This window comes from Anarhichas minor, unplaced genomic scaffold, assembly GCF_050575085.1.
Source record: "Anarhichas minor isolate MPS153535 unplaced genomic scaffold, ASM5057508v1 ptg000026l, whole genome shotgun sequence".
Taxonomy (NCBI): domain Eukaryota; kingdom Metazoa; phylum Chordata; class Actinopteri; order Perciformes; family Anarhichadidae; genus Anarhichas; species Anarhichas minor.
Window position 1 is genome coordinate 9707080 of NW_027466472.1, and position 144179 is coordinate 9851258.

Sequence of the window (144179 nt, forward strand, 5' to 3'; positions counted from 1 at the left end):
CAGTACAATACAACCCCTACATAACAGTTCCTACTGACCTTATCACCAGTCAACAATCCGCCTACAGCCTTGGCTTGCACTTGTACATCTGTCAAGCTCTGTGGGGATTCAATGGGTCAGCAATAAGATCATACTGCTGCGCAGTATTGCCCTTTGACTAGTTGTTGGTTAAGCCCTTTTTTTTTTCAGAAGAATTTCCTGCACTCTTCAGAACTCCAGAGTGGCCACCAGTTAATTTTGCAGTTTGAGCAAAAGGTGAGCTGCAACTACAACAGAGAGGGATGTCCACTTTGTGACAAGCGGATGAATCACATGTAATAAAAGGTGAAGGCTGATGTAACTGGACATTTGATAATAATCTCTTGACATTTTCACCCTTACCCACCAAGCAATGCCACACATGTCTTTACAGTGCTGAGGCTCCAGAGAGATACTGAAGAGCAGCCCATCCACATGCAACCATATTGCTCGAAATCGAATTGCTCTGAAAATTGAAGCATTGCGTCACGTACAAGCAGGATGGGAGGAAAATAAGTTGAGGGATTCTTTTCCCATGGTGGAAAACTGGGGGTGTGTTTTTGTTGTTGTTGCATTGCTCTTGGATTACAAATACACACACACACACACACACACACACACACAAGGGCTTTATTGCTTAGAAATCACCTGCAGCAACAAGGTATCCACAGGAATGTTTATAGCCTCAGGAATAACAGTGAATGAATTACACCGTTGTATGCACAAACAGTGTTATATTTTCCATATCCTAGTGCATTATCGCTGATGCAATTTGCATACAATACAGTCAGCTATGCGTTGAGTAATTTATGACCCATTATTGATAAAAAATGAAATCAGCACGCTTCAAGTGGGACTCAATGAAGTGGTACCCATAAGCAACATTCCATTAAATGTGGCCAGAATGGAAATTTGTTGGGATATTAGTGTCTGGTAATGCAGGCTGAGAGTGATATACATTTTTCATAAGCCCTCTGGGACAAGCATAAGGCTATGTAGAATATGGATTTGGCTATTCGCTATTCTCCAAAGGTGTTGGCTGAATGACGGGTCTGATCTTGCATTTCAGGAGTTTGTCTCTGCTGACAAATGGATAGAAGGTTGATCTGAAAAATACATGCTATCACTTAAAAACAAGGAACACTCTGTGCTTTAATTACCGCCCAAATTACCCACAATGCAACTCCACCACAAGCTGTAATGGCTAGGCTGGTAGTGTTTATTGTGGCGTTGACTTATAGCCTCCAGTAAAGATGGGGAGCAAGTTACAGATGTCTGGTAAACTCACTTCTTTCTAACTCTCAACCCTCAGAAATCTTTGGATTACAATCTTGTAGTTTTTATCCCCAACGGATGATGACTCATGTTACGTCATTTGAGCAACGTCAAGCTGCTCCCTCTGGAGCCACAAAAGGCGTCATACAACTTCTCATATGAACAAGTAGCCTATTCCTGAGGTAAACAGGTGGATTTCACCTTGACGTTTCTAACAACTATTGCTTAAGGGACTGGGTGAAAGTTACTGGGTTGGGAAGGGGGCTACACCCTATGTTTCACTAAAAGCAGCACTCCCAGCATTAAAAAAGTAAATATATTAAGCGCTACGGAGTAATAACTTTCCCACAGCCACCAGCTGCTCTCCTCTGTATATTGTCAATCACACAAAGGAAAAGATCTTGATGTCACTGACAAATATGAGAAAAAGCTAAAAGAACATCCACAGCTCTGAAAACAAAGGCAAACTTTTTAATCTTTTATTATTGCCTTTTACTGTTGTATTTTTTTGTATCAGTCTTGTCTTTTGCTACATCCCTTTTTTACATTACTAAAAACTATGTTTGACAAAAGTCTTTGTAAATCTAATGTATTAGTGTTACACTAATAAGAGTTGTATGGTTTCAAATCCGGTGCTGATGAAGTGCCTGTGACATTGTAACAAAGTACAACATTGAAGTCAGAATATGTTTACACAAGAGTCTAATTGTTGATTCAGTAAACAATCCAACACTTCAAATTTAATAAGCAAGTCAAAAGTAAATATACCAAAACTGATGTTCAGACACTGGAGCAGAGCTTCCTTTGTGTGTGTGGCAGCAGGTCTGGTTTCTCAATAGAATCTATACACCATAAATATTCACACCATCACACACTCTCCCCATTAGCAGATATGAGAAGAAACAAACAATTCCTCCATTATTGACAAACTTAAACAGTGAAGTCATTAAAATCTCAATTTTCCCAAAGCCCAGTGCAGTGCAGTGATAGAAGGGCCACTGCTCTGCTGTCCAAATAGACACCGAACAGGACTGATTTGCTGAACAGTGTTGCCGCTCAAGAGTTCCTAGAATACGAATGTGCATTACTGATGTCCCATTTTAGGCACAGTCACAGAAGTGTGCATCTCCTGGTGTGAAATAGGTTGTTAATGGGCCATGGGAAAGAAAAAAAACCTCTTATCTGTGGCTGAAAATCTGACTTGTGGAACTGGCACATTTGACAGCTGCATAGCATTTGCTGAGACGGTACAGAAAAGTATATGCTTTACTGAGTGCCATCTAGTATTGGGTTGTAGTTGAACAAGTCAATGAAGCAAGATGTAAAATCAGCCATATAAAAAAAATAGACATGTTCATAAATATGCTGCTTTCATGCCATGTCATCCAAGTGTCTCTCAGCCATGTACCACTGGTGACGGTGAACTCACAAGTGCTCCATGCAAACATACAGCACGGCAAACAGACTGGAAACAAACCATTTTTGAGCGAGAGTCATTTGGTAATTAGGACACTGACACAGCAATAGGCATTATTGACAAAGTCCTAAATCCCCAATGAGCTGCAGCAATGTGTGGGTGGGATGGATGTGAATAAGGCTGCTGATGCTGTAATGGCAGGACAACGGTACAGTCACCTCACTATGATGCGAACAAGGGTGCGTGGTGCAACTCACAATGGATGACACATTTATCCTCGAGTCAGAGAGGGGGGTGCATGCCTACTGGCTTATTGATTGAAGGAAGCTGGCAAGGTGCACCAACAGGGAATACAATTCACTGACAGATCAGAACATGGATAGTCAGCAATTTCCCTCATTAGCATTCAAAACATTATTCTATTGACAGCTGTTTTGGTATTGACTCCCTTACTCTCTTGTCAACCTGAGACGTTATTTTTCTATGAGTGGACTGATGTGAACTCTGCATTGAACTTTCCAAACCAGAATCAAAGATCATCACTCATCACTGAGTAAATCTGATCTCCAATTATTCTGTCAGTCTGGTGGAGAGAGTTTAAGGCCCTGAATACTTTTTCTACAATTAGCTTTTAACTATGAGTGATGGGTTCATACAATAACGCAAGAGTTTCAGATACGTCACATAAAAGACTCTCTCAAACTCTAACTAACCCCCCTGTCTAGACACTAATGGGCTGTAAGGTGTCCTTAAAGACATTTCATTAAAACTCAAAAACAAGCGCAGATGAATACAGGCAATCTGCTTGAATTCATCTTGCCAAAAGCAAAATTGAACTCACCAAGCTGTGTGCCCGGATAGCAGTGGCAGCGATGTACTCAGCAGTGTGTGTGTACTAGTAGTTCTGTTAGCTGATTTCCAAACACACCGTCCAAAACACTTTGGGCGCAGATTAGCGGCTGGGGCTCGATGATGAACCAACGGCCTGTTAAGAGTAGTGAGGAGTCAGCAGGCAGTATAACCAGCCAATAAAGGGGTTTAGATTTGGCATAACTGACAATCCTAAATAGTATGCAATGTAATGCACCAGAATGCGAGATTAGCCGTGGACAGACACAGAGGTGCACACTCACTCACAGAGTCTAAATCTGCAATAAAGTTGCCCTTCTGGGTGCAAAGAAATGTCAATTCTGAATCGCAATATTCACAATTAAGTTCATAGAACGAACATCCACTTCTAGGAGATTACATTGCAGCTGCGGGTGAGTTGAGGGGGTCCTTATGTGAAGTGGCACATTAGCGAGGCATTTTTCATATTAATTATATAATACAGTACTTTCAGATGTACTTTATAATACTGTACTTTCAGACGATAATGTACTATGAAGCCAAGCAACAGTGCACAGCACAGATGGCAGAACAGCTTTCAATCACAATGCACCTTGTCAGGGGGATAACAGACAGAGCATGTATCATGCATTGACACATGTAATTATATGTACATATATGTAAAGCCCCCAATACGCACTGATGCATGTCCACACATGCATGGAGAGCGAACCCCTTCACCTTGACAGCAGCTTGCATTAGGGATTGATGTACAACTTTCAGCCACGAGTGGTTCAACACCTCGGTTTCCCCTGTGAGCTGCTGCAGTTTCAAACACCGCAAGGCCGGCTGGTAAATATTCATTAGCTATGAATCAGACCACTGCTGCAGTACTGCTGTGTCGATGTGTCAGGTTTTGTGGCACGTTGTCTGTGCGAACACAAAAAACCCACTTCCACCACATCACCTTCCATCCCCCAAAGGTCCCCCCCAGTATTGTGCATTGTGACCAACCGGCGCTGTTCATTTTGCATCAGCTAACAGGACAGATCCCCGTCCTCCCCTCACACCGACAGCAGGCTAATGGCTCTGGCTTTCTTCCAGTGGCTAGAAAGAGATGGGAAGACATAACATGACGGATGAGAGAAAGAGAGAGAGAGAGTGGGTAAGAAAGGAATAAAGCAGTGAAGAAGAGTGACATGGATCTGGAGAAGCAAGAACTCTTTTTCCATGTTTGTGTCCCGGCTAAGACAATCCAAACAATAATTGGAAGAGACAGTTTCGAAAGCAATCATACCATTAGATGCCGCCTGGAGATGAATTGCATGTGAGTGGATATGCCTCTTTGTAGAAAAGCTGCCATTGAGCATGATGAGTGCCTGATGGGGAAACCCGGGGTAACGTGCAAACCATTACACAGGCAACGGAAGAGCAATATTGCACTCAGCCAAGGAGAATGGGCAGTTAAGTGTTTCCCTTACCCATTCCAAGTCAGGAGAAATGAGCAATGAGGACAGGTGGGGGCGTTTAAGTGACCGTAATAGTTTGAGGAAGAACTCAAATCACTGCTTGCGAGGCATCTGCCTGGCAAGTAGGAGGCTATACTTGAATTGGTACATAAACACAGAAACTCTCTGAGAACTGTTCTCGTGAATGAGCGAGATCACCAAGGCGTAGCATGCATTGCCTTAGCCCCCCCCCCCCACCAGGAATGAATCATCTGTCATGCGATGACTCACGAAGGTGCATCTTTGGCCCAAAATGAAGACAGTCGGTTTGAATTTGGGAAAATTCACCTGCAGGCTCTCACTCACACACACACACACACACACACACACACACACACACACACACACACACACACACACACACACACACACACACACACACACACACACACACACACTTATCTCCGTTCAGGAGCAATCTGGTCCAGGTGTCACTCACCAGCCCTGACTTTATTAGGGGTTAAATAGCACAGATCAGTATTTGCCCTCCCTCTAGAGTCGACTACACATTGGCAGGGTGTGTTTTTGTAATCAGGAGACTACATCATCGCCACCGGCACTGTCAGTGAATGACCTCTATAAAGAGGGGAAAATGAAAGACCATTCCAGATCAGCTTTTACCTAAATAAACTGTCTCTCGGAAACGAGTGCTCCTGCTCGGCAAGAGAAAAATTAAGTGAAGGGTATTCTATCGATAGGTCAAAATACCGTAACACTTGACAAAAGCCCGTATGCTGTAAAAGCTGTTTTGAGCGGCAGGAGCCCCTTTTAGCCAGTTTTCAAGGTGAAGACATTAATGGAGGACTGTAGAAGCCTCTCTCTGGGCCACTACTTAATAGGTGCCCTTCCCTTAGTTCCCCCCCCCCCCCCCCCCTGCCAAATAGTGCCCTGCTGAACCAGTTTAGCAGGGCCCTTGACTTGATTCCTTCTCTGAAGAACCCTTGGGTGAACTTCTGCTCCAGTAGGTCTTGAGAGACATCTGACCTTCAGGCCTTACCAGGGATTAATAATGTCCACTGAATTCATGCCCTTTTCAAAAGCCAGCAGGATGCCGTCAGATGAGTTAAAGCGGACAGCAGGAAATACTCTTGGACGTTCCAAGCGACTATAGTTTAGGGCCTCCAGCCTGTGGAGAGAATAGCAACAGACGACCAAAAAGAGGGGTCATCTTCAATTCCAGTCAGGTTTTGTGGTTATTCGCCGTCTTTGCTCACTCTTAGCTTTTTTTTCTTCTTTTTCAAGTGGATTCATTCCTTCCCGATGTTGACATTAGCATTGCAGCATTATTGATCAGCACTCTGCAGGAGCAAGTCAGGTAGATTAAATCACCTGACCCCAGCTTGGTCTCTCAGCATCTATTCGGGACTTTCTGACAGCCGTGCATTACTGATCCTTATCTAATATTGAGATGCAGCTGGAGCTACGAAAAAGCTGAGAGAGAAGCGACGCTAGCCCCCCCCCTCGCAACACCTCACTGCTGCAACAGCTCAAATGTACTCTCGTTTAACTTCTAAAAGGTTTTTCCAATTGTTGTAACACTAGTGTTATTTTGATAAACAGTTATATTTGTAATTATTTTGAGAGCTGAAATGAAATCAGAGCAAGAGCTCCAATTCTCTGTGGCCTCTTAGAAATAAGATTCTGGTACTTGGGGGGGGGGGGGGGAAGTACATTTAGTTCCCTTGCCTCTCAAGATTGACGCTTCTTCCCTTCTTTTAAATTCACTGTTTACAAATACTGTCAATGTAAAACAAACCTGTTCAGCTTCAAGGCTCATGTTAAATTCATGCTCATGCTTAAAACATAAACCGAGCCAGCGGTGGGGCATCAGCGTAACTCATAAGAGGACAGCATGTGGTAATTATAGATGTGGGCTTTACAAGAATACTGCAAAAGCCTGTTTATACTGCACATATGCTCCCCAAGAATGATCACATAATTAAGGAAGCTATGTACCGCTCCATGCAAGAAGGGAAGACTTGTGATTCCAAGATGATTCAGTGACTCAGGACTTTGGTTGTACAAGAAGGAATCACCCATACCGCCCAGTAGCCTAATTAGGGCGCAGGTGATTCATTAAATCCAGCCACCCATACTATCCTACGACTTGGAATGCCAGAAACATATTTACTGTGTCCCATTGCTATGTCAAATGCAGCGTGCCAAAAATAGGATGGCATCCGGTCGCATTTCAGGGGTAAAGGCTGGGACACGTTCCCGAGCTATGTGGGGACAAACGCACAGTGTAACTAGAGCTGTAATGTTGGAGGGTTACAGCAGACGGCGCTAGAAATAAAGGGATGGTGTCTGCTCGGTTGCCCTTTGGGTGCGCTCGGCCTGACCTGAGCTTTTGGGTATAAAGCTCAAATATAAAGCATTTGTTCTTTTATTAAGCATCTTTTCAATAATTGCAGAATTGCAAGTCTCACCCATAAAGTATGCTTTTATCCTTCCTGTGGATCAAATCAATCACCCTTCGTGCTTATGATCCTGTGCCAAGTGCCAGCTAGAGCCTTTGGGCAAGTGCAGACCAGATTGTACTGCGCATGTAGCCCAACGATATGAGTCGTGCCATCTCCTCTTCTATCTTTCCTTGTCACACTTTGCAGTATTCAAGCCAGCATGCATTTCTGGCAATTTTGACCCACAATCCTCTGCACAGCGGACATGTGAGCAAGAGGTGCAACGTGCAATGTTAAGATGAAGAAGTATTTGAATGCAATACTGCATGCAACAGTATAATGCTTTGTAAGAGTATCTGCAGTGTGTACTAAATGAGAAAAAAATAAAGTGCGATTTCAAATGCAGTGCTAATCTGCTACATAGGCCTCCATTCTTGGTGGTTGTACAAGGTGCCATTGGCGACTAACAAAATGTAGCTCTTCATGGTAGCTATGTGTTGCTCTATATTTATCTCTCCAGTAGCGAAAACAGATCCCTTGTAAATATTATCAGTTTCACATTTGAACATCTTTCAGATGAGAGGATTGATACCAAGAGTGGCATTCATCTCCTCATCCGAGTCTCGGCAGGAAAGCAAATGCATGAACTATTCCTCTGCTGGTTAAAAGACAGATGCATTCTACTGTGTTGTGTTTTTAATTACTTTTATTGTGTGTGTAGATTGCGGCAGTCAACATATTAAGGATGATAAATAACCAATCAATTTCTCCTCTCCACCAAATCCAACATCAGGAGGAGCGAGGCAGTCTCATCGCTGTTGCATATAAATGAGGACCCATCACATGCCCAGAGGACAACACGAAGCAGCTGACTCCACCCATATGTCTATCAACCCACACTTTAAACATTTGGCTTTGCTTCTATTTCTCTGTTTTCATGGCACTGTAGGCTGTACAAAGCTAGACACCCAGTCTCCGCCCAACCAACCTGGCAAGCCAGAAGCAGCTGCTGTGTACCTTTGCCGGCGCTGGTCACCAAAATCAGCAAAAGCACGCCTGCCAAAAACAGTGCCATCGATTTCTGCTGCGGCTCTGAGCTACGTTAAGCTCGGTCCCAGGTCACAGATCAACAGCTCAACATCTCTCTTTGGTTTCTCTTTCACAGCAGACTGAACCTGCGCGCCCAATGCCAGCTGGCCTGCCCGGACCTTTTCACCCAGATACTTCATCAAAGTGCGGTGTGGTAATTAGACAGGGTTAACACCAGGCCACACCACAGGTGCCTATTTATTAGGTTGGTTATCAAGGGTCCCACAGCAACAGCCACAAAGTGGGCTCAGGTATCCTTTTTTTGTTGTTGTGCGGCATACATGACTCTGAGCCCTTTCAGTAGCATATTCCTCCCATTTGAAGAAGCACCGGCTAACACATCCTCTCCACGTCTCTTTGTTGTGCTTGGGACAGTGATTACTCCAGAGAGGCCATGGATTAATCAGACTGTGAAGAGCACATTGATCTTCAGTCCAATCCATCCGATATTGGCTGCTTCTCGATGGAGGGGGAGAAGTGCAGCATGGAAATCAATCCCATAAGGTCAGGGGTTTCAATTTGAGAAACGGGTTAGAATTGAGGCGACTGTGTTATATACGATCATCAAATGTCCTTGATTTAGTATGACTTGCATTTGACAGTTCAACCTGATTATAAACAGGCTTTTAAAAAAGAGATTTAGAGAAAAAAATGGAAATACTTGATGTGTTTAGTAACATTTCTTAAAATGTAAATACAATAAAATATATTAAAGTAGGGAGAGAATAACAAACAAATTTATCGAGTTGACATGTAGTTACAAAACCTTTTCCTTGCCCCCCCCCCCCCCCAAAAAAAAATATAGCCATAAATCACCATCTGAAGAGTTTATTTATTAACTTTTAAGGAGCAATCCATTTTATTTTCTTCTTGTTCATTTTCTCCGGTTTTAAACATATTCTTGGATGAGCTGAACTAGACAGTGATTAATTGCATTGTAGAACTACCCTACTGGGCCTCTGCTAGAAAAGCTATGCAAAAGTAATGGAAGATACAACTAATTATTTTGTGGACTGATCTTAAGTTTGACCTCACACAATCTTGCCTCTCCCACTGGTGATTGGCCGTGTGTTGGTAAGAGCAGCAGCTCAGGATGCTGCCCGTGTGCAGGCGGCTGCAAAACACACTGATGAATATTGATGAACGGCGCATTCCACCGAACCCGTAAAATGATGCGGGCAGAATAGAGAATGAGGTCATGATTTACGGAGTGACAACATGAAGTTTTAACATGGGTAGAGACACTGAATACCATGCAGTAGCAAAGCAGTCATGCAGCAACATAGGTTTCTTTCAACTCTATGCAGTATCTGCAGACAGACAAGGCTGCTGTGTATATAAGACCTGAAACATCAGAATGGGAATAGAATGCACTTGTAAATTCATTAGCATATTGATGAGAAACTCTTTTGGGACAGAAACATGCACACAAGTGACTGTTGTTCAGAGTTTGATGTTTGCTGGCTGTTTTGGGAGACGTGGATGGAAAAAAGCCCACATTCTCCAGAAAAGTTCTCCTTGTTTGTTTCCTGTCACAGGTGAGTTATTTAGTCAAGCATCCTTATCTTGGAATTACGCCCCATGGCAACAACCATAATGATGAGCTCCACCATAATCGCCCGCAACAGTTCTTTGTCGCACACAGCATCAGGTAAACACATCAAATCCTCAACTTGATTTTCAGCCGTATCCAAAATGTATGCAAATCAGTATCTGAAAATATGTGGGCGAATGTTTTCTGTTCAGTTTGCATACTATATTTAAACCTGATGATACAACCTTTTTGGATGAAAGTAAGAAATCAACAATGCAAATCTTTGCTTTCGGTTAAAGGATAAAGCTTCATTTTCCTGCTTGACTCACAGCACGGTTGCTTAGCACAAGGCGAAGAGGAGGAGGAGGAGAAAAGCTCGTCTCATCGAGCTTGACACGAACTGCCCTCCTGAAAGGCTCTGATGTGACTGACACCTCTCTCCTCTTTGCCACTCCAATTAGCTTCGGTGACAGGTGCATGTGGAGAAATGAGACATCAATTACCATCTCACTCTGTCTCTTTCCTCTTCCTTTCTATTACTCTACATTTTTCATCCTTTCTTCCACGCACACCCAATTTTCCCATTCATACCGCGTCTGGCTTCTCATTGTCTGCTCAAAGCATATTCTCTCTCTCTCTCTCTCCTCATCCCTCTTCTCTCTCCTCTCCGTTTCACTGCAGCATGCCTACAGTCGGGGTGACGGGAGAGACGAGACACAAAAGAGGGAGCATGTCACTCAGACTGTGAGGCGTCCTCCTGCTTTCCACTCAGACACAAGAAGCAAAATCACTGCCAGGCGTTGACGTGACTCCACTCATGTAGGTCCTGTTAAAGTCACAATGAATGCTGCACAGTGCTCTGTGGTATCCTCTTGACCACAGCTTTGTCGCATTACGGTGGCAAACTGGTTACAGTCCTCCATTCATTTGTCAGACACTAGAGTCAAATGTATCTGGAAACTCAATAGGTACCCTGGGTTATTTAAAACACTGATGTCACTGCAGGTTTCAGGGTGGGTCTTCTTGACTGGATGTTTAATGGTGGAAGTTTGCCACCTGCTGGTTATGATCCTTTTCCGGTGTCCTTGATCAAACCTCTCTTATGATTCCTTTAAAAATACTCACCCTCCTGACATTTAGGCCTGCCAAATGTCCACGAAAAGCGTTTCCCTTTTGTTAAGGTCAAAAGGAAATTCTAGACATCAGACCAAGAGGATCAAATTAAAATGTTCCAAAATGTCCATGTTGTCAAAATTTACAACCCTGTTTTCAATTTCTAACTGGCCTCAGACATCATTTAGTTTTGGTTACTAACACACAAGAGATCATCTTTCAGAGCCCTGTGTCCATTAACAGTGCACTGAACCTCTGCCAGCTGCACATTATGGAATACCTACTCATTCACTCGCATAGTATAGTCATTAAAAAGGTACCGTATACCACACCTCCATGCTATATGCTTAAATTGGAATTCCAGCCAATTCCATTTTCATGATTTTACTTTTTAGTAAAGTCAAATAACTAGAAAAAGGACTAAGGACACCCTAGGCGTAGCATTGTGCACACCAGAAGATTTGACAAGGGAAGTTTTAAAACCATATTAAGACAAAAGGGCAACATCCATCCATCCATTATCCAAACCGCTTATCCTGTTGAGGGTCGCGGGGCGCTGGAGCCGATCCCAGCTAACATTGGGCGAAGGCAGGGTACACCCTGGACAGGTCGCCAGTTCATCGCAGGGCACATATAGAGACACGCTCACATTCACACCTATGGGCAATTTCGAGTCTCCAAATAACCTAAGCTGCATGTCTTTGGACTGTGGGAGGAAGCCGGAGAACCCGGAGGGAACCCACGCTGCAACGGGGAGAACGTGCAAACTCCACACAGAAGGACCACCCGGGATCGGGGGTCGAACCCGGGTACCTCTTGCTGTGAGGTGACAGTGCTAGCCACTACACCACCGTGCAGAAAAGGGCAACTTGTAACAGTTAAAAAAAATCAATAGTTTTAACCATAGCATTGTTTTTGGCCACAGTACGCAGCTGTTTTCATTGAAAAAGCCTACAATAATGTTGCTCAGTGTAACTGCAGGATGTGTATAAAGGCAACTTTTTGCTAGACATGGTCGCCACAAGGTGATAGTTTTGTTCTCAGTTTCTCTCAAGTGGCTAAGATAAAATCCCTTATTTTTGGTTTAAATATAAAGCATTTACTGAAGTTAGGCTATTTGGTAGCTAGGACCTATGACACCGTGTAAAAAGGGATTATATTAGGGCAGCTTGTTAACGTTAAATCTTACATGAGGACGTATGGAGGTGACATCTCATCAGCAGGGAATAGAACGATACTGACATCTGAGAAATTTATACCATCTGATACAGGTAAGGACAAGAGGTCAGTACATGCAGTACGACCAGTGGACGTCGTTAGGTTTAAATATACAGACGTATTTCACTGAACAAATTCAAGGACAGGCTTTTGTTTGACACTCGCTTATCCATCATGACTAATGCTCAGGTGTCCTTGACCGTTCTCATGTTTTAAGTCTTTAATCATTTCTCCATTCCTTAAAGTGTCATTCAATAAGTGCTGTACAAGTAAAATATACTTGTGGTTGTACCGACCACCTTTTCATGAAATTCATACAAAATCAGGTGCACATAAAAGCCTAAATGGGGAAAAGAAAAATCAAGGTTTTCCTTTTTTGAATGTGTCATGGCACCATTTATTTATTAAAGTTATGCATTACCTTCCAACTTGATCATTTTACATATGTTGAACTTCATGACATTATTAGAATATCAGGCAGTCGGATCAGCATCGCCGTGAAAGCAGAAAGAAGCAGCATCTCTGTCAGGAGCTGATACAGAAAGAGCATGAGCGCTCCTTGTAGAGGAGGAGGAGGGGGAGGAGGGGAAGGGGGGGGCAAGATACCCAAATGCAAATGAAGAAGCACGACATATAGAGTGTGGGAGGGGATAAATAAGCATGAAAGACACTGGGCTGTGGGGAAAAGGAGAAGGATGACACCCGAAAGTGTTCACAGGAAAAAGAAAGGGGGAGGGTCACACGCATAGGAGAAGAGGAGCAGCCGAGAGGCAAAATACCCCTCACAGGAGGAGGAGGAGGAGGAAGAAAGAGGCAGCACGAAAATGTAACAGGACCAGATCAGAGCCTCCAGACTCTTCATTCTAGTGAACACCACAACTAGAATTTATCTGAAATTCTAGACTTTAACACGTTTCAAGAGTTTTTAACACAATGGGATCTAGCCATCGCCAGTGCAAGTCTGGCCTCTATCAGTCTGAATATATCCTGCCCCTTCATCAGGGTACGCTAGACTAGCGTGCTTGTATGCTAGCGTGCACCCAACACTCACACTAACCCTGATTGACTGAAACAGGAAAAGCAGCCAAAACGGTAACACCATGGCCAAAGGCATGCAAGCAATGTTGGAAACACTTTTTTTTTTTTTTTTTTTTAAATGAAAAGAAAGAAAATAAATACATCTTGGGATAAAAAAAATCTTAATACATTATCTTAAAATTTTCCTTTTCTTGTTTTGTGTTTCATATATATATATTCTAAACACACATCTTTGTACATTTTGGTATAAGTTCTCTTTCTTGCAGGGAGGTCCGGGGAAAATGGGTGTTGTCTGGTAGAGGGGTGAGGTTTTTTCGGGGCAATCCCACTTTCCTGATTGCCTTGTGCTGATGGGGGGGGAGGGGGGGGGGGGGGGGGGTCACAAAGATGACACCACCCTTCAAACATTTCTGCTCACACTCAAGTCTCTCATTCTCTGTGGCAACCGTGGGCGAGGGTGATGAAAGACAGGGGGCTCAGCAGTGAGAGGACAAGCTTATAGGATGTCCAGAATGTCCAGGACACAAGAAGTAGGAACAGACCACAAGGCGGTCCTTCCTCTTTGGGACCAGAGCTAAAAGCTGCGGTACTGTCTTCCACTATCTCTTATCTGGGGGAAAACAAATTGGAGGTGCAGGATCAGAAAAAAGACGGATAAGGGTTGTGATTCATATATTAACATCTCGTAATTCATATGTTGACACTGAGCATGAATTGAGCTACCTTTGTTTCCATCCGTGTCTGCTGCTGACCTCTCTGGCCTTTGGCGTATTAGATTATTGTACTTGGCCTCAACCTCCTGAGAGAAACAAACAACCCGGTCAGATCAGACAATACAAATGACCACAATGTTTAAACGGCACACTGTTTTCATAAGAATGTGTGTCGGTGTTGCTCGGTGGCTGTTTGATACCTTCAGATAGTTGAGGTTGACCTGAAGGTTTCTGAGGTGAGACAAGACCTGTCTGCTAAAAGAGGAGAGGCTGCCGGCCTGTGACGTAGAAGAAAAGCGCAAGTTGATGCCGGAGTCGGCAGCACAGCCTTGCGAGGATCTCAGCTGCTTTCCTGTGGTTGATGCCAAGATGTCATCGTCTGTGCTGCTCTCCCCTGGACCGCCGTAACCCCCCAGGACTAAATACCCTGCTGATAGAATCAAATGATGCGATTTAGTACTATTACTGCAGGATCAAGGAGAGACAAAGAGCACTGAGAAAGTAATTAAAGTAACTAATAACAGCTAAATTGTTCAAACTGTCCAGGTTTACCATAATCTTCAGGAGAATCAAAGAAGCCCGTGTCCCCAGAGCCCAGGTCCTGAGTCGGGTCCTCGGTCTGGGAGCTAATCTTCTCCGAGCCATTGTGGACCATCCCCCGAGCGCGGCTGTCTACGGGTGTCCGCAGAGAGGTGGTCCTGAGGAGACGTACCCCCGTGGAGCGTTTGGTTTGCTCTAAAGCCTCCTGGGACATCAGCTGGGTCACCAACACCTGCTTCAACGCTGCCACTGAGGGAACGATGAGGAAAAAGGGGGGGGGGGGGGGGGGGGGGGGTTATGAAACCTACATACAATGTCTGTGTGCAGCTGATTGATTGAGCCGATTTCATGTTGAGTCATCTGTTCTGTGTGCTTACATGTTTTCAGTGCTTCGTCTGCTCTGGAGGGAAACATGTTAAACGAGTCTCCTTCTATGCCGTCTTCCGCCGCTCGATAAGGAAACTCTGGGTCCACAAAGCCTTCCTCCTCCTCCTCCTCCTCCTCCTCCTCTTCCTCTGCCTTTATTTCCTCAAATGGATTATTACCTGGCAGAGAGCTCTGCGTCACACTTCTAGGCGCCGGACTGCTCTCTTTATCTGAGGGATTGTAATTAGATAAGGATTATCTGCACAGTCGACTCGGATAGAATATATAAAGCAATATGGATGAAAAGCATGCGTCTCCAGCTACCTGTGGACTGGGTGCTGCCGGTGGATGTGCGGTCTGGGTCTCGACTCAGCCTGGAAACACCTGCTGTAATGATCTCCACACCGTCTCGCTCCCCACTGGCACACAAGCAACATCTTATGTAAATAGCAAGCTCGAAGCCTGAGAACAATCTGATTGGATCATATAAGAAAGGTGATAACAACAACATACTCAGTCTGAGGTAATGGTATGACGCTGTGAGGTTTGACTTTCATGGCATCAGCTCTCTGGGTGATTAGACGCTGCCACCTTGTGCAAGGGAGAAAAAAAACGAGTCATTAGCCTATTTAACAACTGGAGCAATGCAAATTCAATTAATCAATCAAAATGTGGACTAACGTTCTCTGATCGGAGACTGTGGGCGCCATCAGCTCATAGATCTGGGCTCCGTTGTCTGACATGGATAGGACGAAGAAGGACTTGTTGTCTGGCAGGAGAGAGTGTGGGCAGAAGGTTCAGGGTGAGATTAAGCACAATTTTGCCCAACATGCATGAAGCCTTAGACTTCCTGATCCCGTATTCAGGGTTGCCTGGATGTTGTATAGTGAGGCGTGCTTTCGTTCTTTGTTTTGATCAAGTTACTGTACCGCCGTGTTTAAAAATGCAAAACAGACCAAAAGATTGTGTGTTAACTGACCTGTGGCCACAGAGCGCACCAGCACAGTATTGAGTTTGATGATGGGGCTGAAGATATGTTTGGTATCTGCGGTGCCTGCCAGGTTTTTACTCTGACACTTCAGGATCAGACGCTCATCTTGTTTCTGTAGCAGAACCAAGATGTCCTGCAGCAGGAGGGTGTACAACTCTGAAAGGAGACAGAGAAATGACTTGTATTTAGTTTTTCGGCAGCAATATAAAACAATCAAACTCTTATAATGTGCCGATTACAAACCAATAGTCTTGTCCTTGTTCACTTTCCATGACAGCGGTCCCTCGTGCACCATCGTTCTCTTGGTTAAATCCAAATTCTGAAGGAGGTAGAATGGGAAAATAAATGTAAAGCTTATAAGTACTTGCTAGTGGTCCATGGAGCCTTCTCCACCAGCACTAGCTTTCTACCGAGCAGATATTTCATACAGCGTATGTGGGTGTATGACAAGCGAGTGTGCTTTAAATGGCGCTAAAAGGGTCATGTAGATAACCCACTTTTAGCTCCAGGATCATGGGGTTGTCTGTCTGCTTGAGAGTAGAGAGGTCCAATCTTCTCTGATAGTCCTCCAGCCTCTAGAGAAAGGACGAAAAGAAAATGGAGACACGGGAAAGGGGATAAGTAAGCGCTCTTTAAAAAGGAAGCCGCTGCCTGGGGAGCAAAGAAGGTAGTGGGGAAAAATAAATTGTGGTAGAGATGAAAAAAAAAAAAGAGACGACTGAGGATGAGACTTAAGGAGAAGAAGAGAAAAGTCAAGGGGATGGCATAAATTAAAAAGCAAGACTTTAAAAAAACATCCTACCTGCTTGTCCTCAGATTCCTTAACAGCCTGGTTGACGTGATTGAGAATCTTCCTACAGCAGTCTGCTGCCTGCTTCACTTTGTCCTTCTCCACGGCGTTGTCTGAAAGATATTATGACATCAAATAAGAAGCAAGGCCTCCACAGTTCTGCAGGGGGCTGACCGGCAAACGGATATTTCCTCTGTCCATTAGCACACCATCGTTCAAAAGCATTAAGATAAAGCAGAGGGGCATTATGACCCTGTAATAGCTGGTTATACTTTATCGTTAGTGCGTTCTCTCTGTGTGACACCCAAACCCCAGCCAAGATTAACATGATGGACCAAATAATGGGTGAGACGTTTCCCAAAATGTGCACAGCCGCTCCCCATGAGCATTAAAACGCTAATATCCCCATTTGTCTCTGTAATTCACTTGTTGGCAACATGCTGCCACACAGAACCTTGCTTAAGACTTGATTTTGTTCATTTTCATCCACTTTCTTCTATCTGTGGAGTTCCATCTTTATCTATTTTATTCTATTACATTCTAAATATAAAATACAAACTTTGTATTATTCCTGTATTACCTGTTTCCTTGGTTACTCACAGCATGCGTACAGTTAGTTTCCATGTTGAATTAATTGCCTCATACAATCTAATTGATTTTAGGTTCACAGGAGAGAGGTAACAGTAACTGAACTCTTCTTCATGCAGTGCAGAGAAACTAGGAGCATGAAATTATTTCTGGTTAAGTTAGGAGGGTTTATAATTGTATGAAATAGTGGAGGGATTAAGTATAATTGTGGTTTGAAACTGTCATTTTTAAAAGTAAATCACAATCAGTGATTGACGAAGTATTTGTGACAAACTTTGACGTGTGTGAATAAGACTGGAGGAGAGGGATCCGTTTTTGTGCTTCTGTGTAAGTGGTTTGTATAAATGTACAAATCTGTTCTGTGTCTCCTCCAGCGGGCAGGTTGACTTCATTAAGGCTTCATGCATGTCCAAGCGTCCACTGTTTATACTACCGTCACTAGTTTATTAAGCTGCAGCAATTAGTTCAACACCAGAAAGTTAACGTAATCATTTTAAATGATCAATAAAATCATTTTTTAAAGTAGAAACGCCCCAATTTTTCTTTACTAGTTTCAACTTCTCAAATGTGACATTTTTATGAAACAAACAATTAATCGAAAAAATAATCTGTGAACTAATCAAAAATGAAAATAATCTTTAGCTTCAGCGATTCTATCATCATTCAATCCACATTCTGGTTTATTCAAACATCTTGTTTTGAATCATCATTACATCCAACACCATGCACACAGTTAGTATATGTGGAGTCATTTGTGCAGTAAAATAACCAGGTGCACTGTGATGTGTAAGGCAGCACTACAGCACCTGTGTACTTGGCGATGTTCTCTAGTAGCAGGGGGTACTTGGTGAGCCGCTGCATCTCTACAGGAATGATGTCTTTAAGCTGCAGTCGGCGACACAGTCTGTTACTCTCTGCCTCCTGCAAAGCAATAAAACAAATTAAATCAGCATGGGTGAACTTAAGCTGTCGGCAAAAAGCCAAAATACATCTCTGAACAAGTAAAAATCGTGACTGAGCAATACTAAATGTAGCGTCAGAGAATTGGCATTTCAGCTGCACGTGTCTTTAACTCTTCTGCGTGATGCATTCTGAGCCTTCATTCAGTGCGGCAGCTAACGACACGTTTCACAGATGGAACCAGTTGGGAAAGCATAATGTCAGTACCTGCACGAACGACGTGAACCGCGAGTCTTTCTTCTGCTTGGTCTTGATGATCTCGAGAGCAAACGGCTGGTTGCTGCAGAACGTCCCCACCGCCTTCTTGATCGTCTCCTCCTCTCCATCGCTGAACTGTAACCACCCAACCCAAGACAGGACAGAGACGCTGATCAGTCACTCGATCTGGGTCAGGGGGTGGGTAGTTGCTATGGAAGTGTCTAGAACATAGCCACTACAATGAGCAAGCAACTCCCAGAAGGGGGCCAGGCTTAAGACCTCGTGGCAGAGACGGCTCAAGTTTAAATGTAGACGAGATCAATGCTCGGACCCTCGGGGCATCATTTACCCTACTTCTACCCCACGGAGACATTTTAGACGAGGCTGCCAGCTGAAGCGCAGCTACCTCACATTTAATGTATGACACATGATATCGAGATGTCAGCCAAATCTAGGGCACTGACTGACATAACCGTTTACTGAGAAACAGGCTTCCACTTCACTCGCTCGCTTCCACCGTGATTACATTTCTTGGCCGAGTTATTCTTTTGTGTCTCGTCGAAGGTTTTTGACTTTCAGGATTTTGGTGTCGGATTCAAGAATGCCGTGTTAACCCCTTCTCTGTCATATTTGAACTGTACACAGCCATTTTTACATACGCATGACATTTCTAAATGATCAGAATAGAGGCTGAAGAAAGCAATCCCACGCCAACGTCAACATCTTTTTCTCGCTATAAAGCAATTTCGGACAGCAGTTCAATATGTTTGTGAACAATACGGTTTTGTTTTTTTCCTACCACATCAGTCATATTGAAATTTATTCAATATCAGAAAATGTTTGAAAGAGGAACCACAATTTCAGCCTGAGAATTGGACTTACCCAGGAGAGCAAGTCGTCGCCTATCTGATCAATTACTGAAGACTCATTTCTCTTCCGAACGGCCGCCATTTGCTCCAGTATTGAAACTGAAAGTCAAAGGAGAGGCACCAATTGTCAGTGTGTGCTTGTGTACATAGGATGACAAAGATGAAGGATACAACATGAGAATGTGAGGGTGCCGTGTGTGCTGCTGTTGTAGTTAGTTTTACTTTAAACTTCATATTAATTCTCACTACCTTACTTTTGAGTTTGTGTTTTTTTTTACTGAATCTTAATGGTTCAAGAGCAGTCATGCACAGATAGGTTTTAAGGATGTGTACCGTGCAGCTGTAGAATGTCGTCCAGGTTGGTGAAGATGTTCTTGATATCAGCAGGAGGCAGGATGGCCTCTTTTGAGAGCTTCTGGTAGAAAACGTGGTCCAAAACTCTCAGCATCCTTACATGTGCGCGCTCTGTATAAAACAGCTCTGCAGACACAATGCAAGACGTTGATTGAAGATGGCAGATCATTTGCACAACTCAACATGATGCAACATTTGACAGCAACTTGGGTTGGACCCCAGCAGATGCTCTGCTGCTGCATATCTCTCTCTTCTCCCTTCTACTCATCATATTCCATAAAACAACAGTATTTTAAGTACATTGAGGTGGAACCACTTCTATCAGATCTGGTTAAAATGAATTGTAACTTCATGTGAAGTGGTAAGCCATGTCCTCACCATTGATGACTTCCTGTCTCTTGATTTCCTGAGGCCTGAGGCCCGCTAGGATCTCTCGCCCCACCAGCTGCTGCCAGTTTGGAGGGTCGTGCTCAGAGTCTGTTCCCTGGTCGTCCTCACTCTGGACGTCAGCTGCACCCTGTCCCTCGAGCCTAGGGCCAGACAGAGAGTTAGCTCCTCATCTGGCAACTAACAACTTGGATGAATTTTATGCGAGTGTGAAAATGATCAGGTATCCTCACCTTCTTATGGCCTTTGGTGTTCCCTCGTGGGCTCTGCAAAACAGTAAAATCAATGTTAAAAATAGATATTCTCTTCTTAAGGGAGCTAAACTGCTAAACTGACTGTAAATGCACCTGTCGCTTTCTCTGTCATCCTCTTGCAGTTGGTCCAGGCTGTAAAGGTCAAATTGCGGAGCAGAGTAGGGCAACCCATCAAGGGGGTCGGACTGAAGGCCGTCACTCAGCCTGGACGGGCCTGAGGTCGGAGTCCCACCTGAGAGACAAGTAACAAGTTAAAATCCATCGCCTCCTCTGTGTTCTTCTTCCACCGACGAGTTTAATCTAGTCGCTCACCCATATCAGTGTCTCGGCTAGTGTCTGAGCTATAGGTGGCGCTGTTTGGGGACGAGGAGTTGATAGACATGGAGTGTACGAGTTCAGAGCCCTCGCTCGATTGGCTGCCTCTGAGACGACCGGCTTCCATGTGATCACTTGCCCCTAGTGTGGGCTGAGACAACTGTTTCTGCGGCCGGGGGCGACCATCCAAGGCTTTACCTACTGAACGAGGAGAAAAATGGCGTCAAAATTTGAAAAAGCTTTTGAAGCAGTGTCATAATTTTGGCTCAATCGTAAGTCCTAACTCACCAGATGCTGCTTCAATGCGGCTGGGCCGACGCTGAGGTCCAAGGATACTGGGAAACCTGGGTTTCTTCACCTTCTCTTCTCCTTCCTTTTCTGTCTTGATGCTTTTCTGTAATGTATTAACAACAAGGGAAGTGTCAGGTAGATGATAAAGGGAGAGAGAGAGAAGGGCAAAAGCGCAAAAAGTAATGTTAACTACCTTGATCTTGGGAAGAAAGTTGATCCTGACACGTTTGGACTCCAGACTCCGAGGTTCCTTGACCCTCACACCAAGGTGCTTCATGTACGTATAGATGACATACTGCATTGTAGTGCTAAATGAAAACAAAAGTGGCAACTCTTTAGTTTAGTTGCTCCATTTTAATTATATCTGACAAAACAAACAGGATGCTAAGATTGGAAGTGTCCACATTGTGACTTGCACCATATGTCATACCAGTCCTTCTCTACAGTTGCTACACAAACCATCTGGGGTATGCTGCGAACATATGGCATTTCAAACAAGTTTCAATCAGTCACACTTTTGAATTATTTAAAATAAACACACTGCATAAATTACATGTTCTCTTTAAGGGACGGCCCGCGTGTTTAATTTGTAAACTGCGGGGGATGTAGAATAGGGCTTGGATGACACCAATATGTTCGGTGTTCTTGGCCGAAAAAAAATGCAAAACTAAACTTTAAAGGTTGAAAAACATGACTAGCACTGAGAGATATTATTCATTTAGCATTTAGATTTTCTTCTTTTTTGTTTAAAGAATTAATTTAAAAGGAGACAAGCAGTCTAATAAAGTAATAAATACTGAGAGTTATTTAGGATTATTGTGGGACACATTACAGATTGAAAATGCAATGAACCCACAGATGGTTTGAGGGGCCGTGAGAGCCCCTGAAGTCCTAAATGATCCCAATCATATGCTTTGAGAAATACTCTTCATATCAATCAACCAAAGGCTCCACAATATAAGTTTGCTCACCATTTCTCTTCCTCTGTGGTCTGAGTAGTTAACCTATAAACAATACAAAGGAAAACAGACTGAGTAGCTGGTAATGGTTAGAAACGTGAGATATTTGTGCATCCGAGCAGCATATCTCTGCATGCATGGCCTGTGTGTCAGGTAACCGTGTCTGCATGTGCTACTTACAGGATGTCCTCTATCTTGGTGATGATGTTTTCAGCGTATGAGCGCTCTCTCTCCAGAGCGACACGGTCTCTGACTCTCTCTTGGTCCAGTCTGGACAGCTCTACTTCAGCCACCGTTAGGCCCATACTGCGCTTCTGCCTACATGTGCCAACATATCAAGTCACACACAGTTGTTTGGTTGATAATGCTCTTTTCAATTTTCCTTGATGCGAGAACCAAATCCTCAAGTTCTGCAATTCATCAGAACTTACTAAACCATGGAAAATAGAAATTCTGAGTTGACAGGTTTACCTGAAGTCCTCAAGGTTCTTCTGGATGTCAGGGAGCAGAGAGTCCTGCAGTGTTTGAACATGCTGTCTGTTTATTTCCTCAGGGATCAGTTCTGTCCGCCGGCGGTCTGCAAACACACGCACACACTCTCATATATACAGTACGCCAAGTCTCTAACAGGATTATGTCAAGTGCACACTAAATACGCCCTATTAAGGTTCAGCAATACTTTCCAACCCATCAGAGCATTTGATTTTTTTAACACCTTGGTCGGGAGTGTGCATGGCTTACAGGGACTGTATAATGAGGATGGCCAAATGGAGGAAGTGAGCCAACAGAAGCACAAAAGGTGACCGTAACAGAAGAAATTGCCTCCTCAAAATGGCTCCAGGCAGATGAGCAAATGAAGCGGCAGCACGGCGTACTTACCGAGATCAGTAGAGATGGATTCAGGGACAGCAACTTTCAAATTCTGTAAAACGGAAAAACAATAAAGATAAATAATTAAATACACTGAAGTCCAGCAAAACTCTTTCAAATAATATAAAATGTCAATGCGAGTACAGATAATAAATGAAGGCACTCATAATCATGTTATGACCTATGAATAATGAAACAGTCAATTAGTGACAGATGTATCACTTTATTCTAACTTGTAAATGGGCAATGTGGTGTTAACTGTGAGCTATTAGTGTATCACTCCATGTTTTATCAGAAAAATCTCATCGTGGTGTTTTTAGATTGGAGTTTGAGCTTCGGACTTAAAGAAAACAACCACAGATGTTGGGGCCGTGCTCGGTGTAATTAGTGCCATTTTGACGCGATGTGGTGACATGTAACATTTCACCTGTTTCTGTCAAAATCTCATCAGTTGTGTGACAGATAGACGGAGGATTGCTTGAATCTGACGTGTAGCGTTGCCCATATTTCACAGTAGGGAACAAGAACTGTACTTACCGCTCCACGGTCAATGAAAAAGGTGTGGAGGTCCATGAACACCCGTCTGGTCTCTTTGGAGTTGGTCTGCTTGTAGAAGTCAGCATAGAGGTAGCACAGCTAAGGACATAAGATAAAGATTTATTAAAGCAAATGGTGAGCGGTAGTGTCTGCCAGGTTGCATGAAAACAGGAAATAAATACATAAAAGATTATTATAAGGTGTGAAGGAGGAGGGTCTTACCACAGGAGCGGGGTCGAACTGAGACATGACATGGTGAAGGAAGGCTGCGAGGTGGGCGGGACGAGACTTGAGCTGCTCCATGTTGTTAAAGCTGTGACACTGGCCATTTGTCTGGAACAAAATCGGTACAACAGTTTGCATTCGCTGACTTCACATGTGACGTGAATTTAAATAGTATTATTTAGACATTTATTGCAAAGAAAAGTTTATTATTACAGCATCGAGCCATGAGTTTCGTATTAGGATTGTCCCCGTCCCATGTAACGTGCATTTTGGGTGATTCAATCACAGGTGGACAGCTCTAAGTAGTACTCAGTTTACACCAAGCATTAGAATGCGTCTCCACGCGCCTCGGGCGACCACTTGTGATCGGATCTCACTTCCCTGATCTATATGCAAATGAACACGTACATCATTTCCATTTGTAAAGACCAAATGTGTTGTTGATTTTAACCGGTGGGAGGCAGCAACACAAATTAACAGTGTCCAATTGTGTTTTGGGAGGTTTGTCGCCATATACACACACACTTCAGTGCCAAATTATGAGTTTGCCTCAAGGGAACAGACTGTGGAAGATGGTGGATAGCTTTGAGAAGCAATAGATGGCTCTTATATCCCCATCACCACCACCTCCAACAACGCAACGGATTACCTCAGTCGAAAGTTAAGTCATTCCACCATCATCACTCGATTAGTCTCTCACGCACGCACGCACGCGCACGCGCACACGCACACACACACACACACAGCTAGGAATGTGGGACAGACCACCTCCAAAAGTGGTCTGAGCGATCGTATCTCAATGCGTCCTCCATTCGTCTTATGTGCATTCACACCTGTATTTAGAGCTGTCCACTTGTGATCGGTTCACCCAAGTTGCATGTTACTGTCTGGTCTGAACCGGACCACATATATAAATATAGACAGCGCCTGCAGTGTGTTTGCACTGGGGCCCGTAAGGTAGAAGGCCCATAGGGAGTGCAGGCAAAAAAGCAAACCCATCTCCATCATGGTTTTAATTTTTCAGTAGCAATCTATCCAAAAATATCCCAAATGATATGAATATTCTACATAAACTATAAAAAATATTAAAATTTACATATATAATTTCAGATATTTTTCTCATACACAGAAATGCAATGATGATTGCTGTAATATGAATGTCGATGTTGTCTAATGTCAAGTCACTATTTGACGAGACGATATAGGCCCAGTGATTAGTTTTGGTGCAAAATCTCTTGCAAAAGACCCGAGTAAACAGCCACGCCTTTCAAATATGCATTTGTTATAAACAGACGCCCGCCCACAGTGTGTGTGCTTCATAACTAGCGTGCATAAGTGCACGTCACAATAGCATTCACTGGGGCCCGCTGTTACTACCTTTCGGAACTGCCATAGATGTTAATTCTGCACTGTGGACAAATACCTGCTCCTGATCTGAATCAAAATAGTCATCCTCAGCTCCAATGATTTGCGAGACGAGGCGGGAGGAAGAGGGACTGCTGACTGTGGTCGGGGACAGAGAGTCCTGGGGGAAAGACAGTTGTGGAATTAGTGTTTTCTATTTAGAAATTCTCCAACTGGACATTTATAGCTCAACTGATCTGAGATTCAACATGTAATGTTTTTCTATAGAACACACTTCAAAAGTTCTCTTTCCCGAGTTTACACCAGGAAAGGGAGTGAATAAGTACATTTCTTTTGGCAGAATGTTCAATAGGCCAAAGAGCACAGTTACCAGGTCAGTGGCGTCCTCTGCCTCTGGAGAGTGGCAGGAGTTGAAGCTGTTCCTGGGGATGCTCTTTGGGCTGGGATAGGATGGCTCTCTTGGGTAAAGGCTCTCTGGAGATCCAGGTCCAAATCCACGAGATGTCTGCAGGTGGGATGGAAAAGAAGCATTACATTATCCGAGTCTTTTGCCTTTAGATTAGTACAGCTGAAAGTAGACAGGAAAGAGGGAGAGAGAAGGGACGACATGCAGCAAAAGGGCCGCGGATCAGATTCAAAGCGGGGTTGCTGCTAAGGACTCAGCCTACATCCACTCTACCAGGTGAGCTACCGGGGTGCCACGAACATCAAATTCTCAATTAATCTCAATTTAATAAAACAAATCTCCAAAAAACCACAACAACTGTTGCCAATTAATTTATTCCATTCGTTTTCATACATGACCAACAGAAGTTTGAATGCAGAATCAATACTTAGCGCAGCCAAACCTAAGCAGTGCTAATTAAGATTGATTTAACTCATCCAGTTTAGCACGAGGCCGTGCATCTATTGTCCTCAAGCTTGCCTAGTCTTGGACTCAAAGTTTGATATAAAGCTCAGAGGGGCATTTAAACTACGTTATAACTTACAGGAGTGCTGCTCCAGGACAGGTGTGTACTGTTGTCTCCCTTAGAGTGCTCCGTCTCAAACATGCTACCACCATCTGCATCTCCACCTGGAACAGCCTCCTACAGATTCATGTAAAAACAAGATCTGGTATTAACTACGAACAACCTCATCACACAACAACAACCGTCACAAAGACCACAGTGACACATGTTTCGGACAAACGAGGCTCACGGGCCACATTGGTGACAATTAACAAAAGTAGGAATTTATGAGTATTTTAACATATTCTCATAAAATAGGACTGTTAAAATTGAGAGAGCAGATTAATGCGTTGACATACATAACACAAGGTTTAGTAAGTGATGTAAATAAAATAAGCTGTCACACAGACACAAAAGAGAGGCTTCCCACAGAGAAAGTCTAATCCTCTGATAAGATTAGGATTAATGTTTGTCTGGAGCGATCCCTGAACGCGCTACACACAATTGTACTGCTTGGATTTTTGCTGGTAGATCAGTTTCCCTGGATACCCTATTCTGTACGCAAGCACATGGCGATGAAGGGGGTCGTTGGCTTTACCTGTGTTGCCCCAGTGGCCTTGAAGAGCTGACCCTGCAGCTGAGGAATGTGTTTCTTAGCTTCCTGGATGTCTTTCAGTAGTTTGGGGGAGGGGTTCCTGCTGTACTCCTCCTTCATGGCCTTTACAGCAAGAGAGGTGAAATCAAAATAAGCAATCAGGACCAGTAGCAAGCCTCTGGTCTGGCCTGGCTCTATTCAGCCCTGGCATTGACATGCGTCCTGGGCGATCCGATCACCAGTGGACAGCTCTAAGCACAGGTGCGAGTCCTTCAGTGTCCTGTGCGACACGGAAGGACTGCCTACTCAACACATGTCCTCTACGCGAGTGCAAGTACGAACTCGTTCGCTGGCTTTGTCCACAAATTTCGGGAAGCCACTAGAGCCAATAGAGACACACAATGAATGCGTCAAACATCTTGGACAATTTCCAAGGAATAGACTCAGTCTGTTTTGTTTGGATTTCTTCAGTGGTGTGGTGCGGTGTGATTTTTCCACTAGGTGGAGCAACGGCACTACAGGTAGCTCGGTGTATTTTGCGTTGTATTTTGAAACATTACTATTTTAAAAGTATTTCTGATGTCACACAAACCACTGAGTGAATGCCAGGTGTGAACTGATGTACTTAGAGCTTGACACACAAGACATATGTTAATACCAGGTCTGAACAGGGCCTATGTCATGTGTTGAATCTGTTCTGAAGTGTGGGATGTTGAGGAAGATACTATTTTAATCTACTGCATAAAAACCAATCGTGTTAAGGGTACACATAGTACCTGCCTCCTACCCAACGCAACGCTCTATTTAAAGATGGATGAGAGCTGATCCTTTCATTTTCAACACAGATAATGACCCGATATCACTTAAGAGGGTTTAGATTCTATTGCAAAGACCTACGAAGAAACACACGTGTTACAATAGAGAGAAGACGGAAGTGGCAGCGATTGTTCTGCTAACCTGCAGCCCCTGCTGCCCTTTTGAGAGCATCTTTTGCAACATGTCAACCCTCTGGTTACAGACACTGCTGTTTTCATCCTGTGGGGGAAAAAAACAAAAAGGCATATGGAGGAACTGTGCATTAGACAACAGATGAGAGGCATTCCAGCAAAGATTAGAAATACGTAACCATGATGCATTTAACAAATATTGAGGCGTACAGAAAATATGTGAGAAGGGATGAACAATACAACGCTATTTTAGATAGCATGCCGGCATGACGTGTAAAACAACAGCGTCTGTGTTTAGTGTGCGTGTGAGTCTATTTAACTCCGTTACCATCTCCGCTGACGGCTTAACTGTGTAATAACTCTGGTGCCCAGAATAGCGAGGCGCATCTTGAGGCCCAAATGAAACCCCTCAAGATGGTGAGGAGGGAGAATAGGGAAGGAAAGCAAGTTTGCGGAGGAAAGAAACAGAGGACAACAGAAATGAACGGATGTCTTTAGTACCCATGGTGGTTGAGGGAAGGAGAGGCGGTCCAGAGGACTGTAGGGGCGTTCTGCTGCTGGGGAGTTTGGAGAGGAAATGCTAACTCCGAGCATTTGAGACTCTGCTTCAGACAGAGGGATCTGGGCGAGCCCAGGAGGACGCCCCAACACTGTGAGGGCCACATAGGAGCCCGCTGGATAGGAAAGATCATAGTCAAAGAGTCAGTTATACTTAAAAGGTTTACTTGTTAAATGTGTGGCTTTTGCTAGAAGACTTACATTTGATAAGTTTCACCACCTCAATGTGGTTTGAATGTGTAACAAGGGTCCCGTTAACCTGGAAGACAGCAATGAGGAAAATTAAAAAACAGATGCCGAGACCAAAAACCTCCCATTCTCAGTTCAGCGTTACAATTCGACGTCTCCCTCCATTCCCAGAAGCAGCATAAAGAGAGTAGACATACAAACGGACCAGAAGGTGGCAGCCTACAGCCTCCGTATTGGCCTTGGACAAGAAAACAGTGACGTTTGCAGGAAGGAACATGGAGGAAGATGTACACAATACCTTGATGATCCTGTCTCCTGTCTGAACACCTGCCCGCATAGCAGCCCCATCTGGCAAACGCAACACAAGAAAACAAATGATAACGCAACAGAAGAGGCGAGGAGAGATATAGAATGAAATGGGTGGAGGGGAGACGCATAAGACATGCAGCTTTATGGCGTAATTGCTGATATTTCTGCACAATGAATAGATAATATAGCCTTGACAGACCAGATGTTGCAAAGTGACTATTTGAGTGCCATTTTGAAAGATCATAACAGTGGTTATATTATACGAAAGGACCTGTTTCACAGCTCCACCCAAAACAAAGGGATTTAGGCACGAGACAGGTTATTATGAGATCCACGCCTGACTCTGTAGTCAGCAGCATACAGCTCAAGTATTTTGCAAACCAAATGCAGTTTTACTGATACACTATTATGATTTGCATTTTGTAATGGTATGGACATTTTAACTGGTGTCACTGAACCAAGGACATAATCTTGTCTGATCAGTTGGACTGAAAGTAGAAGGATGAACAAGAAAAGCAGCAGCAAGATACTACAGATACATTTTGTTCATTTAAAAACAAAAAAAGAAGTTGTATGAATTATTCAGATGAAACTAAGAAGACTGCTTTGAGTCGAGTCGGGGACAAATGGGAAGCCACACGGAGATAGTCGAACACTCCCCGCGCACTGACGACAGTAAGTCCTCGATCAGTTCCTTCCTTTTCTGTCTCTCTGCTCTACTGTGTAGACTGAACATGTTTCTGTAACCCGATAGCAGCCCACATCATTCTCTACCGACAGAGAAAGTCTGCCGGGGACCATATAAGTATCCTGTCAAAGACAACATGATGAAGCAGAAGCTGCAGCTATACTGTGAAACTACCGAGCAGGAAATATACAGTCAATGGCTTCACTTCTCTAAGTGCCAGAGTGGTGGTGGTTGCTGAGTCCCAATTATCCTTCACATCTGTGAGCAAACCACCATGACAGTTTGATGTCAGTGCATGAAAAAAGGAGCTCATATCTCTATTGCAATTGCTCCGACCAGAAGTGGGTATTGTAACACCAGATTTTTCTTTTGTCCTTTTAAGTTTGAGACTCCACCTTACCTTCTTTGACAAGCTGCACAAACACTGGGTTGTCACCACTGACAGTGAGCCCAAAGCCATTTTCATCTTTCTGGATGATTACACATCGTTGAACCAGACCTGCAAGTGAGACATAAATACATAAACAGTGTCTTCAAAAAGTACCAGGAAGTCATTAAAGAAAAAATGTACTCGCTGGAGTAAGTGCATCGAATGCAACTAAACCTCGGCCTTGTTCTAAAACCTGAGCAGATATTTGAAAGAAATTGAAGAATGTATTGTGGATGGACACAACCGACCGATAATAATCACACTTTGCAGGCTATGAAGAGCAGTTTTTACACCCATTTAAAGGATGGGTTCACATTCTCTAAAGTATAACTTAAAACAATAACCTTTGAACTATCATTGATTTCAGCCTATGTTCCTCCTATCCGTACTGACCATTAACATATTGTGACACCCATCACTTACACTGAAATTGCTTTAAAATGGGATCTATATGCAGCCAGTATTGACATACTGCTTTCAATAAACAGTGCATATGGGAATGTTAGTATTGTTTGTTGAAAAGAGTCTTTAACATACCAGCACATAACCCATCTCCTGTAGTCTAGGATAACAACATTACAACATCCCATAATCTGAGCATGTACAGTTAATAAAGCTTGTTCTAAGGTTGGCCAGTAAACATTTACATAGCAACATTTTTACACACGTTGTCTACTTTCTCAAGATACCAAAAAAATAAAATAAATCCTTTTAAAAACGTAAACACTAATAATGAGGGCCCTTCTGTGTGAGGCGACGTTTGAAACAGGAAACCGGGACATATTTGGTTGTATTTGGTTGTAGTCTCACGAGCCAGAAGGAACGTTACTTTTCAGGTTTTTCTTATGAGGTGTAGCGTAGCAAAAACAGATTAGAGCTTATCTAATGTCTGGCCCGACACTGACTAGACTTACAGGATAGTACAGACAAAAGAGCACACAGCAAAATGCTGTAAAAGCAAAACATTAGATATTGATATAAAAAGGAGATTTTATAAGTAACCCTAGAGCTGGTTTCTTGTGCAGAATCGACCAGAGAGGTGATTCGATCGATGAGGACAATGGTGGGGTTAGGTTGGAGAGTGGGAGGAACAGGAGCTAATACACGGAGAGACGTTAGGGGAAGCAAAAGCCCCAGGCTGTGTGGGGGGGGGGGGGGGCATGGTGAGAGGGTTAGGCAGAGTGCGGGAGTGGGGGGAAGGGAAAGGGGGAGAGGGCAGGGGTGTCAAGGTAAAAGATGATGGGTTAAAGAACTGGTGTGAATATGCCTCTAGATGTTGGTCTTTTGCCTCTGTAGAGGTTTTTGGTTGGTATATACCGAGAGGATCGCCGATCAGGTTAATCCATCTAAACTCATGTATTATTCAGAGGTTTGATTGATCTGACATCTGCATCCTTTACTGAAACACAAGCTACTCTAGAGAATAAACTGACCTTTAATACTGACAGAGTACCTTAAGCCCCACAATCACAAAAAGGAGGAACCATTACAAGAAATCATTACAATGACGCATACAAAAGGTCAGACTACTTTCCTTAAATCTAAAAGTCTGTTTAAAATAATCCAGAGCTTCAAGTGCTGTTCTGTGATAAAGGCTTTTCATCTGTGAGTTTATCCTATTCTAAAAGACTGAACACAATGGAGATAAGTGACTCAAACACACCTATGCTTTGTTGAATATGATAATTGATGATATCTTGATGAACTGTGCCCTAGACAGAGGTTACATCCGCACTACTACGTTTCCCTTTTAAAACCGAACGCATACGTTTAGAAACAATGACGTAGACACCCGTGTTCGCTACGTGATTGGGTGATTTGTTTCTACATGGATAATGGATTACAAGCGTTACTGGCCTTGTTGTCTATGCTAGCAGCTGTTGTGCAGTTAAATAAATTCTACGACTGCCGACATGCGGAAGAAGCAGCTGTTTTCGGAGCGATTAGCGAGCGGCGTGTCCAGCGGCATTATCAGCCCTACGGAGCGGACGTCTGACGTCACGGTTTGCGGCTTTGAGGAGGGCGGTGGACACAAAACAGAGGACTTTACTTTTCTTATTAATGCTTATTTTGTTCTGCACAACTATTGTAAAGTTCACACAGAAACTGTAAACGAACAAAAGCATAAATGCTCTCCAGTGCGACAGAGACTTGAGCCACCCGGCAGAGCTACGAGTATGAAAACAGACAACAGAGGAAACGAATGAGAGACGTGTGTTGACCACATTTATGGACCCATCATCCAGTAAACTTTGATTTTTAAGTGTTCATTTTAAAGTAAATTTGATGCGTGTGTGAGAGAGACAGAGCAAGACCTGCAACCTTGTAACGAAGTTTGAAAAATAAAACTTTTGTCCGTTAAGAGTTTATAGATGAAGATCTTAAGTATCAAGCACAACCTTTCATTATTTAAGACTACTCTAATACTATTAATAATTACTATAATATTTTCTGTTTCCTGTTTACACCGGCAGCCCATGCCCAGTGTACATGAATCGTCATATTAGTTTTCAGGCTTACAGTATGGAATTACGGTTTAAAGTAAACTAATCAAATGTATCCTGGTATTACAAAATCTAACTTTGAAGTTCTACAATCAATGGATTCCAATAGTGACCATTTTTTTGTGGTGAAAAAAAGTTAATAAAACATCACGACAACTTATCAAGCATACAGATGGATCGTGAAAAGAGGGGTTTTAATTGGTTTCTATGGTTTTGTATAGATTTTTCTTTTAAAAGTTTAAAAACCAAATATCTCACAATTTGTACCAGTTGTTCTGCTCAACAAGTACACAGACCAAAAGACCAAAACTGTGGTTATTGAAAGCATACCTGTTACCTGTATACCAGATGAATCGGTTTACCACACAGCACTACATGCAACTCAGCGCTTTGACCAGCCAGTCATAAATTTAATAATGATTAAAAAAATATGTGAAACAAATAAAATGAGTTTGCTGTCACTCTACTTAAAACCAACATCTAGTGGCAATTTCACACCGTGGGCTACAGCATATATAGATGCAGCTGTCACACCAGCCAATCCAGCAGGAGCATCTTACCACAGGACTCAGGCTTCCCCTCTGCTAGCAAACTGCTGCTGCCACTCTTCTGCAGCACCAGAGCTTCTGCTCACAGCCCCCACCACGCAGACAGCACAGCAGTGTACAGAGACACGCACAAACAAGACAAGAACCAACACAAGGAAAGGAAACACAAAACAGGAAAGAGAAAATCATGAGGGAGAAAATTAAATGAACAAATAGGTAGTTTAATAAAACATAATGATTTGGACAGGCAGGAGTGCAGTCACTAAAAAATGAACTCGCTAGTCTTTTGTTGAAAGTGCCTCCAGTCCTATAGGTGGCACTCTACCAACGCATTGCGACTGCGATGACAGTGGTCGCATTTTTACAAACTTTGTGTCCTGCATTAAATTCACCAGCTTTAGTGGTTTAAGCGCAGATTTGATTGTAAAATGCACCAGAACCTTAATAAAATAAACCAAATTTGCGGGCTTTGTGATTCAAAAGTATTCTGGTAATACTTCAAAGGCCTTACCTAACTGGAACTGAGCCTGCAGCTGGTAAAATACCATTTATATTCAAAGCACTTCAGGTCCGTCTCTCAAGACCCGATGATAAGAATAAACAAAAGATAGTTTATGCTAATAACAGAGGAGGAACCGGTCTTGGTCCAAGCCTTTTTTTAATGTCCAGTATATTTTACGCCGTTAAAGATAATAACTTAACTAGTGGTGTAACAGATCATTGTCGATCCGGGATTTGTACGGATCCCCCCTCACGGATCGGCCCGCATGTGAACCGCGGATTAAAAAAACCATGATCAGGGATGTCTAAAAGTTAGATTTGCTCCCTTTTGTTTCTGGGATCCGATCCGAACCGTGACTTTTATGATCTGTTGCACAACGAAGCTTCATTTTTGCACACGATTCATTTGGAAACATGTGACTTTCGTGAGCCAGCATTAACATCCATTTCTAGAGTATCTGACTACTCCTGCCCATCCTTAATAAACCCAGTTTGAAATTATGACAGAAAAGATGACATCTAGGAAAATATTATCAAAGAGTTCATGCTTCAAGATAACTAAAAGGGGATAAATAGAAATAGAGACGACCACCATGCAGACATGCAAAAGATCATTACACAAATCCAAACATGACTAATGTCAAGAATGACCCGAAGATATAGCTTTCAATTAAATAAGGAATAATCTGCCTCTCTGTTGTTACTTTGCACTTGGTTTAATCGCTTTATCATTCCAAAAGTGGAAGGAACCACCAGAGAAACACAAGAGGTTCTAGTGCGGCTCTACACAACAACGTGCAGGTCTTGTGTAACCAGTGAGAAAGCACATCTTGTCTATGTTTTGTTGCATCATACAGAGATAAGCCGCCATGTGGTGTGGAGAATTTTCTATTTTGTTTTGAATACAGAAGCTTTAGTCATATCTCAAATCATGATTGCTGACAAACACTACAGGGAGTGTCAAACCAGTGGGATTCTGAACCCTAACAATCTCACCCTGCAGTAACCTCGAAGCTGGAGCGCATAACAGGCTTAATGGCTTTTTGTTCCTGTCAAGTATGCATCGAGACCACCCAACCACTTAACATACGAAACGCACAGTACACTGATTTATGTTAAACTACAAGAACCACGTGGACATTTAACATGCAGCTGCAGATTTTCGGGTCCTATAATCAAACCTTTCTTTGCTTATCGGCTTAAAACCTGCAACACCTAAAGCAACATCAGCTTGTGCCAAACAGTCGGTATAATGCAGTGCAATGGAGACTTAGCCAATAAACACTTATTATACTGTCCATTAGTTAGAATTAACACACACAGCTCAAGTGGTAAGACTCTAACAATTATCTCAGATCACACAAGTGAAATGAATGTACAATGTTTAAAGAGAGCACAATACATATAGCAAGAAACACACACACACCACCTTTCACCATCCCAGCATGCCTTGAGCATTGAGCAAACTATCACCACCACAACTGTTTCATGACACAGTGTTTGTGTGTTAGAGAGAGAGAGAGAGAGAGAGAGAGAGAGAGAGAGAGAGAGAGAGAGAGAGAGAGAGAGAGAGAGAGAGAGAGAGAGAGAGAGAGAGAGAGAGAGAGAGAGAGAGAGAGAGAGAGAGATATGAGGCAGTCAGATAAAGTGATACATACAGAGATAGAGGGACGGGATAGAAAGACAGCAGAGTCTGTGACAGACAGTAAGAAAAGAATGAATAAGAAAAACAGAACAGAGGTGGAAAGTTACCTGTCGGGTCAAACTCATTGGAGGGAAGTGAGGTTTTGTCACTTTTGGGTTTCTTGTCCGGGGGGTGGTCTTTACTGAGAATGCTGCTGGTTCTAGAGAAACAGAAAAAAAGCATTGGCATTTATCCCGCATGTGCTGTCATATGCAACACTGTCGACTTTTAGAAGAAGCATTTTTTTTTGTTTTTTGCACGAGATGCAAGCAAGTGAAGGTTCAGGAGGAATTACAACAGCACACAGAACCAGCAATTGTTCGCTGTAGCATTGAGAATAATGTGGCAAGATGACCCCCGAGTGTATGAATCACGCTGAGTGCGTCTACTGTATAATGTGACAGCCAGAGAGGATGTGGAGTCGCTCTGCCGAGTGCCCGGGGAGCGAGGCCAGAGAAAGGACGCTCCTCACAGGAGGTGCTACGAGGCCAGACTCCGGCCTGAACCTCGGGAGGCTATGTATGGCTGCTTCTGCCTATGCCGGCCCCAACTGTGAAAGGCCACTGTTCTGTTCACAGTGAAAGGCAGTGATGGACCGCCCTCAGAAGAGGGACCCCTTTGTCCCTCACTCTGGGTGTGTGTGTGTGTGTGTGCGTGTGTGTTTGTGTGTGTATACATGAGTGAGACGGGGGGGGGGGGGGGGGGGGCGAAGAGGGTGTATGTTTGGTCTAAGCTCTGAAGACTTCTGTTGCAGCACAGCAGTTCCTAGTAATACCTGCCTCATTTCCCTCATCTGGAACTCTGTGTATGTAAACCACTGGTTGGTGTGTGTGTGTGTGTGTGTGTGTGTGTGTATGTGGCCACAGGATGTCATACCCCTAAACATGCATAGATATTTGCAATAGAATTTGAGAAAATAAAAATCCTTACCTGTTTGCTTTCTTGGGAAACCTGCAAGATAAAACAGAAGGCTCATCAGTATCTCACAGCAATGAACTGATAGACGATGAATGCAATGAAGTGAATCAAAGCTGAGCATGTATGCGTAGATGGAGGGTGGAAAACAAGACGCCAAAGCTGACAGCTTCCCCTGAGACCCATATTGTGGTAAACATGATAATCCTGATGAAACATCAGAGTTCTTCAGCTGCAGATTAAAGCCCTTTCCAGGTCAAATGTCTCCTGCCTCTTAGATCTCAGCTGTAAGTACATGCATGTGTGTGTGTGTGTGTGTGTGCCATGATTTAGTTCCTGACAGACATCATGACTTGACTGTAATAATCATCTCCTAATCACATCCATGGCCTGTTTCCTTCGAGGCAGCCTGCCCTGAGACTGATTACTGCCACAGCGTGAGGTAGAGATGACATTATTTAGGGATGCCGTCAGGACCGTAATGGAAAAGGTCGTGTTTTCCAGGAAGTTAGAGATCTATGTATTGACGTGCTGTTGTGGCTGATGCAAATTGAAATGTCAATTTAGATTTAGGGAGGTACTGCAGTGTTCATTCTCACAGTAGGCGTTTGATCTCATCTTGATAATAAAACCCGATGGAGTGAAAGTAATTCAGAGTGAAATAATGAATTCTGCATTGAAGATTAAAGGTTTTCCACCTCACTTTGACAATGCCTTGGACTGTAAAGAGTGAATATTAGCATCTGTGGGAGTATCAAAAAGTGGACCTGGTAATTCATACATAACAACCTATTTTAACTCCGGTACTCTGTAAGTGATACGAGTGATACAAAGTGTGATATGAGCCACACTTTGAAATGGGCAAAATTACTTATTAAAGTTCTAGGTTCCCTGGAAGTCATTGAGAGAATCTATACCAAAAGCTATTTAAAGGCCAATGTTAATCATATATTTTATATTTAATGCAATTTGCACTGAAAGGAAAATCTCCTGAACACATGCATAGACTTTGTGCCAATTAACTAAATATAAATTATTCCTGGTGGGTTCTGCTCTGAACAGAAGGAGACATGTTTTGCTATTCTTCTTCATCTATTTTGACAAATAACTAATGTTGAACCACAACATTTTTTATTGTTACGGTTACCATAAAACCTATGTAAAGATTCAGTTTAATTTGTGTTTTATTATTGTGATGAAGTGGAGAGCATGATAAAGATTGATGTCTCAGCCAGGATATAATCCCACAAAAATAAAATACTTTTTTATACTTTATTGTAGTGCTGGGCGGTATGACCAAAAATGCATATCACGGTATTTTGTAAGATTCTGGCGGTTTCACGGTAATTTTTTTTTCCGTGTTAAAGCATTAATTAATTAACGCCAACCGGCCAGCGAGCGGTGAACAGCTGTTTGTGTGGCGTGGCTTCCGTTCCGTCACTTCCTGTTTCCTTCACCTACATTCCCCTGGGCCCTAAGCCCCTCCAAGTACAGCTTCTTATCACCGTCTAACAATGTACATTTACAACAAATACCACACATATTACACGGTAATCAGCGTTGCATATGTGTCTAACCAAAATACATTTTGTTGTTCAGTCTTTGTTCATCCTGCATCGCTCTTTTCTGTTCTTTAATGTAACGTTACTGGAGCGAGAGAGCCTCTCCCAGCGGTTAGCAGACTGTTGTTAGCGAGCTCTACCCAGCATGCAGTTCGACGGTGAAATTTTATAAATGTACAATTATTAGTGTTACAAATTGTTTATGTGTCATAAACTGTTGTGTCGTGGTGTTTTGCCCTATTAAAGAGCGTTAGTTGTGGGTTGTTAATTGTTGTTATAAAGTTGTAACCATGACTAGGGTTCCCTCTCAATACAGTTAAGAAACTATCTCCGACCTTAGCGCTCATAGTCTAATTGTCCGCTCCACGCTCCGGAGCAGTAGGTGGCAGTAATGCACCAATAAGATGGATGCCAATCGCCGTAAAACTAGAAGAAGAAGAAGTAGCGCTCTCAGCGGCAAACAATATATTTTGCTGCCTGTTGAAGAGCGACAGAAGTTGTTTCGGCTGTATATGAAAAATTCATATCATATGCGAAATTGAAACCGGTATACTGGTTCAACCGGTATACCGCCCAGCCAGTATACCGCCCAGCCATACTTTATTGCCAAGCCTGCATATCTGTATTCAGGGAATATATTTGCTAGGAGGGATAACGGATCATTTCAAGTAAGGTTTGACACTTGTAAAATGTAAATGTGAAATAGTCAAAGACAAGAATGAACCGGTTGCACTAGTATCATTTAAAATCTAAATGCACACAGTATTAGAATACAAAACAGTAGTACGATCACTACACCAGTCTTCCGTAACAGGGAGGACTCATGACTAACTAGCCCACATTAACTCTTTCTCCTGGCGACAGTGCGTCCCATTCAGAGCCATGCAGGAGCAGCTGAATGGCCCGTTTATGAAAATGCCTCCGACTGTAATAAGTTCCAGAGCCTCCAGCAGAAAAAAAGAAAAAAATAACTGTAAGTAGCCCACTCCCTAAGAAACCTCTGAATTGGAGAGATGGAAACACATAAACACACACACTGAACTGGGACATGCGTACGCTCATGGATGGTAAAACTGAGTAGGCAGATGTTGTTCTTGGTCCATCAGGAACAAATAAAAACGTGACAGGCAAACCCAGTTCTAACGGGCTGGATGATGCACCAGGCTGCCTAATAACGCTTTATTCATGTTAAAACATGAGAAGGAATTTGGTTTAGTATATCACGTAGTATCTATATTTCAAATAACTATGGAGTGACCTGCCTAAGACCCATTTAAGGGCTGAAGAGAGGGACAAAGGAGGTCATGAAGGAAGATGACAGCAATGGACAGAAACAAGAGGAAGGAGGGAAGGAGATGTTGAAGAGGCAGCAAGAGACTGAAACACAAAGCACGAGATAGAAAGCAAAAACAGAGAAACAGAGAAAAAGCATATTTAGAAAGGACATTACTGATACTGAACGCAATGGAAGAATTGATACATTTATGCAAGTTAAGCCAAAAAGCAGTAGTGATGAAACAGAAGGCTGCACGTCGGGATGAAGAAAATATTTTACAATCAGATCCAAGTACTCAAAGGGGCGAATTATGAAATCCAAAGCATATCTGGAGTGAGTTGGCAGCTAGAAGCTAACGGCGCTAACAGTGCAAACAACAATGACAATAGTGGTGCGTAAAGCTTCAACTGCGTCGCCGTGGGTTGGATGGCGTTTACCATCAGAGTGTGAAATAAAGTTTTACCGATATTGTTATCCGCCAATATTCAGTAAAAAATGAGATCAGGACATCGGCATGTACGTATGCTTTTCTAGTCGCCGATCTCTGATAATGTTCCACTGTAAACAACCAATCCGTGTAGAAAATGACCGGAGGAGAGCCGGTAAAGGGGCTAATGCCTTCAGGCTCTGTCCGGTGGAAATGAGTATTGTTGGGCGATGGTAAATTATTAGGTTATCATGATGTGTTCACATGTGATACTTGAATAAATCCAGTTGTTTGAAGGAGATATAGCGATAGATATTAGAGATGAATTATGACCTGTTTACACTAGCTCTAAGCAGATTATAATACATCATTAAAAATACTAATAACAACAATGTCTTATCTTTTATTTCCTTATCATTTGAATTGTTTTACGAAAAATTAATGTAACAAAGTAAAACGATGACATTTAGTGACTTCAGAGTGGTTGAAATGATGTTTGGGCCTGGAGCCTTGTGGACCAGCTGCTATAATCAAACAACAAAGGGATCTGTATCTGCCAATATGGATCAGGAATGATCTGCAATATATATATCAGCTGCAACAAAAAACATGATCAGGGATCTCTAGAAGTTATATTTGCTCCCTTTTTTGTTTTGTGCTGATCAGATATTTGATCCGATCCGATCCGAACCGTGACTTTTATGATCTGTTGCACCACTAGTGGTAACCGCCGTATGAGCGTAATGCAGAGTGGCGGCAACAAGGTATCCAGTGGGGCACACGCACTGGGAGCCACATGCACTATCATGCACACGCAGCCAGACCGGCTATGTAAACAAAGCACAGAGAAGCTCGGATTACGACACTATTTCTAATTTAGCATCTTTAAAGTGATGGGGGGGGGGGGGGGGTAGTTGTTGTTGTGTGAGGTTATGGATATTCAACTTCGTGGGATTTTCACAACAACACAAACAGTATATTGTGACATATAAAAATGTCCTCAAAATGCAATATTCTAACGCAAACATCAGAAGCAGAGAGTGCTTCTCCAAACCTACAATAGAAACGGTACTTTAAAATATACAATTGTTGAAAGTAACAGTTGCCTGTCAATCAGCTGCGTTGTGTGCACGTAAAAGCAACATTATGACATTACACAGAACTCCAAAGAGGCAGAAATAGTTGTACACAAATTGCAATAACTAAAAGTATTTGGTTTGGGCTGCACTTTTTAATGGGTGCTTTCAATATAAAAGGAATAACAGCAGCACCTCGGCTGAGTCATGTGTGCCTCCATAGCGTATATATGTATAAATATACAGAAGATGCAACTGGAAAAATGACACAGAGCTGTTATGACTTTGAAAATTCTGAGAGGAAAAGTTTGTCAAAAAGAGACTCCAGTCACTGCAGAGCTGACTGCTCATATTAAAGCTTCTCTCTTGAGTTTTCAGTGAAGAGAATCGCTGACACACAGTCACCGCTCATATAACATCACAGCACATCTCTAAGAAACCCTCATAATGGCTCCACATTAGTCTCTGTCCAGTAGACAACAACAGCTTATTGTTCCATGTCCTGATTATACTCTACTACTCTGTTAAGAACAATAAACAGCGTACACCAGAGCTTAAACAATAGTCGATTGATTAATCAGCAACTGGTAAAATGTGCACATTTTAATAACAAAAATGTAGATCTATGGACAAAAACAAGCAGTTTGGATCTTTCCGCTTGGGCTTTGTGACGGCTCTTTTGCAAACCTAACACTTATTAGACTAAATGATATATTGAGATTAACTTATTATGCAATGTGAACAGTAGTGACATGTGTATTTAAGTTTGGACTTTTTGTCTTGAGATTATATGTAGATATAGCAGAAACTCTGACAACAACATGCTAAAAACAAGAACATCATTTCCCCTGAAAAGCGACAGACAATGTTTAAGAATCAATTTCCCTCAGCTCGTTTAATTCTTCAGATCCAGCTATAAAAGTGTCCCCAGTCTTTCTTGACGGGTCCATTAAATGTGCAGCGAGTGAGAAAAGGAGAAAGAAGGCAAAGTCAGGACAGGGTGGGATGAGAGGGAGGGGCAGCACTGGAGCGGGCCTGGGCTTGAATGCTCCATTGAGGTTTGGTGTTTTGATGGAAAACTGTGGCAGAGCTGGGCCAACTGCAGCAACAGAGGCCGAGACCAGACCAGACCATGAGAGAGAAAAAGTAGCGAGGGAGGGAGGGAGGGACGAACGGCCCTGAGGGAGCAGGACTCTCACACACAGACATTTCTGTGAACGGGTCTCTCAAAACTGAAGAGGAAGGAAAAAAAGTGAACCAAAAGAAACTAGACCGACTCGTGCAAGATTCAGGGGAAGCACTTCAGGTTATTCTCAGTTCCTCTTAGAGTCAGGCTAAGCAGATATATATAGAGAGAAGTTTCACTCAACATTGAATTACAAGCTGCTAATATTTAAAAAGAGCCAACGCAAAAAAAATAAACCACAAACACGAGGATAAGAGTTGGCAGGGTACATCCGATGGGCCCAAGTTATAAAACAAAGTAGGTGGACGATTGATAAAGTATCTTTACGCTGACTTTTTCCTGTCAGACAATGTTGATGTTGTAACTTGTGCAATAAGGAGTTGCTGCAGTAATCTGGAGCAGAGCGACACGGCTCACAGCACAGGTGTTGTTGGGGCCGGGAGAGGTGGGGCCTGTTTGAAACTCGGAGAGGATTGGATGGTTTTGGGAGTTGCCTGGAGGCTACAGAGATCAGACCGAGGGTGTGTTTCATTCCAGGCGGTGAAATACAACATAACCTTGCACCCTGCAAAACACATCCTCAGATGTTAAGATTACAGTGGAAAAACGTGGCAGAACTTGGGGTGTAACTTCTGTGGCGACGGCACAATGTCCTCAGCTGGGTTTTGAGCTGAGTCATGCCACATAATCTGGCAATATCTCCTTTTCAGCTACCCTTCGAAAACTGCTCTGTGATTCTATCTCAATGGTGTAATGATACAGTCTCTTGAATGGCCTGATTCATGCCTGCAGCCTGCCAATAGGAGAGAACACACACACATCGTGTTATCTAATCTATATACCCGAGTCACACAATGCCACAACTCTCAACGCATGGCCATAGCAGTTTAATCATACAGTATACAATGGTGTATATTGGATTTAAAGAAAGAGAGCATTAAGTGAGTGTATGAGACAGACAGAAACAGAGAGACAGAGCGAGAGACAGAGAGCGAGAGACAGACAGAGAGAGAGAGAGGTATGGTGTGTGTTGGAGACACAAGAGCACTAGCTCTGGAGCTCAAGCTACAGCCTCGGGGGGAAAACAGTGCCCTTTCTGCCCCAATAAACCTCATCAGGATTCCTGACGTGAGGGCCGGGGGATAGACATTTCTTCACGCTATGCTGTCTGCTGTCCTACAGCACCAGGAGAGGAAAGGAGGTGGTTCAACACGCTACACCGTCTACACTGCTGCTGGTCACGAGACCTGTCACAAACACCTAAGAACTTCTCTAATCCACGAGTAACTTCTTTGAACTGAGTATCTTCAGTTTAGCCCTTTAACTTGTGCACTAGGGTATGTGTAATAGTCTGCAAGGGACACATGGACACCTGGACCAGACTTGTATGATCTGGTATCCTGCGGTGATCTCAAAACTGTATTTATGTGCAGTCATAAGCAGACCTATGACGGCATTCAAGAGGGTGCGACCTGTGGTAAGAGCACATTAGTGACACATCTCTCCAAAGCAATCAAATGTTCCATCCATTACATAGAGAAATCAAGCTTAGTGAATGCAAGATGATACTTATTACACGAAGTGGTTTGTCACAAAGACAAAACATCAGGACATTTATGGGACAACAAGAACATCTAAACCGAAGAGTCTTTCAAGCAAAGCTGTAATGATTCAAAGTACATCCCTACACTTTTGCTTCCTCACCCTCCTGTTTTCATATCCTAGCTTTCGGCTATCAAACTGATTTGAAGCCATTGAAAAAGCCTCTTCCACTCAACCAGTGCCAGAACCTGTGTTCTGGCACTGGTCCTTGTAGAGAAAGAGTTAGGGACGTGTTGGTCTGTCTAGTCACCCCTGAATCAGCAGAAACGAGGACTGTAAGATGAATGGCCGTGCTGCAGCAGGCTGATGGTCTCTCCTTATACACAGAGAGCACCCCCACTCTGAGAGCCAGAGTAGAGGAAAGAAATCAGGCCACAGATTTGACACCCAATCAGCTCCTTTGTAACGTCAAACAGCCCGTTTCCTCCTACAAAGATTGGCCAGACATATTCGTGCACTGACACAAAAGAATGAATCCGTATTGTATGTTTATCAATTTACATAATCGATTTAGTGTGAAATATTGGAATTTAACAGCATAAGAATGTACTCTAAATCCTAAGCGTCACATCTCTTGGACCACTGTGCAGTCTGCAGAGTATCGTGGCTTCACAAGTGTCACAGTTAGCTCGAAGGCACTAGCCTAGTTCAGAACCCTTAAATGGACATGTGAAGAGATAACACTCGGGGAAGACGGCTCTCTACCCTCATCCCCTTTTTCTCTCTATTGTAGTGATCCTGTCTTTTGTGAAGTGAAAGTAATGTTTGGGCCCTGAAGCTCTATTGGCTAACAGGGCAGGATTGTAGAGGGTGTCCACAAGCATCAGCGTCACAGGGCTGGTTGATAGACCCCAACTCCCCCCAGCACTCAGAGCCCCAGCTAATGCCTAGACTTTACCGACAATCCAACATCACGACCCCAGAGGCATCGTCTGTTTCTTTCTTTCTCTGCTATCGCTCTCTTTCTCTTTTGCTATCTCAGTGTCCCTTTATTTCCTTTTAGCCAGGCTTGTCTGGACTAAGATAACTAAAGAGGAATATTAATACCCTCAAAAAAGCACACAAAAGGGCCCATGCTACACCACAGAATGGGCTAACCACCTGTCCACTTTTCATCTATACACGGCTAATTTGGGAAGGCTAATTTGATGTTCTACTCCCTACCTCCAGGCATGATGAAAACATGGTGACGATGGGAGAAACAGGTCGACTGAAGCAGAGAATGGAATAAGTGATGGGTGCGATTGAGAGAGTGTGTGAAAAAGGGTGAGATGGGAGCTGGCCAGAATGAACAGAGTACAGTGAGAGTTGGTGTGTGCCTGCCAAATTGACATCCGGGTGTGAGCAGTCTTCCTCAGGTCCTCATTTACATTCTATAAATAAACAAAACTAAGAATTTGGTCTGCAATACAAACAATTCAAGTAATAATGAAAAGATAGAGCTTTGATTCCAGCTTTTGTCAGAGGATAATGCAGATAATTGCTGCAAAGAGAATCCACAGCCAGCCATCTGAACCTAAATGTGAACATGTTGTCAATAACTAAACCAATTTCCGGAGCACTGTGTTAAAGACATCACTGACAACTGTAATTGCAACGGTAGAATGACTCCAGGGTGGCACATGGTGACATGACATGATACTCTTTGTAAAGGTTTATTGCAGAGCTGCTGTGTTTGACTGCATCAGGCCGAGGACACATGCTGCGACTTTTACCAACTGGAAAACGCGAGGCACGTTGGTCGGGAACTGGGTTCCTGCTCTTGTGCCAACTTTCCAGAGCACGGAGACGGGTTGCGCCTGACATTGCTAAGCGGCTGTAATAAAATAATATGATACTATTATATCATTAAAACACTGTCCGTGGGACAGATCGTAAAGCTCCGCCTAGCCCTGCACTAAAATAATCAACTTTTACTTCTTATCTTTACCATAGACCGATATTTACGGAATAAAGGAAAGATATCTGTCGGCTGCAATTGGTTGTTCCTCGTCACATGACATGCGGTGCTCGTTGCTGTGTTCCAAAAGATTAACTATGTAAATCTCAGGGCGCAGCCATCGCGCCCTGAAAAATAGGCGCCAAAACGGCGTCGCTCTCGCTTTGAGCTCACTTTTTTTAGCACGCCTTCCGTGCGTCTACATCGACAACAATGCATTGGAGGGCGCGGAAAAAGCGACATGTGTCCAAGCCCTAAGACTACTGAGGTGTTCCTGATGGACTGATATTTCTGTGTACCACTATACTGCATCGTGTAGGTGGCATTTGTTTTACATAAGATGTGTTGTGTAAAGGTATTCCTCTCAATTAAAATGTATTGTTAGACCACCTTGTAAAAAGATTTTGATTGAAATTCAAATGACTAGACTTCAAAAGTCTAATCCTTACTCTATAATCCAGAAGCAGGGTTCCCTAAAGGCCGGGTAGGAAGATGGGGGCTCGCACACCTGCTCACAACCTGGAGCATGTTTAAATGTGTTTGCATTCAAAAACAAAAGCTTGTAGATGGTTGAGATACCACCATTGTCACATTTTGAGCCAAGACATTATCTAAATGCATCAGTTGGGAACGACCTGGTAATATTTAGGTTGGCAAGAGCTTGCTATGACCGAAAAATGCAGCAACAAAGTATTAATGGGAAAGAAAGGCCGACGGGCCTCAACACGTAGGGTTTTAAAGTAACCAACAGTCAAACACCAAAAGATAGTTTCAGAAGTTTGTTTAGACTTGAACTAGAGTTATTTTGCCAAACTGCAAAAGATAAACATTATCTCCCAGTTGCAGCAAACATGTTAAGTGTATAATGACAACATTCTCCAACGCATGCTATGCTGCACTTGTGATCAGAGCTTAAAATGACTCCTGGATACTCGTTTAAATGCACAGTTCAGAGCAGCTGACGCAGCTTCCCTGGTATCAGTGCTGACTCGATGGAGTAGTAGTGCATTATAAGGGAGGGATGCCAAATACAGGAGACGCATACAAGCAGACCGACCTGTTAGAACTAGTCATGAAAACATTCATCGTGAGGATTCCACGACAGGGAAACATCAACTCCAGAGCCACGTTATTATCCTTTGGTGTTGACATAATTTATTAATCAATAGACAGAATATCAATAGATAACTATTTTGATTTCGTTTTTTTGTATCCAGTTGTAACACCAAGCATCTGCTTTTCACTTTTTTTTATTTTAATATAAATCGAAAGCTCTTTTTTTATGTTTTTCGGCTGTTGGCCTGACAAAACAAACACTTACATCATGATCAATCATAATGAATCATTTCATAACAAACTTGTTAGTTGCAACCCTATTAGCATTACCGAGCCACACACATTTTTCCTCAAACAGGGTAGTGATGAACACATGACCAATCAGCCTCCCTGAATGTACCTGGCCTACGCTGGTGAAGGAGCACTCAGCGGGCAGCCAGATTGCTCCAACTAAAAGCTATTGTTTACTATTAGTGATGTCACCAGCACCACTTCCACTGGGAGGGCCTCAGGGGGGGGGGGGGGGGGGGGGGGGGGGGGGGAACGTGGAGATCAGCAGAACTCAATGACAAAGAGCTAATGGCACGCTAAACTGACCCATCGGCCGGCAGCCCAGCCCCAATGGACGCTGAATGCATACTCCAACCACAGCCGACAGAGCGGAAAACAAAAAGCACAACACCACGCATAGAGGTAGAGGAAGCAAGGACGGGGAAATACAATCGGACTTAAAGAGAGAAGGAGAGACTGGAAAGACAATTAATCAATAAAGTAATTATCAACCACTGTGGAAAACACCCTTGAAATCAGCTGCAGTCTAAACAATATGTTAGTGCAACAAAAAGGTACAGAGCTAGTTGCTTTCCCAGTCTACTGATGTCACACTGTGTATTTCTTACATTAACAACATGGCTGGCATCATGTTCTACTGGTAGAGGAACAATTGTGACGTAGAGGACACGGAGCTTGTGAAACCCAAACAAACAGACGCACACTAAAGATGTCACCCAACATACTCGGACTAAAGGGAAGATGAACAGATTAGTGAAGCAGCAAATCTGAGATGACAAATATACTGTATGATATACTACACTGTCTCAAAGAAACATAACATTAGGTGCTTCATGGCATCCGGAATACCTCTGTGAGTGATACGTGATTGGACAGCAATGATTTGTACTGTGGTAATACTATTAAAAAACACACACACACACACACACACACAGTAAAAACAGCATCACAATAGCAGTTGGTGCCAGCTACTGTTGCCATCATTGCAGTGGGGGAGGGGGGTCATGTAAAATGGGGTTGGGCTTTAGCCTCTAGCTCGTGCCCCAGCCAGGAGGAGATTTCAGATCACAACCTGTGCAATAAAGCGTCCTTCTGCTATGAATCTACCCGAGCTCATTCCAAGTATGTGGGATTCAGGTGGAGAGGCTCGATGTAATGCATCAAGCTTGACTTCTCGTTTTCATCATATTGAGAGTAGAAAACCACTTTATACTCCAGGTACGAAACCATAGGGGAATTAACTCTTGTGAAGATGCAATAACAAAATATTGACAATTCTATCCCAGAGGATTGGGACTATACAGACTGATGCTTCTCTGCCATTCAGTGTTTTCTTCGGGTCTTGACACATCATTTAGCCCGCTGGTTTTAGCAAGTGTCAAATCTTTTGAGTTGACAGTTGCCGTAGATAAGGTGATTAGCAGACGGAGCTACGGTCTTGTCTAAACCCAGAGATTGTTTTAATAGGTGTAGGAGAAGGTTAGCTTTAAAAGGCTTAGATGTAATAGGGATGTTGAAAGGTGCACATGGATCCCAGGCGACTGCTCCCTGGCACACACAAACAGTGGCGGGCCTTCTCAATCCCTTGGACAAGTACTACTTTACTGTCTGCAGAGAACTCCCATTACCCAATGCTGAGATCAGCATGAGTTTCCATCAAGATCTGATGTCCTTCCTCAGTAATTAGATTGTATAACATAGTTATTACAGAGCACAGCACCACAAATGAGTGCTTTACTTGGACCATGTAAAACATGTTTTCACCAGAATGTGGGCTGTGTTTGAAGAAACTTTAACAAAATGTCTGTATTACAGTGAGGAGTGCAGACAAGTGCATTCACAGAATAATAAAGGCCGTTGTTATACTGTACCTGTCAGTGAAGCTGGACTGTGTGTCACTCATTGGGCTTCCGGTTCTAGATTCGCAGCAAATTATATCCGATTAACATTGTCCAGAGTGTGATGAGGCGATTTCCTGGAGCGTCCGTTCTCTTGGCATAAGTGTGAAGCAGGCAGGGGCTTTGATAATGGTGTTGGAGATAGATTACTTGTAGGACACTGTTGGGTTGTTGCAAGGCACGTCCATACACAAAAACACTACCTATACGCTAGCCAATAAACGTTACTTCCTTGCCCCAAAAATCGGAAAGCAAGGAATCTACAGAGCATAGCTTAAAAACAATATCCGGGGCCTCTGTCGTATTAGCTGTGGATGATATCCGACCAGGACTATAAACAATATGTTGGCAACACGAATAAATACACTGCGTCAGCTGGCACAAGTTTCCGTGCATGTATGAACTCCTTGTGTGTATCCTTTGCGTTCACATCCGTGCACGATATGTATCCCGATGTAACAGACACCTCGGCCCTGCGATGCAGTCCGTCTGCTTCACCACCCCCCGGTCCGGCTGAATGGCCTCGGTTCCTAAAAAAAAAAAATGATCTTTTTTTTTTTTTTTTTTTAAGATGCTGGAAATCCCACCAGTCCCATTTGGTATTCCTTGTTCCCAGAAATGCCTGCCTGTGGCTGTGGATAACACTCTCCCGTGACCATGAGAATAGCTCAATACTGAGTTGAAACGACCCGTGTTACGAATTAGCAACAACTGCAGCTAATGGTATACCGGTGTAAGACGTGAGATACACAAAAACAACTAAAACGGTTAGACGGTCGGTTAAAATAAAGCACAATGGGTGTTTTTTGGGGGAGAAAATCCTTCTCGCCAGCTAACTTAACAGCTAACAAAACAGATGAGCTCTAGCAGAAAAAAAAACTTTGCTCCGTTTGCTCTTGTTTCGAGTGCAAACTAAGCAAAGTCCCGTTCACAACAATGAGCCAAAATATATATGCACAACGCGGCATGAATGTGGCCTGGCTTGCGATATGTCTTCCGTAATACGTCCTTCAAAAAAAAAAAAGTCTCCTTCAGGAAAGAAAATCCAGGGAAGTCGGTTAGCACAGCGCGACGCTCCTTGACTCCATGTTTCCACAATTCAGTTGTTTCTCGGCACAATTCCCGTGGATGCGAGCAGGCTAGCTCCGTGTCCAAAGCTAACGGTCCTCTGTAAACAACGACAACGACAAAAGGCCACCGAGGCGGTGTGAACTTTCAGCTAACATCAAACGCCGTTTTCTCCAACGCGAGACGTTATTTTGTACGAGGAAATAACTTGCAAAAAGCGGTACCGAAAATCCCACTTTCTGCCGCTAGCAACGCCCTAGCCAGCTAGCTGTTGGAGTCCAGCAGCGCTTCACTAACCACTTCCGCCGAGAGACGGGAAAAAAACTCACTTTGTTTCAGCATGTTGGGGGACACGGCTGAGAAATAACACGGACATAATAACAACAGTATGATAACACTACTTCTACTAGTAGTAGTAATATTAGAGTATGTTATTATTCATTTATATAGCATTTCATTTTGATGTATGCCATATAAGTTATTTTATACTAGTTGACAAATTTCAATAAAAGAAAAATCGAGTGAGCATTTTTTATTTTTTTTTTTTTTTAGAGAAAAATGTCAAAAGCTAATAAATAAATAAATAAATCACTGGTTTCAGCTTCTCAAATGTGAATATTTTGTTTTCTTAAAGACATCACCTCAGACACTGGGAAAATTGTGATTTTTTTTTACCATTTGTTGATTATTTTATAGACACAACTATCAATCGATTGCATTTTTTTTAATTCAGCCCAAATATATACAGTTATAGTATATCAGACCACTACATTAGTTGACAATTTAACATAGATTGCATTGAGAGAGAGAGAGAGAGAGAGAGAGAGAGAGAGAGAGAGAGATGGAGAGAGAGAGAGATGGAGAGAGGGAGAGATGTTATGTTGTGTTTATTTGGTGATTCATAGTTTAGTCTCTTATTTAATTAATCAGCAACAATTTTGCCAATCGATATCAACCAAAAAGTCCAAACGTTCTTTGGTTCATGCAGGTTCTTTTCTTTTTCTTATATAATTGTATTGAACATCTTTGGATTTTAGACTACCAAGGAGTTTTCTCTGTTTTCTGTGTTTTACAGACTAAACTATTATATAGATTGTATACTCAATAGATTAATTGGTAAAGACAACACTGCCTATAGTTGTTGGATATAGATATAGCATGATTGCTTGCATTTCCATGTTTGGGAAACCAGCCTTAATCATTTTCCAGTAAGGAGGCACTTTCCTTTCGGTGGTTGATTAACTTGATGATTATGTGTATGATGTGTATGGTTATTTTATGGTTTTCATGGCTTTCTGCTGGTCTGTGGTTGGTCTGAGACTGGGAGAATAGTCATTATGTTCATTATTTACAGCTTACGGTCCACTCCTTGTCCATCATCAACAAGAAGACACTCTGATGCAACTGTCTTAACTCGTCCACAAGCTTGAAAGACAAAGGAACAGAGTGAAAACACACTCAGGTGTTTTGTGTTATGAATGTGTGAGAAAGAGTGTAATAGACAGAAAATGCAAAATATATTCAAGTCTAGCTGGAGGCTTTCATTCATGTCTTTGTATTTTTGTAGTTTCAAATTAATCTGCAATCTACTGCGGTGTCAGTGTACACAAGATCACACATAGTCAGTGCAATCCATATTCACTGATCCCACTAGCAGTCCATTGAATATGTTTCTTTAATTACTGTACGTGTAAGTTTCTGTTATTTTACCAAACTGAGAAAAGAAAAAGTATTTAAGATCACCAATGACACAATAAAGGATGTCATCAGTGGTTTTCAAAAGACAAGTTTCTGCACTACTACAATGAATCTGTCCATTTACCATAGTGCAGTACACGAGTGAAATATGTGCAGTAATTTGTGTGTTGTGTGTAAAGTCGTACACTGTATATGGTTATCTTCACTGTGTTGTGCATTGTCCGATTCCATGATTTGTGTTTCTGGCAGCTGACACTATGCAGTACAATACTACATTATATGCAATACACTGTGTATATAGTAACGTACAACAATGTTAACCTTTGTGTGCTTCAACGCATGAAAACATGGATTTAATGCACACATATTTAAACTGTTGAATTCATGAGGACACCAACAATTACACATTTTGATAAAGGTACAATATGACACTATTTTCAGCTGACAATGCTGTAAAAGCTTTTTTCCACTTATTAATGTACTTATTTTAGCATTGCCAAATGACTGTCCCCCTGTCTCCTCACTGATCATTCATATATAATTGATATGACACCATCGTGTGGACAGTTTATGTAACTTCAGTCTCAGTGCGATACAATCTGGGGTGTTTAATGACGCAAATGCAGCTGATTCTTTCGTCGATATTTAAATGATGGAGTTCAGAATGTATTTGAAAGCATACAAACAATCGATCACGTCTTTATTTGACTTCACTCAGGGATTACAAAGGCAAATTATGAAATCCCAAACTGAAAATGGTTCATTATTACAGTACAGCACAAGACAAAAACCAACCAAAACATAATGAAAGTACATTCAGATAACTAAGGCACACACCAGTTAGATTTTTTGCTTTCTTGGATATAACGGTGATGCTCAGAAGATTCTTAACAGTGGCAACTAGATAAAGAGACCTCGTATGAGCTACAAATCAAATATAAATATAGAACAAAGGGATGGCAGGCGATTTAATACGTTACGCTAGATATCCAATAATATTATGATCACGAGCAGGATATGGTCATAAAAATAGGAACACAATATAAAGTCTGAGCACAAAGTTAAAACCTGGTAGTTTGGTAACTTTCTTGGCGATGGAGCAAATTCAGAAACGGAGCGGGCTGAATTGTAATATTCTCAATCCACCTGCTTTCATCCCAAAAATGCACTTGTGTGTTCTGTCTGGACAATATAGTGGAAATCAATATCACAATATTGAGATGAACATTTTTCTGATTAATATCACATTGTGGCGAATGTCGGCAAAATCACACATTAAAGACAAAACTCTTCACACGTAAATCCAAATATTAATTAGTTAATCCAGTATGTTTGGAATGAGTGTAATATCATCTCAATATGATTTTACTGACAGTAGATAATTCATATCTGACATTTTAGGGGCTAAAAACATAAGCTGAATGCATGATTGCACAGATTTTCATCTTGTCCCAAGTCAGAGGCAACCTGGTTGGTCCTGACAGTAGCGTGTGTTTGTCTCAAAGATTAAGTGTAGAGCATGTACTTTAAAAAAAAAAGTGCTGGACAAAATAAATGTAACCGAAGAAGTCAGACACAAGATCAGGAGAATGTACAGACAGCTCACAATAGATTGTATTGAATTATCTTGCCTGACAAGAGCTTTGTGAGACTTAAACACAACTCTATAAAACGAAGTGGGAGCTATTAGTACAAGTGCCGACCTTTTGAAATCATACACCACACACAACTTAATACACTATCTAAAGTACAAATTCTGACACCATTTCACCCAACATGTCAAGGTATTTATAGTCAACATAAAAAAACTGGATGGACTGCAAAATAATATCGTAGCATTACCGGTGTAGAGCTACGCAAATGTTCCTCTCCTTGTATCCCGTTACACAAGGGAAGTCAAATTATTGAAATGTCTTTGCTGTGACGTGGATTAAACAAAGTAATCAAACACATCACACACACCTTCTCTGGAGTCCATCCCAACATTCTGATATAACTTCATCTCCCTGAGTTTACCATGCGCAAAAAAAAAAAAAATATCATTAGGTAACCAATCGTAACATTTTGAAATGAGTGAAAATGTTTCACAAGGAGGACAGTACATGCAAGCGGTCTCTTTCCTAATATTGAGCTTTCCTTGGGAGCACCACCACCACATATGACTAGGCCACAGTTCACTGCAAATGAAAGCAACATCTGTTCATGTGTTTGTAGAAAGCGCTTGGCTTTTCAGTGACATAAACTACATCTGTGTTTTTTAACTGCACATTGTACACAATATTCAAACATGTGCTCAGCTGCAATAGCTGTATAAAAATGAGTTGCTCTGACATTGAAATAACCCTTTTTTTATTATCAGCTCAACATACAAAAACTTGACTTTCTTTGTACTTTCCCCTTGAGCGTCCAGAGTGAAAAACAAACAGATTTTCTTTAGAGAAGCACGAGCCATCAGTCCTTCTTCTTCCCTTCATGACCATTAGCTGCCACTGTCTCCTGTTGGTCTGTCTTCTGCTTGTGCCAGCTCTTTCTCTTCCGAATGGCAAATCGAACAATGTCCACCATAAACACCCAGGATAGAGCGTACATAGCCACTCCCCCACACTTGATAAAGAATCTGGGTCTTGGGGAGATCAGCTCACAGTACAGCATTGTGCCTCCCACGAAGACTCGCATCACCACAAACAGCAGCACAAACAGGACGTCCACGACGTCCCCCAGCAGCGTCCTGTAACGTCCCGTCTGTTTGAGGAACCAGCGTGCCTGCAGGAGGGGGTTGGTGATTTCACTGCCAAAGAGTACCGCGCACGACTCAATGCCAGACTCCCCCAGCCACAGGGTCAACAGGATTCCCAGGATGCTCATGGTGTGGTGGGCCAGCATAACGGGTCCCTCTGTGCGGAAGTACACACACCAGGCCATATCAAAAATAAAGTAGCCCAGGCTCACCAGCATGGCACTTATCTGCAGAGGAGTGTTCTTAGTACCTGAAAGAAACAGTTTTTCGTTCGTATATCTTTACACAATATGACAATCATGGTATCACAAAGACGAAGCAGATAATTATTAACGTCAGCACATCAAAACAAACTTCTGATTAAGAACTTTGAGCCATACCGAATAAAACAGGAAAGGTAAAATGCTTTGGTCACCACTTTCAAAAATTGTTCCAATTAGTGGTTTGAATTAAAACGTGCACACCAACAGCTGTTTCAAGTTACACACATTTTCAACAACATGCTAAACAATGTAGAGCTGAAACAATTAATCAATAATGGCAATAAATGCATCTGCAGCCATGTAAACAAATTTGTCATTTAAGTCATTTTTCAAGCAATAACGTTGATAATTTGAGTCCGCAGAGGGTCAAGCGTCCTACCTGGATAAGTGAAGGGCCAGGGTCCATCCACATAGCCAATGTACGCCGTGATGCAGACGGCCAGGATGCCGTGTACCAGGGTGACGAGGCGACAGTTCCACTCGCAGCTCCTGGAGCCGTTTAGGTTACACAGGATAAAGTAGAGAGAGACCCAACAAGAGATGCACAGGAGAGCACCAACCACAACCAGTGCCATCTTCTCTTCTGGAGACAAAACAAAGAGGGAAACCACGAAACCAACTTGCAGCTTCTCTCACAAACTTCAGTCATCAAAGCCAACTTTGAATCACACTACACAGAGAAGAGAAAAAAAAAATGTGCAGAGGCACATCTCGCACTGTAATATCGCTTACAGTAGAAAGAGACTGCATTACCGTCCAGAGGCTTGGACTGTGCACTCCTTTGTAAGTGACCAACAATTAGCCTTTGCTTGAACTATAATGGCACTATAGTCGGCCGGCCCAGGGTCTGGTGGGGTGAGGGGGACGTCTCTCTTCTTCTGCTGTGACGTTTGCACTAGGAGGTGAGACCATGCAGATGGTCAAGCCCACTGGAACAAGATGTTCAATCGAGTCTCAAAGACTTCGAGCAAGTTTCAAAACTAGATGAGAGGTTACGAGGTGCGAGGCCTCAGACAGTTCTCATGAGAGGAAGATTCTTTCAGCTCAAATGAAGTGACGTAAAATAATAATAAAATATTTCGCTGTTGACTGTTGGCTGTTGTCAGGAGGAAGCAGTAATACTAAATGTAGTGGGACAACTTGCAAAATAGGGTGGCAACTACAAATCATTTTCTCGAATGAGGATTTTAAAATGCCAAAATATAGTGAAAAGAGCCCCTTATAACCCAATGAGATGCATTCAAATTGCTGTCCAAAGACTGTTTACAATCAAATATTAGGAAAGCATGAAATCCTCAAATTGGAGAGGCAGAGAATGTTTTAAATGTGCTTGAAAATTACAAAAAAATATTAATCAAATATCAACTAAAGTATATATAATTCCACCTGTGACGTTAAAAAGCTGCAATGGGTAGAGTTTGATGTTTATGAATGAGAGTATATAGAGGTTTGATTTGGTTTTATTCTGTCTACAGGTGACACACTTGTTCACACAACAACAAAAAGAAGAAAACAAAAGACAGATACAAATCCGTCACAGGATCGGGAGACGCAAGGACAAATAATAAGTCAATAAAACTAAATAAATAAACTAGTAGTAGCATAAAACACAAAGTAAGTGTTATACATACAATTCAAGTTAAACCCGGGATGATGCATCTCGTATTTCCACAGTTGTTTTCTTTACATAGCAAAATGAGAAAATACAATTGTAGATTGTATTTGATTCATGATAAATTAACCTTTCCTGAGATACTAGGACTGTTAAATGAAATATGTGGAGGCAGTTTATAGGTTTGTAAGATGCTCACAAAGAAAATAAACAGGCTAGAGTCAACTATAACAATGTATTCGCGTTCCCACGTGTATCCCCTTGCTAACGTAATATAGCACCTGACTGTTTACACCTAGAGCAGCTGATGCGGTCAGACTGGAAAGGAAGCAGCTCTCCATATCAGAAGATACTCTCTCAACGGCTAACTAAGTTACCCAGTTAGCCGGATCAGTTATGCTAGCAAACTAACCGGTAGCAAGCTAACGTCCAAACGGCTAACAGCGTCTTTCTGTGGGATTATAACGCACGCAGTAAGAAATATCATTACCTTGACTGTGAACATGTGGCTGTCTCTTCGTTCACATCCTGCGCGGTTTGTCTCCTGTGAAGATATCTTTCCGTGCAGGTTTCTGTAGGCGAACGTCACAGGTTGCGTTAGCGGACACTGTGCCTGCTTTTTGTTGTCGTTAACGTGAGCACAGCCTGCTTCAGCATCCCTGATTGCACTTCCACCATATTAAGTCGCTGTGCATGCAGGTGTAGCAACTAGTAGAATCAGCGAGAATGTGCCCTGGTTGTATTATCCCAAAATATACCGTAGTTAAAGAGACCATGGCACGTTTATTTAATGTTTATTAGAAAAAGTATGTTTCCATCCTTCTTGCCATCTTCCCAAAGCGATGGGAAGCGGCTTCATCTTTTTTTGAGCGGTGGCGACACCGTGTGGTCGATAGCAGGAATTACAAATACGTTCTTCTCCAGCAGGGGGGACAAAATGGAAGAACGACATTGCGTATAAATGGATTAATATTACTAACAGTCCTACATGTGTAATAAGGGGGTGAACCGTGGTGCTATGGTTGCAGATAACATCTCATTTGCATGACATGGGTTGAAACCCTGGTGGCATGTGTACACCAGCAATGCAGTCCCACTCCCACCCTTTGCTGAAGCTGTAGCCTACTTGTGCTTGACCTCCTGTGATTGGGTCAGTAAACAGCTATTTTCCACATGAACACAATGAAGTATCAAGTTATCAATAAAATTGAACATCAGTGGGCATCTTGGAGGCCAAGGGGTTTAAGATGCTGATTATATAGCCCCAACATTCCCTATGCAGTCCAGCCTTGGACCTTTCCCCCCCCCCCCCCCCAACGCCTTTTTCCTTCCCTTCCCCTATTTCCTGTCAACTCTCCACTGTAAATTGTCTAATAAAGACACAAAATGTCCCAAAATAATTAACAAATAAATACATACAATACTATATGAAGTGCAAAGAAAGGCTTTATTGAAATCCATGTAAAACTCTCATATGGTACATTACCGAACTGCTTAATTTCCCCCAACTTTTTACAACATATTCAAAACTCTTTCATAGAAAAAATATGTTCACAAACTTAATCTACAGTTACATAGCAAAGATATCAGTGGAAATGTTAAGGCACTTTATCACCAGTAAAGGTTACAAATAGAAATGTTCCACTCATTTGGTTCTTTAGTTAGCATGACATACATCGTTTGATATGGCAGTAAAGACTGAAATGAAGATGGAAGTAAGAAAAAACCAAATCATACTTTAACCGACTTCTCTTAAGACCAGACAGACAAAATGAAATTTGGTCCCACAAGTTGAATTACGCATCAAATATTATTAGGGATCTGAGTTGTATAAATTATAGACATTTAACTGCTGAGATGAACAAACATAACTGAAAAAAAATTGGGAAGTGACAGAAAACATAATAAACAGAAGCACTGTTTCACCAGAAGATGGCAGTATATATTATTTAAAAGGCTATACTGCAGTTTTAGTGAATCCTAACATGGAAAAACACCACAGAGAAGAGTCTGGTTCAAGACACTGGAACATTACACCCTTCTTTTGACAGTAATTCCTTTGACTTTGGTTTATTTGGCACTTTTAAACATAATGAGAATGTGAGTGTTGGGTATTCGTGGGCAAAGCAGAACTACAAGTATCCTAATGAGAAGATAATTAATCTGTTTATCCAAACTCTCTGTAAACCATGAAAACTTGGCAACAAAGTAGCATGACATATGGATGAGCCTAGAAACCAGATGAAATGTGTGTGGATACTTGTAGTTACTGAGGACCTGTGGTTTTGACTGCAAGAGCTTATTTAATGCAAAAAGATACAAAAATAGTCCTCAATAATTTCACTTTGCAACCAAAATAAATAAAGCCAGCATTGAAGAAGCATTTCTGTTGCCCGCCAGCTTACATCGTGATAAACAAGCTGGCTACAAACAGTTTTTTTCACAGAGCTTTATAGGGAAGAAGACTCCACCATCCAAATTTTCCTTCACCAGGATGGTAGATTTTGTTTGTCCAGTTTGACTCCTGTAATCAGAGTGGGACTCTGTTATTCCTCTGCTGGTGTTTACTTGAGCAGAAATGCACCGTCTAGCTTTGTGCATACCGGAGCTTGTTTGGGAGGTTATTGTTGTTGGCATCTATAATCTGCTCCAATAATTTCTCCCAAAAAAAAAAAAAAGGCACGAAAGTGACAGCTTCTTTAAACAGTCACATTATAGTTAATAACGATATGTCATTTCCCCCAGAAAAGGCTTAAAGTCAGTGGGCCCTCTTCGAACAACGTGCTGCAGCTCTCCTTCCTCAAAGGTTTTGGTCTCAATTGGAACCTGAATTCGTTTCTGTTTCACCTTGAACAACTGGATCTCCCCACCTGAGACATTTAACTTCACATCACATAAACCGAGGTCCAGTGTTACATGTGTTTACTTTGAATAGCTTGGGTGGGAGAGCATTGGTTTGGCTGGGAGAAAAAAAAAGAAGAAAAAAAAGAAGCATTTCTCTTTTCTTAACAATCCAGAACTAAATGCTAGGTCTCTTCGTCCCATAGACACAGCTGTTTCTGTGGAACATAGTAAGTAAAATGGTAGCCCTTGCTGCAGCTCTTTATGCCACACTTGTAGGTCGAGCCTTTGCCTGTAGAGTCCCGGCTGCGGCAGTACTTCAACATACATGGGTACCACTCCAGACGCAGGCTGTATGTGCAGAGACAGGGCTGCCACAAGTCTTTAGTAGAGTGACAGGCCTGAAAGCCGGGCACCTCTGTTGTTTGGGGCAGGACCTCGAATATGGAGCCGTCCACTCCTATAACAAAGACGTGAGACGGGCATGATTATCAGAGCCTGTGGTATTAAAAACAAAAGCAAGCTATCATGGAGTTGTGTGAATCATTCTCTTTCTGATTTCGCTCCATTCAATACTGTATTGAACTGAGGAGGGCGGACAAAGTGGGTAAAAAGAGGGGAGGTGGAGCAGTAAAAGGGGAGCTTTGTTATGCAAAGGAGATGCTAGTGTGATTCCCTCCGCTGATAATGGTGCGGAGTGCTTGCTGAACCATGACCATCAACATTGTTTCCTCTGTAACAGTGCTGTCAGCGGACAATGGTGCCGTCATATGGATTCTCCTCAGCCTGAATAGTTTGGACTTCATCGCTGTTAAAATACTGGTTACCACTGCAAAAAGGCCTTTTAAAAACAAATCGTTGATGGAAATGTTCTCAATCTAGGTAAGTGTGAGGATTGTACTCCAATGTTTACATTGTACTCCAATGTTTACATTGGAGTACAATGATTCGATTGTTTGTCACGGTATTAAGTGGAAGATTGATTAGGAACGTAAAGAGACACAGAGGAAGGTAAACATAGATAGCATGAACAATAATAGAGCCTTATCAACAAAAAGCCAAAGATAGCAGTAAGATCAGTACAATGAAGTGGAAAGAGGTGTTTGTCTGATAGAGACAGGAAAGATAGAGAGCATCTGGTCGATAAAGAGTGTCAGTAGAGAGCTAGAGAGGATAGCCAATCTGGGGGGGGGGGATGGGAGAGACGAGAAAGAGATAAGAGAACAGAGGGACATTATGCCACCATAGAACTTATGCTGGTTTCAATGATAAACAAACATAAGATGACCCCTGACCTTGGTCCAGCCAGTGTCTGACATCGGACTCCCTGGTGTAGACGGCCTCCCGGGCCTCACTGCACATGTTGTGAATGTGGGAGCTGAGTTGAGAGGCCTGACTCAGATTGACCGCGGCGCTCATCTCCAGCTGCTCCAATCCCCTCCGCTCCTCTGCCAAGCGAATGGCCTGAGGATTTTTCTGCGCAGACAACACAAACGATCAGCGTTCATACCCTCAGATGCTCTGAACGATACACTGTAAAAAATTGGATTTTTCAAGACCTGAAAATAATACACATAACACACATATTCTGCTTGACGCCATGACATCATACCTGTCTGAGCCGGGCCATGGACTCGCTCGGGATGATCTCATTGCGGCTGAGGCGAGAGATGAAGCACAGGGCCTGGTACTGGTTCTGCCCTCTTTCCAGCTCGCCCAGGATCAGCGCTCGGAATATCTTCACATCCTGCGAGACATGAGGGATGAGACATGACTGGCTGAACGGATAAACAGACGACTCCCATGAAGACGTTGTTAAAGTGGTGTATGAAGCGAGGTTATAATAACTTACGCTTTATATGTACAGGCTCATACAGATTACAACAAATACTCTTTCCATTCCGGTACTTAATGTAGCACTTTTCCAGACACTGAGAGTAACTCAATATGTGGAGATCAAAGATGTTCAAACAAACGTCTGCTAAGAGTAAAGAGGGGGTTGTGTCCGCTACGCTCATAGAGCCTCATCCGACAGTTTGTTTATACTTTGTCTGTAGGCCTGTGCAACGTAGCTCCAGTCATGCTCTGGTTATTTGTACTGTCAAATTAAGGCTCTGGGCCTGTTTCGTGACAAACTTATCAGAAGTTTCCTCACATGCCGTAAAAGTCAGAGGCATTATACCGCACTGTTTTATGTGGAACTGTGGAGGCAGGAAAATGGTGATAGTGGAGAATTCACCAGAAAACTTGTTGCTGTTGGCAAGTGTGTGAGAGATCTGGCGCCAAACCCAAGGCCATAAAGAGTTCTGTGAGAGGGCATGCAAAGCATGATGGGAAGCTCCAACAGTGGGGAGAGCGGAGCAGCAGACCTGTCCTCCCATTTATCAGACACCCCCCCCACCCTCCGGCTGGCTTCAGCTTTGAGACAGATACACAGTCCCGAACACCCCTCCTCCGCTTTTCACACCCCCGTCTGAAGCAAACAGGCTGCAGAGGAGTAGCAGTTTGAAGGTTTTCACTCCCTGAGCATGAGGGACTCTGGGACAGATAAACAGCCCAGAGATAACCCCAGTGAATTCTCCTTAAGCTCCTCTGTCCCACTTCCTGTATGCAGAAGTGTACACGCTGGCAAGAAAGCAATACAACCTGCCTCAGAAGTGTTTACGCTCTGTAGTTCATTATAGGCTACTTTGCATGATCACTGGTTCCTCAACCACTTTTGTCTGTGAAAAGAGTTTCTGGCGGGCATACAATACGTGCAAAGCGTGGGTATTTCACAAGACAATCATGCGATACTTTTTGACCTTTGGAAAAGCAAATTACAGAGCAAATATTGATTAACAGGCTTTATACCATTTATACGATCAGATCTCTGTGAGCTGATCGGTGTAGTGAAACATGGACCCGAGGACACAGAAAGTTTACGTTAAATACCTCAGATATTACCATATGTTGGTGAAATAATATCTCAGTACTCAGATTTATTACAAAAAGAACAAAGATGCCGAGACTACAGGAGGCATGAATATGTTATAGTGAACAGAGTAGATGTAAGGAAGAGGGAGTACAATGCCGACAGAGAGACGGCCAAGAGTGCCATTTCCCCCTCAAGTGTAGGGCGACGCAGAGGCCACGACTTCAAGACCTCCCATATTGCAGACACATGGCGCTACGCTGGGACGTCGTGTGTGTACGTGTACGTGTGTGTGTGTGTGTGTGTGTGCACGTAGCCAAAGAGAGAGAGAAAGAGAGAGAAAGAGAAAGAGAAACGAAGGGAAGGCATTTGTGTCAGCCACATAGATTTGCCCCAGGGCTCTCTGGGTAATTACAGAGAAGAAGGGTAGCTCCACAAACTGCTTCTTTGGATCTTACTCGTGAGCAAAGTGTAGAAGCTGAGATCTCCTCCTCCTCTTGTGTCCAGATTAATGATTGTCTACTTCTACTGCCCGGCATTTAGATTTAGGCCAAAAAAAGGGCGAGGGGAGAGCGGCAGCGCGTACTGTGGCTTCTTCTTCTGATGTAACTTTATGTCAAGTCATCTGCACACAATAGATCATTTAATTTTAATGAAATTGTTTAACATCTTGGGAAATGAAGATGAGAAGAAATCTGTCTGTCTGCTAAATATGAAGCTACAGCCATAGATTAGCTTAGCTTAGTTTAGCATGAAGATTGGAAAAAAAGAGGGAGCCAGCTAGCCTGACTCTCTCCGAAGATAACAACATCCGCCTCCCTGCATCTCTAAAGTTCACTAATTGAGGCGTAATATCTTGTTTGTTTAATCCTCACAAAAAATACATTGTAAAAACAACAATTTGTGGTTTCGATCTTCCCATCTACCTCTCTCATCTAATCCTCGCACTATTCATTTAATCATACAGGTGGCACGAAATTAAATGTAATTGTTGCCTTTAAATGGCAATAACAAACTGGTGTTGAAAAAATTGGTGGTTTATGTGCTACTGAGACAATAATCAGCATGCCTTCTAAAAGCAAATGGGGTAATAACAATGACATCATCTCCACATCTCCATCCAGACAGAAGCTGCTGGACTCAGCTGTTTGTTTGGACAAGACCAGCCTCACTTGTGCCTGCCTGAAACCAGCACCGCCGCATGCACACAACGACTCGTTTGTGCAGACACACTCAGAAGTGTGAGATAATAAAACGCAGGGAAAGAGTGAAACCCCAAGTGGTGCGATAAAAGGAGGTTTGACACCTGTTGTTATGATGACAGGCAGTATCCCAACACCGGGAGAGTGTGATTATTGAACAAAGTGATCAAAATCTGCGAGGGTGGTGGGTTGATGGTGGGTTTTTTTTTTTAAGTCAGGGAATTATGCAAACTGATAGGGGAAGATACTGGTGTGGAATAACTTTGACAGAGGATCAGACAGATATGATGCAGGCAGGAGTCAAGCTCCAGTGGGATAACAGGAGGTAATATCAATTTCCTGCTGCGGCAGAAGCCGTTTTATCTGTGCTATGGGAACAGATAAAGATTGTGTCAGTTGCTGCTCAAAAATCCCCAGTTACCAAACAGTAAATAAAGTTAATGCTAGTTATACATTTGAATAGAAAAGCACTAATTCAACTTTAGGACAGCATAGTCAAGTGGGCCTGCAAGAGCTTGAAAATGATGAGTAAGGCCATTTGAATTCACAAGTACTCCTTAAGGACGTGAAGCCTATATCAGGAGAAGGAGTCACCCAGTCAAAGTGCATTTCCACAGACCTACGTGAAATGAAAGGCTTGCACACCAACATTTTCAGAAAATCACCAGGTACGGACACTAAGAATTAAAGGAGTGACCTTTGAAAAAGGCGGGTAATACCATAATCAAAGGACAGCGAGGCCTTGAGTTTCCCCCCCGACCAGAGCAGTGTAAATGTCAGCACGGCTATAAATATTCCACACAAGTACAGATTCCTAAGCATTGCTCCTTGACACCCGGGACTTACATTTGCAGACAAACGACCACTGGCCAACTGCCAAACACAAGTCTGTATTCATGCAAGCTGACCAGTGGGTAACACTGAGACCTGTTAAAAAGCCGGGAGGTGGGGGTGGGGGGGCTGTTTCATTGGTGGTTACCTTTGGTGGGTCAGGTTATTTAAGAGGTGCACAAAAGCCTATTCACACAGTCAAAGGCTGCCATTTACAGTGACCATTCTCCATCAACGTAGCTGTAACCCAGCTACACATTCACAGAGGACACACCTGGTTTACTGGCTGTGAAAAATAAGAACTATGTGAAGCCCTAAACTGAAAGAATTATCAGGCTATTTTCTATTAAGAGCAGTTATTATTTTTTTTTTAAACGTCCTAGGGAAAGAACCACTGCAAGACATGTACATCTCACTTTGGGAGCAATACCAACTGTGCCAGCTCACATTTGCATGCATGAATAGATATTCCAACACACACAGACGCACTCGCACAAAAACAAACAGCGTGCCAGTAGCTATCCCCCGTGCAGGAGGTCCTTCCTGTATTTCAATCCCCTCTAAGACCCTGTCTGTTGATAAGGCTGCTGGCTGGCTGCGGAGGACTGTTGGTCAGCCACGCTCTGATGAGTCATTTGGGATGACTGTGGGTTTGTGTGGGTATTTGAGTCGGCCTTTTTTTTCAAGCAAACAAAACAGTTTCTGAAACATAAAAAACAACAACTAACAAATAGATTTTTTTCTCTTTTAAGGCCTTCTCCTAGTCACCAGCTACCAAGCTTGCACAGTAAGACAATGCTAATATAAAAGCTAACATTTTCAGCATTATATTATGTGTAGAGACATAAGTGGTGAGATTTTGTGTTTACTTTTAGGACCCCTAACCTGCCCAAATGGCCCAGACTCCCCTTTAAAAACAACATACGGATGTTTGGTGATGGGGAGGATGTTTGCCGTGGTGCAGCCCAGTCCAAAAGCACAGGTGTAGGCAGGGATTAGAGATCATGTTGGGAGACAGAGGGAGAGAGGGTGAGACAGACTCACACAGACAAAAGGAGTGGGAGAAAAGCCGCTGCGCTAAGAAATGCTTCAGTTGAAGCTAATTACATGGGCTCCAAAGGCAGGAATGTGGAGTCACATTTGAGCCGGTCACACCTGGCTGTCCAAAGAGCGAACCAATTAGTAAACAGTGGCACTGAATGGACAATAAAAACACTGGAAGCCACAGAAAGAAAGGTGTTCCCCTGGGCTATTGGATGGTAACTTACTTGGAGTGTTAACACATGAACTCAGAAATACAGATACAAACACTCCACCAACAGTCTCCAATGAAGACTTTAAAAGTCTTCAAACTAGTGCTGGGCGGCACCGAACGGCATGCTGGGTACAGCTCGCTAGCTAGCCCGGTAGCACAACAGTCTGTTAAACATGAGTTGGAATACCAAGAGTGTGATTTTGGTCGTCAACCAGTGACGTTAGGGCGAGTGAAACGGTGAAACCAAAGGGTCAGACATCGCTTGAAGAGGCATTTGTTCGAGGCACTGCATATGACAAGAAAAGCAAGCGGTGGAGCGACATTACGAACGCAATAACGATCCAGCTATGCAAGGACATGGTCCCGCTACAGACAGTCGAGAAAGACGGGCTCAGAGCAATGATTAAAACACTGGATTCAAGGTATGTCTTACCGGGGCGAAAATACTTCAGCCAAACTGCTGTCCCAACTTTATACGAACAAATGAGCAAACCCTCTAGTAATCAAAGCCTTTATACATGATGACATTAAACTGTTTTTATATTCTATGTACTCCTGACAGTAGAGTAAGCCACTATAAACCTATATAAAAATACCGTGATATACCGTGAAACCGCCAGAATCTTAAAAAATACCGCGATACACATTTAAGGTCATACCACCCAGCACTACTTCAAACCTGTGCAAAGTATGTGCAGACCACAATGAGGGAACTATTCCTTCACACAGAATCTGGATACAATTATCCGGACACCCAAACTGTTTATGGAGACTTTGCATTCAGGAAATGAGAGGGGCACAAACAGTGGGTGCTAACAGGGAAGGAAATGAGGCAGATAGATCAGGCATAAACAATAGAGATGGCTACAGCCCCACTCAGCCATGAACTGTTGTCCCACAGCTTTCATATCCGGTTGCAGGGGACAAACAAACGGCTATTTAATGAGAAGGCATTTAAAAATGATGGGATAATTTCAACTACATCTCATTTTCTAAAAGGCAGATATTTTCATAATTGTCTCCTTCAATATATGCAATTATCCTTAAACAACCCAAAACCCCCCCAACAAAATCCAATTCTTACATTTAAATTGTTATCAAAACAAGCTTCAATTTAGTGGGTGTGACCTGGCAACCGAGGAAATGTCAGTTTTGTTGACATTTTTACAGATCTATTTGGAAAATGTGACTTGCAAAGGTTTCTTTAAAACCAAGCATCCCGTTCTTTTCTCGACTTCCCCGGCTCTTTCTATAGTAACACCAGAGCAGTTTATTTGACAAGAGAAAGGATGATGTAATACCGTCCCAGGTGTGGACCCATATAACGTAAGCACCAGAACTGACTGAACTGTCACAAGGGTTGCACAGCGAAGTCAAACATCTAGTTTGAAATTTACCAGGTTGAGCTAGCCAAAGGGACACGGCCATGAGTTTGACAAAAGGACATTTCAGGACAGAACAGAAGCTTTGGTGGCATAAACCCAACCCTTTGTTGGCTGTTTTGTTGCCAACTGCAATCTTAAAACCTCTGAGGTAGCTTGAAATGATCACAACTATGAACAGTGCAAGCCACAACTACTGTCTTTTTGTCCATCAAAGGCTGTTGCAACAGCACCCTGCAGTCCACTGTCCCTGGCCTCTGGACATATATTCTTTTTAAAATAAGCTGTCAATATATCCTCTCTCCCTGCAGGACTGTGGTAAATTGGAAGCCTTTTCTTTATCAGCAGCATTACGGACGAACATCTGGCCTGCTGGCAGGAGGAAGATAAAGGATAAAGACATCAACAGGGGCTGAGGGGCCACGAGAGGCCAAAGGGGGCCTATGTGGGGCCTTGAAGGGCCACAACAAGGCCATAGAAGAAGCATATTTCCTGCAGGGAACAAAGGGTGGCCAGGAGAAAGATTAAGTGTATGGGTTCATCTTTGAAAGGGTCCACTGCATGCAGACATCGCAACAGAACAAACTGAATAAGAAAACAATCCACATCTGAAATATTCTCAGGTATAAAATGTAATCTGTGCATTTGTTTCTCCCCGCAGGGTAACCGGACAGGATCTTCATGTACTCAAGTTCCAAAGAACATGTCAAGAAAGTAGAGCCACTTTTCTACACAAGTAAGAGCTGATTCACACAGTAACTTGTTTGTGGAGTTTCTCTCTCCCACGCTGAAAGGAACCACAGCACAGAAAAGGGGAAATGAGTAGGAGTAGAGTTCTTCTAAGGTACTGTGCAACGTAAACAAAAGCTTGACTATCTGAGCATCTATTGTGAGATGGTTTCTCATTCGGATTATTTCACAGAGCGTTGGTGACTAGCCGTTGACTCACTGTGGCCTTTCACAACCTTTCACATCAGCAGAGAGGATGTGTGCCCCTATGACGCGTCCTCAACGGTGTCTGAAACAACAACATTTTCCGGAACAGGTGACATTTACCTGTAAAAACAGACTTCACAAGTTTGTGCAAGTGACAAAGTGGGATGGTGTTTCAGGGTAGAGTGAGAGGCAAGGTGTGGCAGCCAAAAACTAAAAAAAAGGCATAAAATGTGGTGACTGCACTGCACCGACTTGCAACTGATGTGCTTTACTTGCCATCAGGGAAAAACAACCGTCAGTTGCTTCATTTGGCAAAAAAACTGGTATTTCCCACAAAGCAAAATGGACTGCCAGCAAAGCCTCCCACACAGGAGAGTTTGCCTAATAGCTAATAAAGGCCACAGCCCAAAGCCATTTGAACAATATCACCATGGGATGCAGTACGTGAAGGCTGTGAGAGAACGGACTCCTGCCAAAATGAATCATAGATACTCTACTGTACATCCCAAAGGGATGGCACAAAGAAAGGCCAACCAACCTGCCTCCCCACCCCCCCCCAACTCTTTTAATCCTGCGTTTGACATAGCACACGAGGGTGTGTGAAGAATCTCCGATTCATTCTTACAGCAAGCTGGGCGTATCCATAAAGCCGCGGTGCTTTGAAGACAATCACAACATACACTAGAGTGAATTGACCTGAGGGTAAATAAGCCCCATGGCTGAAACACAATCCTGTTGATAAAGCTGAAATGAAATGGGAATCAATAAAACACCTAGCAAGCTCATTCTCACCGCGGCGCCATTGTTTACAAAATCCAGACCCATTTAACATGATAGTGTGAGATAGTGTCAAGTGGCCTCTAACATCTGTTGCTCCCGTGCCCCATCAGCATAGCAATGGGTCACTCTCATGCCATGTGTACACTGATGTGGATACATTTAAATCTTTCCAGCACAGACAAGTACTCTCCAATGTGGATTCCTTTTAAAATGTGCTGTTATAATATGGATAGTGATGCTTTTTAAAAATGTTAGTCGTCACGTTATAAAGCTACTGGCTTATGCATCCCCAAAAGACATTGTTTAAACTCATTTGCACTATTTTGGTCTTTCTGTGAGGACAGCAGACAGTTAAAGCGAGATCGGAAAACACTAGTGTGGGTGTAGAAACAGCCTTTTCACATTATTCTGCAATCAGTGTGACCGAATGTTTCTTTAATCTCTAAATAAATCAAAAAGAGAAAAAAAACTAAAATGTTGAAACTGTCGTCGCAGATGTTTTACTATAGAGCCACGGTGCATGTAACTACAGATGCACAAGGCTTTGCACCGCTGCATCCCCGAAATGAAACCTTCCTCAAGTGTTAGCTCAGCCGAGAGGCCTGTGGAGTCACTCACATTCCTGCATTGATCAAACCCACTAGTTAGACATGAAAGCAAGACACACAGAGTACAAACTGATTAGCCTCTCTGACAAAGCTTCTACATCTGGAAAGAACCAAAATATGTGATACATTTCCAAGACATGGTTTATGTTCAGCTCAAGGTCTTAAGACTGTGTGAGACCATAAATTGTTGCAGTGATGGTTGAAGGAAAAGATATTTACTGAATCTGCAAATGACTGAAGAGGAACCGTCTTATCTTAGGCTACAACAGAAATCTGATTTGTGTCTGTTTAAAAGATTGGACATCGACACCGAGCGTGTCATCAGGATATTACTGAACTGCAAACACATTGCAGCGATCCTACGTTATTTAGAGTGGATTCAGCTGTAAATACTTGACTGCGATACCAGATAGCATTGAAATATTTAGATTATAAACAAATCCCTAAAAAGGCAGGAGAAAGTTAAGCAACGCATCACAATGTACAGATTACACAGTGGATGACCAACTCCCTACCATGACGCCTTCCTTTCACAAACATGATAATATATACATTCATTATTTACACTCAACAGAGTTGGTGGCAATTGTTGGGTACAGCATGGGAGCTCAGTTCCAGGGCAAAGAAAAAAAAAAGATCAATGAAGCAACAGACACCGTAAATCATTACAGCAATCTACATAAAGAGACACACTCAACATGACACAGAGGTGTCACGCGCTAGCTAAAACCACGTCATCTTTTCCACATGTCTACATGCCTCCAGAGCAAACGTGGACCTCCTGAAATCACAGCACGGCTGATTCTCACAGTGATTCATTGCTTGGAGAAGGTTGACTAAACTTCCTCCTCTCATCCATCCAGCAGACCACTCCGTCAATGTCTGATGACTGCAGCATTTACAATCACATCTTTTTGCCACATTTTCACAGAGCAAGACAGCTGATGATTATGTATAGAGGATTTTTTTTAATGATCCTATATAGTGATAGCAAAGATCACAACATGCACCTCCATCCTGGATGAATCAATCATGTATAATTGGATGGTAAGAAAATCGAAGTTTAAAAGGGAAAAGCTTGCTCACTCAATAATGAGTAACTGGAATAACACTTTAACCTGCACCGTACCTATCTCTATCCACCATTGGCTGTATAGTTCATCAGAAATCTCCAGTGTTTAACATCCCTGTTAAAACACTCTTCGTCCCACGTGCGTTCATCTGAACTGTATATTCATGGCAGCTGGAAGGGACAGCTCTTCCAACTTTCCACAAATCTTGGAGATACTGCACAAGCGCTGAATGAAAACCACATGCAGGAGAAATTGAGGAGAGAGCAGGAAGAAGTGAGCAGGAGACAAGACGGGGGCAGGGGGTGACAGAGACACAGAGCGAGAGAGGGGGGGGGGGGGGGGGGGGGGGAGTGATCCGAGAGGTTATGTTGTCTTTATTTCAAATAAACTAAACCATATGTGCATACGTATGTGCGCTTGCATGGATGTGCGAATGCGTGAAGGGACGCAGCGACACAGGGCAGCTTCGCAAGCGAGCAAAGGCTCCATGCCCACAGATCGGTGTATGTTTCTTTGTGATGGTGTGTCACCAATGATTGGGGGTGATGGACTCTTCTCTTTCAACTCTAAATTAGCTGTTTTGGTTAGTGAACCAGACATGCAGATCAAAAAGGTCAGACATGCCCACTTAATCCTGGTAAATCTCCCCCTTCACATCTCGCCAGCCTGTCAGCCTCTGTGTGACAGCAACCATCACACACACACACACACACACACATGCCTTTGCTCTGTGCGCTGCCCCCCCCCGATCCCACTTCATGCACAGTTGTAGTTTTCCTTCCAGGCCGTATATTTATGTGTCCCTGTGTAGTCATTGTCAGAAGTCAAACAGTTTCATCTTTCCAAAAAAAAAACACAAATGTAGTGCTGGTCAGGGAGGGACACTTGATCTGCTCCGTCTACTTTTAGAAGAATGCTAAATATGGCCGCTGATGATCAGCTCTGGGCTGGACCCGTCAGCAGCAGGGGTTTAAAGACCATTGGGGTGTGTGGACATCCACATCGAAAGGAGCAGCAGCTGTCTGGACCTCTCTCGAGCTCAAGATGGAACAAGATGAATGAAACTACTGCTAAGTTCCACTTTAGTTTATGTGCTTGGTGCAATGTCTGCCACATTAGGCTTTTGGGATGTTTTCATTTAAGCTTCAGATTGTGGACCCTGCGTTGGAGGCAACCCTTTAGCTTGACCACCATTGTGGTTATACCTGATTTCAGCAGGATATGGATTTGGGGCCGATCTCATGAGATAATCAAAAAAGAAATGACAAAAGGCATCAAGTGACCTTTTTATGTCGCCTACTCCTGCCTATCACTTTGTTTTTGGACTATAGACCTCACCCCAAGGGACATGACTTGGGTTTATTAGAGAGCAGGCTTTTTGGTCATGTGAAACACACACCCCCTTTAGACTTTGAAGCCGCAATAAGGTACAACTGAGATAAGATTAAATCAATGGTTAAAAAAAGTGAAGGCTGGGTACCAATTACAGTCCCTGGGAGGATCCCAGAAGGTCTCAAAGGTCCCAAAAAACAAGGAATATGATTGTGCCTAATTTCAAGGATGAAAGAATGGCTTTTAACATTAGAATAACCATGACTATCCAGTTTAAATTCGCTATTACCCTAGCAGAATTGACATCCCCTGAAGGGACAAGGTTTAGTTTGAATGGTAAACAGGAGCCCCCTCTCACCTGTTTAAAGTCCGCCAGAAACGTGATGAGTGTCCCATCTCCCTGCTTGAATTCGAGTGATATCGAGTCCCTCTCACTGTCCGCCTCCAAAACCTCCTCGGTCACCAGTCCGTCAACGAGCCGGACTCGAACCCGCAGCTCTGAACCGAGTCCCAACGCGACGACCAGCACCAGGGCGCAGAGGCGGGTCAGTATCCGAACTGAAGCCGCAGAGACGCAACTCGCAAACATCCCCAAAAGACGCAAAAACTGAACCCGACAGAGGGGGAAAAAAATCGAGGCGAAATCCAAAGATCTGCGTTCATATCCCCTTAACTAATCTTGGATTTTTTCGTAAAGTCTTTTCCTTCATATTCAAAGTGGGGTTCTAGTTTATATATCGCAATTCCATATGGCCCCCCGTGTGCCCAGCACTTTCCAGAAGAACAAGCACGCTCCTGGAAATCAGACGAAAACCTGGACTCCAATCTCTGCTTCTCACTTCTGGGAGCCTAACGTCAGTTCACTTCCACTCAAAGTCTCTCGCTCCGGCGTTGTTAAGATCATGCGCATTTCAGCTCCCACCCCCTGCAGTACAGCCGACAGTCCGACGATCGCACGTTGCTTCTAATTCTGCTTTGTGTTGATATTTCTCTCTCTCTCTCTCTCTCTCTCTCTCTCTCTCTCTCTCTCTTTTTCCTCACTCTGCATTTCATGCAGTCCCGTCACTTCCTATCCGTCGGTATCCCACTGCTCGCCTGGCCCCCAAACTTTCTGTTGTGTGAGTAAGTGAGTGAGTGCGGTGATGGTAGTAAACTCTTAAAGCCATACCACCCTCTGAAAACTCTGCCCATCCCCCTAAAGGCCTCATGTGATCCTACTGCACGCCAGTAAGCAGGCTGAACTAATAATACCCCCAACAATTACAACAAAGGTGTTGTGAGGATTTGTAAATCGTAGCTTGTGGCTGCTGCTCTTGTCATGTAGGGATAAATAACAAACTGTAACTACAAGCTATAATACAATTTAAAATAACATTGTTGTTGAAGATATAGTAGATTTTCTCAAGTTTAAGAAATACATTTGTTTCACTATGTCATCTTAGAATGGCACATTTTGAATGAATTATTCGGCCATATCTTTGTTGCACATCAAGCATTATTGTGACAAAACTACAGTTTTCTGCCTACAGGCTAATGAGGACAACAACAATTCTAATAATCTGTAACTTTAAACTAATAACCAGTTTTAAGAACAAAAGTTGTCTAAAAATGAAGATAAAATACAATTTTCTATTTGAGCTCACTTTTTTGTTTTTCAGTTGTTTTTCAAATGCATCTAATCTCCCTGACACCTTTTTTATTTATGTATTTATTTGTGTTGTGATACCCTCTGAAATAAATCAATGAGCTAATTATTACCTTTGATGACAACAAATGGGTGATTCACGGGTTCCAGCGAAAGGAAAAATACAGTCACTCCTTTATTCTCCTGACATCCTGTTTCATTTTACGATACCCTCAAGTCAAAGCTTGTCAAGCAGAGGTGAGCTGCCAAACAGACAAAAGCTGCCCATATGAGAGGAGCTCTCTGAGTCACATCAAATTCTAGATGATCACTGTGTTTGTATGTGTTTTTTTGCAAAAAGATATAGTGACATCCCTGCGCTAATCCACCCGAACAGTTGCGTTGTCTCTGTTGGCTGACGCACTGCATTCTGGGTGGGCTGAGCCCCGGGCTGGTGACCCCAAATGTGGCAGGACTTGAGTGCTGCTGAAACCAAGAGGTGGATGCTCCAGTGAAGGGGAAAGCAAACAGAGAGGCTGTAAAGCAGAGCAAACACTGTCAGCTGGGCCTGGCAAACCAAACGGGGCCCTGGACCCCGATAGACAGGAGGAGTGGAGGTCAGGCAAACACACCCCATTGTGATGGAGTTGAGTCTCAGGCTACATCTTAGTTAGAGCGCTTAAAAAGCTGCAGACCAAAGTTTGGGCCGAGAAAAGTTGACAGGATCCAACGTCGCTGTCGATCATCGTAGTTGCCAACTGGTAAATGTTGCGCCATCCAACAATTTTGGAGCTTCATTCAAAACCATGTGCTTGCTTGTTGCACTTGCTTCGCCGTGAATTTCCGTGCTGTATCCTCACACACGATAGGGGTCCAAAGTGCAGTAGCTCTGTGAGGCTGTTTGCATGCAGTGACACACGTCGGTAGCAGAGACAGACACAAGCTACAGTGTACAGAGGGTGTTTATGATTAACTAGCAATTGTGTTGTCCACACAGTAATTATGGACACAATGAGAAGACACCACGTCAGTGCCTTTACCTCAATGGAAAACACAAGGGCAAATAAGAGAAATCTGTTTCGTTTTGTTAAGAAGAAACAAAAGGGGAAATCACACAAACACTCGAGGGAGTATATTTCTGTGATGGCTATCATTAAGCAATAATGGAATAGAATTTGAATGTCATCGTATTTCTTTCACTTTTCACGTGATTTTCTTCTTTATCCCAGTTTTGCTGTGCTCTAGAATATTCTCTTAAGTGTTCGAGCTGAAAAGCAGAGAAGCTGTTTGCATTCATAAAGGAAAAGCCTGTGAAATAGACACGACGGTCTGGGTTGGTCAGTCTCCTGTAGACTCTCTGATGTGTTTGCTGTGTCATTATCTGAACACGTGCAATCTTGACATCCTCCTAAAATTGTGAAGTAAAGTGATTTTCTTAAAAGCAATGCATTGATTCCATAAAAGAGCAATTATCCGACAGTGTAGAAAAAGAGTTAAATGTCTTTTATGTCTGTTTTACATTTGAATATGCATCTAGGTTTTCTTAAAGATGACTCTCCATTACTGTAACACACTAGGCCTTTTAACATTTACAAATGAATCAGTTCATACTGTAAGAATATGATCAGATGATGTAATATTTAAGGAATGCAACATGTAGAATTGGAAAGCAGCATCAAATTAGAAGATTCATTAAAATAAACAATATCTTAGGTCATACCACAGGGTGACATGGTCGCAAAATAATCCTTAACTTCAGACACACACACAAACACACACACACACACACACACACACTTTAATATTTGCTGTAAGAAATGTGAACTATTTCTACCCTTTGATGGGGGAGAATTGTGCTTATTTGTGAAGTACTCAACTTTGATTACAACCAGGGTGTTAATACTACTTAAAATGGTTGCGTTTGAGAGGAGATTTGTGCCACCCAGATAGAGCTGTTCACCAAAACAGCAATTTTTGCCAGTGAACAAAACAAAAAGCCGTTACTGCTCTGCATCTCATCAGGTCTGTCGTACTTTGGATAAGCGGAGTAGCATGGATTAACAGCATATTCACACACTGGACCAATTTGCTTTCATCGTATTGAAAACTCCAGATAGAAAAAGACAATATTTGCATTGTAATTTGACCGAGCAGTAATACCCCTAATACTCGCTGAAAGGGAGTAATATCTTTCTCCATAATGGTGTGCTTGAAGAAAGTATTCAGAGGTAATCAGAAAGCTTCCAAAACCAACAAGCTGATGATGTTTCACCTCTGCACAGTGCAGAATGAGGGCAGCCAGTGGGGGGAGAGCCAGGCTCCGTGGTTGATCTAGCTGATCTCACCTCCAGACAGATGCCAGAAGTGTTTGTGTGTGCATCCGTGTGTGTGTGTGTGTGTGTGTGCGCGCTCTTTGAGAATGTGTACAGTATTTACATAAGGACTGCGGGAGCTGAAATCAAGCTGCTCTCCAGTTCTCTGATGATATTTTCACATCTAAGCCCCCCCCCCCCCCCCCTTCTTTTCCTCCCTCACTGCTTTGCCTACAGTGTGCTGGGGCAGCAGCCAGTTGCTCTCTGAGCTCCCTGCTGTAGGCTGACGGAGGAGATATCCCCTTACACATTTGGGGCTCTGGGGCCACAGTAACCCTTTTGGAGTGCAGGCTCGCATGGAGGAAAAGAGAGTATAGGGGAGAGAAGAGTTGGATGATGGTGGGGAGACTAGAGGCAAGGAGAGATTTATATAGCACAGTTCATTAAGCTTAAGAACAAATAGAGAGAGATAACACTAACACTAACAATAATAAGGAGTCTTTCACAACAACACATTTACTCCCCTACATTTACTGGCATGTAACTTGTGATCAGTTTATAAAACATAATCCACTGTTGAAGATCAATCTCCTCAACAGTATATAAGATAGTCAAAGTTAGCTCCACGTCAGCTCACTAAATTCTACTTACAACTGAATGCATCGGTATCAATAATCCAAAAATTGGCCTATATAATATGTATGAGTACAACGCACACATTTTTCTGCATTACAGTTACATTACAATTTGCTAATAATACTAACAGGCTTCTTTCTACTTATGTTCTACTGATGTTGCATAATCTCAAGTACTCAAAGATATGTATGCGGTCTATTGATTCTTCATTAATTACTCACTACCTGGCATCCAGATGTTCCTGTGTCGGCACAGTTCAAAGGAAAGACAGGGTGAAGCAACAGAGGAGGGATCATTTAACCCCTGCCTCTCCAAGAAAAAGCATCACATCCCACACAATCATTTATACTATGAAAGAATTCCATGGGAATTCCGATAACGCCAATGACAGAGAGAGGGGGAAGGAATAAGTGGGAGATACAGAAGGGGGGGGGGGGGGAAAGGTTCTTTTGAATTGTAAAAATAAATAAACATGTTTGGGCTTATAGCTCGGAGCATTAAACCCCACAGTGATAATCTTTCCTGGCAGAGTCCCAGCACGAGATGAAAGACAATCCCACTTTAAACACAGGCGTAGCAACATATCATTTATCTGGGAGGTCAAAGCTGTGCTCTAATAGCTGAGGTGGAGCTATCTCACGCTTTATTCTAGAGAATTCATATAAAACATTTGGAGCATCTCTCGTATGCGCACTTGTAGGGATTATAGAACACAAGAAGCGTGTGTGTGTGTGTGTACACATCTGGCTACGCTTTGTGTCCTTTACAAACATGAATAAATCCGTTTTCAGGAGCCCTTAACAATGGAAATAAGATTAAATCATATTGTTGATCAAATGTGGAGTTTCAATGTAGATGACGCATGGCCAAGAATATCCTGCGACTCTCCCTCATCAGATGGCGTTGATTAATTTCTTGGTTCTAAGCACATGACTCAGAAAGCATCTGTTCAGAATACAGACGAGATCTCCTCGGTATTTAATTAATCAGACTCTTGACCTGCTGGGGTTGTATAAATTACTGTTAATTCTCTGTGGGGGGGCATTTAACAAGGTTTGCTGGGAGTCATTCAGAGGTGACTCACTCAACAAAGTTTCCTCAGCAATAAAACCTCCTTTTACACAGTATGTGTTCATATCTCTTGTGGGAAAAACTTTGCTCTGATCATATAATGGTAGTTACAATACACAGGTTCAGCATTGTGTGCTGTTGGAGTGGAAGAGTAATGTTACCTGGCATTTTATGCTTTTACTTGCGTATTTGTTGCAGTATGAAGTTACCCCCTTATTCCCTGACTTCACATATTTTGGCCTTGTACCTATTACGTATACTGTACTGGTACAAAACAATGGCAATGTGAATTGGGAAGAGTTATGCTGTACGTTGCGGGCTGTAATCTGAAACGTTGCCAAAATGGTACATACATCTTAACAGCAGTGCTGCTTTTCAGCCTTGAGTGATCCCGCTATAGTCCAGAAGTGAATGGCGACATCTCACACAATTATCATAACAATATCACACAAATACCGAGGCAGTATCACTTACATGTTCAAGATCTTCTCCACAAAAATAATATCGTCATTGGTTCTTCCCAATCAGGCAAGAAGGAAAAGAGTGAGGCAGCCAGTTTGAGCCAACACTGACAACCAGCAGGACTGAACTGAACTACACTGTGGACTGTGAGGGACACAACACAACATGGGCTTAAAACCATCTCATAAACCGACAGAAAACTATAATTACAGAAACCAGAGCATTTGGCTGCTGAGTGTAAGTGAGACTGCTCCCCTCAGATGCTTTCGGCCTCAGCTAACATGTCTCAAGCAAAAAAAAAGCTCCAAAAACGACATGTACACCACATGTTCAGCACCAAATGACAGGTAGGCAAAGTAAGCAGCTAGCTGGTGAACACAGTGAAGCATTTAGCAGTTTAAGAGTCAGATAATCCCTGCAGTAGCCTAATGGATGGAGACCAAAACAGGGCTAAATTGAAAGTAAACATTGGACTTAAATTTGTCAAGTGGCATCACTTAAAGCAAAGCCTAACCCAGTCCCACTCCAGCCCCATGCCATTACCCAGACTGAGCTCACCAAGGGAAGACTTTAAGGTATACTTTCTGCTTGTGGCCTTTTTTTTTTTGTACTCATACTCCACATGTCCATCTGTCATTGGGGCCTGCTATTCATACAGATAAGATGCCAGTGTAATTGCCATGCAGCCCGGAAGTCACGGCACGGCCGCTGATGTTCTGCCAGCACGCAATCAAGATGCCTGCTCCTGATTATCACGCTGTAAACAAACTGGTGCGGGGCCTCTCCTTCAGCACACCGCAGACCTCGTTCATCTGCTGGGATTAGCATTTTCAACTGCCAGCTGCCAGACTGGGCTCCATGAGTAACTTGACATACTGAGTAAATGTTTCTGGAACAAACAGAGCTCCATGTCCTTTGTTGAACAAAGTTGTAAATATGTATACCTCCTTGATCTGAATATATTGTTGAATCCACAGAATTCATTTGTGGTTGTCTGGTGCTCTATTTGACAGGGGGAACTGTTCATTTAACTGCCTCTCCTGTGAAAAACAGCAAACCAGTAAAATGTCTGTTTTTGGAAGGTTGTAAATTGAAAATGAGGGGAAACATTAAGACTGTCTCTGATGTGCAGAGTGTAATTACACTAAAAATACACTGTAGATGGTAAATATAAGATAATTGCTCCTGTTTCAACACATACAAAATGTTAAAGTGTGAAGGAATAACCACAGGGACTGTGTGTGCAATATTTTGTTGTACAAAGTTAAAGTGGAAGAAAATATGTCCCACAAGTTTCCCAACAGCCATGGCAGCTTGAGGAAAACAAATACCTTTCCATGTCCCAATGTCTGTGTTGTTTGCATGCTTTTAATATACGCCTTAAACCAGAAACAAATAAATACAAATGACAGAGCATGAATGATCTGTGCAACCATAAAGTACATAATTGGTATGAAGTTCAGCTTCTTGCATAATACTGACCAACAACAACACATTTCAGAAAATTCCCAGACAAACAGAGCATCCAGGCTCAGGTATAGCTATTCTCTGACATTCATCACCAGGACAGAAGTAACTCGTCGGGGTCTCAAGCTTGAGAAAGTCGAGGATACTAACTAAACAATAGTAAAATGCAGGAAATGAATACTTGAGCTGAGGTAGCCTCCAAGCGTACAGCTCTTTGGAAATGAGATCCTTCAATATATTTACTTTAGCGTGTGACAGTAAAAAAGGGACAGCCACTGCAACAGTGGATGTGTTTTCTACGAGAGAGTGAATAGAAAACTATTTTGTTTTGGTGCTGTGATTTCCACCATCTCACACTGCTCTTTGTTTTCTCCGCCACTAAGCAGTCTCTGACACAAAAATGCAGAACCAGAATTTAGGGTTAACTCTCACTTCTGACCTTTGACTTCTCACCATTCTTGTTAGGGATGTAACTGTCTTCAGTAAATCTAGCTTGAGTGCTCACAGTCCAAACAAGGAGCTGGACATTCTTGGGAATGTGGGAGTCAGGCGAATGGGACATCCCTGATGATTTTAACTGCCTTTCTCCCACAAGCATGGCTTTGTCTGCATGCGTGTTTGCTCACATGAAACAGGCCTGGGCTTCGCTGTTGTCTGGTCAGCAAAGAAAAGCCTGTGTGGCTTATTCATTCCCCTGACCAACGCCACTGTCTAATCTGTGGTCCGACAAAAGATAAACGGAGGGTCGCATGTGTTTACATAGACTTGGTTGAGAATCCTACAGCTTACACATTCAGTTCATTCAGATTCTTGTAAAAAAAAACTGGAGCTACATAATGAAGAACAGATGCATGAACATCAAGGTAGTAAAACAGCTATGTGGTACAGTCAGACTTGAGTCATCGCCATGTGTGGCGTATTTTAACCAGTTTCACATGAAACTAGGCCATATATCATCTACGGCTTTCTGCTGCAATTTTGGAAAGCCACACACACACAGACACACACACACACACACACACACACACACACACACACACACACACACGTGCGCGTCCTTTTACCTTAACCCCTAGAAGACAGCATGCTGGGAGGAATTATCCACAGTGCCTTCTGACATGGGAAAGTACTGAGAAAGAAAATAATAAATAGAGAATCTCATTTTCTATAGTTTTGGTCCAAAGTCTTAACTTGAAAGTTTATTTATTTTGATGAAAAATTGCAGAACACACATGAAGGTGAAATTGCTTTACAGAAATGTTTCCAAGGTTCCTTTTGAATGGTAGAACAAATGAGAGAAAGGGATTGCATTTCGTCAGCACTATCCATATCCATTATTATCACATGTAACACAAAACATATTTACAAGGCAATAACACTGCAGACACAACAGACGTGTTTCTCTTTCTGTTTCTCTCTTCTCTGTGCTGCTTTGCTTGCTGAGTGTTTTATCAATTTTGATTAATATTCCTGTATACCTCTTTCTCACCTGATCAACTGCAATACAACTAGATGGAAGGACTTAAATTGGATTAAATGACCTGTTGGCTTCTTAAAGTTTTGTAAACTTTCTCTTGCCTGAGAATCTGAATTTGTACTGGTGCAGACATGTGATCCCGGATTTAAGTCAGTTAAAGACATAATAATGACATTTGGAATTAAAATAATTGTAGAAAATAAAGAGCTGAATAACTAAATCAATAAATTAACGGAGCTCTTATGGACACCAGAAGAAAATAAAGGACATTTAACAAATAATGGCAATTAAAGATGCTATGTGCAGGATTTGAACATTTCTAACTTTGTAGCCCACAAGTGGTAGGGACAAAAAAAGACACAACGAAGCAGAGATGAATGGGAGGAAAGTAACACTCAGACTGCACCAATTTTCACCATGCATCAAAATACATGACCAGGCTCAAAGTTTGAGAAAATTCAGGATTTACTACACCTGTGTAACAACATTAAAATATGAATTGTGATACATTATGTTTTATATCCTCAAAGTCAAACATCTTTGTTTTGATAGTACAACATTTTTTGAAGTAATGTTACTGTAATATGTAAATAAAACTGCTATCCTGACTATGAATTTGCATGAATCATAACGTCCCAGACCCCTGATCAAACATCTGCCTCCCCTTCCTTTGCACGCTAAGGTCCACTATCGTGCAAGCCCACTGAAAGAAAAACACTTGCTCATTTAACCACCATCGAGATGCATTTGACACAGACACAGTATCCACTTTCACGTCAGCAAACGGGCCCATTGAAGTATTGTGGCAGTTAAACATGATGGGACACCCAGCCTTTAGGCAAAGAGAATGACAAAAGGGTTTTAGATATCAATCGATTTAATTAGCACTGATGGAAACATCTAACAGTCTACTGAATGACAAGTTAGCAGGCTGGGTGGATGCTGAAGTTGAGTGATTCATCTTTTGGTGAACTGAAATGTGAAGAAATCGTAAGTGTTGGGAGCACTCACAAAAACATCTGCATGCTGAGAACCATGTTGTCACACTCTTAGAAAAAAGATCAAATAAAGCATTAAAAAAACCTTCTTTTTTCTTCTTTTTTATTGCTTTGAGATCATCAACTTACAAGTGGGATTGCAGCAGTATGCACACGAAAGCTCATGTTCATTCAAAAGAACCATCAGACCATCAACATGTGAATAAATAGTGATTTTAATCAATCTCAATCTCAACCACAGACTACAGGAGTGAAATTGAAGTTCATGAATTCTCCTACTTGAATTTGGAATGCACAAGCAAACCTAAATAAAAATATGCAGCACAAATAAAGTCTTTGGTGTTTCATTCATTACTCTGTATTATTAATGATTTCATCAGAGCTATGTAGGTGGTATTCAGCGTGTGTGAGGTGAAGCCAACAGGTGAGGAAATAATCCCTCTGGAGTTATCGGCGACATATTGCTAAAAACGCATTGGTAATAAAAACACTGTGGAGCAGCTGGAGGAAAACCACCCAGATCTGATATGGCTCGAAGGGAAGCTGTGGAGAGAGGGAGGGGCGTGGTCCGGGCTGAGATAAGTGGCACCTTTGGGTGGTAGCCTACACATTGGATAACTGCTCATATTTCAACACATTTCTAGCCCTCAAGTCTAACATGCAGCAATAAAATGTATTTCAGTCAGGATGATGGAGCAGAGGAGCTGCCTGAAAATGGAATCTCTGCACGACAATTAATGATGTTAAGATCATGCAGTCTTACATGTGGGGTCGGAAGGGAGAAATAGTCTGATTGTAATGTGACACAACAGAAATAAGTATTGTTTTTACGTGAAGATGTCAATAAATAACTGAATCCAATAAGTGAAACGTGACCACAATTATCTAAATAGGCACTTGCTGTTGTTTGTTATGGAATCAAAAGCATGTGTCAATAATCTGCAGTGATATGAAAAACAATCCACACTAAAGAGTGATTGGATCTTTGTATCACATGGTCCTTATCAGCAACAAGAATTTGCTTAGTTGTAATGAAGATGGATCTGTTGACAGGCAAGCATTGAGCATTTTAAAACGGATGAAAAGTGCAATGACTGGAATCATAACAGCTAATGAGCTTGTATGGGAACATCCCCCATGACAACTAAACAAACTTGATGAAGATTGAGTAATACGGCTGCCAGAGATAGTTAATTGAGATAGTTTTGTCAAACTATTTCTTAGGGCAGGAAGGAACTCTCACGTTTATCTACGGTAATAGTCAAGTCATGTGGCTACAAGGACGCAGTCAGCAGGTCACTTCTACCAACGCCTCGCTTCATTCTATGTGATCATTATAAGTTTCATATCAGGATTATTGTGTGTTTTTTAAACTTTTCTCGAACAAACCTTGGTCACCATTTGTTGTTTTAAAATCTTTTCTACTAAATAAAGTGACTGAGTTAGTATGGAAACACTCTGAAGACACTCTGAAATGTGTGTTGTCTAACCTTTAGCTATGAAGAGTGTGTGACAGATGGACAGACATACAAAACACAGTTTTACATCTATTGCGAGACATCAAAAACGTTTTTTACAGGACATATGTATAAAACCTTGGACCTTGTGTGGCTTTATGTTATTGAACGGTATTGATAACAGTGTTGATTAAGGTAAGAGAACACACACATACTTGATGGTTTAATTAACTGCTCATTGTGAGTGAACATAAAAAATAAAGGTGCGAAGCTGCATCTTTCTTTGGAAAACACTCAGTGCACCATATCAATCGAAAACATATTGCTACATTGAGGTGAAAACATCATACTTTGGTGCATTTTATTCTTCTACTCATGGAAAGTATTTTCCATGAGTCCTATTCTGCATGGAAATAAACATTTAAATTTATTTGTTTTTTGGATAAATTGTTCCTTCAAACTCTTGAGACACTGAAATAAAAAAGAGTAGAGAGAACATGAAAAACATACATATACGGAGAGTTACACTGTTACATCCAGTGCTAAAGTCTAAGTCAAAGTTCAAGATATGCAACCTTGACGCCTAAATTTAGTTCAGTATGTTGCCAAGCAATCTCTTTTCTCTCCATTCTGATACTGATCCATCTGCCATCTTCACAACGCAGCACAGAATGTCTTCACCGAGGCCTCAATCACATGTTTTAAAGTCTGTCCTGAGTTTGATCACAAAAGAAGACCCCTGCAATAAAATAAGAGTTTAGATTAGGAGGCAAAGAGACACAGCTGGATGTTAAGATAAAACTAAAACTAGGGAGAAGGGTCTAGCTGCAGAGCTCCAGGCTCGGGCCCACTTGCCCGTCAAACCATTTCCAGTTCCGAGCTTAAAGAACGGCTGAAATTGTGCAGCCGGAGACGATCTTCAAGATACGATATCATGCGTTCATTAGTTTGGATAACCCACACAACCTCGAGCAATAACAACAAGGTAAACAATACTACCTTAAAGCTAGGGTTGGTAATCTTCTTCAAAAACATTTTTGTTATATATTTTGATATTCTCATTACATCCCGATAGAAATCAATAAATCAAATGCTCTGATGAAAAAAGGGAAATAAAATCACGTCAGTAATTTAATTTGGGCCGAATGAAATGATTGGACGCGTTACCTGCCCGTCTGTCTAATCCCCCGCCTGCGTGCACACTGCCTGTGCACGAGTCTTCCACAAGCTGCTAGCTTGACAGCTGTGAGAACTAACAATAGCGATGTTACGATTATTATGATATGGTTACGATCGTTATGATCATTTTTGGGGAGTGGCTTTGGAGGGAGGCCTTAAGGGCCGGGTAGTTTTGCTGACTTGGCGACTTTCTCGCTAGATTAAGCAACTTTTGAGCTGGTGCTGCTAGCTACTTTCATTGGAGAAGAGTTGGTAACACTGGGCTGGGTTTTTCGGTTGGATCATTTTGAAAATCTAGCGTACTCTTGCTAGTTTCTTAAGATTACCAACCCTAGATTAAATATGTTGAAATAACTGTAACTAAAGTTAGGTTATGTAACATTAAGCTCCAAAAAACTTGCAACAACCTTAACGTTGAACGCTAAAATGATTAGGCTACATTAAGCTTTTTGTTCCCCTGTTGTTGTCCTAACGTTAACGTTAGTTTGCTAATGACATTAGCTCAGCTAAATAACATTACTGAACGCATAAATTACTGTTGTAGTGTAATATCAAGGTTTTCTTTACTTTGGTGTTATTGCTGTAGGTTTTGTGGTATGGGCGTAATGCAATGGACAAAATAAGTACTTAAGTAAAAGTATAAATACTGCAGTAAAAAAACAAGTAAAAGTCCTGAATTCAAAATGTTACTTAAGTAAAAGTACAGAAGTATCTTAAGCAATTCATCAATGTATTTGAGATGCTTTGTATTCTACTATACTAGGCTACTGCTTCATATAAAATAAGCATATTATAGTGTTTTTATATTTAAAAAGTAGCGAGTAACTTTATATGTCAGATAAATGAAGTGGAGTAAAAAGTACAATATTTACCTCTGAAATATAGTGGAGTAGAAATGTAAAGTTCGAAATACTCAAAGTAAGTATGTCAAAATTATACTCAAGTAAATGTACTTTCATGTTCCATTCCATCACTGTACGAACGTGATATAATGTGTTAAATATATGCTCAGTAGGCTACTTTATTTCCAAACAATAAGCGCTATAAAACAATACACTGCACAATATAATACAGTGGACTGTAAACGTAATTTATTGATTTTCTAACATGGGTCCTGGCGATGGAGATGGGTCCCACCAACGGAGGTGCCCATGCCTGGAGCTCTGCAGCGGGACACTATTGAATCTAGGTTTAGAAGACAATTCACTCACAAAGAGATGTACCTAGATCAGCGCAAACCATGCCTGACCAAAGATAAAGTCTATGGGACTGAACTTGCCTTAGGAGCTAAGAGAATTGACATTCTTATGTGGAAATTCAAAACTTACTCACAGAGACTCAACAACTGAAACATTTTACAGAAAAGAGGGTTGTAGTTTAATTTAATAAGCAGAAAATGTTGTTTCTTGTCATTGTATAAAAAGAGTTAACATGGTGTTAAAGCAAACAAAAACAAATGAGCGACAATTTCATCACTATGTTTCCAGCCGCGACGACAGCAAAATGAATGAAGTCCTATTCTGGCAGGACGTTACAGACATCAAGGAGAATCAAAAAGACGTTCATGTTTCTTTCTTGTAAGCTGTTGATTTGGTCTTTCTTTCTCTTTTTTTTTGAAGGCCGATTGACTTCCATATAGCCAAGACCCTAGCACTGCCTGAGAATTTCCCAAGCTGAGCCAATTTAGCTCGAGCCGACTAAATTAGATAACCCCCTTGGTTTTCCTTTTGTGAGTAAATTGATATGAACTTTGGTGCTAAATTAAAAAGGAAAATCCAAAGTGATGAAAGTGCTGCACATTCCTAAAGGTGTGGCTTTTGTAGAGATCACTAGAGAGGAGAGTTGCTGTGCAGAGATGCCAGAGAGAGGCAGAGACAGAGTGCACTCATGAAACTAACACTAAAACACTAAAGGAGTCAGTTGCTTTTACTTACACAGATACCACAGCACTCAATCACTGCAGAGCTTACTTCTTCTTCCCGCCTAATGACATATTTTCAGTTTTTTTCTTCTGTGCCTCATTGAACAAAAGACACACCTTTATGTTAGCAAGTGGTTTAATATGTGCGTGCGTGTGTGTAACCCCACCCATGAAACACAAATTTCATAACTGATAATTGGTAGCTTCAGGTGAAATGCTTCGATAACGCTGTGTAGATTTATTTGGTTTTGTTCTCTACATCCCTTCCTCTCACAGTAGGAGTATTTCATAGTTTTAACCCCTTACACTCTGCTTACTGTCAAGACTAGCAGTGTACTTTGGTATGTACACTGCCAGCCTCGTCAATGCTACACAATGACATGTTTGAAACCATGCAGAAATGTCACTTTTGCCTGTGATCAATGCGTGTGTAAAAACAATTTACTTGATTTGACTTGCCTGCAACTGGTCAGAGCCAAGAAATAGTCTGGCACATAGCACACCATAAAATGGTGAGGCGTTGTTTTCAACCACTGGTTTTTGTACATCTATAATGTGTTAATAGCTGAGCTTTAGAGGTGTTGTTTGGTGGATTTTGTTAACACTTCACAGGGCCCCTTTTTCAGCTAAGCTAAGCTAACCAGCTGCTGGCAATAGCCTTATATCTAACAGCTGTCATCTAATCTGATTAGAAGAAATAAACCAAAATATTAAACTATTCCTTTAAATTATAATATTTCTCGAAAAGTTTTCACATTGTGAAGCTTCTCTTCCTAACTCCCCCTTCAGCTTACCCACTATGTTATAGAGTGTCAGGTGACTATCAACAGGTGATGTAGTTTGACATGTTTTGAAAACAGTATAGTATAACATAAAGATATGGGGGTTTGAACAACATTTGATTGTGATTACAGACAGACAGATAGAATACAATAGAATAGGTTCTACCTCTGTCATGGCATCATCAATCTGTTTCAGCTCCTCATAGTGGTCACGCGAGTCTCTCAAAGGCTGAACCATGATCTCTTCAATCTGACGAAAAAGCTGTTGGACGCCACAGTAAGAGCATTCATTAATAATCAGTGTGTGTCTTGGTAAAGGAACACATCTGTACACACACATTGTCCTACCTTCATGACAGTCTCAAACATTGGGATGAGGACAAACTTGATGAATCCGATCTGAGCGGTGGGTTTGGTGACTTTATCTCTGTCCATGAAGGGAGCCACAGGGAGACCCTCACACTTCTCCCTGTCACTCTAGCAAGGCACATAGGTAGAAATATAGTCATTTAGCTATTGCTCACAATCAACCACTATGTTCCTTCATCTTGATGGATTTAGATATTGGATTTCAGAGTTATGTGAATGCTTTGGTTGAGGTCACCTGCATGAAGTACTCCTCCAGCAAGCAGTCCACCCATGGCTCAGCTACCTCAGTTGGCCTCACTTCGTTGGAAATGTCACAGCACTTGATCAAAACCATCTTCAGCTGAAAACACACGCACATGTACAAACATACATACAACACAAAACACAGAATAAAGGAGCCTATACATCATCAAGACACAGACAGCATCTACTGATCACAGCACGCTCAACAGATTAAGGCCTGCTTATGTTGAGGTCTCGTATATTCAGTACAACAGCTGATGTCAAGTGGTGATGCAAAGTGATCTTGTATACATACACATGTCACATGCTCTTCATTGGCAAAATCAAAGTTGTCCACTTTTTGCCTAAAGGAGTCTAGTATCTCCCCGTGTCTGGCCATGTCGGTGGCCAGAATGAGGGTGATGATTGCCTGGAAATATAAAACCAAAAGTCAGTTTGCACGACACATTTAAGGACACATTTAAGATCAAAATTGTCTTCAGATTAACATATGTGACAAGACTATGTATGATTAAGATAAAGCTCAGCATGCTTGTCTTGAATTTACGTCCCACCTGTCGGATCTGTTTGAATGCCTCAGGATCCACATTTGCAAAAATATTGCACTCAGGAAGAGAGAGGATCTGGAAGGCCACAGCACAGTGATGGTTCTCCAGCGGAGATATGTCATTGTAGCGCACTGCCAGCTCTGTGCGGGCATTGATTTGGTACCTGGTGGGTGGATGACACGGGTGAATGGATAGATTGATAGGATATTTCAACGAAGCTTCCCTGATAAGAGAGGTCCTCGCCTGCCCAAAACTCAGACCAAAAACAACACTCTAATCTGAATCAGCCTGTTTTCATACCCGAACTCTCTTCATGCTGAACTAGTTTCACAGTCCATTGACAGCAGTGTTGTGAAGCAGATGTCAAAACATACCGGGGTCAATGGGCATCTGCAGTGCTATATCTGTTAACACACCTATAGACAGAATAGTGAGTATTACGTGTTGTTGTAGCCAGGGTGGTCCAGGTCATGACACACTGCAGCTGTCATTAGAATGCCAATATCTGTGAGAGTCACCTTGTCCTGGACAACAGTGTAAATAAAAGTTATTTAGAAATCCCAAAAAATGGAAATTCTGGAAATTCATTGAATGGTACTTGAAACTAAATACGACTTGTAAAAAATTATGCTCAATTGTTCTTATCATGAATACACACAAATATGCACCATACCTGTAGGTTGCAGAGGTTAATCATGCCATACATCATCTGACTAACGCAAAAGCAGTGGCGAAAGTTGTGGAAAGGATTATTACGGTAGTTCTCCTGAATTGCCAACTGGAAGACAAGAGAATAAATTATTCAGCCACTGACTGCAGAATGTCAAATCAAAAGTATTTCCAGCCCCGTACGATTTTAAAATGATTTTGTTATCTGTGTAAGAACGCTGATATTACTCTTAGCAACACATCTGCCTTGTAAGTAATAGCTTGTTTGGAATCTGCACCATGTGCATGGCGGTATATATATCCATGTGCTTGGTTATCCTTTACTGCTCTAACTGTACCAGCCAGCGTTTGAGTGTGATGGGGTTCATGTTGAATTCCTTCACCAGTCCCAAGTCATGGTACATATACTCCAAACAACTTAGCATCTGCAGCCACAAAGGAAGAGAAAATACATTCAGACATCAGTCACTTGGACAACATGGAATGGAAATGTCTGATTGAGTTATGGAGCGGCAGTGTCAACAAACCTCGTTATGTTCCCAGTGCCAGACATCGAATGTTGGCTTCTTGAGCGCCTCAATAGTCTCCTGAGACAGTGTGTACTGTATATGCCAAATAAACAAGTCCATCAGAACTTCAAAAGAGGCTGTAACTATTCATGAAGTTAGCTTGTTCTAATAGTATTTAAAGTAGTCGTCCCAGTGGACATACTTTGGGGTAATTGGGGACATCTCGTCTAGGAGTGACCTTCTTCCCATCGTCAAAGTTGTATTTACATGGACAGTTTACTCTGAAAGAAATCCCCAAAAGGTAATTTGACGTGATTTGGTTTCTGTTGACACCTGTAAAATGTAATGTCTAACTTCGTATTCATTTCACCTGCCACCACCTCTTGAAGTCATCTCATCTCGTAGCTTTTTCAGATCATTTTTACACTTCTCAATCTCCACCACCTTCAAGCCCTCCACTGAAACAAGATGACAGGAAATATTGCAGTTGTATCTTGATTTTTACTCACATCTCAGTATTGTATTAGAGGGGGATTTTCTGGGGGATCATTTCATTCAACTGTCTACTCTAAACTGTACCACTCACGTTCCACTCTCTTCTCCAGCATTGCTAGCCTGTTGGTGACCTCGGTCTTCAACTCGTTAATGCGAAAGGCTCTGTGGGGCAAAAGAATAGAAAATTATGAGAGGCTGAAACACGTTTCACATGGTTCATTGATCATGGCGACAAAATTAAACTGGAATGGGCCCTTCAAAATAAATGACAGAGGTGAAAGAACTTGGCTGATTAAACTAGGCTCCATAGGTTGAAGCTTGTGCTTATCATTTAAAGTTACTGGTGTCAGGTATGTGTGCGAGGTATGTGTGAAGGTGGGGAAGGGAAGGCTTCAGCCACAACATAACATGAACAACTGAGGCGTTACCTGCTGAACTGATCAGCCACCTGGGACAACACGTTCTGAAACATGTCCTCCTTCTCTGCGGACATAAATACACTCCTGATAAATCATCTTGAAAGCTACCACGTTGTCAAGATTGGTATTTTCAAGTTTATTATTACTTTCACAGTGGATGTGTTATTGATGCATGAATGTATGTGTGAAAGGAAAATAGACCTGTTGTAGCTGTACCTCCAATTTGACCAGTAGACAGAGGGACAACTTTGTACAGAGAGCTGTGAGGAAATAAGAGGATCAATTATTATTCCTAAATCTTGACATCAGTTTAACAATCTCTTTATATTATTTTTCTTTTGCAAAGATTTACAGTTGATGGAGCCATTTCAGCACAAGGTTAATTAAGTTAGCGGTTGGTTGTGGTTGGAAGTTTGAAAAAAAGGCCCTGAATTGGGGTGGGGATTAAGAAAAAGATGACATAAGTGAAATGTAAATCTGAGATTTCTATACAAATACAATATGATAATGCTGGTATGTTACTTTGAAGAGTTGGTGGGCATGGTGGGATCTATGGAGACCAAGGCTCCATCTGGGTCCATCAACATGATGGCAGTGTTCCTGCGGTGAGAGGATCAGAGGAACAGTGAGAAAAACAGAAGTGCGCTGTGTTTTATTCACTCCCCTTAATATTTCACACTGTTTCATAACTATAAAGTCTTTTGAACATTTTTATTTTTTTAAAGCAGTGCTAAACATCAGATTAGAGATGAACAGAAATGATCCACATGCATTATATAAAAGTTATTAGAAAATACACAAAACTAAATTTCTTCATTGTGTCAAGAATATATAATCTCCTCTATTACAGAGTAGAGTAGAGAATGAAAGAGGATAACTACGTATTAAAAGTTTATTTTCCTCATTAAAGTCATACAACTGAAATATAGGTGATGATGATGATCTAGCTTTAATAATGTATTATTGTCTGCTTTGATGTGCATGGCTAATGTGATATGTCTGTCTGTTAGCTGCAAGTGCTCCTTGTATGTTAGTGACTGTTTTGCTGCATAATAATCTTGTGTTTTGTGATATTTTCGTGCAGTTTCATGGGAAATTTCTAAGGTTTTCAAGTATGCCCAGAGACACAGATAAGGAGGGATGTGATGTAAATAATTAAAATAACTAATCAAAACAACAAACCTGGGAATGTTAGATGAGGAACACAGAAGCTCCTTGATGTCACATGGGCTGCAGTGCCCACTGAACACCACCTGTGAGGTAAACACATTTTGTATAAATTCAATACATAATGGTAATGATGGGATAAGGCTGTTGCATTGGATGAACTTCGTAGTATGTGTTACTTATCATCATGTCACATCATATTACAAAACCTCTTCTGCCGCGCGCAAACCCAGCACAGTGTGTCTATGGTTTTTTGGCACACCTGCGTACAAGCTGCTGCTGTGGTTTTCATATAAGGCCTCAGTGTTCGTACAGGGTGGGAAGGTTATCAAATTTCATGTGTTTTTCAGACAACAGAATCACACGGGAACGTAAAATAAGGGTCTACTCGTTTCATGGTTGAATAAGGTCAAGTCACCAGGGAGACCCATGAGGACAGCTGGAGTGTGAGTGTTCATGGAGCTGTAGAAGTTAGCCACATTCCTGAGCTTGAACCTGCCCAGTTTACAGGACATTGTACAGAGATTATAAAATGTAAAAAAAGTCTAAAAGGTTGATAGCATGGGCGCATAAACCCTGTGCAAAAACTGTGATCCTACATCTTGAAGGGAGCAGGTGCAGCAGACAAACATTCAGCCTCAGGCCGTGGGCTCGGGGCTCTTGAACAGACATGTGTCATCGGCAGCTCTCTGCTTGAAGCACTCTACATCGCCAGATCTGAGCATGTTTGGAACGCTGCATCTCAAGCATCAAACCATTTCTCACGACTGTTTGAATGGTCACTAAGCTGTTGCTCCACTGTCGTTATGACACAAAAATGAAATTGCATGAGACATTTTTTTTCTTTTATGCTAGCCCTTAGCTTAATTGCTGCTTCAAAAAAAATAAGGATGAAATTGATAAAAATCCATATTTTCAATCATATACAACAGAGCTGAAAGCTGGCAGAAATGAATGTTGGTGTGTAAGCCGTTAACAACAGGTGTTTGCTTCTGTCAGTAACACCGGTAAGGCCACATGCTCTGCATCATCGTCTAATCTCCTCTTCAGGAGAGGTTAGCTGCTGGGAATACTTGCTATGTGAGTCAAGATGGCAAATTAAGAAATACATTTTTAAATGCCATAATTCATGTTGTGTAGTCCCAGCCGCATGCATTTAAACATATTTTGGATTGGATTGCCGAAACAATTCATACAACATTAATTCCTCTTGATTGATTTAATTGACATTAGTTAGATACCTAATTAACCATTATTTTATGTGTATACTGTAGAAATAGTTTTGCAACAACCTCTACAGTGATATTTTAAAATCTATTTACACATACAGATTATTACATCTTTATGTGTTTCCATTAATTTCCAATCCCATAAAATATATTTGCAGGCAAAAAAAAGGATAATCTCTAAAAAGAAAAGCCTAAACATATAGTCCAAAACCAGCCCATTTCACACAGCAGAAAAATACATTTCCAAAATGGGTTTAGTCACATTATATCTATAATAAACAGGGAAAAAAAGATATTAGAAATACAGCATTTCCATCTGAATTGGACCCACCTTTTGCACTTTCCCTTCCACATCCAGGTAAATGGTTTTAGGGGTATAGGAGGAGGAGCTGGAGCCCATGTTGACCTCCCTCTCCTCTCTTACACACCTGCAAAGATTCTGGCTCAAAGACCTGATCAACAAACCTGATAAGCCAATAGAAAAACAAATAAACGGAGAACGCATATTTATTTTTAGTACTTTCATAGATACAGCTGAGTGTACAATAATACCTGATAAAAACACTAAGTCATGATGACAAAACATCAGCAACAGGGGAGCATGCTTTCTGTCAACAAATTTGAAAAAACATAATAATCAAGATTTTGCTGTTGCCAATCTCCAGTTTAATATAAATAATAAACAAATACAAAATATAGAGGAATGCAAAGACAAAACATTGCCATGGAAATGTATAAAACATGACGAATAAAATGCTCATTTGCATTTCGTTTTTTCCATAATTCACAGCCGGTTTTCACATTGCAATCAAATATTGAAACTTTTTTTTTTAATAAAAAACAATAAAACAGTTTGAGAATATCACAGTCAGATTAATTGACAAAAGCAACAGCACTCACAGTGTTAGCGATGCAGCTTCCCCTGTGGAGACTGAGGTGCTGAGGATGCAGCTGATTCACATACAGACACACAAATACACACATGCAAAGGGAGAGCTATGGGGAGGAGAGAGAGAGAGGAGGTGAGCGATGGAGAAGGCGAGGAAGGGTGTGTGTGAGGGAGCCAGAGAGGTATGGAGTACTATGAGTATAACTGGCACTCTAACTGGTTGCCAGGGTACAGTTACTATAGAGAAAAAAAGACAACCCTAATGTCTCACGTGATGCAGGGCTTTCCACCTGCGCTGGTCACACACGTCTTATCCACATGATTCACTGTATCACAAAGAAACACATAAGTATTATGGCTTTATCAAAGACTGAACAGCTATCTGATTAAAACCTAGCAAGATAATTATATTATATATTTGTTCTTTTGAAAACAGAAATTGTTAATAGCCTAAACGGCACACAGTGAACGCGCAAAACACAGATTAGTGCAGTCAGCGATACATGGAAGATGATATCTCATCATGGGGACTCACTTCTAACCGAAGGGTCCTAATTTCAAGTGAGGCTTTCCTCTTTCTCTCAGTCACCGAGTTGCATGATTATGTAATTGTACATATGTGTGAATGTGCTTTATCTTCAGTACCTCTGCCAAGAAGGTTATGTTTTTGGTTCAGTTTTTTGGTTTGTTTGTGAGCAGGATTATGAAACAACTACTGCCCTGATTTTCATGAAACTAGGTGTAAGTGTGTAGCATGAGCCAAGGAAGAACCCATTAAATGTTGGTGTGGATCAGCCTTGGTGGAGGTCTATGCTCTCTGAGTGCCCTTCTAGTTTTGTATTTATTTCAGTTTATTTTCTATGTGTGTGTGTGTGTGTGTGTGTGTTACACTCCCCAGACCACTCATCTCCTCCATTGTTGACCACTCCAGGTCCAGCAGACGGTTTTGTCAGATGAGTTCAGCAGAACACTCATGTAGGTCATGTAGAGGATACAATAACTTGTCTTATTGCATTTCATTTTATTTGATGTCATGACACTGTCTTTAGACTATCAACTTAGATATGGAAAATGTCTATGAGGAATAAAAGGAAAGACACCTCAGGATGAGCAACAGAGGAGGGATCCCTTAACAGCAATTATGGAAGAAGTATTTAGATAAGTAAAGTATTAGTACATTCATGTAAAAATGCCTGCATTCAAAATCCTACGAAGCAGAAGTACCATGAGCTAAATGTACTTAAAGTATCAGAAGGAAAACACTTATTATGCAGTAAAATGGCGCATGTAACCAAATGGCATTATATATTACAATAATAATTAATGCTGATAACACTTACGTATCAGTGTGTAAGGGGCATGTTGGTTGGCTACACTATAAAAGGTAATACCTAGCTCTCTTAAATGATATTAGTGTACTTTACTTATTTCTTACTATCCCGTTGACAGAACTCATGTAAAGTGAGTAAATTACTTGTTTTGCCAGGTTGGAACCAGGGTAAGCATTTCTTTTCTTTTCATTTAATCTTGTGAAAGCCGGTCTTATGTTAGGTAAAGCTAACCAGCTGCTCTCTTTGGCCTCATAATACCGTACAGACATGAAAGTGATATTATAATCACTATTCAACTCCTATTCTAGCTCAACAAGACAGCGAATACGTTTCCCAATATGTCATACTATTACAATGAATTAATTCATTTTGAAAAATGCGATACAGTTTAAAAAAAAGTACTTTCCCTCAGTTTTACTGTTTTTCCCCACTGGTAGACCCATAATGTGAGAGCCATGAAGACTGCTGCCTCCTTGTTTTCCTTGGGGATGATGAGTGATTTCTTTAAAGCAGGGGTCTTCAACGTTTTTCAGGCCAAGGACCCCCAAACTGATAGAGAGATGGAGCAGGGACCCCCGACTATATATATTGTATAAAATTGTGTTTTATATTAAATGGGCCTAGTACCGTGTATAAACATACCTCTTTATTGTGCATTCAATACTAAGCTATTCAAATAATACACAGGTTCATATATTCATGTTTTTATTTTAAACATGTGCAAGGTACAGTGAGCAGGGCGGCCGTGCCACTGCCATTTATAAACATACCTTGTCAACTGATACCAATGCCAATATCAACATTGTCTGTCATTTGCATGATAATCATGCATACAAGCTATTCAAAAAGACCTTTTTATTTTAAACATAAATGTGGAAACGAAAAATGAGTGATGGCCTATTAGTGCCACTGCCATGCATAAACATACCTGTTATCTTGCATACAATACTGAACTATTAAGATAATGGACAGATTCATGTTTGGGAAAAATTAAATTTAAATTGACTAATCAACCAAATATTTCGCAGACACCCTGCAGTACCATAATTTGGTATCTTGAAGTTTTTGCATTATGACAACCTCAGTTTTTAACCTTTCTGTATACCCGCAGGATTTGGATGCCATCACAGCTTGCACACAGGTTTTTGTTGGGACATTGACCGTTATACCTGAAGACAGCCAGCAGCCAGGTCCAGATATCCCGCACCTTGAACGATCCAGCATTGGTATCATACTGGAAGGTAATGTTGTCATGATAAAATTGAGAGCAACGCTAAACCTATTTTCCTTATATTTGGACTTGATAAAAGATTATTTAAAAAGTGGATTTGCCTTTGTTACATTGGCTTAAGATGTTTAGAATGGCATTTTGCTAAATTAAAAGAGAATCCTTTGAACTAATCATTCTTTGTTGTGCTTAGTTTATCTAAGGAATTATGTTTCCTTTTTCTACTGAGTAAACACAACTGTTCAGTTGAGTCAGACTCAATTGTTTTACATAAGTTGGTAACACTCAGAAGGAACAAATATATTTCACTTGATATTGTTCGGTAGGAATAACTTCACAAAATTAAGTAAATACAACTAAATGTAAGTAAACTTAACAAGTACATATAAAGTAAACATAACTTAATACTAATTGTTGTATTTACTTACCTTTTTCAAGGTAATCGGTAATCCTAGATTTATTTAAGTAGGATCAACTTTTCCAGTATAGTTTTAAACACACTGTAAACAAAAAGACAGGCATGTGAACAGAACGACAATATCAAGTAAACATTAAGTGTTATTTGAATTCTGAGCAAAATGTGACAATGAGTAAACTGTGAGAAGACGCTGGTAGGACTCTCTTCTCCTTTTCTTTTTTATCCATTGACCCAAATGAAGATCAAAGCCTGTGCTCTACAAGGGGACTACCTCTTGTTACCTACTGCAAGTCCTGACCTATGCAACAATAGTCCAACTGGGGATTTCACATCAACAGGCTGGTGTGAACTAGGACATTAGTGACAAGACTCGACCAGGCAGTAGGAGGAGGTAATTAATTACAGATGGAGAGCATCAACATAATCTCTGTTCATCTCATAGGACACCTACTCCTCACACACTTGCAGATGCAGACATGCAGACATGCACAACGCACTGCATGCACACAGGTGTGATCCTGTTCCCCAGAGTCTAATTACTATCTGGGCTTACAAGCTCCTCTGCCACGCTGGAGGAGAGGTGGGACATGATGGAAAAGACTGGTTAACTACTAAACATGTGACATCAAAATAGATGAAAAGCAATTTCCAAACGCATTTCATTTTCCACCTACTGTAAGCCATGAATGATTATGCACGTTTGTTTGCTTGCTCATCTGTGCTCACGTGTGCCTGTGATGCTGTATGTGTATTCATGAGTCTGTGTGCCAGGGAATAAATAGTGTTTGAAATAGAACAAAGACGGCAAAGCCCGGATCAAAACAGGCGGATCTGATTTGCTTATGTAATCACAAGACTCATCACACCTTCAGTAGCGGAAGATACATTTCAGGATAAAAGCAATTCATAAAATCATGCAGATCTTCATGACAAAAGATGTCCAGATGGACCTCTGAAAGGAACACATTATCCTGATAATAGTGATGGACCAGGCCATGGTGTGTGTGTGTGTGTGTGTGTGTGTGTGTGTGTGTTTGTTTTTGCATGTTTGTACACCCTTTCACAACCGTTCAGCACATCTTTTAACCTTTTTGGTCTTTATATTTCATGCTCCCTGTGTGTTTTTGTGGAATGGAAAAAAACCAAAAACATGCACTATACTGAGGATAAAAAATAACCCCCATATTAAATCATTAATCGATCTAGTGTATGGATACAGTTGCCATATACTGTAAAGCCATTTGTTTATTTCAAGGAGTCCATAATCAAGAAGAGTCTATTTATAGGAATCAATTGCAGGCTGCATGATTGCGTTACCTGCATTGAGATTTACTGTTAATATGAACTGACTACATATGATTCACTTAAAGCCTCCCCTTGAAGTTAATCATACTCATTTTTTTGTTTGTTTATGATTTAGGTAGAACTGTGGGTTCAAGCACAGCTTGATCCTCATTGACCTTGTCATGTTAAGTATTGGAAGATTAAGAGGCGCTTTCTCATAGTCAACCAGTTGCCCATGGATGATGTCTTTAAGTAAAGCAAAAGGACAAAACCGTGGTAACACATCAAAAGCATTAAACTAAACTTTGCACAATATACTCCAAAACGCCATATGTCAACTGCAACGTTTTGTAGATTAAAAGTGGTAAAGTAAAATATATTTTCCAATAATTCTCCCCCTGACACGTGTGCATTTAAAGCAATGTGTGGGCGACACCTAATGGACTAGAAAGGAATGACGTGTATACTCAAGAATTGCAGAATATATTCAGCTCCCTCACAAAGACAAAGGAAGGTAAAGCATTTCAATATTACTGGGACACTGATAAAACACAATAAAATAATACTGTAGAAAATCCATCAATAATAGCCTAAAATGCGTGTCTTTTAGCAGAGTTGTGGTGGAGAGTTTTACAGAATTCATAACAAACTACAAACTGTTTAAACTGTTTTTATTACCTTAGGTTATACAATGACCTAATCTTTAATAAGAATACACTTCGCAGTTTAATTGTTCAAAAAACAACAACCACACCCTACTCAAAACTATTAACTTACATATGTACAGGTACTTATCAAAAGTTCCCAGGAAAATTCATATTCATCAAGAAACAAAATATATACCAGAGCTGGATTTCTTTTTACTGTCAGAGCATTCTATACATGATATACTAATATGCCGGTGGACAGAATATACTTTTTTTTCTTGTGACAGGATATTATCAAAAGACTACAGAAATAGAGCCATAGAGAAATAGATGATCAATAATGGCATATGAAGTCAAAGAGTTAGCTGAAAGTGAACTTATCTCTTATCCTATACTGCATCAAATCCATTATCCTGGTGGCACGGTGCAGCAGAGGATCAACAAACTACACATATACTTTACACATCACAGTGTGAAAACATACACCCAAAGCAGCTGTCACTGCTGTGATAGACAGTGAGTCTGATCACAAGGGTCTGGACACTCGGCCTCTACAGGCAGGTGGCTGCTTGGGATGCCTACTGGTGGACGGACTTTTCTTATCGGGCTGAAACTTCGTGGAGATGAACCAGGGGAGTGAGCAGGTGAGCGGACAGGGCGTAGCGGAGGACCCGGAAGGGGTTGTGGGAGAGGCTGTGCCAGTGGAGAGGGGCTGCGGGGGTATCTGCGTGGGGCAGACCAGACGGGCCGCTCAGTTCTGTTGGAGGAGGAAGGACTAGGAAGGACTGGAGCATACATAGCAGGGATACTCATTTCTGATTGGACGGCCGCATTGCTCGTACAGTCTTCCAAACGCTCCAGAGTCTCCTGAAAGAAGATGAAGAAGAGTTACAATGCCCATCAGCTGTGATTATCATTTTAATGAAGCCATAATTTGTAAATCAACTGACGGGTGGCAATGTTGGTCTGTCTGTCGATTCAACAGGTCCATAAAAATCCTGAAATATCAACGAATTGATCAATTGCCATGCAACTTTGTACACAGACATTCATAGCCCAAGGAGAATGAATCATAATGACTTTGGTAATATCCTGACTTTACCTCTAGCACCACCGGCAGCCAGCATGTTGACATTTCTGGCATTTAGCTCGAAGAACCGCTGTGCGTAAGTACAGCCTTACAGAGCCGCTAGCATGGCTGTAGACTCTTGTTTCATTGTAAGGCTGTCAATGACATAACAGATTCTGTATGGCTTTCTTTTTTAAATAAAAGAGTGACTTACATCTTCGTTGAGAACATAAAGAGGCATGGGACTCCTTCGACCAAGTGTAGTTGCTTTGGGAACAACATCAACTGCAAAACATTGTATATGTATTTTAGTATTGACATTCTGCCAACAAGCTAACTTCCTACTGTGTAAAATCATTGTGTCATCGTGAGTTTTAAAGGTGAGTTACCATATAATAACAAATCTAAAGGTGTTTTACACATTTAAAGGAGATGATTAAATGTATTTGTTGCTCACCATCATGGCCATTTTCACTCTGCTCCAAATAGATGGGAGCTCTTTGGGGGACAGGTCGATGCTTCTTTCTACAGCAGGAAAAAAACCACATACAATCCTTGCTGCTAAATGGCAGTTACAAGCTACAGGTCGATGTGCTTATTACTTTTTCACAAAATGTTTAGAATGTAATGAAACTGTTGAGCTGTACTTGAGATTCTAGGCACACCCTCAAGTTCAATATCAAAGCCAATGAGAGAGAGAGAGAGAGAGAGAGAGAGAGAGAGAGAGAGAGAGGAAGAAAGAGAGGGGGAGAGAGAGAAGAGGGGAAAGAGGGCCAAGAAGAAAAAGGAGCTCTCACTTGGATGGTTTCCAACAAGCGCACACTGTCACCAGGGTGATTAGGAGGAATATGCCCCCGGTGGACAGGATGATGTATAGTGAGCTCCGTCCTAAACCAGAGTGATATACAGAAGTAGACAAGGACACAAAGAAAGAAAAGATGGAGAGGTTTCTGTCAACAAAAGCAGGACAATGCAGTTTTGCTTTCACTGAACCACTACCACCTGTACCTTTACTTCACATATAACTTCAAAGCTTTATCTGCTTTACAAATGTGTTGTATGCAAAACCTCAGTCAGTCTATTGCTATTTTCTCGTTTTTTTACATTGCTTGCCAAGTCGTTTGAGTGTGCTGGCATGAATAAGGGGCAGTGAAGTAGCACATTAGGGCAGTCACTTTGAGAGTTTAAGCAGTGCTGCTATGCACGCAGAGGGAATAGAAAAGAGTGTGAGGGCTTGTCGCTGTCTCTTCATGCAACACATAGTACAACAATAATGAAGTCAGGATTACTGAGGTCCACTGAGGCAAAGCGTTCTCCCCACCTGCCTTCTTCTTCTGCTCCCTTTTCGTTAATAACTGTCCATTCATTGGATTAGACGGCCTCTCCCTCTCTCTCAGCCTGACATGTGGCCCTATGCTGGCGCCCAGTAACAACCGCTCTGGGCCAACTCTGCTGCACTCAAAGCCTGGATTTGCACTTGTTGTAAACAGCATTGTTAGCGAGACAGGCATGCATGTGTACGGGTCAGCATGAGATGGTAATTGCCCCTGTCAGCAACTGAAAAATTGATGGCTGTTGAACAATGAGCTAAATACAGTGTTTTCATATAGGTTGGTATTTAGTAGAGCTAGAAATATAAGTACACAGTACTTGTATGAGTATTTCTATTTTCACTCCACTGCATTTATCTGACTGCTTTAGTTACTAGTTAGTTTGCAGATTTTTCATACAATCATTTTATATCACAAACATATTATCACCTCATTAACAATTATTCATTCTTATAGATTCAACTTTGTGTTAAAACGTTGAAATACCAGCTACAACATTAAAAGGCTGCTTACACATTGTTGCATAAGCAACAATAATACAATATCATGATAATAACACTGACAAAGTCACTCTGCATCTAATTTTACACTTAAATTATTTTGCTGATAATAAGTTTGTACTTTTACTTAAGTACAATTTTGAAAGCAGAACTTTTACTTGTTATCTTTACTAAAGTAAAGGATTGGAATTATTTTTTCCACCTCTGCTAGAAAACCCATCCGATGTCACTTTACCGTCATCTCTTCATCTCTGATGTAAACTTGTAAAACTTGAGATCCTACCGGTGTAACATGCCACCTACTGTAGACAGTGAGCTTGACAGGCATGCTCTTCATGCTGCTGATGAGGTTCTCCACTGTGCAGGCGTAAATGTCATCGTCTGAGATCACAACGCGTGAGATGGTCAGCACCTTTTGGTCAAGTGAAAGCTGCAGACGTGTGTCATTGGTCAGCACCTGGCCTCCCTTCAGCCAACCGTAGATGGGCTTTGTGCCGTTATCGTGGGAACAGTGGAGGTTAAAGTGCTCGCTGTACTCCAGGACAGACGAGGCCATCATCTGGATGTAAGGTTTGGACACGGGGACTGAGGAGAGGGTGACAGGACAAAGACACAGCAGGGCTTGGGATTGAATATTCAAAGACATGAGAGAGTGGTTGACCTCTAGCTATACAGCATCATGATACGATGAATCCTAAAAAGAACACTAACACTGTGAATCACTCTGTATCGTGATCGGAATAACTAAACTCCTGTATTGCAATTACACTCTCTAGGGCAAGATAACGTTGATATTGCATTGATATTCTCATAAGCTCACAACTCGTCTTTAAAAGGAAGGTCATTCTGCATACCATCCACAGTGAGCTCAATGTAGCGCTCTCCAGTGAAGGTGTCATCTGTGATGGAGATCTCGACTTCGTACGCCCCTTCGTCGGACAGCTGCAGGTTGTGAAGTAGCAGCGACCCATTCTCAAACACCAGGATACGGTTGCGGTACTCTGGCCTCAGGTTCCCTATGATGTCTGTTCCTATGGACTGCACAACAGTGATAGGTTTCTCTTTGTCCCTTTTTAGCTGCCACTTAATCACAGGCTTGTCCAAGCTGCTGCTGGAGTAGCTGACTGACAAGAGGGCCTCTCTGCCCACCGTGCCCCTCACCACCTGGGTTTGGCTGGTCACATTCACCCCTGACACCTCACCTGGACAAAAAGGCAAAGAGACGGTAGTGAGGTCTTGAAATGAGAAGAAATAAGGGGTTGTTTGGGGACACAGAGCACCAGCGAGCAAAGATCAGACAAATCACTAGAGTTAAACAGCAGAGGACACACTAATTACTGCTATTACTACAAGAGCAGCCATAAATGAATCCGAACAGCAAAGAAGCATGGATACAATGACCCTGTACAATAACAAAGAACATTTACGCAGTGTAAGTACAACATTAAGGAACTTAACTCCTAATTTTTAGACTTAATAGCTTCCACCACTGTTGTATTACAGAATGTATTAAAGTCTGTACTTTTTACTGATGTTACAAGTAAATCTTATTTTATTGTTAATTGCTGATTTACTTTACTGGTCATTTTTTGACAAAATCATCACACTCACGACACAATGCAAAGATGCAAGAGGATCTAAAACATACAGTGTGGAAAACTCTGCACACCGAGGTCCAATGTAAGCATCACATTTTTAAATCTAATTTTAAATGAACACTTGCTTTCAACCTGCATTGAAATGAAAAAAAGAAGAGTCATAGTAACAGTCCACTGAAACACTGCTTTTTCAGGAATTTTTCCACCACTGCTGAAAACGTAATATTAAATATCACTTTCTATGTAGAATCCACTTTTTAACCATTTTTACATTCCATGCTACTGCTTTGAATGGTTTATTAGGTGTCATTAGGTGAACACTTTTCTCTACAAACTATTTGAATGAAACAACTTATTTCATGGGTATTACATCCATAACTGCAAAAAGTACTTGATGGATGTAAGCAACAAAACATTTAATACAATTCAGACTTTGTGTATACCATGATGCTGTAACAAAGGGCCATCATTCTTTAGACCTTTGGCCAAAATGTTTTCTTCTTGGTTGCAGACTTGAATGTGCACACACGTTGCTTTTCACTAATCACTGATCTGTTTCCCAGAAACTCCCCCCAGGAATTCCTCACGACCCCTGATAGTGAACAACTAATACTCTAATTTTGATTTGTGTTCCCCAATTATCCTCCACCTCCCATAGGGGTACAGGGATAAGGTATTACAGTGTGAGCCACATTTCATCTTTTATAAAAGAGCACTGTCTTGGAAACCAAGCTCTGCAAAGCTATTATGTTCGCAGCGGAGGTTCCTATAACTCAGCTGTGGCCGGACACACGGAGGTCTAAACATTGGCTGCGGGCCTGCGAGGGGCATCCCACTGTTAGGCCCCAGTGATGGAAAGATCAACCTAGAAGAGAGGGAGGAGACAGAGAGTCTGCACTGTTCACTATTCTTCGCAGTGAGGCAGTTAGCAGGGCATCGCCTCATTGCCGTGGTAACCATTTGGTCTGCCTGACAGGGGTTGTCAAGGCGATAAGACAAAGGGCACGATTGTTGGAACTAGTTTCCTCCGTTGAAAAGAGCGAGAGAGCGCCAGAGAGGGAGAGAAAGAGAGTGAGTCTTTGTCACTGGTGAAGTTGGAGATAGACACTGGATCCAGTGATTCTACCAAAACTGACCTGGTTGGGTAAACTGTGTACATGGTACGGTCTTTAAATTAAATCACCACATTTTTAAACCTAAATCACCACATGCTAAACTTCTGCCATCGCTTCACCCCTCAAACGGACTCCTCCAACGCTTCCCACACTCAAAAGAAGCCGACCCATGCCCTATCCACTAGCGCTGCACAAAACGTGATATCATCACACTTAACCTACACGTCCCCTTCTTACACAGCTACAATGGACACTCCAGGCTCCTTTGAGCTCGGGATGGGGGCCCGATAGCGAGCACCACCCATGAACAAATCCATTGTGTTGCCAATCCGTGGAACACAAGGACAAGAAAAAAATAATTGTGACTAACTTAACCTGGATTAACTTCACTTCAAATAAAGCAAGCATTTGTGTTTTGATCTTGACACAATGAAAGTAACCAAAAGACTGTAAAATAGGACAATTCTAAAAGAATTTCATTGAAATCATAATTACTGAGCCCAGTCAGGTTTTTCTTTCAGAATATAACAAGTTGATTTAAATGCATTTGATTTGTTATCATCTGAAAGACAGCGGAGTGCCAGAGAGATTTTTTTACCCTCTAATCTCTGGACAGCCTAACAAATGTTTGAGCTTACCTGTGAAGAGAAGGAGGAGGAGGCCAACGAGCGTCAGTAGCGGAGGAATGTCAGTAAAACTGTCGCCTGTAGAGGAGGTCTTCCTCTCCACCTTCATCTTGTGTCCTGGGCAGAGTCTTTCTCCCACTTAGTGAGCATAGTTTATCCACCCTGGGCACGTCTCTGAGGCTCAACACTCTATCCACTGCCTGCCTGCCTGCCTGCCTGCCTGCCTGCAACGCTGGCCTCTGCCTGGTCCCACTGAGCCCCACTCTCCTCACAGCACCCCAGTCACAGCCAACAACAGCCAACTGTGTGTGTGTGTGTGTGTGTGTGTGTGTGTGTGTGTGTTTGTGTGAGACAGAGACATCGTGTAGATAAACTCCTCTCTTCTACTCCACGCTGCCCTTTCAGAAAGGAGCTCAACAGAAATAGTGTTTGCTTTTTTATGCAGTTATTTATCTTTTATTTTTCTAAAGCTTCGTGTAACAAAATAAGTGTTTTTTTTTTTATTACATAGTAAGTCAACCATTAAGGGGTTAAATTCAATATTGAGTTCAGCTACTTTGCAAGAATTCCTGCTGGGGAGAACTACTGTACTTCAGCTCTAAGAGGAGCCCACTTAAAGCTCTGAAATGTCTGAGTTTGAAAAACAACCCACTTCCCCCCTCTTTGGCCCACTTTTGTCACATTGTGTAAACTCCTGTCTGGACTGGAGCCTCACAATAAACTCACGATTTGTCAGTGGGCAACCAACCCTGCAGTTGACCCACACACAAGCACACACAGCCTTGAAGCATTTTGCTGATAGTTGCTACAGTGCCTGTCAGGTGTAGGATCCATAGTGCTGGAGGTGAGAGCTACATAATAATGAAAAGGAGAAATAAAGGAAACCAATGAAAAGATGTTTTTGTTTCTACTTTGTCCTCTAGGTGGTACAAGTGCTACATTCAGCCAGCGAACTGAAGGAGGCAATGCTTTCAGAAAAACTGCCATCAACGGTGTCGGCCATGTTTTGACATCAAAGTTATGGCATGCAATACATCAGGTGCTTTATGACAATGGAAAACAGCTTCTCAGTACAAGTCAAAATTGGTTTGAATTAACTCCGGACCACCAATCTAACTTCTAGTTCTAATTTATTGTAAACTGGAGTGTTGCCTTCAGACATGATGTCATGTAAAAAAATCCCCCACAGTCATTTTCCACAGTTTTTTGGAGATTAAGGCTTACATGCATTGTTGACTTAATTGCATAATAAATCATCTCTCCCACCTAAGGAAAGCAGTCTTTTGTCTAGAGTTTGCTTTTCTTTTGTATTTAGTTTGACAACAAAGGGAGGTTTTATGCAGAGGAGGAAGCATGGTAGAGAGAAAGCTGCAGGAATGTGGGAACAGATGCTGTTCACCACCACTCTCCCAAGCCTCAGACTTCTGTGTAGTGGGCCATCAAAGCCGAACCTCTCCCCTCCACCTCTGCCCTCGGTAAGAGCAGCACCTCCCTCTTCCTCTCATCTTCTAACACACTTTAAATCAAGGAGGACTCTTTCCGCTCAATACAGAGAGCGCGAGCACAGAAGGGGCCTGTTTGTCTCAGGGAGTTTGGGTGCTCGTGTTACGACAGAAACCATTCGCCATCACGTTTAGTCCAACAAGACTGATGTCACCCTGTGTGACTCAGACATAGAGATTTGACAAAATGTATCTTTACAATGTGAAGCACCATAATATCACATCTTTTGACCGTGACTTCTAATTGGTGGTAATACATCAGTTTATGCAGCTGTGGCATTAACGCTCTCTCATTACCGTTAAGTTGTGTAACCTATTGGTATTAATGTGTCTCTTAAGATGGCGATGCCAGTCGCATAACCCCTGGAAAGCAGCGCCCCCTGCTGTTTGCCGTGGCTTATTCGTCTCTAATTATCACCCAGGGGACCAGAAAGATCTTTTCTCTCTGACAAGCTGCCTGAGAAAGAGCACAAACCAACCAAGCAGATCTTTCCCATGATCTACTCTTAAAATAGTCCATGTACAGCTTAACACGCTGTAAATGGGACAGAACTATTATTATTATCTGCTTCACCGTGGCAAGTTTAAGGCTATACCATGTGCTTTACAAACTCACACTCGCTTCACATGACTCACATGAGGATCCATTAAGACCCTGACCAAGTATAGGATTTTCATGTATTTCTTTCTGGATACCTGTCTTCGCCTTCACCCTCAGAATTCAATTTAAAGCACAAAGTGGGTGTTGCGCTATGTTTGGAGGTGTGCACATTATTGATTGTTCACCCCCCAGTCATTAAAGAGACAGGAGAACGTGGCCATGGCACCTCTGGGACTGAGTAGGAGAAAAGAGAGAATCGGTCTGTGTAAAACCCATAGAGGATGTTTACGAGAGCATGGCGGAAGAGGAATGTCAGGCTGAGAAGGAAGTGGCTTTGCAAACCCACTGAGAGAGGGACTCATGCTAGTTGTCGACAGCTTGTGACACAATCAACAACGCCTGTGTTTGTGTCTGTGTGTGTTTGTGCACGAGAGAGCTTATGAGTGACTTGAGTGGGATCTGCATACTAAAGTATGGGTTGTGCTTTTCCTGTGTGAGAATGCATGTGCAGTTTGAGTTTCTGCTGAGTGCTGTATGGCTCAGATGTGTGTAGGTGGGCTGAGTGGGAGCACTGGGTGACTGAAGATGCTCTTGTCTGTTTCTCATCAAGTGAGCAAGACTGCCTGGCCAAATGAAGCAAACGTGTTGTTTTTTTGTGATTTAATAACAGCCTTATTGCAATAAAGGTAGACCGAAATATTGCAAAAACACCGAACAGTTGCACACATCACTCAGTGGTGTAGCTGTTTACAACAATGCACTTGTTGATAGGATGGAAACATTTTATATCTTAATTCATCCAAGCTCTGCAACGACAAACAATCTAATTATTTAAATGGCTCTGTCTAATAGCTATTATTGTCAGTAAAAAAAACGAATTAATTTGTCTAGTGTAATTGACAGTTGTATAATGAGAAATGCAGTTTTATGTTGTGAATTATTCACAAGATTCCTTGTGCTAGAGAGCCAAACATGAGACAAAACATTAGTTCTGCTTCATGGAAACTGCTCTCTCCAATTAGCAGCGCTGCTTATGTTGCAGTGACAAATGAAAAGTGAGACGCTTTGGCTGCTGTAATGAACACAAATCTCAACTTTACAGTTGAAGAATAGAGATGGAGGTGACATGTTACATAAAAGGTACTGTTTCAAACAAATACAGAACCTGCATTAATGAAGTTTAAAACAGACATTTCATCGTATATTTAAGGTGGATTTATTTGTGCAATGACATGACTCCACAGCAAAGTTCAGCAAGGTACTATTAAATTAGTTTTAAAGACCGACGGCTCGTCAGACTTTGATATGGGAATTTCACACAGTCAAAAGAGCATATGAAGCAATGTCTCGTAAAGTAAAGCTATACCAAATGCGTCTGGAAAAAAAGTGTAATTACTGCATGCTTACTGTTCTGGAAGATCAGATTTATAGAAAATGCTTGAACAGGTGAAAGGAGAACCTTCTTATCCTTAGAAAAAGAAAATCAAAGCAACTGCAATCTGAATAACGCAACTTAGAATAAATGGAACATACATAGCAACTTCTCTTTTGATGTTTTAATCATTTTCGTAAGCACGTCAAATAGGTAAACGATAGTCAAGATACAAGCACATTGTAAACAATCCAAAACAACAAATAATTTAAGCCACTAAATACGCAAAGTCTAATTCTGATGCATACAAGGTTTATACACAGATGGTACGAAGTGATCCATCCAAAAAGAGGAAATTCATTTTCACATTCACAGATCATCATCTAAAAACTAGCACACTACCAGAAGTTTCACAAGTACATGCAGTGAGTTGCACATTCTGGGTCAAAGACATCCGTACTGATGAGACTGCTGAAGAAGCAGAGAAGGAGTGTTAAAGTTCACAAAATTCACACAACACACCCTCAAAACTGTCGGTTCATTTTCTACTGCTAATGTGTGTTGAAAAAGAAGATGACTTCGGGGGTAAAAAGGTGTGCCTGAAAGCCAGCCCAGCCGGCTTACGCCAGCCATCCGTCGCTCTACCTTGCTTCGCCTCTTTCTCTTCATCCAGGTCAGAACAGGGGCGTCACTGCTCTGGCACGGATGTGTCGTCTCTCTCTACTGCCCCCGATCCTCCTGTCTCTAAAAACAGAAACAGGCAAGGCGCAGTTAAACAGTGCGTAGCCTGGAAAGAACAGTTTCTGTGTACGCTCTTATCGTCAGGGTTAGAGACTCCAGTGCATAGCCACAAACTGTAAGGTTGTGGGTGGATCTAATATAAAAAACACACTTGAAGAAAACTTTATATTGAGTTGCTACTTAAGGAAAATGAATTCTCAAAGGAGATGAAACTGACCTTTTAAAGTATTTTGCAATGCTGACATGACCTAAGCTCAAAAAACCCAATTATGTTGAGAAAAAAGGGTTCTCCCCCAACGGGAGGGAATGCATGGTACCAGTCTGACAGGTCCATTCATTTTGCTTGGCTCCCTGAAGCATATACTGTACCTAATGCACCTGGAGCTATAAATACATCTCCTACAAAGGATGCAAGGCAGCCAACAACTGGGTTAGGGAGAATCACTGACGAGCATTCCTTGTGTCAGCCACATCCCCAAAGAAAATGCTGCTTTGTCTTAGAGCAAAAGGTGAACGTTTGAGGGCTGGGGAACTAAAGCTCTGCCTACTTCTCAAAAGAAACTATCTAGTGAACCTGTTCCTTTTCTCCTTCTCAGAGGAAAAAATAAAACATAAAATCGAATCAAAGTGCAACTTTTGCTTGTGTGGAAACAGTAGACGCCCTCGGGGGAAAACAGCAAATCATTTTTGGACTAAAAACTGAATTCTGAAACCATGTTCTTGTTCACAGTTGCATAAAATACAAACTAGGAAAACATGTTTACCATCGACAGAATGTAACTTTCCAGGTCAACTGAACTCTGACAAGCGTCTTTTTTCTCTAGCGATTTAACAGCACACGCACAAGCAGATCCATTAACCGGATAACTAATTGAAAGATTCAATCGTCTGCTCCTGGAGAACCTATGTGGTAAGTAAATGAGTCACACACTTATGTATCGCATTAATCACACGTAGGATAACCCATAAGGGGCTCTAATGGCTGTGTTTGATTATTTATAGCTTTTAAGTGGTTTCTTCTCCAGTGTGTATGATGGTTCATTATTTAATGTTCTTGCGTGATGCGTTTGTCTCTGAGAAAAGCTTATAGTCACAACATTTTTCCCCTAACATTAAAATGGGAAACCTGAAGAGGTCTAATGCTCAACCAACAACATGCAGAACATACTATGCTATCCTATTTTGCTTATATAGATGATCTTAAATTGTTTTAACTCTAACTCTGTTTATAGTCAAACAAGCAACTTATGCTCTCCCTTACTTACCTTTCGTCACCTACTGTAGTTACAGCTCCTGATGCGAGCCTCTGTTATCGTCCTTACAGTCACTAGCCATAATGCCCTCTTTCACGACATTATGTGACCTAGTCTGATCCCATGGTTCTACCCCACTGACCTGTGTCCCCCTTGCTGCTGTTGAGCACATCCCCAGCGCTGCTCACCTCCTCCGCTTCCGCTTTGTCCTCCGGCTTCATCTTCTTACGGGTCATGTGCCCACGGAAACCGGCCTGGATCTTTGCAGCAGCCCTGTTGGCCTCGGGGTCATCCAGGGGGATGTCCATGATGTCCTCCTCCTCCTGGGGCCGGCTGCACTCGTCCTGCAGAGAGGACCAGAAAGTAGTAGTCTGTCACAGCAGGGTGGCATATTACATGATCATATGAGGTTTTGTTTTTTTCTGGAACATTGGTGGAAGAATATATCGCTCAACAGATTGCGATACCGTGTTATGTTAACTGTATACACTGCAGCACTGTCTTTTAGACAGTGAAGGGATGTGTGCTTGTTGCCAAGTGCCTCACCCTATTACATGACTTCAACAGGGCTCTCGGGAGGTCACTAACCCACATTGCCTCTCTCCCTTTCTCCCCTTGTCATATAATAAATTGATGTTTGAGTCAGCCTATTTCGTAATGAATCATTATCTGCTGTCTTTGTCTACAGTCAATCATTATAAGATCATTGATCATTGTGTGTCACACAAAATAATGCAATTTGTAAATAGTAAAAAACAAGACTGGTGGAAATGATAGCTTCATTTTTACGAGTTACTTAATGCTAATACTTCTTATTTGCCGAAAAAGGATGAGCCAGCGAAAATGCTGCTGTAGTCAACACCAGCAGCTCACTCAGCGACTGAAAGGACAGCATCCAATGTCCTAAAGGAAACATGAGGTGGGCGGAAGAGAAATTCTGGCTTGTCATAAAGTGTCAGCGAAATAGCGCCAAGGCTGTTGACAAGTTATGCAAACACCAATTCAAATTCTATGGCGAACACATTTCAGTTACACACCATGCTTTGCTATTAGAAACAGATTGGCATTTCACACAAAGGCAACCCACAGAAGGAGCCTACTGTCATCCCACTGCCTGCAGTGCATCACGTCTCCAGTGAAACCCCTCCAGTGTAGGAGTTTGACCACCCACCTGTTCAGCCAGCATTCATTAGCCTCTCTGTCTGACTGCTCACTGAGCAGCCAGAATCCAGCTTTTGTGCAGCAGCAGCAGAAATGCAGGTTTGCTGCACTGCATTTTGCTGGCTACACACCTCGTCGGGGGTCTTATCATTTTTTATCTCCTCAGGGTCCTTAGGGTCCTGACACAAACTGATTTGAAATATTCTGAGGCGAATCTCATGTAATATTATCCACTTATGATGATAAAAGTTTGGAAACTGTTTAAAATACAACTTTATGTGGTCAAATCTGTGAAAAACTTAAAAACACAATTATTCAAATGGTGAACATAACATATTTGAAAGAAGAAAAATAAACACACATGGCAGTATGCCGTTAAAGGGCAAACAAACGCTCGTAAATACAATCAGCAACTAAACTGCAGTACCCAATTAACCAAACTGATTAGTGGTTTAAAAAAAAAGGATCATCATAAAGTTAATCTGAAGCTTCTACTTACATTGTGACAGTCCATGTCTTACTCTCAGAGATGATTTCAGTCTTCAGGTGAGTTGACCTAAGTATGACTTGTATGCTTCGATTTCTATGTGGACCAAGCAAAGCTCTCTTTAAAGAGTCTCCGGTATAATACAGATGCCTCACTGGCTCTTACTAACAATCACTGTATATGTTCAGTAACACCCGCTCACGCACAGAGTGAGAGAGAGACATACAGTCAGAGAGAGAGGAAAGAGAGAAAGAGGGAGGGAGGGAAAGAGAGACCTCCTACAAACATGACAGCATGTGTTCCATCTTTTCAGTCCCATTAAGGCTGCTGACCTACCGCGCTCACGATAACATTCACCGAGCACAGCCGGAAGTAACTGAAACTAAATATGTAGACTATTTCATTGATTTAAAGTTCGACAGTTTTGACACAAGTGAAACTGATGAGTTACACAGTCTGTCAGATATGAATTGTGAAACCACAAAGTGACGACCACATGCACTGAGCATCTTAAAAATTCACAAGTTTCAGTGTTACGACAACAAACTCCACAAACAAAAACAGATGACGGACATAGAAATACTATGTAAAAGCCAGATGGTCATAAAACAACGATTGCTGACTTTCAAATTCTACTAATAACGTGAAAATAAAACAGTGTAAGCATCTTGGGCTGTTTTACACTAGGAGGTGTTATACATTTATTAGAGGCAGAGTGAGCTAACAATCCTCTCCATCCCTCTGATCCCAGCTGGTATGGCCGCCCACACTCTTCTGCCAGCCTCAGAGACAAGACGGAGAGAGAGAGAGAGCGAGAAACAGAAAACATCCATTTATCTGAATTATATATCTGACACACAACGCTCTCCTGCTGGTTTACTAACCAGTCATACAATATGCTAAGTTATCCTCACACCTAATTTCACAAAGCTGACATGCTTTATAGATCAATACACTGTTAATTTGAGGGAACGATGACTGAAATGTACTGTCATCAATCATGGTAGGATATAATAATGAATATATCTAACACGCTATTTATTGTCCTATGCTGAGAGTACAGGAACAATAGAAGAGACAAGACAAGACAAGGCATCCGACATACTGCAGCTTGGTGACTGTTAGGATGGATGGATGGATGGATAGATAGATATACAGATAGATAGATAGATATACAGATAGATAGATAGATAGATAGATAGATATATAGATAGATAGATAGATGGATGGATGGATGGATGGATGGATGGATGGATGGATGGATGGATGGATGGATGGATGGATGGATATATAGATAGATAGATAGATAGATAGAGAGATAGATAGATAGATAGATAGATAGATAGATAGATAGATAGATAGATAGATAGATAGATGGATGGATGGATGGATGGATGGATGGATGGATGGATGGATGGATAGATAGATAGATAGATAGATAGATAGATAGATAGATAGAGAGAGAGATAGATAGATAGATAGATAGATAGATAGATAGATAGATAGATGGATGGATGGATGGATGGATGGATGGATGGATGGATGGATGGATAGATAGATAGATAGACAGATAGACGGATAGATGGATAGATAGATAGATAGATACTTTATGGCCTATATATTGTACAGTTTTGTGGTAGCTTTCTTTCAGAAATAACTTGTGCCACTAAGCAGGCGTATAAAAGAACAGCACTCTACTGTATGCAAAAATACAGAAAGTGCTGTTTCACTGTTTAATCACTCATTAAAAAAAAAAAAAAACTGCCATTAAAGGTAGATTACTGAGATGGTGCCTAGCAACTATCAGCATCACCATCTCCTATTAATTCCATGATGACACAAAGAGCGAGCCGGATGGTGAGGGGTTACCATGGTAACATCCTTAGTACCCCCCCCCGTGTGTTTGGAGCCTCGTTGGTCCAGACAAACCCGACAGGGCTAATTGTGACGGCAGTAAACGTGTTGAGAGGCGTTAATTCATCAGACAAATCGTCCAGTCTGTCTTTTATGATGATAGATTACTGAATCAACTTTCAATCTGTGGAGGCTGTAGTGGCTCCCAGGAGGAGAGCGGATCTGGCACTAACAAAGCAACACTATACAGTTTGATGAGCATGCGGCACAGCAAAGGCCTCAAACAGCTTATGGTGCATTTAGACACTGAAACTACAATGTCTGCACTGCATTTCGATGTCTATGACTCTATGGTGTTTATTAGAGCAACCACTTGTCAAAAACTATTTTTGGGGATATTTTCAATCACCTACCCCTAGAGAGTCCAAGGGGAATAAACTGAGGGCCACTGTTGATCAGACTCGTCCTTGAAGGATTTATTTATAAAGGCTACCTGAGACAGAAATGGAGTCTGAAACTGTATGCACATTTATTCTCAGCCCGCTGATACAAGTAGTGGAGATGTGGTGAGTTGCAACAGCCTCTATTAAACTCAAATGGTAAACTATCAGGGCTATGTTTTAATGACAAAAATGTTCATCTATAATGTTAAGGCATGTAAGAATGTGTGAAATATGATGCATCACTGGTGCATATATTCCGTATTGAGAAGAAGAATCAAATCTTTACCTTGTCACCACTCTTGCCTTCAGGCTCTGTGGAATCCTTTCCGAGCGGCCTCTCCTCTCCTTGGTGACTCGCAGCCGGCCGATCTGCGCTTTCCGTGAGGATGATGCTGCCCTCTTCACACATTGCATCGCTCTTCTTTTGTATTTCAGAATCAATCTGTCCTTCTTCTACAAGGTCCTCTGCTTCTGAACTTCTCTCTTTTTCTACCACTGCATCCTGTGACTCAGGTGTTCTCTGACCCTCCTCGTTCTCCTCTAGTGGAAGTTGTGCACTTGCCTCTAAAGTTTCACTCTCGGTTGCAGCCGTCGATACATTTGACCAGGTGACTTGTGGAGAATGATCCTCCACCTCACTATAACCTTCTGCATGTATGTCCCCGTTGTCTCCTCCAACCGTGTCTGTTGTCTCATCTTCTTTGTCGTCAGGGTTGTTTGACTTTGCCTCTTCTTCAGAATTCTGGTGAAATTCGCCTTCCCTCATCTTCTCATTATGTTCATTCTGATCGGTTTCATCCTCTGGGTTCTCTTCGTCTGCCTCGCTGGTGGGTTGATGTGATGAGCTGGTTTTAACACCTTTGCGCTTCTCATCATCATCATCACTATCAGTTAAATTATAATCATATGTGTTTGTGTCCACCTTCTCTTTCATTATATGAAATGCCTCATGCTGACTTTCCATTTCCCCCCCTTCAGAATGAACTGCTTTTTCAACTCCCTTCATTTCAACTTCATCTCGGTCTTGTGTGCTAGATTTATTTTGGTCTGTTGACACGACAGTAACGTCTTCCTCCTGTTGCATTTCTAATATCTCGTTCTGTAAGACCTCCACTGAGCCCTCTTCCTCTGACTGTTTCTCCTCAACCTCTTTAATCTGCTGATCCTCTGGAACATCTTCAAAGCTGATCTCAACCAAGGAATCCTCCTTTGGTATAGCATTAATGTGTAAACCACCCTTAATATGAGCTAAACTTTCATTAATTCCCCCAGGAGAAGCCTCAGTCTCTGTTGCTTCCTCCTCCTTTGCTTTTTCTACCTGATATTTTGCTTCACGTTGATTGCACTCAGGAGACAATGATGATTGTACAACAGTTTCCTCAGGTTGGGGTTTTGAGTTGTCATCATCATCTTCAGAAGTGGCTCCATCAATTAATCTTTCTGTTGCTCCAAGCTCTGTAGCACACACATCCACATCAGCTAGCCCAGAATATGGAAAGGCCTCCACATGTTCAGTTTTTTTGACTCCTTCTGAGTCTACAATCTCCTCATCTACTACTGCAGTCTCTTGTTGATCACCTTCCTCATCTTCTGCCGTTCCTAACTCCTGAGAACACACATCTACCTTTATAATCGCTCTGAATGATGACAAGTCAGTGGGCTCTAACTCAGACTGAGGCATATCATGGTCTGAAGCCGAGCTGCTATCTTTTCCATTAGCCGCCCTGTCAACATGATCAAATGTAGTTATTGTTGGGTCTTTCTCTTCCTCGGCCCCGCTCACATCATCTGGCTGTGCATCTACAGCTGGGAGCATGTTGCCTGTTTCCTCTTCTGAAATTCCCTTTTCCAGTGAAATAACGTGTTTCTCTGTCATGTCGTGTTTTTCCTCATATTCTTCTGCGCTTGCAGTTAAATCCACATCTTCAGAGACATTGGGTTGCGTAGTGGAAAGATTTAAGGTTTCTGATTCATCTTCAGTTTGGTACTCAAGTGATTTTTCTCTAAAAAAAAAAAATCATTAAAGTAATTATCATATTATTTGTATATTATTTTTTATTTTTTGCTTAAAAGATATGCAGAAAAATAAAAGATGACTTCACACAACAACTCTAGGTGTAAACCTTAAATTTATAAAGAAAACAAATATAAAACGTAATAATAATTTCTTCTTTATTTCTACTTGTTATATTCTTTCCCTTGTGTGTATCCTCTCCCTGTCCTGGTGATCCTCCTGGCTGTTGATAGCACATAAGATGAGACTCACTTGGAAATGGTCACCTCTGTTTCAGGGTCTTTTTCAGGAATAGCCTGTTGAGTAAAAACAAACAACAAAGGTGTAACGGGGAATAAACGGAGAGACCTAACAGAGGAGAGATTTATAGGTAAGATGAGAGTAGTGACTTTGAATTAGTACCCCTGCAGCCTTCAATGCATTGTTGTTATACGTGTCTTCCTGCTTAGCTGCCCACTCAGCAGGGTCCATTCCACTATCTGAGTTACAAGCAAAAAACAATCAATTGCCTGACAGCAGTTTAAATGGCATTCGTCTTAATTTACCAAATGTAACGTTGCAGTTACCCTCTCTTTGCTTGAGAAGAGCATCGAAATATTGTGCAGCATATTTAGGGATGTCTTCGGGCTGGTCTCGCAGCACTTCTCTGGCCAACCCCTCCAGGATGGGACCAAATCCTTGTGGGACCCGCAGGTGAGTGATGGAGAAAGGTACTGACATGTTCTAGCATACACTGGGACGGCAGCTTCTGAGACAGCTAGGGATAACCAGGAGAAGTCGACGTTTTTATCAGTTATTTACTTTCTTCCTGGTGGGTAATTTAGAGTAGAAGAGGGGAGAAGCTAACGTTAGCTATCGGCTAACACTGGGAACTTTCCACAGAATATAAACTTACGTTGGTAGTTTAGATTACTTTAATACTTTAGCAAGTTTTAGAAAATGTCAAAACATTAGTAATTAGTTAGACCTGGTACCTTAAATGACTCGCACTTCGTATCCACCTTTACGTATGAATGTTTTAGCTGACAACTGTTTGCTACTGTGTTTTGTTGATAGCTGTTTCTAGGTAACGGTTGTAACTACGGACACTGACAAGGCTCAAAACTTACAAGAAATAATGGCTTTATTGGATATGAATGCGGGTCCATTTTACACATAGAAGACGTACAAAACAATATGATAGGTACATACTAAACCATTGTTTAAAAAGCAGAAACATTAAGTGTATTAACATGTATATAAAAAACAAGGCGCTTGTTTTCCTTCTCTCTCTCCTCTCTTCCACCAGCAAGGACGTCAGTCAGGCGTATGTGATGACTGCATATTCAGAGTTGGTGCTCATCTTGCGGCTGACCTCTCTGGGCTGGGGGACATGCAGCCTGTCAGCTGAACGTGAGGCCTGCAGGTGAGACCTTGGTTCTTCTCCCCACCACTGAAGGAGAAGCAGAAACAAACTCATGTGACATTAGCGTGTTAGGATTAGCTAGACTGTCTCAAGACTTTAGAGGGGCCTCCCCTGGTAGGCTCTTTAATAATATTGTCATTGTTACTGAGAGAGAAAAAAAACATCTTCATCATGTGGTGTATTTAAAGGTTACAGCAACACATTTATTCCAAGCAACCACGTGTTTAATACCTAATAAATTTAATGTTTATTTATACAATTTCACCCATAAATAAACTGAAGAAGTGTTAAAATTGAGCAGACCCCACATTTCTTGTTTGGCATCCCCATGACGCTCATTATGCACAGTAGCTCCTTACTTTCCCTCGGCCTCGAGCTGTCTGTGAAACATAGCCAAGTAACTGCTCATTCATTTAGGCTAATATATTTTGGGTATTCATTCTGCCTCATTGTGATCCAATATACCACTATAATAAACCACTATAGGTGATCACCATAACACCGCATTTGCCATCTTTGGATTCATGTAGCATACTTGATCTACGGTTGAGGAGAATCAGCTGTCCTATGAATTTGGGATTCAAATTTGGGAGATAAAAGTGACAAACATATCGATTCTGAAGCCACGTTTCTCGTGTTCCTCACCTCTTTTTGATCTCCAGGAGTCAAGTATCCGACCTGAGTAAGCTCTGGTGTACTGACACCTCGGACAGTGATCATGATGTCAGCATATGGAACCTCGGTGTCACTCTCAATATCTGGGACAAATAAATGATTCATTATAAGTTATTGTCAGTCTTTGTATTGCAAACGGTGATGCTGTGACACTTGGAAAACAAGTGTGGTGATTCTGCTGACCCAGAGATCATCTTACCCGGTGTAGAAATCCTCACTCTTTCACTTTGTGTTGACAGTGACCCTGGGGAATATGACAGGAATGAATGGTAACTGGATTTGGAGATTGAAATTCTTGCATTTTATGTTTCATATTTTAAACTATTTACCCTTGACTGGTGAGGGTGCAGCGTGAGGAGGTAGTCGTGAGCTTAAATGAGAGAATATAAAGAAATGAGCAAGTAAAGAATTTAGCTAAATTATAGATTTTTAACGATTTAACAAGATTTAACAAAGATTTTCCCAAATAGTCATTCAGTCAATTGTACTCACCCTGGCCTGGTCTCAACAGGCTCCCCTGGAATGTGTGACATTATTAACACAATGTTTTTATTTAGAAATTGTTACTTTTTACAGCAAGTGTGTGAATTGATATTGAAATATTTTGTAATCACCTTTATCATTCCAGCTCCGTCTGTTGCGGCTCAGACACAGGTAAACGGCTGATGCTGCAAGCACCATGGCCACAGCAACGGTAACTGTTGCTAAAACCTTAATACCAGTAAATTCTCCTGTTAACATGGAAACAACAGTATTAACTTGGATTATATTGCATCAAAAGGGCAACTTTTACTTTTTAGTTCCACATATATAGTACTGGTCAAGTTAGCCGCCTTTGCGCGCCATTCTTTTTACAATAGATGTAAAATATTGCTTGGAAAGTTGTGCCCAACACTGTAGCAGTAGTTTCCGCAAATGTGTTGCACACGTAGGTTGCCTTGCATTCACTCTCCTGTCCAGTTCATCCCTACTCAGCTCGATGGGGTTAAAATCTGTGCTGACCGTTCCATGATTTGAAACCTATTAGCTTGTGCTTAGTTCACTCATAGCCCGGAGGTTTGTTTTGGGTCATTATCTTGCTGTAGGATGAACTCCTGACTAAGTAGGTGTAGGCCAGAGGGCATTGCATGGCGCTGTAAAATGCTGGACTATGAAGCCAGCACAAAAAGCATCACGCTTCCTCCTCCATGTTTGACAGTTGGTGTCACACACTGGGGAACAATCCTTTCGCCTATCTCCGCGGCGTAACAAAACCCTACGTGATAAACTGTAGATATCACCATCTTAGCAATGGCTTCCTTACTGCCGCTCAACCTGTCAAACCTGCAGTTGCAAATGTTCTCCTCACAGTTGGAACCGAGACTTCGTTATTTTGACCAGTGTTAAGCTGTGCTTGAAACTGTCCTGTGAGCCGCCTGTCATGCAAGCTGTTGACTCTGAGAAACATGTCTTCTGATTCTGTTGTGACTTTCTACCAGACTACTTCCTGTCAGAGTTTCCTTTAGTTTCCAAGTCGATAGAAAACTACTCACTGCCGCCTTGGCTTTCTTTGCAACTCTTCTTAAGGAAAGACCTACACTTTTAAGGTTTACATTGGTTTATCTGGCTCCTCAGCGTGACGATTACAATATATTACATTGTTCAATGCAATTGACAAATAATGCTTCAGAAGGTGTAGTAAGCTTGTATATATGTGTGTGTATATATGCTTCAAAGTCCCATCTCACCTTCAGTTGTATCTTTCGGCTTAGCAGGAAGCGATGCTGAGAAATATAGAATATATAGTATATAGTATATATAAATACAAGTAATTTGTAAAAATCATGTATAGTTACAATTGTGGACTACTTCATATCCGACATTTTAATACTTTTTTTTTTAACATAGAAGGTCCTCACCATTTTTAGTCTTTGGCGTAGCTGTCCAGTTTGGGACATGTTCAGCTTAAAAAGAAATAACAACAAATAAACTGAAATCAAATCTAGTTCCAGCTTTGTAACATTTGTTTACTTGTTGCATCTTGAAGAATTGCCAAAATCCAGATATATCTTTTATTGATTTTAATAATAATTACCTTGGAGTTGCAGTATAACAATGCGCTCTGTTTTTTGTGGAAGTTGAGGGTAATCTATAGCTACTGTGTAGCAAGTGTAGTTCTTCTTAAGATCTTCAGTAGACACATTTGATAGATGAAGGGACGTTATGCACAAGCTGCTTCTCTGCTGCTCTTTTGTCCTGTGGCAGCCAGAGTTGTCTGATGCGTGGCTCCAACAGCCACGAACAAATCCAGTGGAGCAGTTGTATGTGCAGTTTAATGTTAGAGAATGACCCAACGCTACAGCCAAGAAATCGATGGGTATCGTCATATTAACACAGCTCACAAAATCTGCAAAAAGAGAACATTGGATCTACTTTACAAAACATTGTATTACATCAAATAAAGAGCACATTTGTATAGGTGAGTGCATTATTGAATACATGCACATGTATTTAACACACTTAATTGCTAGAGTCCAGTCCAATAACAAAGAGTATATATATATTACCTTGTGCCACCCAAAAAAAGAGCAAAGTGAAGTGGACGGAGATTGTCATTGTTGTTCTGATTCCTGCCGTCTCCAAACATGCAATAATATATCTTGTGCACACCTGTGATGCTTGCACCTGCAGGAAAATGCTGAAATACCCACACATATGCAACAGGAAGTGGCATACAACAGGATTCAGAGCTGTGTAAAAGTCATAACTTTTATTTATTGCAACTCACTTCCTGCAAAGTAAAAAAAAAAAAAGACGAAATTCTCAAACATGATGATACACAAATGACACACTAACATATTTATGTAACTGCCTCTTTACTTATGTTTCAATAGTGCAAAGCATACATTTTGCACCTGGCTTGAACAAATGCACATGATATTGTGGTTTGCACATTTCTGCAGATGCACCTTTGCAGCCTACTCTCTGCTCAGAGGATGTGCCTGGCATTACTTTTTCCACTGACATGAATTCATTTATTTTCAAATCCTCACAATTTGAAGATAAAGGAGGTCTTTTGTGATAAAACGTTCAGCGTTAGCGTGTCGATTCATTTAGTTGTAATGCCAAAAATGTATCAGATTTTTCATATCTGTCCCATATTTTATTCTCTTTATAACTGTTAAATGAAACACACAGGTAACATAAATAATTGAAGTAATCCACTAACAGAGACAATATCTAGGTTAGCTTTAGCACATACTCATGAATTATGGAAGTGGAAGCTACAGTTTCAGAACATCATTGCACACCATTATCAGCTAGAGCAGTCACCTGGGACTCACATTTCACGCTCTCGTTTCACTTTCAGTGACTGAGGGCCTCTCACTTTCATGCCTTTAAACAGTCAGTCCTGTAGGCTAAGACCAAACAGTCTTGAATGAAATTATACCAAAAAAATGAACCAGTGTGGACTTGACTAGAGATTCAGTGATAATGTGCTCATGGAAAGTAATGCACCTGTTCGGTTTTTCAGCTTCATGGATTTTTCTGCTGCTGCCACAGTCTGGACACGCCTCAGGTAAGAGCAATGACAGTTCAAAGTAAAGAGCAAACAAATTGAGCTAATTTAAGAAGAAACAAAACCCTCTTGACTAGACAGTCTTTCTAATGTCTCTTCTACATCCTTCCTGACATTATGTGTGCAAGAATCATCTGAAGGGAGTGCAGACCTCTCCCTCGGTGAAGGGACAGACATCGATCAGTGTCCAGAGGGAAAATACTTCTCCCACCAGCTTTGTTTGGAGTGTCCCTCTGGTCATTTGTAAGTCATCAACCATCTTTGATTACTGACCTGTATACTTTTACTATGTACACTATGAGAATACATATATGCAACCTTAATGTAAAAACATTTAGTTTCTTTTAATCACTTGTAAAAATGTTAAATAAGACACAAAATAATAATAATGATACATTTAACTGTAATTTAGACAATTAATTAATATATTTATGTTGTATAGTTGCCCTGGCAATGTATCTGCACCTCAAAGATGTCCAGCAGGAACATTCAACCTTTACACGGGAAAAAGCAGCCTCAGTGACTGCAAGGTGAGAGACTGCTGTCAATAAAAGCCCGTCATCATACAACAAATTTATTTTATAAATTTTTCTGTCACGCCCTCCTTTGAAAGCCAAATAAAGTGCATATTTAATTTGATAGTCTTTCTAACAATGAATCAGATTGAAAGACCTTTTTCACAACAAACATTTTGACTTGTCATCTCAGGAACAGCACAGGTGGAACTTATAACATTAACCACTCTGCTTCAGCGGTTACTGCAGTGAAATGCAGCAATTAATGATTAGTTACACCCGTGTTTGACATGCAGATCAAATGAAAAAGGTCTATTCAACATAAACTTGACTTCACATACTTTTCCCCTCACGTGTGTCTATGAACCTCAAATATTGTTCTTGATGCAGTGTGACGGGTGGTATGGTTGTCGTTGTACTGTCTTTACTCATTTTGGTATGTTTGCAGCCGTGTTTTCCAGGTCTCATCAGTTCAGAGGATAGAGTGGACTGTAGACTTTGTCCTGCAGGTTTCTCATGTGATCCAGCCAAAGGGACGCTTTCTTTATGCCCCCCAGGACAACATTCTCCTGAGGGGGTCCTCCAGTGTCTGACATGCCCTGTAGATTCTGTCTGCTCCTCTGGATTTCCTATAAAGGTAAATATTACAATATTTTAATTTCATGTCCTTCGTCCTAAAATGTGTTGTATCTGAGAGAGACAATGTCTGGTTTGCAATTATAAATGGTTGGTAAAGTTTGGCTAAGTCATATGCTCCTTTCTCCCTTATTCATTTCTTATATGTTCCTTACAGTGTAAACCTGGCAAAGAGCCCAACCAAGATCACACTATGTGCAATGACTGTCCTCCAGGCTTCTATTCCACTGTGTGCACTATCCAGTGCCTGCAGTGTCCAGCAGGTAGTGCAGAAATAAATCAACGTTATCTAATCTGCTCTCAATACAGCATTAGATATATCAGTAGACTTGAAATCAATCTGTGACTTTGTGTCCTCTGTCTGCCATAGGAGGTTACTGTCCAGACAGTGGGATGTCACAGCCGCTCCCCTGTCCTCCTAGTTGGTCTTCCACGCCTGGACAGACTTACTGTAACTGTAATGATACGTCGTTGCTGTGTGTAGGAGCTGAGACCCCCAGCTGGAGCCAGCCAGTCCACAGGTCCAGTCAAACGATCGGCTGCCGACCAGGAACATACAAAGAAGCGAGGGAAGAGTTATCATGTCTGGTCTGTCCAATAGGTTAGAGTTTATCACTGCACACTGACATTTACATTTACGGTTTCCTCACCTCCATCTGTCTCTATTTGTCTACCTCTATTTGTTGATGTTTGTTTTCGCCCCAGGTCAGTACTGTGTGGGAGGTGTAGCTGTACCCTGTCCTGCAGGGACTTATGGCCCTAAAGAAGGTCTGCAGAGGTTGAGAGAATGCACAATCTGTCCTACAGGTAGAGTATTGATTGATAGTGGCGAACCTTCTAAAATGTACTCATAGTTCCACGTTCCAACAGTATATATACCCAGAAACTCAGTACCAACTCAGCCACAGTTTTTCAAGCCTAATAGGACAATTTTACTTAGATAATGTGTTTGTATGGCTTAACCATATATGATATGATATACTGTAAATACAAAAAAAGAAAAACATTCTTATGAACGTTTCTATAAATGCTTTTCTCTAGGGTTTTACTGTCTGGAAGGCAGCTCATGGAGACCCACCTCCCAGTTCCTGTGCCCACAGGGCTATTACTGTGAAGAGGGCACCGGCACCCCGCATGGGTCACCTTGCCCCGCTGGTACAGCGGGGGAACAACTGGGTCAGACAAGTAGGGCAGCCTGCAAGAGATGTGGAGAAGGACGCTTCTGTCCTCCAGGTAAGTCTTAGCCCTAATACACTGACGTCCATGGATGTGTCAGATCAAATGTGGCACAGTCAGTAACTACAACAATATTTGAAGAAAGAATATGAAATGAAGATTGTGTGATGTGTGTGTGTATATATGTGTCTGTGCGGCACAGGCTCATCGGGTCCTGGCCTGCCCTGTGCTCGTGGGAAATACTGTCCTGCTGGCACCTTGGAAGAAGTGATATGTCCTCGAGGCACCTTCACCCCCCATCAAGGAGCAATAAGTGAATTTATAAGCTGGATTATTACTCTTTTATACTCACCAAGTAATATTTCATACACACAGTCATTGATTTTTTTTCCCCCCCTTGCATACTGGGCAAAGGCTCTGGCTTGCGGTTTATTTAAAAGTGAAATTAATATTTGTGAACTTCCCTACAGTTCCTCAGCAGCTCAGCTTAAACTAATATGGTGCTATTGCAGTCTCTCATAGCAAAACTCAGTGATTATATAAAGATGTAAGTGTTGTTTCGTTCCCATGATGAACCGGGATATATAGATGAGAAATTGCGACAGATGGATGTCGAGAGGGCGAAGAGAAAAAGCTATATAGCTAGCTATAAAAAAAAGCTGTGGATGACAAGCTGGAGCCAGTATAGATAAAACGGGTAGATTGAAACAACTTCAAATGATACCTTCAAATGAAGAGACCTATCCTAATAGAGTAGGCTACAGTGTATTACGAACCTACATTCAACTTGGCATCTTGTAACTATGCCCTCCAGGTGTGAAGGACTGTCTCAAATGCCCGGCTGGTTTTTACTGTCCTGAGGGGAGAAGCGACCCTGTGCCCTGCCCACCAGGCTCCTTTAACCCCTTAGAGGGTCAAGATGAGGTGACTGATTGTAGAGAGTGTTATGCAGGAAAGGCCTGCACACAGGTAGCTTTGAGAGCCCCCGATGTCGACTGCATGCAAGGGTAAGAAAAGGTTTTCAGTGAAGCATGCTTCAATGATACAGCAAACTTGTGTTTTTTTTATACTGCATGTCTGATATGAAGGACTATAAACATTTCTCTTACAAAGGGATTTTTGTAATCTTACCTGTAATCTAAGTCTGCCTTAAAATTGTTACCCTATCTTTGCCTGAATCTTGATAGCTTTGCATGTCCTCCTGGTTCCTCTAAACCCAACCCACCGGCCAATGCCTGCCCACCAGGGACACTGAGCAATCGCACTGACCTCACTGACCGCTCACAGTGTCAGCAGTGCCCAGCGCGATATGCCTGCCTTCGAGGTGCCATTTATCTTTCACACATACGCTGTACATGTTCGGTTGGCCTTTAAAAGTACTGTTAGATATTTCATTATTAGTAGTATCAGAATAAATTGATGTATTGGCTATGCCAAATGGAGCTGGATATATCAATATGATATATTTTTGTGTTATATGAGTCAACCTATTGATATAGCTTCAATGTGTGTTTTCTTTGACCTAAAGGGTGCATTAAGGACATAATGTGCACATTTTGAGCTTACTTGACTGCTCTAGAGATATAAAATGAATGCCTCTAATTTGATCACTATGTCCACGTTGATAATCATTTACTTACTTGATGTTTAGGGTATTCTGTTGAAGATTTAGCAATATTTAATTGTGTCAGTATCTCCTAAACCTCGTTTATATCAATACAATCTATAGCTGGCGAGTTTTCCAACCTTGATGCCGATATTATCTATGCTTTAACAGGAACTGGTGGTATCCAGAGACCACCAATCTCCTGCTTTGCAGGGCATTATTGTCCCCCTGGAACTATGTTCCCCACCCAGTACAAGTGTCCTGTGGGGACATGGAGTGGTCAGAGTGGATTGGAAGCTGAAAGTGAGTGCCAGCCATGCCCACAGGGCTGGTACTGTTTGGCTGGATCTGGAGCTCCGTCAGGTCGATGCAATTCTGGACACTACTGTCCTGAAGGTACACATGAGTGTGACATACGTGATAATATAGGTAGTATCTACATAGTCATTATTAAATGTGTTTACTGCTATTGTTCAAAAATCTAACACACAACATAGAAAAGTGATTGCATGTTTTGCTTTGCAAACTTTTAAACACAGCTTTTGATATGAAATTGATTCGATAAGATATGATTTGTTTTCTTTTTCAGAGCTGTAATCATGAGTCATTCTTGTCGATATAACTATTTCCATGTTGCATCACCAGGGGCTGCATATGGCACCCAGTATCCTTGCCCTGCAGGTACATACAGCATTCAAATGGGCAACAGATACAGAGAAGACTGCCTGATTTGCCCTAAAGGCTCATTCTGTCAAAAGGGCACCTCTAAACCTTCACCCTGCCCACCGTAAGCAGTCAATGTGTGCTGAATAGATGTGAGAATGATGATAAAGATGATATGGAAACAATCTGCTATATGTAGTATAATGGAGGATTAAGCTGCTCTAATAAGTACGATTTAGTATAACCTTTCTGTTTTGTCTTTCTCCAGCTCCACATTTCGCCATCTGAAAGGAGGTCGGAGGCTGGAGGACTGCTCCGCTTGCCCTGCCGGTTATTTTTGTCCCCACTCAGCCACTGTCAACCCCAGAGTGTGTGGCGCTGGCAGCTATTCTGTAAGGCCCCATCTATACCACAGTGTCCACTGTGACTGGTCAACTGCGGGAACCAGTAGAAATCAGAGCCGGTGTATTCGTCTCGTCCTTCCATAAGCCAGTCTGATTGTCTTATTTTTAGATTAGCATTTTCTGCCCACAGTGATCGTCTTACATTACTCACCATGTATGTACATCTGTAAATGTCAGCAAGAGGAGTAGTTTAAGTCAAATTTGATCATGGTTCATCTTTTGCTTTCATTATTGAAGAAATATCAGTGTCTTATACCAGCATCTTGCAAGTTCGATCCTCCGTTCCCTTGTGTTTTCAGTCTGTTTTTTGCGCTGTACCTCCCCCATACTGGTTGATATCTTTAACTTCGACTCTCTTCCTTCACATTCTCTTGTGTGTAGGACGAGGGCTCTGTGGAGTGTTCTCCATGCCTGCCGGGCCACTACTGCAGTAATGAGACCACTAGTGAGGAAGCCATGTTAAGCGTCATGGTGTGTCCCCCAGGCTTTCTCTGCTCTCAGGGTTTGGCCCGAGACCCCCAGCGCTCAGCCACCCTCTGTCCTCGAGGCTTCTACTGCCCCGGAGGAGGCATTGTGAGTCACAACAATACTTACAGCATAGGAACATATCTATCTAAAATAGATATGGTCTGTTTTTTAAAAGCGTGACGCACTTGTGGCTCATTAAACTACCTGCAAATGTGTTTTCCCTCATAGGATCCCAACCCCATTCCTTGCCCCAATGGTACCTACAGTGACTCTCCCGGTCTGCGTGACGCCAGCGAGTGTGTCCAGTGTCCGGAGGGGAAGTACTGTTACTCCCAGCAGCCTCAGGAGCAGCCTATCACCAGACCTGTAAGATGCCAAAATAATAATACATACAGTATTAAAGATGAACAAATTTAGTAAAGTGTTGTTCTGTGTAGGTATGGTCTTTTTTTTATTTTAGATGAAGATTGCACTGACACAATTATTATGTATGCTGCAATATTTCAGACAGCTGTGTGTCCTCATGGGCACTATTGCCCGGAGGGGACTGGCTACCCCCACACCTACCCCTGTCAGGCTGGCCAATATAGGAACAACACACTTGGTCACAGTGGAGAGGCGTGTGTTTTATGTCCATCCAGGCATTACTGCGACAGAATGGGAACTCACATGCCCTTAGTCTGCCCTCAGGTAGGAATAGCCGCCATTTTGAGAAAGTTCTTTGTTGCATTTATGAGACGGTGTAACTTGCCTGTATGTGTGTTTGGCACTGTGTATGCGAAAGCCCTTTCTCTCTGTCTATTACAATATTAATAGGGCTTTTACTGTCCGGAGGGCACTTCTACTCCTGAACCTTGTCCTGAGGGAACCTACAGCTCACGCTCGGCTCTCAGTGATTGGTCTGAGTGCTCCCCTTGTGGTGGAGGCCAGTATTGCAGCAGTGTGGGACTCTCCGAGTCTTCTGGGAGCTGCAAAGAACGCTTCTACTGTAGACAAGGAGCAAAGTCTGCAGTATGAAAATTATATTTTAATTCTTTGTGAATTAATGGTCACTCATGTCACACAAAGCCAGTTTACACTGTCTGATGCTCAGTGTGGTGATACAATTGTTATGAAACTTTCTGTTATGTATAACATAAAACTATTGGGAATGGGTTTTTAAGGAATGAAATTACTTCACTACAGTACATTTTGGCTTTTCTTTATATGTATTGTGACCATGTCCAGACTCCTTCGGATGGACCGACAGGAGGTTTGTGTCCAGCGGGAAGTTACTGTCCTCTAGCTTCGTCCTCTCCCTTACCCTGTCCAGCCGCCACCTTCAGCAACAGCACTGGCCTCAGCAGACCTGAGGAGTGTGTGAGCTGTCCACCAGGGTAATACCACTCATACTCACTCACTGTTCGTCCTCATAATATGATTATTCAGATATTAGCGTATTTATTTAGGAGGACCATGTTAAATAGAAACCCCTATTCTTTGTGTCAATATTTTTCTCTTCCTGTCAGTTTCTATTGTTTAGGTTCCAACAGCACCTCACCTTCGGGTCCTTGTTTTCCTGGTTTCTACTGTACCGGTGGCTCAGCTTCGCCTATTCAGAACGAAGCAGAAGAGGGGTTTTATACCCTGGAGGGGGCAGCCAGGCCACAACCCTGTCCTCTTGGGACTTTTCAGCCAGTAGGAAATAATCCATACAGAATTCTAAGTGCTGTCCTACTGAAAATGTACTGTTAAAATTAGATAATGTAATAAAGCCATAATCAAGGTTATGCCCTTGTCAATAAATCCTCCACAGCGTCAAGGTGCACGTTCATGTGTGGAGTGTCAGGGAGGCCGACTGTGTAACCAGACAGGCTTGTCCCAGCCACTACTGTGTCCCACAGGGCACTACTGTCCCCCGGGGTCCTCTGTTGCTCGACCCTGTCCTCCAGTCAGTATCTCTGTGTTAGTATGTCTGCCGTGTGGTGTGTGTGACTGCTTATCCAGTCTCCTTCTCATTTCTGTCTTCTTAGAACGTCACGTTTGCTGTAAGCTTCATGAATTGGCTTTACCCTCATTCGAATTCACATAATTGATATTGTAAAATTATACTATCTTATTATCCAGGGCTCTTATTCTGACCAGCCTGGTGGCGACGCTGTGCAGTACTGTCGGCCATGTGAGGCTGGTTGGTTCTGCAGCCGAGCCGGTCTCTCTGACCCTCAGGGTCTCTGTGACCCAGGACACTACTGCACCTCTGGAGCCTCCACTGCCTCTCCTGTAAGATATATAATGAGTAACAACGTGGGTAGCTTGGCTTCCAGCAGTTTATCCAAGAAAGAACGGATGTTTCAGTATAAAGTAAATAGTGTGAAATTGAAAAAGAAATATAACTACATATAGGCTTTTTAGGAAGCGGTTGTCAACACTCTCAAAGTGTGAGGTTTTCTTTGGGACATTATAGCAATAAGTATAAGTAACAGAATGAGAGAATGAATACAATCCCCTCAATGCAGGTATTGAGAGTAATTTAATTGACTAATATGTTTTGATGTCATATCAGTTGTAATAACATTATTGGTTCACTCCATAGATATGCTTCATATGCAGTAGTGTAGCATGAAACCTGGCTCGAATGCCTTTCATATATTTGCCATTTTAATCTTTGAATTATATACAACGATGGTGAAATGTTTGACATTTTGTCTTGTTGTACAGTATATTAGCAAGAGGGAAGGAGCACTGACGGGATAAAACGCAGTGAAATATAATAAGTTGAACCTGTGTAGTTGATTCGATGGCAGCTATTCATTTCCCACACACTTTGACTGCTTAAGTGTTTTCTGACATTTGATATGAATATAAATTTAGAGGCATGTTTAGTTGAACTTTGCATCAGGAAAATAAATGTTTTTCAGCAATGTTTTTTGGATAAGCTGCTGATAGTGTGTAGGAAATGAATGACAGCTACCAACTCAAACTGCCCACAGCTTTAACTTTGAACGTTTTAACTATAACTGAAAGCCAAAAGGATCAAACTTTGTCATATTCTGGTGATTACTCCAACATTCCCGCAGGTTGCCGTGGCCGCTGGAGCTGTATGTTCTGCAGGTTACGTCTGTCCACGAGGGACCATGTACCCCCAGCAGCACCCCTGCCCTGTAGGAACCTGGAGCAGCACTGTGGGAGCCCAAAACCTGTCCTCCTGCTGGCCCTGCCCTCCAGGATTCTACTGCAACAGTACTGGACTCAGCCAGCCCTCAGGAATCTGTAATGCCGGTACGGGAATTAATTATCTGATAAAATACAATGGAGAATTTGTCCACTGACCATTCCAAACAATTATTTTATATTTGAATATTTCTGCCCTTTTTTCTTACTTTATGTCTACAAATTATTTTGTATCTATTGATTTATAGGTCATTACTGTTCAGGAGGCGCCGTGTCTTCAGTGCCCTCAGACGGTGTGACAGGGGACATTTGTCCAGTTGGACACTTCTGTCCCATGGGCTCAACTTCTCCTGTACTCTGCCCTGATGGGACATACTCAAACACTACAGGTATGGAAAATGTATTTCATGGAACTGCATCACATACCAAGTATCACAATTCGAAATGTAAAATGCAGGTATTACTTCACTACTTCTTCTTTTTTTGGTTGAAGGGTCCGACGAGTGTGACGACTGCCTCTCAGGGACTTACTGTCTGTCAGGAGAAGGTGTCCAGCCCTGTCCAGCAGGACACTACTGTCTTGGTGGCGGTGTTGAGGGTATCCTTCCCTGCCCTCCTGGCACATACAGCCCTCAGTTTGGCCTCAGCCAAGTGGAGCAGTGCCTCATTTGTCCAGCAGGTGAGAGTATTGCCACATGGTTGTCTTCATTGCTCTACAAGACACTGGAAAGTCTTTCATTGAATGTTTGGTGGGTTGTCCTTCATTTGTTCGACGTGTTGCAACTAATTGATTTAGATAAAAGGCAATAATGAAATGTTTTATCACATATAATTAACTAGAGAAGGAATATTGTTTTATGATGTGATGGTATTAGCAATCAACGCTTTAGATTTCCATGTCTTATTACCAGCTGTGACAGTGACACTGGTATTGATTTCACCTTGTGTGTAAGTCATCATGGCAAAACGTGGTCCTGGTGACACCTACTGTAGCAGGAACTACCACAGAGGCGTTTTTGAGTACTTTGCCAGATGTTTATATATCTGTCAGTGGACAGATTTCGTCATTGTGATAGCAATGCAACCGTGTAAAATGTAGATGTGGCGTAGCAGCTGGTGTGAGCCCATCGACAGATGTTCTTTAGTTGTTACTGCAGTGGCGTTTTCAATTCTTCATGCTGTGCTAACAGGGTTCTACTGTGATGACTGGGGTCTGTTTGAACCTACTGGACCCTGCCAAGCTGGTTACTATTGCATAGCAGGTAAACTGGATATATGATACTTGAACAGTTATGGCAATATTATCATTTATCATTGCAACCTAACCTAAAGGCCTGCTACTGTAGAAAAAAGGGCCAATGTGCTGATTAACTGAATTTAACAACTTAACTTATCTTAAATGTGTTACTACTCAAGGTGTGAACTTTCAGAACCCAGATGGTAACTTCAGCACAGGTGTGGGAGGAGCCTGTCCAAAGGGGATGTACTGTCCTGAGGGCACCAGTCTCCCACTGCCCTGTCCACCAGGAACCTACTCTAACAGGTTGGTGGACCGCACTTGTAAACAATTAATCTTTTTTTTTTGCTAGGTAACTGTATATGTTTCGTGTGCGCTAACACATGTATGGTTGCAGTCTTCATCTGACAGACGCCTCTGGCTGTAGTCCATGTCCTGCGGGTCAGTTCTGTGGTACTGCAGGTCTCACTCGTCCATCTGGACTGTGTCAGGCAGGATTCTACTGTCCAGGGGGAGACGCAACAGCTGCAGGTAGAGGGCAAAATATTTCGTTTTTATTTTATTTTCATTTCATTTTTGCTTTTTGAATAATGGCAAAATGACTTACTCCATAACTCATCTTTTCTGCAGGATAAACCTAGTTCAACCACCTTAAAATATCAACACAATGATTTCTTTGTTAATTAGTGATGACTAATAATAAATTAAGTTCATGCATGACATGAAGTAGTGGCAAGCAGGGCTAATATATAATGTGTGGAGAGGGATACATCTTATGAATAAGCATCAGATGAAAGAGAAACAGATGCTGATAAATGCAGAAAATCTGAATATGTGAGGGTGTTTTGTTGAACGAATGATTACTGAATTAATCAGGGTTTATCACATGATTCCTCACATTAAGAGTTTAGCAGTCATAATCTCAGTAATTCACCACATCTAATTGTTTTTTTCCCTCTCCAGGCTCAGAAGGAGGTCTTTGCCCACCAGCTCATTACTGCCCTGAGGGTAGTGCAAGCTCAGTGCCCTGCCCAGCTGGGGCCTACACCAACCTCGCAGGCCAGTCGGTGTGTTCCCGCTGCCCTGCTGGCTACTACTGTCCAGAAAAGACTGCCAACTTCACCAAGTTCCCCTGCCTCTCTGGTTTCTACTGCCCAGATGGTAGACTCACCCAAAATACTATTAGTCACAGTTGCATTTCTTCATGAATTAGACAGTAGTAACACTATCTAGGAGCTTCTTGTTGTCCTTAAGGATTTGTTCTGCTTTGATTTAACTCAGCTTTCACAGTACAAGTAAAAAATGTACCGTAACTCAAACACTGACATGGCATGTTGCACTTGCCCAATCAAATCGTATTATGTGCATAGGTTCGAGGCACGCCACCCAGTTCCCCTGTCCTCGTGGATATTACAACCCAGAGCCCATGACTCAGAGTCTGGACAGCTGCCTGCCTTGTCCTCCGGGACACTACTGTGAGAAGGAGAGGCTGACCAAAGAGTCTGGGAAATGCAAGGCTGGTCAGTAATATCTTTGTTTATTTCTTCACAATCACATTCCCACAGCCTGGTTTCTCAGTGTCAGGACTTCTCCGTGGCAGCCTTTTTGTCTCTCGGGGTCGGCAAGCCAGTCTAAAGCAGTCTGGAAGGCTTGCGGGTAGGGAACAAATAATGCATGTTAAGATGGAAACTTAACATCAGCGACACAGTTATTACTTTACTTCTCCTCTCTTTACAGTTTTATTCTAGCATTTCAGCAAAAGTAGCAGCTTTTAGATGATTCCTGTATTATTCATGTACAAAGGCACCAAACAGTCTGGCTCCATATGACAACCACCTAATGCACTCAAGTCTCAGGCAGATATTTGAAGTGTGGCTACCTGGTTTATTCTCATCAGTGACTCATCTCTTTCACCCTGGTCTGTATTGCTGTCTTTCTGCTCTGTGGAGTGTCTTTTTCACCTTGTGCTGAGAAAGTGAAGTCTACACTGATTCTGTTTTGTGTTGGCAACAGGATTGTTTGTATACCACAGAGACAGACAGCAGTCAAAACATCAGTCCATCATCTTCACTTTCTCACACTCTGTCTTTTGCTGCATTTGATCCTCTCAGGTTGGTTCTGTGTGTCAGCAGCTTGGAACTCCCAGCCTTTCGATCTGGACAATTACACAAATGCCAACTGTCTTTGTCCAGCTACATCCACAGGGGGGCACTGCCAAGTGGGCTTTTACTGCCCCTTAGGTAGCTCAGAGCCCATTCCTTGTCCACCTGGAACCTTCTGTAACATCTCAGGTAAGCCAGCATGCTGTTCTGGCTATTCTGACCCACAATCCTTTGCGCAGCAGATGTATGAGCAAGAGGGTCAAAGGTCAAGGTGCCATGTTATGAGGAGATAGTATGTCCCAATTAAATCCATACTGCCTGCTAAAGTACACACTAAAGAAAAAGTATGCGATTTACACACAGTGTACATTTGCGAGACAGAGGTTCAGAGCCAGAGACAAATCAAAGACATTGCTGTTCATGGTCAGCACATTTGACTGTGTTTGACATTAACTGATCTATCATTATAAAACATACAGAGACATAATTAAATAAATGGCACAGTGTATATGAAGAGTGACAGAGTAGATAAGAGTGTACTGGTTTTAATTTCGACCAAATGGAGAGCAATTTGATTCTAGGCCTTTAGGGAGCACATGCTTTGTCCCGCAGTAGGGGATGTCAGTCTTCAGGCATATTATATATACAATTTTTGGGTATATAAAAAAGGCATAACGAATGTACTTATGTTACTCAAAAGGTTTGGCTCTGCCGATGGGTCCCTGCTTCCCTGGGTATTACTGTGTAGGAGGAGCCACTGAGGCTAGGCCAACAGATGGAGAAACAGGCAGCATCTGTCCACCTGGGGCATACTGTGGTAAGCCCTGCTTTACAGCATTGGAACGGTTTTATTACTAACTTGCCAAAAATGTTTTCTAGCCTATAAATAAAGAAAAGTAAAGTGAAGTACTTGGTGAAATGGACAGCACATTGGGTCTACAGATACGTGGCATAATGCTTAACTTTAATATTAATATTTGAGTTTGATCGGCAAAAAAATAGTTCATCCATAATATCACCACTTTACATTAACTGTTGGTGTCTGCCACTCAGAATTGAAGAGCAAAAAGTCTGTTTGTGAGAATCTCCATATTCCTACAGTATGTAGGGAGTGTGGGAGAACATACTTACTTTGTATTTAAAAGGCAGTTCTTTGGAATTGATTGGAGTTGTTTTTATAGCGAGACGGTCCCAGCCTTTAACATTGCACCCCACAGCTCAAAGACATGCAAATTAGGTGGACTAGAGACTCTAAAGTAGCTGTATGACTCAGATGGACTAGACACCCTAAATTACTCATGGGTATGAGTCATCTTCTGCTTGTTTTTGTTAGCCTGCTGATAAACTGTTGACCTGTGTAGGGTATCTCCACACTTTCTACCCAATGCATCGTGGTATAAACTTTCAGCCCAGAATAACATGAATGATTGGCTGAATGAAAGTCTACTGAAACTATTTCTCTCTTCAGTTGAGGGCTCAGGAGTGCCGGAGTTGTGTCCAGCTGGTACTTTTTCCTCAGGGCCAGGTCTAACCTGTGAGGCTGGCTGTCAACCCTGTACTGGAGGTTTCTACTGCAAAGGAGCAGGTCTCAGGGCTCCGACTGGACCCTGCAGCCAAGGTCAGTCCATGCACTGATTCGTTGGTATTATAAAACTTAAGTTTTTGGCAGTTGCCGGTTGGATAAAGCTATGTGTGTTTTGATAGATTATTTGCACCGCTCCAAGCTCCTTTCCATCCTTGCACACTTAACCGTATTGTGTCTCTTGTCATCTTGATAGGCTTTTGGTGCCCACCAGGTCAGACTGTGGCTACAGGTCTGCTATGTCCTCCGGGCCACTTCTGCTCACAGGGAAGTGCAGCTCCCGTGCCCTGCCCATCAGGAACCTACCAGGACAGAGAGAAACAGGCAGCCTGTGCTCTCTGTGAGGCAGGTAGGAAACCTTTATTCTCTTTTATTCTTAACAAAAGCATATATTTACATTCTTTTAAAAAAACAGTTCAACCTTGTGGCATTTTTTGCTGAACATGCTGTTATGAAAACCGCCCTCAAGCACTCCAGCGTGTGTTTTATTTATTGAAGTTGATGGCTCGTTCCAATGCATCTGTTCCATTTATTATACAGTACTTTGATGTATAGTTTGTTGTAAAGGAGTATTTAAAAAAAAAAAGAAGCAAAAAGTGTTTGATATTCCATTATCATGTTTTTCCCGCATACTGCCAGTGCTATTTTAAAAATACGCATTTCTCTTCTTTCAAGGGTACTACTGTGATTTGAGACTCGCCAATGTCTCTTTTCTGAGGCCTTGCCCTAAAGGACACTACTGCCCTGCAGGTACAGCCCTGCCCAACCCTTGCCCCATAGGCTCCTTCAACCCGAGACAGCGAACACACAGCATCGCAGGCTGCATGCCGTGTGCTGCTGGACAGTACTGTCCTTCTGTGGGACTGTCAGAGTCGGCAGGTGAGAGAGAGCAATAGTAGGTGCCGCTATTTATATGATAATGGAAAAAAAACTTTTTTAATGACCATGTCTGATCAGCAAATGGATATTCAAAATATAAAACTTGGATTCATACATTCCCATGCTAAACTTTAATTGAGACATTTAAGTGTATTTACAACAAGCTTCCACAGTCTTCTTATGTGATACATTATGTGTTGTTGGATAAGCTATTTGAGGGGTTTATGTAATGTTCAGAATGAGGTTACCCTGTGTCTGTTTTAAATAACTAAATGGGCAGTTTGCCCAAATTGAAAAAACATTTCCTGACTTAACTCAAGTGCAGATAGCTTTGAATGTACTGCATTTGCTTATGTTTTGAGGTATGTCTATCTATTACATTACAATATGATAATGTCTTGTGTTGTGATATTCTTCTTCCTATAGGTTCATGCAATGCTGGTTATTGGTGCAGAGCGGGAGCATCCTCTCCCAGCCCACTGGATGGACTCTCAGGTTCCCTGTGTCTGCCTGGTCAATACTGCCCCACAGGTTACTGACTTGTCCGGCCTTAATAAGCAATCAGGCAGTATCTGCTATCAGTGCTGGCATACTGTTGCAAGTTGCAGGCGGTCAAAATAATAGTTCTTGTAATCCAACGCTGATGCAGCTTGTTTTATAGGCTAATGCAACCAAATGTATACTGTGTGAAGCTATTTACAATCTACCCCATTCTATCCAAGGGCTACAATGTTTTATTCATCCTAATTACCATTGGGTGGCCGACAGGAAGTACTGACAACATTTATCTTGGAACTTTGTAACAGCTTTCTTCAAATTATTTTGTACACTTGTTCTATCTGACTTGGGGACACTGACCCACGCTTTAAAGATGTTGCTGTAGGGTAAACTCAGCCTTTTCCTGAGTTGCTCAATGCTGCACGCAGCAATGGGTGCTTGAGTGCCTCACTTATTTAGTTGCACTTAAATTCTTCAAACAGTGTGTAAACATGTTTTATGGAATATTGTATTGTCAAACTCAATACCTGCGTTGTCCTTGTCATCTTTTAATAGTCTTTTTTTCTGCATACTCCTCTGTTTACTTGAGTTGAAATTTGAGTTGCATCATCTTTACAGGCACCACAGCGCCCGTGGCCTGCCCCGAAGGAAGCTGGTCCAACACCTCAGGTCTGCGTAGACAGGAGGACTGCAAACCCTGTTTGGGGGGATTTTACTGCAACTCTGGCGGCCTCACCAAACCTAGTGGATCCTGCAGTGGGGGGTACACCAGGCTCTGAAATAAACTTTCTTGTGCCCTTGTTATTGTTTATAACTTGTGAAGGTTGTGAAAAAGTGTTTTTATCATCCTGTTGTACAGTTTTCATGCTCTTGTGTTTGTCATGCAGATATTACTGTGTAGAAGGAGCCGTTACATCCACCCCTACTGATGGAGTTACTGGGGGACCTTGTCCTGAGGGTTACTACTGCCCAGAGGGAACTGTTCAACCTGTGCCCTGTGATCCAGGGACATATGTTGCTGTCACACATGCTACTCAGTGTGAGCCCTGTGTGCCAGGCTGGTACTGTGTGTCTGGCTCTCTTTACTTGTGTCCTACAGGTGTGTAGATTTCTGTTTGTATGCCTTTAAAACCCTTTGAAAAACATTTTCAGTTGTATGCTATTTAAATTCAGTTATCAATTACCAAGCAAAATATTTGGTAAAAAAAAAATGCATTTTGCTAAAGATTTTACTTAATTTATTGTAGCCCCCTAACCCATCATGTTAATGCATTTCCTTTTGTTTGCTCTGTGGCCTACAGGATTTTACTGCCCCGAAAGAACTGGATTTGACTTGAGAGGCTGTCCAGAGGGAACTTACGGTCCTGACGCTGGCTACTGGTCTGTCTCTCAGTGCAGGCAGTGTGACTCCGGCCATTACTGCTCTTCCAGAAATGGCACAGCTGTCACTGGACCATGTCAGGAAGGATATTACTGCTCACATGGAAACACCTCTCCGCAACCTTGGTCACAGGCTGCAGGTAAACAAACGTCTTTACCAGACATGTACTGCATGTTCACACAATTCAGGAAATGCAGTACGGTGTCGTCTGATACCACATTTTTCTTACTATTTTGTGAGAAACCGTAATTGTCAGCCTTGTAATTACTCGAGGCAGTCGTTCTCCATCAGTGTTCCTATTTTGAGACCGTTGATAAATGGCAGCTTTGTTCTCTGTGTCTCTCACCAGAAAAGGGAGGAACATGTCCTGCCGGTCATTACTGCCCCCAGGCCACCGTCCATCCTCTGCCCTGTCCACGTGGAACATTCTCTAATCTCACCAAATTAGTCTCCCAGGTCACTTTGACTCAATATTGCACCCTCATGTCGCCTTGACAATGGTTGAGAGTCTTTCTCATCACAGTTACAACAGGATAGCATTTTGCTTAGAATTGTTCAATTTGGTTTGGTGATTTTTTTTGTTTTGTAAATTGTGAACATTTGTGTAAGGATGAATCAAATATTCAACAAAAACATATTTTCTCTGAATAATTTAAGATGTTTCGCAATTTATAAGACATGATAATCACAATCATAATCATTACACATTGTAATCATATGAATACAAACAAACATGATAAATGTTCATTCAGATCGACGCAACAGCGTCTTGATTGACAAACAAGGACTTGATGAAAAGAAACATTATGAAATAAAATGCTCATTCAGAAAATGGTATTGGGAAATACAGGATTATTAAAAAAACTGCTGTCAATGTTAAAAAATCAAAATTAAAAAATAAAATATAATGAGCTGAATTTATAAAACATATTGGATTATCTGACAATTTTACAGTTATGTATTTATTTATTTATAATTAATAAATGTCCTGTCCTATTTGCTTCATTTCTTATTTGTATTTCACTATTTACTATTACTGTCGGATGTTTATGATATTGTACTTTGAAAACAAGTTTGTTGTCCAAAGTCCTGCTTCAGAACACCAGACCTATACGGTGTATACTGTAACTCACAATGTTTTCTTTGTCTTTCATTGTGACATTAAATTAATATTGCAATGAGGCACTCTCTCTTTTTCATTTTCTCACAGCCTCTTTTTCTCCTTGTCTCTCTCTCTCTCTTTGTCTCTCTCTCTCTCTTTTCCCTTCTCAGGAGGATTGCCAGCCATGTCTCCCCGGCTACTATTGTGATGCTGCGGGTCTCTCAGTGCCTTCAGGAAAATGCTGGGAAGGTTTCTTCTGTCTGGAGGGGGCAGATCGCCCTGATCCTCCTTTGAGTGGTAGGCAGGGAGGACCATGCCCAAAAGGTAATCGGAACCCTCTAAATTAAGACATCTGTCTAGAATTAAAATAAAAAAAATGTGAAAAGAAATTTTCATGAAGAGAATCAATAGAAAGAAACAACAACAAAAAACACGAGGATCATGTAATCAGATTGCTGTTGTTTGGACAGGAAATGGCAGCAAAAACTATACTTTGCATGGCATTGTATGGAATACAAAAGAAAATGTGAATTGTTGAAGCCCACAATTATGTTGAACATTTGCATAAGCCCAGAGCCAGCTTAGTGAACAGGTAAACAAAACCGTCTTTCAAGTTAATAGGTTCAAACATAAGAAGCAGCTCTGTTGACACTGGAAATCAAACCCTGTCCCCGGTGAATTCAGTGTTTTAGTGTGTGTGCCTGGGTGTGCTTCTCTTTCATGACTCTTGCCTTCACACAACCAGGTTATTACTGTTCTGAGGGCTCTGCGGCTCCTCAGCACTGCCCCTTGGGGACCATCAGTACAGAAGACGGTAGAGCCAGCTGCAGTGCCTGTCCCCAGGGGTAAACTTGCTTATCAGCCACACACAGTCACTCTGCATATAGACAACTGCACAAATAAACATGCTGGATTATGAAAGAACTGTACCCACCCATACAGTACATGTTTTTTGATGTTCACATGCATCAATTATTTCCCCCTTCGCTTTGCATACATATATACTTGCACAGACACAAGTATATTCATGCCTCATCGCCACAATCAGCAGCCAAGAACTAAGTTATTCCATTCTTCTTTTGTGTGGATAGTTTTTATTGTCCTGGCAGACGTAACGGCTCTCTGTCGAGGACTCATGAGTGTCCAGTAGGTCATTACTGCCCGTCCGGAACCTGGTCCAAACACCAGTACCCGTGTCCAGCTGGATCCATCAACCCCCACACTCGGATGGCACACCCCCAGGACTGCTCGCCCTGCCCTCCAGGTCACACACCATTAAATGCTAATGATTACAAGTTGCCTTGAGGTTAAGTAGTTGACTCAGAGTTTAGGACGACCTTGTCGGTAAATGGTAATTAAACACTATATTAACAAAATAAGTATACTTAAAAAAGCAGCTGTTAAAAAAACTATAACCAAATGCTGCAAAATAATCAAACTTATTCTGTATAGCTAGTGGGATTAATACAGTATGAAGTGCCTGTTCTACATTTTGTGTTTCGCAGAGTAATTCAGAGTAGTTTTCCTTTCCACTTAATATAACTCTTTTTTCCCCCCGTTCAAACCAGGCTACTTCTGTATGTCCCTTGGGAAGAGTGTTGCATCAGGCCAGTGTGATGCAGGGTACTACTGTCTCTCTGGGGCCTGGTCACCCACACCAGAGGATGGAGGGACGACAGGTGACAGATGTCCTGAAGGTCATTACTGTCCCCAGGGCTCCTCGGCACCACTGCCATGTCCCATAGGACATTACAGCAACAAAACCAGAAACAGTTATCTCTCCGACTGTCTGCCTTGTCCTCCAGGTTCGAGCTAATTTATTTAGCATATTCTAGTGTTGAATTATGTGTCTTTTGTATGCCAGAAGATAAAGCTTCCATTGCATAACTTGATTGATGTGTGCGGCTGCTGAACAGTGTTCCTTTTTCTTTTTGCAGGTTTCGTGTGTGTCACCAGAGGGCTCTCTTTCCCTTCTCATATCTGTCCAGCTGGCTCTTACTGTCCAGGCAGAGAAAACAGCAGCCAGCCGGCCTCTTCACCTTGCTCAGCTGGAAACATGTGTCCACATGGATCCGATAGACCGATACCCTGCTTGCCAGGGACCTTCCAGGATTTACACGGACAGGTGAGGAAGATGAGCACAAACAGTCTGCTAATATTCTGATAGGTTCCACAGTCCCAAAGGCAAGGTGCACCTACTAAATAGCTATACTGGATCGAAAAATATGTTTTATTCTAAAACTGAATTTAAAAAATGGCCTATAAACAATGGATTTTTAACATATTGTGAGGCTTTGTTATTTGCACATTCTGAGGGAAGTTATGGCTCTCCTGAATGCATTACATTACAGTCATTTAGCAGACGCTTTTATCCAAAGCGACTTACAATTCAGAGTCTATCACATTTCTACACCGTAGGCACAGCTACGGGAGCAATTTTGGGGTTAAGTGTCTTGCTCAAGGACACATCGACATGCGACTAGCGGAGCCGGGGATTGAACCGCCGACCCTCTGATTGAAAGACGGCCCTGCTATCCACTTAGCCACAGTCGCCCCAAAGAATACGGTCTCCGCCCAGTTTCGAACGGGGGACCTTTCGCGTGTGAAGCAAACGTGATAACCACTACACTACGGAAACTGCTTCTGTATTCGGAATGCATCTTCGGAATGCATCTTCAACACCTGTGTGAACTGTACACAATTAATAGTTTAGCTTTTATCATCTCCAACATAAGCATAGAAAGTGCTCATCTTTGTTGATATTTATGAACATCTGCAGTTGTAATTTTGTATTTAGAAAATGATGTGCGTAATGTACCCCTCTACAGGCAGAGTGTGTTAAATGTCCAGCCGGATTTTACTGTGCTGGCTCAGTGGATGCTGACACTGGGCATGTGTCTGGTACTTCCACTCCCACGCTGTGTCCTCAAGGACACTATTGCCCACAAGGTAGGATACAATAATGCAGCTATTCTGACACATCTGTGACAAATGTACAATGTTATCAGAAGATGTTATAAATACTGTATACGTATATGGGACACGTACAAGTGCTGTTTCAGGCTCAGTGAGATTGATGAATAAACTAAAAATCTGTTTTATTACATGCAATAGATTGTTGAATGTGGCTCGTTTTGTGTGTACTCCTGATTAAGTGGCTGTATCAGTAAATGGCTTTCTAATTATGCAAATTACCATTATAGAGCGTAATCAAGATAAGGACGGCTTTCACAAATTGCTCTGTGATGTTTAGCCCTGGACCATCTGTAGATGTTATACACTATTTATCTACAGGAACGCAGTCTGGTGTAGCAATCCCATGCCCAGCTGGTGCCTTCAGCAGGCAGATGGGGTTGTCCAATCAGTCAGGCTGTGAGCTCTGCCCTCCAGGGAGATATTGCAGTTCCTCTGGACTCGCTGCTCCCACTGGGGTCTGCTCTCCTGGGTAAACCCAGACAAACTCAACCTATACCTCATCATGTTCACATATAGACTATGAAAGATATAACATCCTGTTTCTGTTTAATTCTGTCGCCCTTGTCTATAATTAAACCTCCCCTAAGCACTGTCTCCCTCTGTCTTTCTCCTCCATCACTTCCTCCATCCCACACACCCCTCCCCATCATCTCTGTCTTCATCATCTTGCTGCCCCTAGTTACCTCTGTATCCATGGTTCTGTTTCTGCCCAGCCAGAGGAGGGCCCAACAGGAGGCCGTTGCTCTGCAGGGTCCTATTGCCCCCAGGGTACCAGCTATATGGTTCCTTGTCCTGCAGGCACCTTCAGCTCTATAGACGGTGACCAATAACACTGAATAATTTCCAAACACTTTGGTGACATTTGAACATAATGGGCTGACTTAAATGAGGTTATAGACACTGTTGTTGTGAATCGTTGTAATCAATGAGATAATTCCCTCCTTCCTTAATCATAGTTACTGAAAACAGGTGAAGTGGAATTATTTCATCTGAACCTTATTCATGAAATTTTTGTGTTATTTAGATACACCATATGAGGTTTATTTTTATTGTTCCAGGGGCAGTTTCTATAGAAGTATGTCAGTCCTGTTTGTCCGGCCATTATTGCTCTGAGGCTGGCCTGTCCTCCCCATCTGGGCCCTGCAACCCAGGCTTCTACTGCATGGAGGGATCCAGAACGGCCACACCTTGGGGTAACACCACAGGTAACAGGCTGATTCTTCTTGCCCTTTATAAAGTGTTAATAAATCCATGACAACATGGACAACCAGTTTGTATCTCTGTCAGAAGGATCATGCGATCGCTCGCATGTGTGCGTGTGTCTGTACACGGCTAATCTGCTGCAGCAAACTGCATAATATTTTGGGTGGCTAGTTATGTCTGCATCCTCTCGTGGTTGCTTTGATTCACACTTTCTCAAAACGCCTTTTATTGGCTCTTTTATACTGCCATTGACTTCCTGATGACTCCCTACTCGCTACTCACTGCTGCTAGTGATAACACAGCTGAGTGCGCTTACTTTTGATGTTTTTGGACTCTGTGTTTGGTAAACTGCTAAAGGAACAACTAGTACACACACTGCTTAGTACATCGCCGCCACTCAGGCCAGACAGTTTGGTGAGTTTAATTCTGTTTTTGGCTCATTTGTATGATGTGTCTTACACGACGACTTCGAGCCAAAGTGTGTTTTGCAGCCCTTTGGTGTCTAGATGTGGGGGTTGGTTAATTGTGGGTTTTGTTTATTCAACCACACAATACAGCAGTGATTGTTACAGACACAGCTGGCAGAGATATGCTCTCTACTGAGTTCACCTTTCTACTTTTAGAAATGGTATTTGTAATAGAAAAACATTGTCACAACCTTGAAAAAAATACTCTGCTGTGCAGTTTTCTTTCAATGCACTTCTGTTTTTTTATTTAACATTTTCATGACCTTTGACTCCACAAGGCCGAAGAGGTCTCCGCAGAACATTTACCAGTCCCCGCTGCTTCCCTGGGATTGCAGAAAATGTCTTTGGCCTTTTATTTAACTCACTAACATAATGAGTAATGACATCCAATAAAGGTCTATTGTCTCAGTTACAGGAGATACCACATCGCCATCCCCACTTTCTGGCGATTCAACCCCGGGTCAGTTCAATGGTGGTGTGTGTCCTGCAGGCCACTACTGTCCTAAAGGGAGTGCAAAGCCGAGCCCCTGTCCTCCAGGTAGAAATCCAACATTTCCAGATAGAGCTCTGAAACAAGTGGAAGGCATTTCTTTTAACATGCATTGTGAATATGTTCCTAAAAAGACGTATACTTAAATATCCTGTCAATTAGCCATGTCTCTGACCTCTTGGTTGTATTACACTCAAACGTAAAATATAATGCCTTAATGTATACAGAACCTTAGAGGTGGTTGTAAAACCTAATGGGAGCCCAACATAACTGTCATAATGGTCGGTTAGCTACTTAACCAACCGAAAGTATTGAGCCATCTATGGTGTGTAGACATGGCACTAATATACCATGCTATTTCTTTTATATCTGCGTAAGAGTTTGTGTGACAGAGAGAAAAATAAAGGGGAAATGAAGTAGAGTACTTACTTTAGTTACATTACAATTTATTTCCACCACATAGGCACTTTCTTGGGGAGGTCTGCGGCTGAGTCTGAGGCTGATTGTGAAGCTTGTTACCCGGGTTCTTACTGCCCATCTTGGGCTCAGAGCTCTGCCGACCTCCTCTGTCCCCCGGGGTGGTTCTGTCCACCAGGATCAGTGTCTGGACATCAGCCAGGTACAGTACACATCATCAGCGGTCAGGTCAGGTTACTTTACACTGTAAAAGGTAGTGCCTTCGTGCAACTTTACGCTTGGATGGTACATCCTTACTTAAAGGGGATGGACAAAATACTATACACACAATTTGTTATAGTTTGAAGTAAAGTGAATCAAAGTGTCAACCTGTTCCATACGGCATTTGTCTTGTGCTATGAAAACCATGTGTCTC

At 42.0% G+C, this 144179-nt stretch overlaps 7 protein-coding genes across 12 annotated transcripts; all 7 read right to left on the bottom strand.

Moving 5' to 3' along the window:
• Positions 1–12768: 12768 nt before the first annotated feature.
• Positions 12769–49505, bottom strand: arhgef12a (Rho guanine nucleotide exchange factor (GEF) 12a). 5 transcript variants are annotated; one of them, XM_076100230.1, is made up of 41 exons: positions 48117–49505; positions 35846–35866; positions 34984–35075; positions 32743–32808; positions 29649–29747; positions 28550–28599; positions 28264–28321; positions 28006–28178; positions 27515–27592; positions 26561–26680; positions 26002–26100; positions 25383–25517; positions 25071–25172; positions 23645–23755; positions 23423–23521; positions 22895–22937; positions 22487–22592; positions 22196–22333; positions 22028–22060; positions 21250–21364; positions 21054–21159; positions 20763–20963; positions 20544–20682; positions 20430–20462; positions 20188–20339; positions 19789–19935; positions 19469–19554; positions 18596–18721; positions 18235–18349; positions 16853–16953; positions 16548–16625; positions 16294–16369; positions 16039–16206; positions 15741–15828; positions 15573–15650; positions 15384–15478; positions 15071–15289; positions 14706–14942; positions 14354–14583; positions 14164–14239; positions 12769–14050 (listed from the first exon to the last, which is right to left on the bottom strand). In XM_076100230.1, exons 1-41 carry the CDS (start codon positions 48146–48148, stop codon positions 14040–14042), a joined length of 4332 nt encoding a protein of 1443 aa, XP_075956345.1. In that variant the 5' UTR covers positions 48149–49505; the 3' UTR covers positions 12769–14039. The 5 variants fall into 5 exon arrangements, with proteins under 5 accessions (XP_075956345.1, XP_075956344.1, XP_075956346.1 ...); XM_076100229.1 differs by having other exon boundaries at positions 20763–20966; XM_076100231.1 differs by lacking the exon at positions 32743–32808 and having other exon boundaries at positions 20763–20966.
• Positions 49506–53239: 3734 nt separating this feature from the next.
• On the bottom strand, positions 53240–54623 carry tlcd5a (TLC domain containing 5a). The gene is made up of 2 exons (XM_076100851.1): positions 54289–54623; positions 53240–53896 (listed from the first exon to the last, which is right to left on the bottom strand). Exons 1-2 carry the CDS (start codon positions 54482–54484, stop codon positions 53361–53363), a joined length of 732 nt encoding a protein of 243 aa, XP_075956966.1. The 5' UTR covers positions 54485–54623; the 3' UTR covers positions 53240–53360.
• A 3356-nt stretch (positions 54624–57979) lies between these two features.
• On the bottom strand, positions 57980–71338 carry oafa (OAF homolog a (Drosophila)). Its single transcript, XM_076101076.1, is given in 5 exon segments — positions 57980–58822; positions 59658–59838; positions 59975–60109; positions 71034–71273; positions 71276–71338. Coding segments are annotated over 5 exon segments (894 nt in total). The 3' UTR covers positions 57980–58547.
• Positions 71339–85324: 13986 nt separating this feature from the next.
• pde9ac (phosphodiesterase 9ac) lies at positions 85325–92109 on the bottom strand. 2 transcript variants are annotated; one of them, XM_076100514.1, is made up of 18 exons: positions 92041–92109; positions 90496–90566; positions 89836–89913; positions 89530–89573; positions 89323–89377; positions 88986–89056; positions 88780–88857; positions 88602–88678; positions 88418–88492; positions 88229–88315; positions 87895–87999; positions 87663–87745; positions 87228–87384; positions 86969–87082; positions 86666–86770; positions 86410–86538; positions 86228–86323; positions 85325–85375 (listed from the first exon to the last, which is right to left on the bottom strand). In XM_076100514.1, the coding sequence occupies exons 1-18, from the start codon at positions 92107–92109 to the stop codon at positions 85325–85327; spliced, it is 1545 nt and encodes a 514-aa protein (XP_075956629.1). The 2 variants fall into 2 exon arrangements, with proteins under 2 accessions (XP_075956629.1, XP_075956628.1); XM_076100513.1 differs by having other exon boundaries at positions 88602–88680; positions 88770–88857.
• A 5895-nt stretch (positions 92110–98004) lies between these two features.
• hepacama (hepatic and glial cell adhesion molecule a) lies at positions 98005–103854 on the bottom strand. The gene is made up of 7 exons (XM_076099842.1): positions 103758–103854; positions 101261–101608; positions 100710–100991; positions 99373–99463; positions 99033–99100; positions 98790–98860; positions 98005–98373 (listed from the first exon to the last, which is right to left on the bottom strand). The coding sequence occupies exons 1-7, from the start codon at positions 103852–103854 to the stop codon at positions 98005–98007; spliced, it is 1326 nt and encodes a 441-aa protein (XP_075955957.1).
• A 3243-nt stretch (positions 103855–107097) lies between these two features.
• nrgnb (neurogranin (protein kinase C substrate, RC3) b) lies at positions 107098–115893 on the bottom strand. Its single transcript, XM_076100584.1, has 6 exons — positions 115740–115893; positions 115576–115652; positions 115426–115469; positions 113446–115063; positions 109403–109558; positions 107098–107964 (listed from the first exon to the last, which is right to left on the bottom strand). The coding sequence occupies exons 1-6, from the start codon at positions 115891–115893 to the stop codon at positions 107941–107943; spliced, it is 2073 nt and encodes a 690-aa protein (XP_075956699.1). The 3' UTR covers positions 107098–107940.
• Positions 115894–116274: 381 nt separating this feature from the next.
• LOC142959551 (uncharacterized) lies at positions 116275–120429 on the bottom strand. Its single transcript, XM_076100872.1, has 9 exons — positions 119328–120429; positions 119152–119196; positions 118981–119016; positions 117868–117984; positions 117746–117770; positions 117583–117623; positions 117453–117497; positions 117224–117336; positions 116275–116605 (listed from the first exon to the last, which is right to left on the bottom strand). Exons 1-9 carry the CDS (start codon positions 119617–119619, stop codon positions 116474–116476), a joined length of 846 nt encoding a protein of 281 aa, XP_075956987.1. The 5' UTR covers positions 119620–120429; the 3' UTR covers positions 116275–116473.
• Positions 120430–144179: the final 23750 nt, after the last annotated feature.

Bases quoted from the DNA above. Each gene is read 5' to 3' on its own strand.
- arhgef12a (XM_076100229.1), bottom strand. From the start codon at position 48,148: ATGAGTGACACACAGTCCAGCTTCACTGACAG. The intron at 26,681-27,514 runs GTTAGCAGAACA...CTTGCTGTAAAG, and splicing joins AAGGGCAGCAGGGGCTGCAG to GCCATGAAGGAGGAGTACAG. The intron at 15,290-15,383 runs GTAGCTGGAGAC...ACAATCCCTCAG, and splicing joins CGGCAGCACCCAGTCCACAG to ATAAAGAGAGCAGTCCGGCG.
- tlcd5a (XM_076100851.1), bottom strand. From the start codon at position 54,484: ATGGCACTGGTTGTGGTTGGTGCTCTCCTGTGCATCTCTTGTTGGGTC. The intron at 53,897-54,288 runs GTAGGACGCTTG...TGTTTCTTTCAG, and splicing joins CTGGCCCTTCACTTATCCAG to GTACTAAGAACACTCCTCTG.
- pde9ac (XM_076100513.1), bottom strand. From the start codon at position 92,109: ATGGGCTCCAGCTCCTCCTCCTATACCCCTAAAACCATTTACCTGGAT. The intron at 88,681-88,769 runs GTGAAATGAATA...GATTTCTTTCAG, and splicing joins ACTTCAAGAGGTGGTGGCAG to AGTAAACTGTCCATGTAAAT. The intron at 88,000-88,228 runs GTACAGTTAGAG...CTTGTCTTCCAG, and splicing joins TCACACTCAAACGCTGGCTG to TTGGCAATTCAGGAGAACTA.
- hepacama (XM_076099842.1), bottom strand. From the start codon at position 103,854: ATGAAGGTGGAGAGGAAGACCTCCTCTACAGGCGACAGTTTTACTGAC. The intron at 101,609-103,757 runs GTAAGCTCAAAC...CTTTTTGTCCAG, and splicing joins CCTCCTCCTTCTCTTCACAG to GTGAGGTGTCAGGGGTGAAT. The intron at 98,861-99,032 runs GTGAGCAACAAA...AATGTTTTGCAG, and splicing joins GAGTGAAAATGGCCATGATG to TTGATGTTGTTCCCAAAGCA.
- nrgnb (XM_076100584.1), bottom strand. From the start codon at position 115,893: ATGTCAGTACCTTTCTCCATCACTCACCTGCGGGTCCCACAAGGATTT. The intron at 115,470-115,575 runs GTACTAATTCAA...TTTACTCAACAG, and splicing joins ATGCATTGAAGGCTGCAGGG to GCTATTCCTGAAAAAGACCC. The intron at 115,064-115,425 runs GTGAGTCTCATC...TTTAACTGCAAG, and splicing joins ACAGAGGTGACCATTTCCAA to CGCAGAAGAATATGAGGAAA.
- LOC142959551 (XM_076100872.1), bottom strand. From the start codon at position 119,619: ATGACGATACCCATCGATTTCTTGGCTGTAGCGTTGGGTCATTCTCTA. The intron at 119,197-119,327 runs GTAATTATTATT...TTTCTTTTTAAG, and splicing joins TGTTATACTGCAACTCCAAG to CTGAACATGTCCCAAACTGG. The intron at 117,498-117,582 runs GTAAATAGTTTA...CATATTCCCCAG, and splicing joins TGCACCCTCACCAGTCAAGG to GGTCACTGTCAACACAAAGT.